Source organism: Haemaphysalis longicornis, unplaced genomic scaffold (genome assembly GCF_048455015.1).
Source record: "Haemaphysalis longicornis isolate Haplotype H1 unplaced genomic scaffold, Haemaphysalis longicornis Haplotype H1 scaffold_4, whole genome shotgun sequence".
Classification (NCBI taxonomy): domain Eukaryota; kingdom Metazoa; phylum Arthropoda; class Arachnida; order Ixodida; family Ixodidae; genus Haemaphysalis; species Haemaphysalis longicornis.
This window is the reverse complement of record NW_027526361.1, coordinates 87,537,186-87,681,364: the sequence shown is the minus strand read 5'-3', so window position 1 is coordinate 87,681,364 and position 144,179 is coordinate 87,537,186. Positions and strand designations below refer to the sequence as shown.

Sequence of the window (144,179 nt, the reverse complement as noted above, 5' to 3'; positions counted from 1 at the left end):
CACTTCCAGAGCAACGTTTTTGCTCCTTCAGTAGCAGACACATTCTAATGGCAGATCTAGAGCAATCGAATTCTGTTCGTCTGGCAGATCGAGAGCGCCGTCGCAGCCAAGGTCGCTCCGTGGAGCAAGAAATCTGGCTTCCTCTATATTGGCGACGTAGGCCGACACTCGTGTGGGGCCATCTAGCAAAGGCAATTAACAACAGCATCAAGTAGGCTGGAACAGTGTACTGGATACCTGGGCAGCCAGGTTAAGAAAAAGCTAATCAGCTAGCCCGAGAAGCTGCAGCCCGGGTTCCTGCCAACCTAAAACGAAACCAAACACTCACAGTCCCTACAGGACCTATATTGAAGGACTACTCCACGGGAATGAGGCAAATGCCGCAGCCCTCTGACACGATCACAAGACACCAAGTTTTCTTTATAAGACAAGCTCAAACAGACACCTTGTATACTCCAGCTAGAAGACTACGCGACATGTAACGTCACACTAGACCATGACCGCATCCTCTGGAAGTGCACGACCATACACAACACTACAAACACACGCAGGACTGACGGCAACAAGCACAATCCATAAACAAAGAGAACTGGCGGGGTGCATCAGACAGCGGCTTTACGACTTCCCCTGAGGCATGGATTGTGAGACAACACAGGCCCCTGTGCATATATTTATTAAAAGCTTTTCTCTCTCTCCCTCTCCCTCTCTCCCTCTCTTTCCCCCCTCTCTCTCTCTCTATCTCTCTCTCTCTCTCCCTCCATTTTGTGACGCGGTCGCCGTCTGCTTCCGCTGTACTCCCCCTTTGAACCACCATGGCACCCGCTCCGCCAAAATTGCGCATCGGCCACGCACACAATTAAGCGGAAAATACTGCTGTACGCCGCGTCCCGTTCATGCTTGCTACTTTACCAAAGTAAGCGCCCCTCAAACCAGTGAAACTCGGGAGAAGTGGGGAGGATACCAGTCGAACAACGACTGGATGGACTGCGTATAAACGGGTCTTCAGCGTGTCGATCTTTTTCGCCTTCCTCTAGATGACTGACGAAGCTTTCGTCACGGGGAACGTTGGCCGCTGTCGAGGCTAAAGTCCCTTCATGAGTTTTTGCCAATGAAGGGACTTTGGCTGAGACCGGAAAACCAGAAACGCTTGCAGGAAAACAGACGCTTTTGGAAGGGCCCGACGTAAATGCTGCCGGTAAATTCCTGTACCCATCACGCTTGGCTATTTGCTCCGGCTGGAGTTGGTGGGTTCCAAGGGCAGTTTTGCAGCGCCTGCTCTTCGACGGAACGAACTGCTCGGCGGCAGAGCCCGATTGCCGCTCCGGATCTGCCATTGGAATTCAAGTTATGATCATCATCATAATAATCATCCTCCTGCTGTTGAAGACAAATGAGAGGGCGTCTTAACTGACTTTTTTTTTATTTGTGAATAGGAGATTTATGCTGCTTTTATATTGATATCTGGTCCCGAGCCAGTTGCTTCAGCTTTGCACTTTCCTAGATGAAAAAACCACTGATGCCGCAATCAGAGGAGTGAGCTAGTTCGCTATTGCTTAACACGATGTAAGCATTTTTTTCTTGGAAGCAATGCTTTCCTGACAATGGCACTCCGAGATGTGCGAAAGGTGCAGCCGCACTGACCTCACTCCCGTTATCTGGCTGGCGTTGCTCTTTTTAGAGACTGCCGCAATGGCACAAAGCCGACGCAGGAACTACTTGGGGTCTCTGGCGTCATTTGGGCGTGCCTATTGTCTGAAGGGGCTAGAAATAAAACCAATGAAGTTTTTCGGGTGTGAGGTGGGTTAGACTTCCTTGGCTTCGTTGAACTAATACCCGCGCCACATGTACACAAAAAAGGACATTATGTGTTTAGGGCCTTAAGATACCGCATGACATTAATTGGGCAGGCCGTACAACACGCAAAAACGCCAAGTCATTAAATGTACGTTTGGCATGATGAGAATAATAACCAAAAAATAAATTCACTGATATTTTAAAAGTTATTAACGTAGAGAGCAACGTCTTACAAGGGCATACGTGTTTGAGTGAAAGAAAACGTTATGAGCAATAGTGTTTTCTAAAAAATGATGCGAACTGTTTCTAAAAGTGGCTTCAGCAGCTACCGTCGTCTGCCGCCGGCGGCCAAATGCAAAAAATTAGAAACGAAGAATAACACAATTATTTGCCTTTTACCGCTGTTTTAGTTAACATCGTCTTCTTCAGAACTTTGCCACCAACAGTGCAAAAAAGCGCCTTATTTCGAAGTTCAACTACGTTTCCGCGTCAACCCTCCGGTGCTGAGAGTTTCATTGGTGTCATTTAGTGCTAATCGCTTTCGAGAGTAGGCAGATTTAAGGCGTTTGTGAAGGCAAATGAGTTGTGCGGAATTACTTAAACCAAAAATTACATTAGATGGACTGGCATTTGATTTTTGCGTGTAACAGCGAATTAATGGCTTAGGCGTACTTAGGGCATTAAGGACTTAATGTCATTTTTCTTATACGTCTGGCAGGGGTATAATACCCACTCTATGCTGCTTTCAACTATATTACATAGTTTAGAAACTCAAGTTACAGATCGGTCACATTTTGTGTATATTGTTACGTGGCGGCAGGACACAGATGAGACGAACGATGCGATGGAGTGAAGCGATCTATTCACATTATGTACAGTGCGGCCATGACAGAGCTCGCGCAAGGTTCGCGCGAGGCACTTCGTCGTCGTCGTCGTCATCGTCGTTAGTTCAAGGAGCTGTCAGGCATTGTCCACCTTAGTCCCGTAACATCACCCCCCGGTTCGAGGACGACCGACCCGGTCGTGGCCGAGGCAACGCGAGGATTGCGATGAGGATGAGCGATGCGATGGCAAGGTACAGTGAAGATGTGCCTGCCGCCACCGATGACGATGATGCACGTAATGATGCCTGGCCCCGCAAAAGCGATGTCTTGAAGACAGAAGCGGACCGTCGGAGGAACTCGAACCACGTCGGACGAGAGGGCTGGGGACGCGGCTTCTGTTCTTTTGGTCTCGGCATGTAGCGGCTCGTCTTCATCGGCTGGTCACGGGCTGGGGTCACGGGGCGGGGGACGTGGTCGAATGCTCGTCGCAGTGGGCTGGGGCTGCCCGACACGGCCGACGTTTCCTCGACGATTCCGTCCGGGCCTAGACGATGCGATGTGGAGGCCAGGATGGGGATGACACCGCACACTCCACCAAAATGTTACGTGGCGGCAGGACACAGATGAGACGAACGATGCGATGGAGTGAAGCGATCTATTCACATTATGTACAGTGCGGCCATGACAGAGCTCGCGCAAGGTTCGCGCGAGGCACTTCGTCGTCGTCGTCGTCATCGTCGTTAGTTCAAGGAGCTGTCAGGCATTGTCCACCTTAGTCCCGTAACAATATTATGCGATGACCATTTATTCTATCCGTATTAAGCTTGAAGTTCCGCCTGTGAGCTTTGGATTTCATGTAGTTTGTCTCTTTATTTATCCGTAACACGCCTCCCCCCCTAACCTCTACCACTCCATGAGGTTTTGTTGTAAAGACGACTTACAGTGTTACCGCAAATCTATTGAGAAAAAGAAAGCCGTGGTATTTTGGTTTCTATTAGGTACCATATCAAAGGCGGGTGGAAAGTGTAACACGTTGCATGGTATGGACGCCTAAGATCTGTCTGCGGCAATTTTGCTTGCATTGACATGCAGACTGTAATTTAACAAGGACTGCTTCGCCTGTAGCTTCTCGGAGCATCTTGCTAAAGTTATAAGAACAGTAGTAGTTAAAAACAGCGTTGATAGAAGTTCATCTGTATTTGAATGTATAGTTACAAATAAAACTGTCACTCCCATATCACCATCACTACCATAAGTAGTATATATATAGGGACCCTGGAACACTTTTCTGTGTCAACTTTTTTTCTAAATGTAAATGCTTGCAGGACGTAGTCAACTAACACATCGAGCACTTAGATTAGGTGTCGCAAAGGAGCTCATTCAATAATTTCTGTTCTGGGCCACCAGATAACTTAGAAACTTGCTCGAAATATTTTTCTCTTTTTTCCATTCATGGCGTTCTTCGACCGCTGGAATTACGTCACTGCAGTGGCGTAGTGGCTATTGGCCGGGTTTTCTTCAGTTGCCGCAATAAAGGCATTCGATAGCCACTTTAAAAAGAAAGCCAGGTAAAACAAGCAGAAGGGAATTCCGCATCTGCTGCGACAAGCAAATCACACAGGGCCACTCCGTGCTGGCGATAACTATAGCTTTCGCGGTGCTTCCAGACGCAAAGAGAAGAGTGAAAGCGTTTATGGGAAGTGTTGCAAAGTCCCTTTAAGGGCTCTTTTTTGCTGTAGGGTTTAACGCGCCGAACTACACAGACAGTGAGGCGCACCGCAGTGTAGGGCTCCAGTTAAATTTTGACCAACTCGGGATCGTTAACGTGAGCCAAAATATCGAACACATGGGCGTTTTAGGGGCGAAGCCCCTTAGGGGCTCGGGCTTTCGGCTTCTCCCGTCGTTGTCCTCGTCGTTCGTCGTCGTCGTAGTCATAGTACTGAACCACGGGACACTTTTTTTCCAATACCTCGCGGTAGAACGTAACGCTGACTACGAGAACACACCGGGGCACTCGTTTTCCAACTCCTCTGGCAAGACCTCTTCTTGCTACAAGCACGTATGGTTACATCTACCCTTCAACGGTATCATATCCATGGACAAAAACGTCAAGGTGCCAAGAATACAATTATACAATGTATGCTTCGCACCTCACCAGGTTTCACGTTGGTGGAGATGCCCCGGGATTTTTTGGTTTTTGCCTCCCTTCAAGAGCTCTTGCTAATTCCTAATATAACGATGTATAGCCGATGTAGTTTGACACTATTATTCATTAGGGCATGCCCAAACAACGTTATGCATTTAAAAATGTGTTCTCTTAGCAAGCAATAAATGTCAATTTGTAGCCGTTGTTTTGGATAATAAAAAGAATGCGGTTATATTACACCCAAGTAAATAGTGATTATACTGCTTCTGACCAAAATCACATGCTACTGTTGTTACCTAAGTGTGCCGAATTATGCGATTTCATATAAGTAATTTACCACCACTAATGAATTTACCACCACTAGCACGTGAATATAGCTACAACCCATTATTAAAATTTGTTCTCAAGAAGGCCGTTTCAAATGGGTTGGAACATGTGGATTTTAGACCGCAAGCACTCTGTCGGCCGCTACTGGGGTTTGGCGGTGGAAATGGCAACGGCGTCGGCGTCGCAACCGAGCGAGCGAAGGCAGGAAGAAAACGGCGGAGAAAAATGTGGCAAAGGTGTGCGGGGGAGGACAGTATTCTGAGCCCGCACGAGACGCTCGTCGGAGCATCTGGCGAAATTAAGAAGGGGACGGCGGCACACGCTGCTATGGCTCCATCTCTCTCACTGCCTCCACCTCACACATTCCGCAGACGCTACTACTCCGTGCGTGGCTCATCCGAACCTCATGACCTTTGCGTGGGAGGTTGAAACACGATCTGGAACAACATGGTCGCTGACCCGCCGCGGTGGCTCAGTAGCTAAGGCGTTGCGCTGCTGAGCACGAGGTCGCGGGCTCGATTCCCGGCGCGGCGGCCGCTTTTCTGATGGAGGCGAAAAGCAAAAACGCCCCTGTGTGCGAGATTTCGGCGCACGTTAAAGATCCCCAGGTGGTCAAAATTAATCGGGAGCCCTCCACTACGGCGCGCCTCATCGCCTGCGTTGCGTCGGCGCGTTAAAGCCCCACAATAAATCAATCAACAACATGGTCGCTGGTCGCGGCGACACGCTGCGAGATAACGGCCGAGCAGCGCGCTCCGCCGTACGCTCGCTTATCACGCGATCACTTCCTGAGACGCAGCAGGTATGCGTCGTGACCGAGAAGACTGCAGTTCGCATTGCACAGGAATTTCGAATTAGGAAGAATAGTAATCATCAGTAGATTGTTTTAGAAACACCAAGAAGATGGCCGAAAAAATTCCAAATGACTCTAAAACAGGTAGTATACCCGCTTTCGTCACTACAAACCATATAATTAGGCGATATGAGTTTCGTCGTATTGAAAACAAGAAAGTTATGGTCCAGGGAATAGACTGGCATTACCTAGCAGAAGCAAGCCCATTTTAACATCGAAGCTTTGCTTGGTCTAACATTTCCCGGGACCGAATGTGGTAACGTGGTCGCAGCAATGTGGAGAGAGCATAGCCTTGCGAGGAGGAGAGCAAGCGCCATACACACATGCAGCAAGGCAAAAGAATGCTTGAAGGGGATATAGGCAAAGCTCTTCTAAAATAGTGAAATCTGGTGGAAATGTTTATACTTGTCAACCGTGTTGAGCAAAAAAAAAACCTAAAGAATATTTGCGGCAAAACGTCAGTACATAAGTGATATTTTGGCTAAATATAGCTAAATAACAACAACAACAACTGGAGATTAGCCAGTTGTTGTTGTTGTTGGGGGGGGGGCAATATTGGCTAATCTCCGTAAGTGCATATGCTTGGCTTGACGAACGTGTGTTCGAGGCACTTGTGAAGGAGCGCTTGGCATTGCCTTGCTATTTCTAATATTGCGAACACTATACACAAACGATTTGCTCATCAGCTCCGCTCTTAATAAGGGGTGACATTGAAGTTTGCAGTCGTCAAAAACATGCGCATTTATGTCCACGGCCCGGAATGACAATCTAAATTCTCAGCCGCGAGAAAGATTATCAGATCATCTCTAAATACCAGGAACAAACTGACCGCTGACAACGGGAGCCCCTCACTCCAGATATGGCATACATTTCGCAGTAGGACAGCGGAAAAATCGCAGGCGCATATGACCAAATTCTTGGAACAATCCGTCGCTTAGCGCTAACGAATTGGGCAGCGTATATCCTTGTCTACTTCGACGGCTGATATGGTGCTTTATCGACACTATGTCAAAGCAAACAATGCACACTCGTCCTCCTCGCAGAGGAACACTCGAACGAAGATGTAAACAACCACTTCACGCGACGCACTCTTCGTATCCGTTCTGCCCGCCCCCATATTGTCACATGGTATCTGGTGTGTATCGCCTGAAAAAAAACCACCTCATTTCAACCCAGTGAAACACTCAGCTTCGCCTCAAATTATACAAAGACAGCTTCCCTGTTTGCGGTCAACACGCCAGAACTGTTTTGTGAAGTACTTAAGAACTATTGACGAAATAGGCATTAAAGTCATACGAATATCCTGAAAGCCGCAGTTGACAGACATCAGAAGAGTTGAAACTCGAGCTGGTTGGTACATATCTTTGAAAGCAAACGCACTCTAAGCAGCTCAACTGCTTAATAGGTGCCATTTGTTCGCTTATGGACAATAGTTTGATAGAAAAGTAAGGAAATACGTTTTGTTCCTTCTCGAGCGAGGCGAATGGTTACAGTACTGTGTTATTCCTTTTTACTCGTAAGCAGTTCTATACGAAACTTACATAGCATGGGGCTTGTGGATCAGGCCTCTTGTGGCCTGTCTTTATAGCTTGCCTTAGTGTTAACAGGGAAGCTGGCGTGATGGCTGGCTTTGCAGGGAAGCTGGTGGGCTCGTATCGTGTATTGCGATGACATTCTGGCTGGTATTGCAGCTTGCAGACGCATGTCGCCTTAGTAGTCACAATGTGAATCTAATCGTGGATTCGCCGCGGTGGTTCAGTGGCTATGGCATTGTCCTTCTCAGCCTAAGGACGCAGGTGCGATCCCGGACACGGTGGCTGCTTTTGAGAATCAGGCGTAAAGCGACAACGTCCATGTGTCGATGTTTCGCCGCACATTCAAGATCCCCATGTGGCCAAAATAAATCCGCAGCCCACTACTGCGTTGTGCCTCACAGCCCAGGCGTATCTTCGTGGCATTAAACTCCACCATCAATCAAATCTAATCACGGCCATACACCATCCTGTGTATCACGGTGCCAGTGATACGCAGGAGTCACGTGGAAAACGACTAACTAAATAACACTTCAATGAAGAAAATATACGAACAAACTGTCCGAAAAAGCGTGTGAAAATATGCCTATATAGCGATCGGCCACTCTTAGTCGATGTTGTAAGAAAAAAGAAGCCTTCGATGAATGCGAATGTACTTTTGCGCTCTTAGAGTGATCTGTAATATTAAAAAGGGTATACAAGACGTCAAGCAAGTTACCGGGCTGATAAGCATTCGTGTTTAGCACAGCGCGGTAGACGGGACAGCGTGCAGCGAATTACAAAGGCATGCCGAGCTTTGACTATCGCACACAGGTTTTTGTTCAAACAAAAACAACAAAAATGTTTGTCATTTCGTTTGTCAAGAATGGGGTGGATCACAGAACGCAAACGTGGTAAAACTAACCTCACTGAGATTGATAAAAAGCTTCTCCGTATCCGCAAGTACTAAATGCAAGTTGGCCTAAGCGGCTGTGCGAAGGCTGGGGAGGTACATTGCACATTGTGTAGCGGTGAGGGACCTTTATGACAGATGTAGGCACAGAAAAAATTTGCTGGAGCCATGCGTACACCTTATTCTGTAACAATACTCAATAGATTAAGTTGCACATGCCTCAAGATTAAAAACACGGGAAAAAAGTAGCAGTCAAATACTTCTAACAGGTAATAACAGCGATATAAGCGGTTATTTTAAGCCCTTGTTCCTTGACACGGGCTACTCCATTTCTTAGCTTTTATTGTTTGTGTTTATACAGTCCTCTGGTTCAGAATCGTGGCTCATTCTGTATAATGATTGACCACGTGGTATAGTATCTCAGCTCTATTGAAAAACGCTGTGTTATAGTATCTCAGCTCTGTTGAAAATGCGCTGTGGAAGACGTCAGCGTCTTGCAGTTCCTTGGTAAACACCTGTTGCGCGCAAAGGCGTTAAATTTTTGTCTTCATTGTTGTTTGTTTCCTACGCCTTCTCTCGAAGGCGTAGGAAACCTGGGTGGAGCTGATTTATGAACGCTCTTAACATATAGAGGCGCGGTATTTTATGTCTCAGTAGTGACAGGACCTGAATCATGATCCGAACACTCATGGGGAAGCCTGCAGCTATGGATGTACAGACGTAATAAAAATAAGAACCCCGTCGATGTTGCAATTTAAGGTCTTTGGTTTTCAGGCTAAAATGAATTCGATTCCGCTCCGGGAAACGAGATTTGTAAAAACGGGAGCTAACTTTATTTCTCTCCGAAATTGACCACTGAATAAATGTTACTGAGCTCTGAAATGTGTGCAGCTAGAAGTGAACCTTTTTTCCTCTCGAGAAAGTCGAGAAAGGGCGTGTAACCACAATGCGTCATTGTGCACTTCACAAGTGGTGTTATTGGAATAAGAGACGGCGGAAACATTATTGCAAGTGAGTTTTAACTTTGTAGGCTCGGAGAAAATTACAAAAAAGGCTTCAAAAGATGCTACCAATAGCACACAGCGTCGCATTAGTGTTAGTGTTCAGATTTAAATAAAAGTATTTTCGTAGCATGATGCGTGTAACGCCACGTACAATCCGACAATCTCAGTTTTCCGTTCTAATGAGTGATTTTAGATTGCATTAGCCGTGCGGAAGGTCTGTGGCTTATGAGATAAGTCTGGGGCTGTAAAAAGTTGTTATTTTAAAAAATAATGCCTCGATTTGGGACAGAAGATCTTTTACCATAGTTTTCTTTATGTGTGGACATTCAAAACAGCGCCCAATTTCTCCCCTCCCCTATTGAACTGGACAAACAATAAAACCCCAATATCAAGTGCAATGATACATCCATCTGGGCCCTTGTGGATTGAGAAATGCTTCCCTAATTCAAAAACCCGAAACCACAGAGGAAAATACAGTTGAATCCCCCCTTCCCAAATTTATTCACGAGCAATGCGTGGGGAACGTCAAGCCTTGGATTGTATTTTGCATACTTTGGAACTGGGGTGAATCACGATTTTTCCGCCCGCAGAAGCCCCCCGACGTTAGCATCGTGTCTCAATGCTCTGTGAGCAATAGCTCCGTGCCTTAATTCCCGCGTGCCAAAAGCCCCGATTCCAGCTTCCCCAAACCTCTCCTGTGGTGATACGAGGAAACATCAATATTTAGGGGCGAAGCTCCTCTTGCTCGGGCTCTGTCCCGTCCCTCGTTGCTGCTGTATACGGCACGGCACATTAATGATGATTTTGGCAGGATCCCCCTCGGGATTGGCGAACCGAAGATTGGCCGAAGAGGACAAAACGTTCAACGCGTTCGTTGCTACCCAACAAGGAGGAGAGGAAGAAGAATAGGTTGTCGTTCGTCGCCTGCGAGCTCAAGACACGTACCTGGTGTACACGACACAAGACGCTCTCCAGAAGGCGACGGCCAAGGTGGCTGAAATGTCACACACCCAATTCGCCAACTTACCCATGGAGATTCTCATCGTCCCAAACAAGCCCTACATAACCACCACAAGCATCGACGTCGTCGACGGGCTTGTCAACGGAGCGGTGGAAAGTTTGACATGTCGAGTGTTTATAATGTTTCAGGTTTTATCGATAAGCATGTTTGTTTCGCCCTCTCATCATCATTGACTTCGTGGAGATGGCGGAATTTTTTGGTACTTAGATGCTTTCAACATAGATAGTATTCGACGTCCGTCTCAAGATAGAGGAAGAGGGAGCAAACCGAGCTTGAAGGGAAGAGGAAGGTTGGGAGTGCCCTCAGATAGCAAGCCTTCCACCCTAAGCAGCGTTTATGTGGATGCGTAGTCCAACTAAGAGGGAATTTGAAGCCCACCACTGCGGAAGCGATAAACAGATAACCACGCAGTCAACTTCGTTATGCTAGGATCGGTGGCGAAGCACGGTGACACTCCGGGGTCTCTGTGGTTGCCACCGCGGCCGGGTCACAACTTAGTCGAGTGAGCACAACATTCAGCACCAAAAGAACTACGTTAGTGTACCGGTTATTCCTGCCCAAAACTGTCAGGATCCGCTTTTCATGCATATGTGTCATGCCAACATGTATGACAACGTTATTGAATGAATTGATAATTCCAAGACACAAACTCATAGAGTACGAAACCATTTACCACTAGACGAGCCAGCAACTTCGCTCAAATTTCTCGTTTCTTTGGTTTTCCTCTCGCGTCTTTGCTCCCCTTTTCTTATAGCGCACAGAAATTTTTCGAGGAAACAATGAAAACAAACATAGAAACCCGTGGGCTACCAATATGAGTAGGACGCTTAAACGGATGGGCTTTCGTCGCGGGGTAATCGACGGGGGTCAAATATGCCAGGGGCTTATCTGTGCGGGGCTTTGGAAAACGGGCAAAACCGGGCAACTGAGGCGGAGATTTTGAAATCGTGGGCTTTCGGGGCCCACCCGGGATTGGCATTATTTGTTCCAGCACATTTTATTCCCCGTCTGCTTGATTTCCGATCGGTGCGGTGCTCTACTTGGAGTCAAATAGGAAACAATCTACTCTTTTCTCCTCCCAATTAAGTGGATTGAATCGGGCTTTCACCGAGTAGACCTGTAGTTGCGTTCCATTAAGTATGTCCATATCGAGTAAGCGTTTCTCTCTTATCATCGTCAATCATTATAGCAACGTTAAAAAAGGCTCGAGTTGGTAAATGTTCGTGTACGCAGCGCAGAACCGACGGAACAAAGAGGAGAAAAGAAAGCGCAGGTCATCGCCTGTCCTGTATTCTCTTTTCCCTTCATCCTGCCTGTTTTGCACTTGGAAGTTGAAAAATTGTGGGGTTTCAGATTATGGCTATCACAAACGAGAAGCCGGTGTACCAGTCGAGTTCGGGGAGTCGCATTCTTGCATGATGAAGATTATTAGTTTGTGTTGTAAATCGCAAAGCGATTGTACGTGTGGCATAATCCCTGCCAAATCTTTAAAGACGCAACTACGCAAAAAGATGCCTTGTCAGAGTGTCAATGGGGGCTAGTTGGTTACCATTGTGAAACATTAGGACGGAAAAAACACAGGATAAGCGGTAGCACTGTCTTCTGTTTTTCCACCATTTTCTCTGGTGCGCTAAGAAATATGTTTGACATGCAAAAAGAAATCGGGCATAATAAGTATTTGGAGCGAGAAAATTAGTAATAATGTTCATTGGAAAAATTGCAACAGAAAAGGTCTCCCCCAGATATTAGCGAATGTGATTGTAGTTGCTCAAAATATAATAGCCTATATTCCCTCGTACGTCTTGATGTGTCAGCCATTTTCTGGTCTGTCTCTGATATCGATCATAGCGGAATCGCATGTTGGAAGTGTTAGCCACGGGAAGATTATCCATAGGGCAAAGGGTTAAATTGAACTGGGCCCCTCGAAGTTTGGAAAAAAAAATGGCAGACTTTGTGGTTTGGTTCAAAAAAAGCTTAAACCTCCTGCTGACCTCCCTTGTTTGAAACAGAGATCATCTTGTTTCCGTACCGAAGGCTTCGAAAAGGCTGTTTGTCGAATAATGTGCCTAATCCTGAAGTCAGCTTACAGTTATTCAGTCTCAGGTAACAACGTTGCACTCGCCCAAATCCATGCATCGCGTAGAGCGACGGAGCTAATCCGGCTGATGGACACACAGCGGAGCCTGACTGTGGTCTGTTGAAGGGTCAGTGTTGAAGATCTAATCAACAAACTGTCCCAGAAAAAGGCAGGAAAACGCTTGTAGAAATGTACCCACCTTTTTCTTTCGTCAAAAAATCACATAAAAAAGGAAATATAATATTACGTATACACGCACCATTTTGAGGTTGAATTTCTGCAAAACGCATAACCTATTTCCTACACGCTGTTGAAGTAAAACATTTTTGTAAATATAAACTTACCCCGCAATTTATTAGCAAAAAAGGCGGATGCATTAAGGTTGCGCTCTCTGCTCTTATAAAAGTCGACATTGCCTGCAAAAATCTAAATGCATTGCCTTTTCAAAAACGAATGATCTGTGCATAAATGAAAATATGTATGATTTTTTATTCGACCGTGTCATTAAAAAGATTTCTGCGGAAGTTCGGTATCGATCTTGTTTTCCATAGGCGCCACTTTTTCTAAATGATGTAGCTCACCGCCATATAAAAACATTTGAACATTAAATCATTTAAATTTGTGGTGGGCGATGGTTACATTAACCTTGCGATTCATCGATTAATGCCTTAGTCACGATTAATGTTTTTAACTGGTTAATCAGTTGATCTCATGTGAGCAACATGGAAAAAAAGTTCTATGTTGAAATTCCGCGCAAGAATGCCAATGATCCTACTCGTGGTTACACAACCGACCTCACGCCACCATAGGAAACGATGCAAGGGTGCTCACAAATGATACTGATAAAAAGCGCAAGATGATAGCCAGGACAGACTGGAAAAAAAAATCACGGAGAGAGAGAGAGACAAACATTTATTTTAGTAATGAGCAGGAGGATGTTCTTGGGCCTCCACCCAGTGAGAGGCATCCTTATTCCAAGATGCCTTGGAGCTGGCTGGCCGTCCGGGCCCGTTCCACCAGTCGGCGCTGGTCCAAGAGCTCGGAGCTGGTCAGCTGCTCCACCCACTGCTCATAGGTAGGGTTGGGATTTGGGGTTAGAGTGCGGGTCCGTTGGTACTCCCATACCACGTGGTATAGGGTGCCAGCAACAGGGCAAAAGTTACAGGTGGCAGGGTATTGGGTGGGGTACATAGCGCTTGCACTCACGCGCAAGACTTGAATGGCGAAGCTGTTGTAAGTGAGCATTGCCGGGCACATAGTTAAGATTGATTATCATTGCTTATTTGCATAGTTGTGGTGCTAGTAATCGTCGTCATATCCATCGAAGACATCGTCGTCTTTGCGGCGAGTGGTGGATGCAAAGTCATCCTGAGCTTTGTAGATAACCCCCAGCTTAACTGACAAAGCTTGCATTACGTCGTCCAAGCTGCACGATTTGTTTATATATATGAGGACTGAAGGACACATCGCCACACATTTGTAAAAGTTTTAGTTTGAAATTATTTATTTACATGTTTCGTCGTTGTTTTGCACTGTGCTAGTAGTAGCCATCGTCATATGCATCGATATCATCGTTTTCATCATTCTGAGCATTACATACGCGGTAACGCTTGATGACCGCGCTGGCCTTTTTTTAGTGCTAAAACCACTGCGCGAGCCGGGGACTGCGCGGTCGTCGCGAGGCACGTGCTCACGAGCCCTCGACATTTTATTGGTATTTTTTTTTGCAACGGCGAACTTACGGCTTGTACAACAGCCCCGCCGTTAAAACAGTTGTTAATACAAATACAAGGACATAAACAAGGCACAAATTAGCGAACGGGCACTCACACCGTTTTGGCGTTGCATAGAAGCAAACTACACTGATCAACGCCCCCTCCAATTAAGAAGAGGGCATCGATGAGCGCCAATATTCCTGATCCTGAATGACAACAAACACGGTGATAAGTGCCCCGGCCGCGTCAGCGCCCACATGATAATCAGCTGCCTCACCTGGAAAATTTGTGAACCGAAAGCACTACAAGCATAGTGATGCCCGAAACTGTTAACAAAGTTCTTTGCCAGCGGAGAACTGCGAACTCACTTTGAATGCCTGGAATTACCCAAACACCGTGCCGGCCACATGACAGTAAAAAAGCCCGTCAAACGTGAAATATTTTTTTTCTTTTTTTCTTCCTAACCAACGCACTGAAATAATCGATTAATCAAACGATTACCGGCTGCCGACTAATTGGTGTAATTTTTTCATCGATGCCCAGCCCTAATTTCGGCGCTCAGTCGGCATATACAATGTGCATAACATCACTGCTCTTATGGAAACGCTGCCTTAAGACAGCTTGAATTTGTTTTGCTGGATGTAATCACAAAGTCAGACGATCGGTAGTGTATTTACTGCAGGGATGTGCGAATAGTTTCCGAACAAGGCCCACCTGTCCACTTCAGCAGTTCTCAAATGCAGGCAACCAAATCATGCGCTTTCGTATTAGTGAAGCAGATAGAGGAAGTTATTTTTCACGAATGCACTTGCTGATTTTCCAGGGAAGACGTTTTCGATTGAAACACGGGTAAACTGCGCTATAGGTTAAGACGAAAGTAAGAAATGCATAGGACTCTCAGACTGCAGTTTTAAGTGTCGTATGTATGTCTTCCTTTCGTCTCAACTCCTCTCCGAGTTTTCAGTTCTTTCAGAACGAACCAACAAGCCCGACAAACCATAATGCTATGTTTCTTCCTCTCCTGACATGGGTCGATTTCTATGACAATCTCACCACGTGCTCTTCGAGAAAGTAGACGCTCTGGTGATGTTCATAAACGCTCCGTAGATTCTTCGAGGATACTGCATGTATTCTTTGTAGCGAATTCCAAAAAGCATCGTCTTAAGAATGACAAGAGAAAAGAAGCCCCCCCCCCCCCCCCCTGTTACTTTTGAACCGGGCCCTCAGAACTCTTAATCCGGCAGTTGTTCGGAGCGCGAGGAATTACCTTTTTACCACGCGCTAATTTACGACACCCAATTTTATGTGCAAAGTGCTGTTACTAGGAGAAGCTGAGGAGCAAGGATTTGTGCGCACACAGATCATTGGTTTACCCCACATCTGGCTGAGCCTGCCAACACTCAGAAGAAATTACCAGAGTGTTCCATCGCACAACAAGGAGTGCCATTCATTTAAGTGGTTATGAATTTTACAAAAATTGCACACCTATTCTTCAAACATTGTTTTGAAAGAACATTCCGAATTCCCTTAAAATAAGTGCTATTCGATGAAAGCGTATAATTCAATAACAGCAAGCACCCTTATATTGTTTCCATTTTCGGGCTTGAGTAACTGAAGGAACGCTCAATGAAAAAAAATCACGCCATATCCACGGAATGAATGATGATAAGTGGGGCGAAGTTCGAGAGGGGGAGATCATCGGTAACCGTAACTCTCCCGTGAAAGTCGCCCATTACATCATTAAGAAAGACGTAAGACTGTGTGCGTGCATTGTACAAATCAACTTTTATTTTGTTCTTTTATTTTGTTCTTGTTCGCTTGTTGTTTCGTTTCTTCGTTTGTTCTTTTCATTTCGTCGTTGTCATGACTGGATTGCGAGGTCCCTTCATTACGACGGCTTTATGATCTGTGAAATTAAGCGAGATAGGTTCTTGTACTGGCTGCAGTGGGAAGTTTGCAAACACTAAGTCTATACACGTTCCTCGGATCGTGGTAGGGTTTATATGGATACATCGGAGTGCGTATTTGAAGAAAGAACTTTTATTTAGGGCGAACTTGTGCCGGAACAAGACGAGAGGAAACGAGCAAAGGTCCTTGCGTCTCGTTCGATCTCCGAGAACGACTGCCTGCGTTCGTGGCGTGATCTCTTGCGTGATCTCCCCCTCGCAGTGCACGTGCGCTCGCGCCTCCGTTGGCGAACACAGACAAGCTCGCGCTCCCGGTGCCGAGTTTGCGCTGCCGGTTGCAGCCGGTTCTTGCGCGTGCAACGCGGCCCACTTTGCGACATCTCCGAAAGCATGCGGCGGTCATGTACCACGAGACACAAGGGATGGACAGACCCATTGCTTTAGGAGCTTCGCCCCTAAAAAATCTCGTAGGTATAAAGTTATACCGGTTATACCTACGAGTCAGCTAGTTCTAAGCGCCCCACAATACACGCGTACGGGAGAACGTATATGAGAACTTTGACATTTAACGGCAACGCCGTAGCCATTCTTATCAGTGACGAACTGATAAATGCACAATCCTTTCCAGACACTATCCCGTCAAAGTGGGACTCTAATGGCACGAGCCGCATGAAGTGCTTACTTGTCCAGGTGCACTCGCCATGCTTTGTGTGATGATGGCGCTAACATCAGCCAGCCCGATTTTTTTTTATTTTGCGATTTCTGCACCGTGTTGGTAACGTTTGGGCGGTGTCTCGCTGGGGCGGCGCCATTTAGGTATGATCTGAGTAATCAGAGCGTCATTGGCGGGTGTCCTCTGATAAAAATGTAAGCGGGGTGTGGTTGAGGACGAAGCCCGACGAGACAGCGTAGCGGATGGCTCATCCGACTTCAATATTTTATTTTGACATTTGGGTGTACAAGCACGTCATCATTTTGTAGACTGTTTCCTGAGTGGTGGCCTGGGCGCAGCCATATTGAGCGGTATGACGTCACTCGCTATTGCTCGGCTTTAAGAATGCGTTTTTCGTCGTGTCATTCAATGGGGCCGGAATCCACGTGCGAGGGCCCTAGGACCTTTACGGGCGAATTGTGCAATTATTTCCGAGTGTCGCTGTGCAAGGGCACTTATCGGACGACTAGATATTGCGTGCAATCCTTCAGAGAGTACTTAGTCCCGAAAATGTCGGATAAAGCTTTTTAAGCCGCTGTTGTGATTTGAGCCCGTTGCCTAAGTTTCTGTTCACGCGTTTTATAGCTGTTCGGCGGCATTTGCTTCTCTTCATACGTACAGAACAACCATGCGAATGGGCCAATCAAAAGTGCTTCTACATATACCTAATGAGATTCGTTCACGCACGTATCAACAGAGTTGTAGATAACGTCGAAGCATAATGAAAAAAAACAACGAGCGCAAAAAAGACGAGGACGAGGAAGGCGACAAACACAGTGCTGCTAATGAAAAAACCACCAGCGCTGTGTTTATAGCCTTCCTCGTCCTCGTCTTTCTTGCGCTCGTTGTTTTTTTATTATGAAACCGCACCAACTCGCTCAACTTGCCATTTTGGAACGTCGAAGCAGCAGCCTCCGCCGCAAAACAGCTGCAGCTACGGCTGAGCTCTGGTTGCGCCAATGTGCATAATACAGCCTGCTGAGTGACGAAACATATGGAATGTAGTTAGGTTTCTGCGCTTATTACGATAATGAAGGATGAGTTAGCGGCAGCGACAAATGGCGGGGTCCCGGGAACCCCGGTTGGTGCGCTGAGAGGTGCTGGGTGCACTTTAAAGGGGCAATGCAGACAAAGCACCAGTTTGATTCATTCGAAATGTTTCCTTGTTAGAACAGCACTGACACCACTTTTAACGTAAATTTCGCTCAGTGAGCTATATGATAACGAAATAAGGGAATGGCCATGCGACCTACTAGCTCATTTCCCGCACTAGAACCTTTCACGTTATATGCACAGTTGTGCGATTGGCTGTGGCCGGCAAAAGCAAACGCAGGTTAGCCAGGGCTCACAACCTTGCAGAACGAGCTACTTGTGCTGAAATTTAATACATATTCATTTCATAGCAGTAACAATGGTGGGGTAAGCAATGAAAGTTACGAAATTCCATGTAAACATAGAAGTACCTGTGCGTACTACTGCTGTTGGTGCCGCTCGCACTAGGCTTGTTGTAGCTGCACTGCATTCTGGCGCTTGGGGGTTGTCTCACACCACACAGGCCGATTGGCGGAAGCAACATTGTCTTGCGTGACCCTGTTGGCCGAGAATACCCCATGTTTGATGAAACGATTACTACCTACCGCTACAAAAACAAGCCAGGTGCAAATGCGGTCAGAAACAAAGCAAACGCAGACAGCGGCCCTGCACAGCATCGTGGCGCCATCTACGCGAACAAATGGTAAAAAAGGCGTTCTGCAGTACGCTGCAGAGTAAACAGCGCAGTAGCGTGCGCTTGAATACCTGTTCTTGTTACGTCATCGCTGGCCAAGAAACATACGATTTGGTGGGAGAATAAGAATTTTATTTTAAACTGATTTTTCTTATTTATTTTATTTATTTATTTATTTATTTATTTATTTATTTATTTATTTATTTATTTATTTATTTATTTATTTATCACATACTGCGGACCAAGTATGGTCCATGCAGGAGAGGGGGATACAGTTCAGGAGGAGGAGGAAACAACTTTATTGAGACCTGCAGATGAGACATGGCCTAAACGTCGCGTCGGTCTGCCGCACGTCGCCTGCTACCTCTTCATGCTGACCTCCGAAGGAGGTAGCACTTTCGGGTCGCTGGCGTTCGAGGGCAGCCAACACCTGCTGGACAGCCAGAAATTGGATGTTGTAGTCCTTGCTTCTCGCCGCGTCCATAAATTGAGGCGGGATCACTGTGGCTGCGTTGGCCTTGCTTGGATTCACTTCGCAGTTCCATAGGATATGAGCAGCAGTGGCTCTCTCCTTCTTACACAATACACAGTTATCACATACATACACTTCAGGGCACATGTGCTTGGCTAGCACCGGGGTTAATAGCGAGTTCGTTTGTAGCTGTCTAAATGTCACTGATTCTTCTCTTGTCAATTTTGGGTGAGGTGGCATACAGTTCTGCTGCAGTATACATACACTTCTGCTGCAGTATACCTACACTGCAGAACAAAATTCATGTTATACTGGAAATTCGTGAAAAACAAGGGACAAATACAGGCAAAGAAGCAGACTTAAGCGACAAGAAAAAGTTATACAGTTTCATCTCGGCATGTCGAGCATAGGGGAATCATGGGGCAGAGCATTCCAATCAGACACTGTTCTCGGGGAAAATGAATACTTGTAAATGTTAGTACGTGCAAATATAGGTGTAATGCTAAGACTATGTTTATGACGTGAAGCCCTGGTTGTGTTCTTTGTTATGTAATCTGGCGCATGCAATCCTGATCTGGAAAAGTATAGGAGGCGGAAAAAGTTAAGCCGTGCAGTTTTCCTTCGGTCGGGCAAAAGTTGGAGGTTCGAATCTTGCAACATGGCTGACGGTGAATCGCGACGTCTATACCGATTGTATATAAATCGAGCAGCTAATCGTTGTATTTTTTCTATTTTTTTTGTATATTACCAGCTGTATGGGGGTCCCACACAATGCTGGCATATTCAAGAGAAGGACGAACTATGACTTTATAGGCTCTAAGTTTTAGTGAACTAGAAGAACGACCCAATTTATATTTTAGAAAGCCTAATTTTCTCCGGGCAGCAGAACATATACCATCAATACGTGCTGTCCAGCTAAGCTTCGATGTAATCGTTACGCCCAAGTACTTGTACTCTTCTACTTGCCTGATAGTGTATCCGCCTACATTATAAGTAAACTCGAATTTTAGAATTTTGTTACTCAGACATAAATATGCGGTTTTCTCAAAATTAAGTACCATTTCCCACTTTTTACACCATTATTTTATGTAGTTTAAGTTCTCACACAAGTCACGCTGGTCAGAGATAGAATTTATGGTATTAAAAATTATGCAATCGTCGGCAAATAACTTAACAGACACGCCAGGTTGGATAGCTTGAACTAAATCGTTAATATAAATATTAAATAGTATTCGCCCAAGAACTGACCCTTGCGGGACTCCAGATAACACCCCCAAATAACCAGAACTGAAACCGTTTATACCTACGTACTGTTTTCTGTTTGTTAAGTATGCTATGACCCAGTTAATTATTTCCGGAGGAATGCCAATATCTTTCATTTTGTCTATTAGCTTGATATGCGGGACCTTGTCAAAGGCCTTTGAAAAGTCCATAAAGATGACGTCTACCTGTTTAGCCTTGTCCAGGACTTGGGAGAACTTGTTAACAGTTGCTAATAATTGCGTGGTGGTAGATAATCCCCGTCGGAAGCCATGTTGCGTGCTGTGAATTACATTATTTTGTTCAAGAAAAGTATTTAAATATTTCGCTATAATGTGTTCAAGTAATTTGCAACAAATACAAGTAAGGGAGATTGGTCGATAATTGCTAACTAATAATCTGTTACCTTTCTTAAGTGCCGGAATTACACGTGCTAGCAGCCAATCGTCGGGTACTGTACTAGTTTTAATCGAGACATCAAATATTATTACTAGGAATCTAGCCAGAATTTCCGCATACCTCTTTAGAAAAACCGCTAGGATACCGTCAGCGCCGGTCGATTTTTTTGCGTCTAACCGCAATAATAGTTCTGTCACCCCCTCCAAGGATACATTGATTAAGTTTGAATGACCTGGCACCGTCATGATACTCGAGTTTTGTGGTCTTGAAAAAATACTCTGAAAGTGAGAATTAAACGCGTTTGCTATTTCGTTTTTATTTGTCACAGGGGTTTCTCCGTTCATTACTTCCTCAGGAATACGGTTGTCTTTGTTTTGTAAGAACTGGTAAAATTTTCGTGGACTCTCTGACGCAAAGCGGCCTAGTGTCACGGTGTAATAATGTTTCCTAGCCTCCCTTAACTTGGATGCCGAAGTGTTTATTAGGCCGAGCAGAACAACATCATTAGGTAATTTTCGCTTACTTCGCCGTTTAATTTTGCGTTTTAAGTGAAATGGATCGCGAGTTATCCAGGGGTTCGCACGGCCAACTTTTTAAAGTTTATCTGGAACAAAATTGCGAATGCAGAAGCGGCAATAAAATTTGAACCTTGTCCATAGAGAGTTGACACTACCGTCGCAAAATGATAGCAAAGCTTCTTCTAGGTAGTGAACAATCTGGAAATCGTCTGCAGCAGAATACTGTTTTACAACTACGGGCTCAGGTCTAGAGGACCTTGTTCTACGAGGTAAAGAACAATTAAAATTGACCAATGTGTGATCAGGAATGCCATCAAAAACTGTTGTCATGCAGGATTCAAAACTTGTGGAACAGAAAATGAGATCTAATATTGAAGAACTTGAACTTGTCCCGCGCGTAGGATTAAGGACGGTCTGCGTAAGGGAGTAAGCAAGCGACATGTCCAGTAATATTTCAGCACTTTGCACATCGATCGAACCACATTTCATCAATTCCCAATCCATGCCCGGCATATTAAAATCACCCGCGATAATGATGTTTTGATTTCGGTATTTTTCTAAGTGCTCGTACAGGTCTATCAAGAAAGCAGGTGGGGCGCCAGGGGGCCTATAAACTCCCGAAATAAGAATGGGGTTACCAGCAATTACAGCTTAAAAAAAACACTTTCGTGGCAGCTATTAATATCAGGCAAGGAAACAGACGATACCTCGCGTTTAACAAGAATTGCAACTCCGCCCCCTCTCGTTTGGCGATCTTTCCGATAACATGTGTATGAAGGAGGAAATATGCAATTATCTGGAACTTCAGGGTGCAACCATGTCTCCGATATTACTGCAACGTGTGGGTCATAAGAAAGCAAAATGTGCTCGAGTTGCTCTTGCTTGTTGCATACACTTTGAGCATTCAGGCACAGCAATCGGAGAGTTTTTTGCGCATGCGCAGTTTTATTTTGGGTGTGTCATTTTTCGGAGCGGGAAGACTTACGTAGAAACACCCGGCAACCAGCTGTGTCGTCCCACCCATAAACGTCATCGTTTAAAAACAATTTGTCATGCACTAATTGCATCTTATCACCAGTACGCTTGTCCTGTAATCCAGATTGCCACAACTTATTTCTTATGCGCTGCGTAGCTTGAGAATAATCGTTGAAGATCGACACATCATAACCTTTGAGCTTTGGGCAGTTCTTGAACAATTCCATTTTTTCATTATAATCGTACAGCCGGAGGATAACTGGCCTATGGCGGTCTTTTTGCGGCCTCCCTATTCGGTGAATTCGTTCTACAGACCTGACGGAAACACCAGTAAAAGATCCTTTGCTGCCGGACAAGCGCTGGGGGCTTTATAAAACACCAAATATTTGAATAAAACAAATGCATTTTGTCTGCATGCCACTTTAGGTAACGCGAGATCATATACTCTACAACGTGGCAAAGCTGGTATCGCGCGCGCAAACTAAAAACCAATCTTGATCACCCCTCCGATCGGCGCAGTCAGGCTGATTCGTTTGGCGTCGACGACACGCACGCAACGCGCGAACACAAGAGGACGCATGCTTTAGAACAAGCGTGCTGAGACAGATTGATGTGCACTACACTACGCTTCCCACAGCCTTCCGTTACGGTCTGAAAAAGTCACAGTTGCCGATGTTCTTGGAACAAAATTGTTGTGTTGGAGAATGACAATCCAGCGCAGCCATGTCTTCAAACTCGCGCTCGCCATGCCGAAAGCAGTGCATTGCTGAAGGCCGCACACACGAACTGCCTTTGTGAAGCTGCGCACTTCGAGAATCGCATGGCGATTCGTTCCACACCTTGAGGTCCCGATCGCAGCTGGTTCATCCAACTACGACACAGGTTCCCCCCGTGACTTTCACATTTTCTAACTGTGCAGTTCGCTGAGCACCATGGCAGCGTATAGGGGGAACCGAAACCGTCCCGCGCTAAGGACCAGTCATGGCCAGGGCGGCGATAGCGTCAACTATTCAGAGTCAGCCCAACTGCTTGCTGTAAACGGTCTGTAATGCCGTTACTTGATTTTTTGTAGTACTTCGCGACCTGCGAGCCGAGGCCTCCATCAAGCTTTGTTAGTACAACTGAGTTCTATGCTTTCCAAGCGACCCAGTCACCACCAGCAACACCCAAGGCTTCTTTATTTCTTTCCCTACTACCGCATCCCCCATTTTGCCTAGTGGCCTATCCTTTCTCAATAAATTTTACCACTACGTTCAAGGCTTGGTAAACACGAGCTGATCACGTACCAAATATAGAAAGGCCGCAATTGTATTGGTCGCTGCCAATACAACCACGACCGCTACGTAAGAACAACACCATGTATAATGAGCATCTACTTGTGAGCGCCGACTGCGGCAGTGCAGTGCACGCTTACATGTAGATGTTCATTATACATGGCGTTGTTCCTTCAAAAACAGCACACCACAAACGATCATGGTGGCAAAACAACGAAACGTCAAAACTGAATGCGACGAGACAAGACAGCGAGATATCAAAACAGAACGCGACAAAAGAGCACAGTCACAAAACAGTACGCCGCAAGGGTAACGGTCTAAATAGAACTGCACCATGGCGGCTGTGTTACATGGGAGCAGTCGGTCTTGATTTTTACCCAACCGGCCGAACCGCTTCCCCCCAGTGATTTGCCAGTGTCAGTGACTGGCCAGGATCCCTATCAAAAATTAACAGTGACGATGGTTAGTCAGTGAGCAGAAAGAGTTTCGGCGGTTGGGTAAAAATTAAGACCGACTGCTCCCACACAACATGGTGCACTCGGTGATGTTGTTTCGCATCTGCAAGGCAGCGGACTATCTTGATTTCAACCAACCGTCGTAACCGCTTCCGCTCAGTCAGCATAATTAATAACAATCACTCTGGCTTGCCAGCGGAAGCGGTTTGGCCCGGTTGGATGAAAATAAAAATTGACTGCACCATCCCGTCAAAACAGCACTATGCGTTGATTTTTCCCAACCAGCCAAACCACTTCCACTCACTGACAAGCCCGAACCACTGTTAGTTGGTAGAACACACGTTGAAAATGTGCATAATTGGCATTCACGCGTTTCATAAAAGTGTGCGGTTTTGTCGTTCTGCTATTTGTCGGGATGTATAGCAGAGGAGTGAAATTTAACACACAAGAAAATGTCTCTGGTCCATCTATTGAATGTTACTGCTTGCAGGACTGTTCTCTCTCACCGGGGAATAATTAGCAAACTGCAAATAGTGGATGCCGGACAGTACATGTAGTGAAAGCTTGGTATTGTTATAAATACGCTCCCGTGGCATAGCGTAAACGTAAATAGCGACCAGGACCTTGCGTCGCTAGAGACACTAGATTAACCCTGTCGTGCTAGCTCCAAAAGTAAAATTGTACAGTTTCCATGGTTTACAAGACGTACAAGCACGAATTCCGTCCGTCACTTTAAGGACTCCCGAAGTTGGTGGCCCAAAACTGACATCTCTGGCATACGGCATCATTATGGCTGTCACAACCCACCAGCGTGGATCAGTGTCGCTTATTTAAAACGTAGCTTATTTGTTAGTTGTAGAACAAACTGTTCAAACATTGCAGCCACGGCCACGTGAACCCAGTCTTGGGGCTTGGACCGTGGGCCTTCCTCTCAGCGCAAAGACCTCTCTGTGGTATTTGAGTACCTCGAGAGCTCTGGTGCACCTACGACATTGGAGCCCTCCCATCAGCGCGTATACAAGAAAGAGGAAACTGCACTGAAACAGGACTATACTTTATTTTTATTATTTTTCTTTTTTCTAACCCGAAAGTGTTTCATGCGGGGGTCCACCTAGATCTCAAGACATCATATCCATCACAGAAATGACACCGCAGAAAACTACGCTTGACGTGGCTGCGCCGGGATTTGAGCCACGAACTTTTTCGCCCCAACGGGGGTTAGTAAACGCACTCCCGACTGCGCTATGAACAGACGCGTGAGCAAACCAAATAACGCGCCGTAATCTTTTTTTAGATGGTGCTGCCATCTATGAGAGATGAAACGAAGTAGTACATGATGACACTAATGAGCGCCGACAGTTGGCGCCTCGATGCCAGCGCGCACGTGTACTGGGGACGCGCAGCGCGTGCTCCGGAGAAGCCGACTTGCGCATGTCGCACCCGTCGCACGGTTCGCTGCTCCTGCAGAGGCCCGTGTGTTCACCAAACGATTTGCTGGCAACCAGATTGGTTTCGTTCACATGGACGATTTGCGAGCGCTTGTGGTTTCAATCGCATTTACGCAAAGTTCCAGCGCGTGTAATCCAGTATCTAACGTTGATGCGTATAACGGTGCCATACCGACGAAGTATCAAATAACGATGTGCAAGTTCACATCGATGCATAATAAACATTCAACTGCTCCTGTGAAGGCACATTTCACTTTCGTATTTTGGCGGTTCCTATGGAAGAGGGAACAACCACATTTTTTTCTACTACACTTCTTAATAAATAAACTGGCTGTGCTCCCTCTCCCTTTTCCCCGTCAGAGTAGCATGTCTGCATACCTCTCTGCATTATTAAACAGCGTCTTTCTCTCTCTCTCTCGCTTTCTCTCTCCCTTTCTCTTTCTCCCAGTCTACGTCGTCGTGACCCGCAACTTATCAAGCAAAAGATGATCCCATCCTCACACAATTAAGCGGGAATGAACCGAACCCCCGCTTACCACAAACTAATGAACAGTGGTGAAGACTAAGGAACGTAGTAGTAGCCCATAACATTTGTAGTCAGCAGGCCTATAGCTAGTTGGTGAGGGGGGTGACCGGAGCCCAGAGACTCCTGTAACCCCACTGTTTTCCTGGACCGCGTACTCTCGGCGCTGCAGAGGGGACCCTTAGAGAAGGCAAACGCGCCAGAGGGCGGCAGAAAGTTAGGTGGGCAGATGAAATCAAGTTAACGGGGATAAATCGGTCGCAGTTAGCTCATGACCGGTATAATTGGAGATCTATGGGAGAGGCCTTTGCCAGGCTGTGGGCGTAGACTGGCAGCTGCTGCTGCTGATGATGATGACTCTCCACGCGGCCCAACGCCCTCGCCCAATGATCTCCGTTCGTGAAAAGAGAAAGTGGGTTTAGAATGCACTGGCGCATCGTTGGTGTCTAGAACAGCGCTGGCCTGAAGGAGAGGGAAGGGATATGAAGACAGGTAGGGAAGGATAAGCATTGCCGCGAAACAAGACCAGAAGCTCATATATCAACTTTTATAGGTTTGTGTGTCCTACATGACGTCAAGAATACACCAATAAGTTTTGTTTAGTTTTGTTAAAATTGTTAAAATATTTTTGTTAAAGTATTTTGTTTAAATACACCAATAAGTTTTGTTAAAATTTGACAGACACAGAAAGACCAGACGGGACTAGCGCTCTAGTCCCGCTAGTCCCGTCTGGTCTTTCTGTGTCTGTCAAATTTTAACAAAACTTATTGGTGTATTTAAACAAAATACTTTAACAAAAATATTTTAACAATTTTAACAAATTTTCGCGCTCAAATTTCCACTTGAAAACATGAACCAACTAGCCCAACAACAAGTTCTATTTGGTACGATTGGGATTTTTTCTGCGCCTTGCACTGCTACCAATTTGGACATTATTTTTCATCTTGGCGGAAATGGGGCTCTGCCGGGGAACGAAAGTGCTTGTTGTGGGGAGTTGGTTACTAAGAAACTCGCCGTACTAGTGAACATTAACACAGAGGCAGAGCTAACATTACAACAGGGACATCTACCGTGGGTTTCGGCTCCTCTTTGTCCCTGTGTTAACGTTCGCTACTACGATGAATTCTATAACTATGCAGAGAAGTTATGCATGCATTCGTTATGCATTAAGTTATGTACTACGTTATACATTCGGATCAAACCTTCCTAAATTGCCAAGTTCGTTTCTGTTTGCGAGGACCCTCTGAATGAACAGGAAGTGTGTGTGCGTACTTAGATACTGCCTATATGTCGAAGAAAAAAGTCTACACAGTCATTCCACGAAGTGACTCCATCTTTCACATGGGCGTGCTGTCTCCCAGTTTTGCCGCCATTGTTTGTGTAATCATTATCGTAATATTTATCTTATTGTTTGTCTTATTTATTGTCGATTTTTTTTGTTATTTTACCCCTCTTTAAAACAACGCAGTTACGTCCATTATACTCAGTAGTGACAGCTGTTCCGTTGACCCCATTCTTGGTGCTGCGTGAAATCACTAATGGGTTTTCATTTACACTTTATGTCAGCGGCCGTTTTTTTTTGATCGGAGAACAACTGCAACAACAACAGCAGCAACAACTACGACGCTTCTTCGCAGAATGGGGGTATTTAGAACTTCCGCCTTAATAAGCAGCTTTTTATGCACCTATGTATGCTTCCAGTCGTATCTCTTGATCTGATGTTGTGCCGTGCATTTGCTACGATGAGCATTGTGTTCAGAATTTTACCGTTTACAATACGATACGACAAAAAAGTAACTGTACAGCTCATTTTATCCAGTCCGGTTAAGAGACTGCACTATCTTCCACGTCCGGTATAAGCCAAGGTAAACTTAAATTTACTACGAAGGCGGCTGGCGAGCTTGGTATGCAGGGCACATTCAATTGAAGGAGACAGTTCTTGAGATGAGCGTGTGGTGCACTCCGTATTAGTAATATGCGGTTTGGAAACTGTAATCGCGAATAAGGTCCCAGTAATCTGCGCTCCTCCAATAGCACCCATCGTTCCCACAAAGGGCACTGGGGGCTTTGAAAAAACATTTGTGGTGTGTTACTAAAGTCACATAGGCTTTAGTAATGTACTCCTCGTGGTGCAATACTGTGTGTTTTCCGTTAATTTTTATACGCTGCCATATGCAAATTTTTATCACAGGCAAATTTTGCATTTACTACCGTTTCTGTAAAGCACTTTGATTGCTGCTGTTTTCCCTCTTGGTCTGGAGCGGAAGTGATAAATACAGCCATCAAACATGCGTATCAGCGGCTTAGTTAAAGCCAGTCAAAAAGACGTCACACGTTTAAGGTCGCATGAAGCCACTGCCTGGCATTACCACGCAGTAAAGGTTATTTATTTATTTATTTATTTATTTATTATTTTTTATTGTTTTATTTCAATGCCCTAACGGCAGGAGAAAGCATTATTTGAGGGGGATCTGGGTATACGCACTATACAGATAAATAAAAAAGCATAAATTGGAATATATGAAGCATGCAAAAATAAAGGAAAAAAGTCACCAACAACGAAATAAAGCAGTCCAGTCTTCATCGGAAGCAATAGTTTGTGGCTTTGCTACCACCTCATGGATAGTGTCGTCCCCATGGTCCGTGCATAAATTTCTGTTAAATTTTTTTGTACTCTTTTTGTTGGTTGCAAGCTATGACATTAAATTCCATACTCATGGCGTTAAGGACTATGTAAACATAACCGTGCCACAAAGTGCTTCGCATTCTAAATATAATCCACAGTGAATGTGCCAAGATTAACCAATTACGTTTGTCAGTGTCGAGCGTCACATTTTATTCATTGGGGAAAAGTTGTCTCGTGCCCGAAGGATGTCGTAGCGGACAATACACTGGCCACCCCCACCAATGCTGCATTTGCAAGAATGATGCGTACGGTACGCGGCCAGACTCATGACGTCAGGAGCCCCATCCGGATGACCGGGAAGTAGATAACATTCAGCTGCTTGCTGCATCGGCTGAATCAGAGAAGTCGCGCCTACCTGCGTCACACTGTGCGGCAAAGTACTGAGCAAGAGATAAAAAAGTGCTTCGCTTCGTCAAGCATCACATACAACTTTCTAGCGTCTTGCATCGCCCGGGCAAAATATATCGCACTATCATTCGTTGATGGCGTGAATGACAAGCGAAACGGAAGGTTAATGCTCATATAACAAGGGTACTGCACATTGATTTTATGCGTACGCACTAAGGCCTTGCGGCAAAGTCACCGTTTTCACGGATGCTCAACTGAAAAGGGTTGTAAATCTTCGGTTACCAACACTTTCCCTGTAACAATTATATGAAAGCTCGCCGCCAAGACGACTCTGCCGTTGCGCGAGGATTTATTGCCCTAATTATTTAGTTCCCTGTGAAGTGCCCACATCCAGCCACGACGACCAAGTAGTGGAACGCTTCTATGAAGATGTGGAATCGGCAATGGCTAAAGTAAAAACACAGTATAACGTAGTTTGGGGGACTTCAATGCTAAAGTAGGCAAGAATCAAGCTGGAGACAAGGCAGTTGGGAACTATGGTCTGGAATGTAGAAATAGCAGGGGGGACCTACTAGTTGAGTTTGCAGAACGGAATAACCTACGCATAATGAATACCTTCTTCTGTAAACGGGAGAGTCGGAAGTGGACCTGGAGGAGCCGGAATGGGGAGCACAAAAACGAACTAGACCTCATATGATACGATAACCCTGGCGTCGTGCAGGATGTGGAAGTGCTCGAAGGGTAAGGTGTAGTGACCACCGTATGGTAAGATCTCGAATTAGGCTAGATTTGAGGAGGGACCGCAACAAGCTAGTACGAAAGAAGCCGATAAATGAGCTAACAATAAGACGTAAAGTTGAAGAATTCAGGATAGCGCTGCAGAACCGATATTCCGCCCTTAACGAGGAAGCCGAGCTTACGACACAGGAAGCCAGCGACAACCTTACTCGCATTATCACGGAGTGTGCAGTAGAAGTCGGGGGCACTATGGCTAGACAGGACACTGGTAAATGTTCACGCGAGACGAAAGATCTAATCAGGAAACGGCAAACTATGAGAATCTCCACCGCAGCTGACAGAATAGAACTAGCCGAGCTCTCGAAGTTAATCAATAAGCGTAAGGTAAAATGGCTCTGGTCTGTGCTACTTGGTACATCTTCGGTGGGAATCAGCTTGAATACAACGAACACAAAAGAAAGAGGGAGTAACACGACACACTGCTGAGTTGATAGTCAGCAGTGTGTCGTGTTACTCCCTCTTTCTTTTGTGTTCGTTGTATTCAAGCTGATTCCCACCGAAAGCGTAAGGTAGCTAACATACGGAAGTATAATATGAAGAGGATCGAATACGCTGTAAAGAATGGAGGTAGCCTGAAATCAGTGAAGAGAGACGTCTTGGCGTGGGGAAAAATCAGATGTATGCACTTAAGGATAAGCAAGGCAATGTCATCACAAATAGGGATAAAATAGTCGCAGTGGCCGAGGAGTTCTATAGGGATCTGTACAGTAGCCGGGACATACAGGATAATGCCGAACGAGGCAGTAGTTCAGAGGAGATAGACATCCCACCAGTAACGACCGAAGAAGTAAGGAAGCCTTTGAAAGAAATAAAAGGGGGCAAAGCACCTGGTGAGGATCAGATAACATCAGACCTCTTGAAGGATGGCGGAGAAATTGTACTTGAAAAACTGGCAAACCTGTATACGCAATGCCTCATCACCGCAATGGTACCGGAATCTTGGAAGAACGCGAACATCATCCTAATCCATAAGAAAGGCGACATGAAGGACTTGAAAAATTACAGGCCGATCAGCTTACTGTCAGTCGTCTACAAGGTATTTACCAAGGTAATCGCTAACCGAATCTCTGCAACCTTAGATTTCAGTTAACCTAAAGAACAAGCAGGGTTCCGTAAAGGTTATTCAACAATGGACCATATTCACACGATCAATCAGGTGATAGAGAAGTGCGCTGAGTATACTGAACCCCTATATATAGCCTTCATAGATTATGAGAAAGCATTTGACTCGGTCGAAACCCTAGCAGTCATTCAGGCATTACGGAACCAGGGGGTAGATGAGCATTATGTAAGAATACTAGAGGATATTTACAATGGGTCTACAGCTACCATCATCCTCCATAGGGAGAGCAGTAAAATACCTATAACTAAGGGTGTCAGACAAGGAGACACAATTTCTCCAATGTTATTCACAGCATGCTTACAAGAAGTATTCAGAATATTGGATTGGGAACAGGTGGGAGTAAGGGTTAATGGAGAACACCTCAGTAACCTCAGATTTGCTGATGACGTTGCCTTGCTAAGTAACTCGGGGGACGAATTGCAAAGCATGCTTTCCGCACTGGGCGAACAGAGTAGAACCGTGGGCCTGAAAATTAATATGCAGAAACCTAAAGTAATGATCAATAACCTCGGGACAGCACAGCAGTTTGAGATAGGTGGCGAGGCAGTGGAAGTGGTAAGCGAATATGTCTACTCAGGCCAAGTTGTGACCCCAGATCCCAACCATGAGGCAGAGATTATTAGAAGGATCAGAAAGGGGTGGGGTGCTTATGGCAGACATTTTCAGATAATGAATAGCAGCCTACCATTGTCGCTGAAGAAGAAAGTGTATGACAGCTGCATCTTACCGGTACTCACCTACGGGGCAGAAACTTGGAGGCTCACTAAGAGGGTTCAACTTAAATTGAGAACGACTCAGCGGGCAATGGAGCGGAAAATGATAGGTGTAACATTAAGGGACAAGAAGAGAGCGGAGTGGGTCAGGGAGCAAACTGGTGTTAAAGACATATTAGTAAAAATTAAGAAGAAGAAATGGACGTGGGGAGGGCATGTAATGCGAAGGCAAGATAACCGCTGGTCATTAAGGGTAACAGAGTGGATCCCTAGAGAAGGCAAGCGTTGCAGGGGGCGGCAGAAAGTTAGATGGGCAGATGAGATCAAGAAGTTTGCGGGGATAAATTGGTCACAGTTGGCACAGGACCGAGATAATTGGAGAATCATGGGAGAGGCCTTTGCCCTGCAGTGGGCGTATATAGGCTGGTGATGATGATGATGATGATGAAGTGCCCACACGTTACGCAATCCACCCGGCGTCGATCGTAACACTAACCATCCATATTTTTTAAATAAAGGAACACTACAAACATCACTTATGTTTGATTTCCTGCCTTAAATTTGCGTAATGTCTTCTTCTTGTTCAATTATATGGACAAGTATGAACATTGCTACCTGACTCAGACGTTAAGATATCGCTGTGGGTATATAAAACTACTGCGCAGCTTCAGCTTCACTTTGGCCGGGGGACTTAATGGAGTCACAGAGAGCCCAAAATTTCTGTGTTTAATTAGCCCAAGAAAGACTATCGTCGTTATTAAACAAACTTGAAACTTGAACTTGATACCGCGTACCTAACTTGTACAGGGTCTTTCGGGAAACGCGAACTTCTATCTTGCCAAATAGTCTATTTCTTTCCCCAGCAGGGCCACGGATGGTGTGATTATGCATGACGATCCTCTACTGTGCATGATGAATGCTTCGCAAATATACGCCTCGAGCGCGGCCTGTAGGGGCGCCACTGAAATCCCCCTAGCGGCCCGTTTCAAAAGCAGGCGCGGGAGTCCCCGGCCCGCTCCCCCCTGTCGCCGTTGCTTTTGGGGCTCGTTCGAGACAGCGATTTACCGTTTGTCCGCGTTCGAAATACCGAATAACGTGGAGCAGGCACTCTGTTTGCAAGCGTGGTGTGTTCACGATAGTATAAACGTTTATGACGCGATCTTAGTGAGATCTATATGAGCGCCGGGCGTGTGTCACAGGCAGGCGTCCCGAAGCCAGCATTTCCATGCAGCTGATGCCCTGAAATTTAGTGGCAGTGTCTCCGTAAGCAGTGTTTCCTCCGATGGTCATGTTGCGGTCATCCACACTATGATTTAAATCGACTTTGTGCACTTACAAAATCCAGCGGAGCACTCATACCTGACAGCACGCAAGTTACACCTGCCAATATCACATATCAGATATTGATCAGTACCATAAACAAGCCAATGCGGCATAAATTTCACAAACATTGTACCAAAGAAGTACGATGGATAATGTGAAATTACACTCCGGAGTCAGCACACGACGACAAATTTAATGCTGTGTCGTCTTGTCCCGAGGTGAGCGCTCGCAAAGATTCATCTGTTACATTTATCCTCCACGAGAAGCGCGAAGATGGGCTTATAGAGTAATCCGCGTCCGTGACCCAACTCTTCTTCGAAACATCGTCATATGGCACAGGGAGACTGCAGAATCTAGCATAAACCGAAATCAGAGACCCTTATCAGATACGACTTTCTTCCAACGAGCCCATGTGCACGATTTCGGCGCACGTTAAGGATCTCCAGGTGGTCAAAATTAATCGGGAGCCCTCCACTACGGCGTGCCTCATCGTCTCCGTTGCGTCAGCGCGTTAAACCCTGCAACCAATCAATCAACTCTTCCAACGACACCTCGTATCGCTTGTGAACTGCCGGCCCTGTATTCTTCAAAAAACGCGTCCGCCGAGTGATCAGCCGTTCGTTAAAGGCGAAAAACAAACGAAAAGTGAGCACGCAGCTTGTGTGTGTGGTTACTAAAACGTTCATTCGTTGATTTCACTCTGCATTTGTAAACAACTATAGTTGAGCGTCCTCCTTTTCACCCCCCCCCCCACGTCTATCGAAATATCAGTGCATTTCGCATCTAGTTGTTCTGGCGAATACTACCTTGCTCAAACAAACGTCTTTAGCATTTCAGAAGCTCCAGTCATTTTTTTTTTCATTCCCCTACGACTATTCTTTTTATTCCTGACTTGCAGACCTTTCATTTTCCCGTGGTTTCATTAACATATACCTTGGTTCTTACTATAAGGCATGAGTGGGCACATATCTGACAATGCACAGGCTTTGAGTGTACTTAACATTTTCGCGTGGCTTATATTCCCATAAAAGGCACAAGTTTTTGTCAGCTATTGGGTTATCACATCCCCGAAATATATTTTTCTACGACTTACATATTCGAAGCAAAGCCGCATTTGTTTGCGCTGCCAAATGAACCAACCTCTTACAGTGCAAATATCAGGTCTAAACGAGGCGATCACTTGTGCTGACGTGTTCGAAGGTGACAGCGGTGATATGCTGCTGCCGGCGCCGACGCCCGCAAGAGCGGCCAAGAAGCGCGCAGAACCGCCTCTCCGGGTAATTCTTGTTGGCCTTACAGCGCTCTACCAAGACGCAGCTGTTTTTTTAAGTACCCTAAACGTGCAGTTAGCTTACAGACGTCACCATAACAAGTTTTTTAGTGCGCGGAAAGGCAAAGAGAAGCAAAAGAGAACCAGAACACTGCATGACAACCTATCAGCCACGCAGCGCTAATCCCGCAAACGCCGCGGAGAAGCGGCGGCAGGCGGCGCAGCGATCGCGAATCTCGAGGCTCGCTCCTTCTACCCATCCTCAGCGACTTGGTGTTGGCGCACGTCCACAGGAAGCTGCATAAGCACCAAGGGAGTCCGCTATGGTAAAAGTGCCTTGTTTCGTGGGTATTTTTTACTCATTTTTGTATATATAGAAGCCGCCGGGAGCATTACCCAGAACGTACAGGAGTTTTTCTAGTTTTCGGTATGTTTGGAAGATACTTCGTTACTAAAGAAGAACTGGCAAATGGTGATCCAGAATTTATCGATCTACGGCTGTACCTAGAGCCACTAGATCACGTTCCAAAGTATCGGCCCTCTTTTCTCTCATTGTTGTATGCCGCTGACAGCGGCCATTGGTCGAACTGCATCACGTGACATTTGTTTACCCTGAAGACCCATGGGCGCGGACATTTGGTGCCTCTGTGTTGCGGGGGCGCACGATGTTCAATAAATCGTAATTTTCGCAGCGTGGTGCGGCTGTATCACACGTCGAAAGCGAGTTTTTGAGCCTCAGTCAGTGTAGCGATGCCGTTCTGCTCTGTACTGGGCGGTTTCAAACGGCCGGAAGGTGCAAAACGCCTGCTTCGCTTTCCGCTGGGAACGAACGACAGCGGCCTAGTGTATAACCTACGGCCACTAGAAAATGTTAGCTTAGTTAGTGCCTCTAGCGTAACGGAGAGCCACTAAATAGGCTACGCTAGCGTAACCGAGCCTGAGCCAGTCGCACCGGCGCACTGTCTCGAAATCCTCAAAAAAGAAACACAGCTGTCTTGGTTGCCAAGCGGCGCCCTCACCAATTCCACCCGTCGATGTCGTCCTCAAAAGGCCGCATGAATCTGGCGCTATCCTGCCGCCTTACACCAAAATGGCTGCCACCGTGCGTCAGTGCCGTTACTCTTAAGCGTAGCTTATTTAGTGGTTATAACTGCACCTTTGCCGGGGGTATGTCTGCTGGACGTAGGCACCAAGCTCGAACAAAGTCTTCCTTCCGCACTCGTCAGTCCACTCCAAGCTGGCGAAGAGGGTGGTGGCCACCTCCGCTCTTGAGAATTCCCACTTCAGGTCCTGTGAGGATTCACTTCCACCCAGTTTGGCAATGAAATCCATCGTCTCCACTTCGCTGAGTATCCGGATCAGCTGCTGCAAAGAATAGCCAAAAATGGCAGCATCTCCACTCCGTGGACGATGGTGAGAGTGCGGAGTACGGACACTCGAAATGACATCCAAGTTGCGCCTCGATTGACATCCGATTTGCGCTCCGACCGTCATTCGAATTGAGCCGTGAGTTGCCCCTTGATTATTCCCTATATGCAACGGCAACGCACGGCTCAAATCAAATTTCGCTTGATTTTCGCTTGATGGTAGTGTGCGCACGGATGAATGCACACAGACATTGGGAGGTCCTAAGGTACTCCACACCCTTAGAGGCGAGGGAGTAAGCTGTTTGACTCTCGGGTACTAACCCACGGGCGTAACCCAATGGGTAAGACGACTGACACTAAATCTGTCTGGTCTATCAGATGCATGCTCGATTCCTGCCGGTGCCTGTGGGATTTTTTGCGATTGTAAATGCTATGCGCACGGGCGTGGACGGACATTGTGCGATCCTAAGGTAATCCTCACCTAAAAGCTGCTGACGGACAGGCAGAATACAGCCCCAAAGAAGACACCGCAGGACGGGTATAAAAAGAGAGCAGTCATCACCCACGTACACGGAGTAAGCCACCACGTGAAAAAGATTGTTCGGCGCTCAGGAGTGGGGCTTCTTTTTTCAGCGCCCAAACTCAGTGTACTTTGCTAAAGAGTCAACCACGAGGAAGTGCGCAAGCGCTGCACTAAGAATCACGCCACGCCCTTTGTCTAATAGGATGATGCAATCGTCTACAATATTCGACTGTCCTGTAAAAAAATCGTATAGTGGCCATACAGGACGATGCAATAAGTACAGGCTGCGCGAACATGGCAACTCTTTAAAAACCGGCACCGGCAGCATGCTCGCCCTGCATGTGAAGAGTTGCAAATGAAGAGTTGCAGCCCCTAAAGTGCAGCGCTGTAGCGCTCGATGTCAAATGACGGCCGGAATCAGGCGGTGCCGCGAGATAACGGACCCAAGTAGAGCCCGGCTTTCCGTCGTAGGGCGTGCCGCAAATGCCTCGAAATTAAGTGTTTTAAATAGTTATAACCGTTCGAAACTCGGGAACAGCTGGCGCTTGTCATACATCTGCTCGTTGTTTCGAGCAAAGAAAACTGTAGGTACATTTGAGGCAAAGTATATGCAATTAACCGACAGCGCCCAAGTTCATTTAGTTAGGAAAGCTCGTTGGGTTGGTTTTTACGATAGCAAGGAAAAAAGTGGCAGTGCAACGCCGGCACGTGAGGGAGGTAAAACAAGCACAAAAAGAACAGAACTCCCGCTGGCGCTGTTTCAGGCAGGGGGCGCGTGCGCACTACGGAGGCGGGAAATTTGGATTGCTTTGAGTAGTAGCAGTGAGTGGATAACAGCGCGACAGCCCATTATGGCGAATCACTTTCTCAGCACTTCCGCCAGCTTTCACGTTGAGTGGAACGGCTTTAATTTATGAGGCCTGCCGTATCTTGAAGAGGTATCCAGCGCAAACGTAAGGTATTCGAGGCATTCTTCATACACAGCAGAAGATCGTCATGCGCATCGTACGTGACTATGCTAAGGAAAGAAATTGTATATTTCGTGAGGTGGAAGTTCCCGGTTCACCTACGACACCGTCCATGTAAGATACGCGCTTTTTCAGCCTGTTTGATCTGTTTTCCACGAGCCGAAACGCGAACACAGATAACCATGTTCGTTTTGTTCCTCTATAACTATTATTTCTTTACAAAAATATACAGTTATTATTCTGTGCCCGTGTTTTTTACTCTTCACTTTGTTCCGTCTTAGCGCTGTTTAATCCATGGGATGACTCCTTTTTATTTCTGCATTTGTAAAGGTATACAATAAAGGCCATTAGGATATCATTTCTTACGGTGCTGTTACGACGTTAAGTCTTGGCCTTATATCGCACAGTTGAGTTGATGGTCACACGAAACGCTCTTTTGTGCTGAAGGAACTGCCGGAGGAACAATATTAACCGTAGAACAGTCGAGTTTTTACGTGTGCATAAACCACTTTTAATATACCAGGTGACCGAAGTTAGGTCGACAGGTTTTTTTTTTTTTTTTAAATAAGGCACTTAGATTTCCGTGAACACCACCTCTACATTGAGGTTATGCGCCCAGGGGGACACAGAATGAGGTGGTAATTATTGATGTCGGTGACTTAATTACCTAATATTTAATGATTAACTTTTAGTGGCTGCAGTAAGAAGGCATGTTTGTATTGAAAAGTTGGACGCAATCGTGTTTCAATGCAGCTACATTTGGCAGAATTCTTCTTGCGCATCCGTACTCCGAGATATCGAATTGCGAAGTTGAATTGCCGTTCGCAGGATTATGCATGCAAGAGAGTGAAGGCCGGCGCAAAGCTCCTCCCTTTTGAGACGGGCTTCCTCTGTACGGTGTTTAGTTCGACAATGGGGTGGAGGCACAGGCAAAACTGATAACGCATCATTTCAGACTTGGCTGGCGTTATCGCAATCCGCAGTACTCGGAACTGATTTCGAAACACAGATCAAAAGGGAGGAGCTTTGCGCCGGTCTTGCGTCTAGCATGCGTAATCATGCGAACGGGAACTAAACTTCGCAGTTCCATACCTCGCAGTGTGGATGCTCTAGAAGAATTCTGCCAAATGAAACTGCGTCGAAACATGAGTGCGTCTAACTTTTTAATATAAACACGGCTGCTCAGCCATAAATAATTTGTGGTGTGTAGCAATGGCTCTAACAATGTAATTTGTGTAACAATTAATGGCTGCTTAGCCATTAACTATTACCGCGTCTGCATAGCCAGTAACATGTTTATTATTCAATTTTAGTTAATTAAGCCACCGAAATCAATAATTACCACCTCATTCTTTGTTTTCCCCGGCGCGAAACCTCACGGTAGAGGTGGTCTTGACGTAAATCTGAGCGCCTAATTTTAAAACAACCTGTCGAATCAATATTAGTGACCCTGTACAATACCGTACAGGAACAGCACTTGTCAAATTCTGGTCGAGTCTCCTGGCATTTCCTCGACCAGCGGACGAGTGCGATATCTGGTGGAGTGTGATGGGTATTTGTGGATCGCGCCGCATGATCGCCGCATAAATCGACAACATATTTGGTTGAGTGTGCTGGCTACATCTACATCCTGCCGTTCAAGCTTCGCCCCGGCTCCTGAAGAGCTCTCCTCGAATATCTTGAGTAGTTTCGGCATGGCCCACCTCCGCTGAATCATATACCCCCTTCCCCAGTTCTGTGTCCCCAGCCTTTGACCAGCAGAGATCATCCTAGATGTGAACAGCCGCGACATGGCCAGACGACGATGAAGTCCCCGTGCCCCACTCTCCTGTGGCCGGCGTTCAGATCATCCATCATTGCCATTTGTGGCTGCAATGACTTCGTCCCTGTGTATAGTCATTAAACACAGCTGTTGGGCAAGTTGGTGCATTATGATTGAAAAATAGACCGCGATTTGGACAACGACACAAAGAAGAGCGACTCGACAAGCGCTTGTCCCATCGTTCTTTGTGTCGTTGTCCAAGTCGCGGTCTATTTTTCAATCCTAATGTATAATTATGTCATCCGTCGCTTTCACCGCGCAGGCATGCCTATCGTGGCTTCTACCGGACGGTCGCCCTCGACGAGGGGGATGTGTGACGAGAAGAAGACAAAGTGGACAATGGCGCACATACCCATGCGCACTCATTGCTGACGAAGAAGCTGTGTGCGGGGTGTAGACAGCGCGGGCTCCGTCAAGACACTCATGTAAATATTGTGACTAAATTGTTCGCCTTCCTCATGGTTCATGTCATTTGCCCTGCCCCGACGTAACAATATCCTCCGGCAAGGGGATAAAAATAGTCTAAATCACGCAAATTAAACTCAGAAATATTGCTTTTTTTTTCTCCAGAAAGCCCCGTGCGGAAAAAGATCTAACGTCATTACTCAATATCCTACTTTTGGGGTATCAAAACAAAAATAAGGCTTTGGGAAGAGCAGGAATATCAGAAAGTAGGAGTAGTACTTGGATTGCACGAGTCTATTTAGACAAAGCGTTCGACAACGTTCTAGACTTCTGAAACCTTAGTCTGAAACCTTAGTCTAAACCCTAGTCTAGACTTCTGAAACCTTCTGCGAAGTCTGAAGCCGCCTTGACGTCCATGGTGTTGGGTTTCGCACCGCTGGCTCCAGGTGTTACGAAGTTGTCATCCGACCACTGCCAACCAGTTTTGCGACCGGGAAGGCCGACTGCAGCGGGGAAGAGGTCCAGACGCTGATAGGCCAACGTAACTGGTTACTTCATAGCGAGAGGTGAGCCGAAGCCAAAAAAACATACAATGCCCCGACGGGCGAGGTTACAGTACAGGACTCGAGCAGAGCGACCGCATGGATTCGCTGCTCAGACAGGAATGAAATTCAGCGCTTGGGCGGCTTCTATTTTATACCCAAAAGCCACAACGGTCAAACGCCCACGAGTAGCAACACGCCACAAACGTCACAGACACACACAACGCTCTTTCCACAGTTCGTGAGTCATCGATAGCCTCGGCGCACGTGGAGTCCGAGAGAGGGGAGAGAGTGTCCTTGAAACGTGCCTGGGCGCGCTATCGAATGTTGATCGCGCCGATAGGGAAGCGTCTGAGCCGGGCATGTCGAGGCGTGAATGTATGATTCACCGACACGCTGGCGCCTGATGGCTGTGGCGCGCGTGGTGGCTTCGCACGTGGTGGCTGATGCGGGGAAAATACGGCGGCGTTGGCCGATTCGTAACAGCTTTGCAAAGCGAGGTGTCTGGCCCGGCATGTCGAGACACGAAAGTATGATTCACCGACACGCTGGCGCCTCATGGCTGTGGCGCACGTGGTGGCTTCGCACGTGGTGGCTGATGCGGGAAAATACGGCGGTGTTGGCCGATTCGTAACAACATCTACATGTCATTCAACTCTAACATAATTCATAAATTCATTAAGAACAAACACGTCACAGCATGCGCTGCGAAAGCGGAGCGCCCGAATAGCAGGCGACTCCTTCCCTGCTGCCTGCGGTAAAGGAAGCATGGGATTCGCGGTATCGAACACCAACTCAATTCAGGCGCAAGTCACGAGAAGCCTCTTAAAGACGATAGTTGTTTTTGGGCTGCTAAAACGGCAAGTTTTTTGCGCGCGTCGGTGTGCCTGCGTGTCTGTCTGTCTGTCTGTCTGCCTGTCTGTCTGTCTGTCTGTCTGTCTGTCTGTCTGTCCCTCCGCTTAGCAATCATACCAAAAGTTAAAAGAATTCTTGAACGAGAGGTTCATACTGCCAGAATTTTTCGGAATTACTAAATTTTGAAACACACGTCATACTTGCCAACATTGTTGAGCAAGAAGAAGACATTAGACATATTTGAGGCAAAACATCAATTCCCAACTAGTACTACCAGTGTTATTTTAATTTAAAATTGGTGGGCACTTCATATTAGCGAGGAGAGAGAAACAGAGAGATAATCGTTTATTTACTTTAAAGAGAAAGGAGCAAGAGCGGAAGCGGTCAGCCTCCCAAATCCAGGAGGCCGCGATCCCGCGCTGATTCCAGTGCCCGCGACCACAGCTTGCTGTAGCTCCGGAGACGAGCTGGCCAGCGCGGACTCCCACTGCTCAAGTAATGGGTTGAAGAGGGGTTTAGGGTTGTCTGGGCATGAGTGCACCAAGTGGTTGGCAGTGAAATGGACGGTGCAAGTGCGGCAGTCGTGGTGGAAGAGTGATGGAGAAATGTGGAAGAGAACCTTGTGGTTAAACTAAGTACCGGTCTGTAGCCGGCGCCAGATATAAGCCTGTTGGTTGCTGACAGTAGGGTGGAGGGGATGGATCCTTCTGGAGTGCAGGTAGTGGGATAGGGTGGCATTGTATGTTGGATCAAAAGGTGTTAGGAAAAAAAATACGTCTGAAAACAATATTGTGACCCAGAAACACAAAAAGAGCTGACGCCAGCCTGGGCCTGGTTGCAGCGTTCCAAGTTGAACAGCAACAAAATGTTGAGTTGAGGGCGCGAACAGTGGAACACAGGAAAATTGAACTTGAATTTAGTAAAACTTCCCGTTGTTGGTTGTAAGAGGATCGGAACTGGGGGGAGGAGGAGCAGAGGTAAGCAGTGGAGCGAAGAGAGGCGCTGACGTGGCGGAGGCGGAACAACACCGTCGTCTGTCATCAATATTTGTAGTGTAGTGAGCAGATACGCGGCCAATTTTGCAGCGTGAGCTACCCTGGCCGAGGTTGAGCATTTTCGCGTCACTCCTGGAGAGCCGTGCTGCGCATGCGCGAGGAGCAGTGACGTCTCACGGCGCACAACTGGCGCGCCGGAGCCGCCGCCGCAGCGACTGGATTGTATTGAATTGGATTAAATTGGATTGTATTGGATTGGAAGTCATTTTATCAGCAGTAAGCATGATAATAAGCTAATCCTAGACAACCAGGAAACCTAAGAATAACCAGCTGAACCTTAGTTCAAGCTACGTATATCCTGGCATTACCGAGCTAAGCCACTGCTAATTTTTTTTTTGCCTTGCCCACTGTACGTACCGGTTACGGGGTTTAACTGTAGCTAGTGAAAACTAACTCCGAACATTGCAATCACGATACACCCCACAGGAGCACATAATTACACTCCATCGTGAAGAGGATGCACCGACAACAGTAAACGCACAGCATTCGCCGGAACGGAGCTTCGTTCCGGAAGTCAGCGATGTCACGTCAGTCTAGCGCCTCGGAAGAGCAACGTGCCAACAACGTTTAAACAACGGGAAAACAATGAATCTGGCAGTTGCTCACCGTATTACAGCAGGCAATCCTTTTTACCGCCGTTACGGCTTTATCCGCCTGACGGACGTCCGCGCTAACTATCGCAAATACACACAGCAGCAATGGAAAGTTCTCCTCCACCCCAACCGCCTTTTACAGCGGAGCTGTTATGGGCTAGGTTCTGACCAAAATTCCGTGCGCCGACAGGAAGTCGCGTGGACAACTCCGACGTCTAAGCAACTTTCTGGTGAATACTCTGTAGCTCGCAATCGGACTTACGTATCTTAAAAAAGAAAATCACCCCAATACGCCGAGTTTCATTTACTTCTCACAATACATTTAGTTAACAATAAATTTGTAAACGTAGCACTATTCCTGGCCGCTGTCAATGCATGACCGTTTACGTAAGGTCTATGGTTACATGAAATCGCTCAAGCTCTTATTTTACACTCCATAATCCCAAAACATATGGAATTAAAATTAGCCAGTATGGCTACTGAAACATTACAGTGAGTTTTATTGATATTTTAATATAGGTAATTCGGAGTGAAGATGTATAAACGGGCCGGCCCAAGTTTGTCAGCTAGAATAAAACTCCCGTCCTTCCGAATTTCATTCAGCCAATGCATTAGGAAGTGTGCTCAATCGCAAATTACAAACAAGCGTGTTTTGTTTGGTGTATTCCCTATTTATTTATTTAACTTATTTCTTTGAAGGGAAGGAACGGATCCCATCCTGTCCGTTCCTCCAATCCTCTTGTAGACGTCTCTGCCAGCCGCTTCCTAATGAAGTTATAACTTATTTATTTATTTATTTATTTATTTATTTATTTATTTATTTATTTATTTATTTATTTATTTATTTATTTATTTATTTATTTATTTATATTTTATTTATTTTTTTTATTTCTTCATTTATCAGCGGTAGCACCCGGCGATGCCCGGGTGGGCCATTATACTAATGATACTAATGGGTATAACATGACCTCAGTTATTTGTTGTCATATCGGCTAGTTCATCGTAAAGTAATAATCACTGTTAAAAACTCCTGCCTGCTGTCAATGCATGTGCTCCGACCGGAGGCGTGTTGTGGTAATGGGAAACGTCTGGAGCTCGTGTTGTTCTGCAATTATCTCTGAACAAATCGCACCGAGATGGTGCGCTCAGGCGACTAGATGAGGGATTGAAAAAAACGTTTTATGGTTCCGGTGAACTGGGAGCGGTTTTCTATTCCACGCAGCCATGTTATGAGCGGGCAGCCTCCGCACTGGATGCCAAAAGCATCTGGACATCCAGATCACCGCTAGTCACCAGGTTCTCCCACAGCTCAGGGGTGGGAAGAGGGGATGAAAGAGGGGGAGGTTGTGTTTTTGCTTTCACTCTAATATGATATGGGGAACAGGGCCGTGTCGTAAACAAAACTTGCGTTCGGCAGGAGGTTGCGTTGGGAACATACGATGGAGGCGAGCTGGGTGAGGGAAGGTATTCTCACCCATGTGAAGGGCTATGTACGCAGGTATGAACAATGCTCATCGGTTACAGTTTTATAATAAATGACAGGGGTTCCTACGGGAGGCGCGTGGTGGCAGAAGGGGCCAACAGTTGGCGAGCGCTATGCAAAATCGAGAAAATGCAACTGAATTTCACGACCACAGAGATGTAAATTTTAAAAATCCGCATGTTAGGGTAAAATCCTCAAATCCATTTTTGATCGTCTGCATTGGCACCATTTGCGAGCAAAAGCGAATTGGATATATGAACGGGCTGTGTGGTTATTGAGGAATGTGTAATAACACAGCGGTTTCCCGAAATCCTGTTTGCATCTATTAGGTGAATGTCCTGAAGATATGTTGTGGAACCGTGTTTACATACCTGAGTAAGTTACCTACATCAACAAAAAGCACTTCAATATCTCAATAGCCTTGCGACAAAAAAAAACGATATTTGACCGCTTTTTGCTTTCTTCGTGGTGTAATTTTTTTAATTTTCAGCAGTATTTAGCTCCAACACCGTAATCGCAATGTGCTCATAAAATTTAAATCGTTATGAAGTAGCAGTTTGGCTAGGCGTCGACAGCACCTGTTAGGACTTTTCGGATCGTCAGGTGGGTCATTTGTACATACTTTGGCCCTTTTACCGGCGCCGCATGGCGAAACCCTTAAAATAGGTTTTCTGCGTTTGTGTGAGTAACATATGCTAGAAAAAACAATTGTATAAATGATAGATTTATTGGAAAATCTTTAAGAACACCCATTTTGTTCCGGAATGCGGAATCACCTCGACAGTGTTGATTAGGGGCGAAATCCGAATACTACTTTTTACGTATTCTTAAAGGCTACACATACCAGCCAAAAGCAGTACGATATGTGAACGGGTGACCGAGGTAATCACGAATTTACGAGAACGCAATATCGCCCTTTTCCTCGGCTAGAAGCACGATTTCCGAAAATCCTGCCTTAGTGAGCCCCTACGCTATGACGCAAATGTAGCCGCGAAATTTCAAGTGTCTGGACGTACCACTTTTGGCTGGGTGTTGATGAGTCAGTAAGTCAGTCAGTCAGTGAGTCAGTCACCCACTCAGTCAGTCATTCAGTCAGTCAGTCAGTCCGTCTAGCACTTGTCTTTATAGGCATTAATTTTTATTTATTTATTTATTTATTTATTTATTTATTTATTTATTTATTTATTTATTTATTTATTTATTTATTTATTTATTTATTTATTTATTTATTTATTTATTTATTTATTTTCTCTTATGGTCGAGGCTTGACTGAGAGGAGCGGGGGTACACTCTTTAGGAAAGCATTAAAATTACAGCAAATAACAAATATATGTATACAATGTAAGTTTCGAAACTTTAAAAAAAGCGAATTGACGATTCCTATACTCCCTAACGCGAAATTTGGGTACAGCGTCAGCAGCAGTCTTCTCGGTCACGGCGCACGTCTGCTGCGTCTCAGCAAGTGATCGCGTGATCAGCGAACGCCCCACGGCCCGCGCTACTCTGCTGTCCTCTCGCAGCGCATCGCATCCGCCGCCCAGGCTGCTGTTGCAAATCGTGTTTTGACCTCCCGAGCAAATGTCACGTGGTTCTAATTAGCCACTCACGAGGGAGCACCGAGCATGTTGTTGCAAATGGTGTTTGTAACTCCCGCTCAAATGTCACGTGGTTTGGATTAGCGCTAAACGGAACAGCGTCAGAGGAAAGTGTCAGGGCCTTGACCCCTTGGCGGTGGCGCATAAACAAGTGTGAGGAGAACGCAGTGCTAGAGATGACGCCATAGCCGCGCGTGCCGTCCTCTTCCTCACCCTTCGCCAGACGCTCCTCTCCGTTTTCTTTCAGCCGCCGCGGCTGCGTTCGCTCACTATGTTTCGTGGTCATAAACGCCGACGCAGCGAAACCCAGGTAACGGCTGCCAGAGGACTGCGGCCTAAAACGATAACAAATACCGTGTAAAAATAAGGTAGAACAGGGCATTGCAATGATAAAATCACAAATACTATCAACAATATTCCACATGGTTGCGTCCGTGAATGACACACGCACAAAAACAGCAAAAGAACAGAAAGGAGAGGTCAGTTGAATTGGCGAAGTACATAAATGGTTACAAAGAGCACTTTTAAAGAATGTGACATCATTGATAGCAGCGACAGAGGCTAGAATGTGGTTCAAATCATTTGCAGTCGTCGGAAGGAACAATTCGAAATACACATTGGTTCGGGCGCTAAGAACGCCCTCTTCGACCTGATGGTCGTTTCGAGATGATACGTACAATGGGCGCTGCAAGAGAATGTTGCTGAGAGAGGGGACACAAATGAAAAATCCAATGTAAGAGAAGGAGGTGAGAGATATTAAGGCTCAATGATAGAGAAGGTAAGTGAAGGTGAGCCTTTATCGGGGTAACGCTGGCCGCACAAAAACATTTAGACAAGATGAAACAGTCGGATCGATTTTGTAACGCCTCGATGACGTCAATAAGGCAGTTAAATGAAAATCCCAGATTGATGACGCATAATGAAGTTCACGTATTCAGTGTGCTTAAGATATGATAAAGTAAGCATCATAAAGTAAAAGCTTCAGTGTAATTAGATATAACGAAAAGTGTCTCCGTAAGAAACCTAGAGTTCCATTTGCGTTATTTCTGGTGTACTAGATATGTGTGTTAGAAGATATTGTTAAAAATATAGACGCCAAGGTACTTGTAGTGTGCCCTGGTCCACTGAGCCACATAGAGCTCCGCTCGCCATCCACCTTCGCAAGGTGGAATGGCGCTGATTTTTTATCTTTCACAACATCGGCCTTCATGCGCCATCAATGCACCTACATTCGTAGACCAGGAGCTAACTTTCTGCCCTGCAACCTTTACCATCATCGTACATTTAACGACACGGTATATCTATGCTGTCTAGATAGGGACGCCATATCGGTCGCGCCCTTGAACTACTCGTACGCCACACCTCACCCTGACACTCCCCTCCTCAGCGTACCCAGTTCCTGGAAGAGCTATCGTCACTCCACCAACACACCTCACTCTGCAATTCTATGACCGCAACACGTAGAACACGTAACTTCTATGTTGAATAGACCACCGCCGTTAGCGCTGTTTGCGAGTGCCGCACCTTTATGTCCTAGCCCGAACTTCTTACACCACCCAATGAACAAAACTACGACCAACCGGACGGGAATTGTTTACTTAAGGCATATCTCTCTACACATTCATCTTAATCCTGAACCTTTTACATAAAAACAGGTAGGATTAGGTTGATGTACCGAAGGGAATCCCGCGCACGTTCATACCGAGTGGTTTGCCTAAGGCCCCATTTTCAGCACACATGCGCTCGCGCTGTAATTGGTAGCACACTTAAACACTCACCATCTCAGACATTTTTAATGCTGACGGCATTGCCGTTGCTGTCTCGAAATATTTTGATAATCCCTCCCTTCGTTCCGCCCTTTAGGTTGCTACACGCCACCCCTGGGGAGGAGTGGAATCACAATTACCTTTCACTAACCTTCCCTCCACACCCAGGGAGGTGCCGAAATAAGGACTGTGGTTAGGAGTAGCTCCTCATTCGCTCCTCACTCCAAGGAGGAAGGGGGAGGGACTGTCGTAATTCCTCCACAGGACCACGATCATGGTAGCTCTTCTGATTACTCTCTTCACTCTCGGGATGACTCACTGGATCACAGTCATCACTCTTTGACTGCTCCTCCTGCTCTTCGAATTACTTATTAACCTACTTCAGCGCATCCTTACCCGTAGAAAATGGTCTTCTTCCAGGCTTACCCCATACCCACATGAATCTTCCAGCTGTTTGGAGCCTTATGTCCCGCATGAATGTTGCTTCAACGTTACGAAATGCCCGCCCATCATAATCTGACCTCGAGTTTGGCCGCATACGGAAAGGAGGAGGAGAAGGGAGCGTCCATGTTTACCTTGTGCCCGATAATGCACACTCGTTCCTCGCAGCGATAACGATGTGCCACCTTTATCAGAGCCCTCGTACGTATCATCGGAGAGCAGGTTAGTGGTGCCCACGTAGGCGCAGATGTTTTGCGGAACGCCCGGTGCAATATCTGCGAACAAATGCAATAGGACGTTCAGCATAAAAGGGCGGTCTAGTCACTCGAAGTGTGAGCTTTTCGGACAATTACTGCTGACGCTGCTCTGATTCAAGGAATGGAGAAATCGACGGCGCGCTGCTCCTTTTAACGCACTGAGTAATCTTGGGCGTTATAAGTGTCATACGTCTGGTTTGCGGTCAGAAGCGTGCGCGAGAACAATGCGAGCATCAACGCTCGTCAGCGTCTTGACCCTCGGGATGGCTGTGGGGTCAGCCAGTCCGATTGATGGAGATGGTGGTGAGTACGCATTGCTTTGCAAGCGTTCAAATTCTTTACAATGGTGGCAAGAACTTACGCCGGCAGCTGTAGAGCATGTTCCAGCAAATAACGCAACCTCCCGTAAGCTGATTCCCGCTGAATTTGAATTCTATTATTCTGTCCACCCGGACCACCAATCTGCTTTTTTTTTAATTTTCCTCTTCCGGTGGATGATGTCGGTTTTAGTAATAGCTTAGAGTGTATTTCTCGCGTGTCTTCGATCACCTACGATTCCTTCGAGATATATCGAATTCAGTACCCCACTTCCACCCGTTCTAATTTCCAAACTGCTAATTATTGCTAAAAAATTAAAACACACATATTAGGCACTATCTGGATAACTAAATGAGTGCCATTACAAATTGGAATTATGGAATGATTTTGATAACGCATAATTTCATACAATCATTTTTCATTTCCATGTCTAGTGTCCTTTAATTGCCACTTTATTGTGCAGTAGCATCGCAGTTTATATTATTTGATATTCATCATGCAGACGGATTCCTCGTAGGCGTTGTAAAGCAATTTTTTCTGTAGAAACAAGCAAACAGAAGAGCCGAGAAAAGTGTTTTTTCACCACAATTGTGTGATAGGCAGTAGTGTCAACTGCCATGAAAAAAACGCGAAAAGGAGATTTCTGCTTTTTTTATGCCGAAACGCGCGAAATGGGATAAATGTGACAGGGTCGGTGGGTTCGTTCTCTACAATTTCTATTGCAGCTGCCTTGGGATAATAGGGCATTGTTGGGGCCTGATCAGATATATATACTGCCTAACAATACAAAGTACTCGTATACGCAGTATGGCCGTCACCAGGACTTGCACTGCGGCTAACGTGTTGCGCCAAGGGCCTAAGTTCCTTCCGCCCCCCCCCCCCCTTCCCCCCATAAAAAAAGACCCAAATGGTGCCAACGTTTGTAGTATTTGCTTCTTCTACCAAGTGCCCTTTACTGTATCTGATAAACTGTTTTTTTTTTCTTGATAGCATAGGTTTGGGTAATGTTTGTTGGGCATAAATTTGAGTGACGCGAAGGGTTCAATCATGTTTTCATAGAAAGCAACAGATGTAGACCAGCAAGCTTAATTAAGATGACGTCGATGATATCTACCTCGCGTTCGACGGAGAGCAATGCGGCTGACAGGCCTTCTTGTCATAGACATTACTTCCCCTGGTTCAGCCGGAGCCCCAGTCATCGTTTATAACAAAGCTTGAGAGCTTGATAGCTTATCCTTACTCACACTGTAACTTCTTAGTTGCAACCTCCCGTGCCGCTAGCAAGGCTGTAGCCCGAAAACACGACAATATTTCGACAGTAACTAGCTCGTAAGTGAGTGGATCAGATGCAACAAACCCTCAGGGCGATTTTTTGCGTGTCTTCACTTGTGTTAGTGGCCACCGTTATCTAAACCATAACAGTTACTAGTTCATGCCATCGCAGAGACTAAAGATATTAAACTCCTTGTATTTACAATCAACTATTAAAGTGAACCCTGAAAGTCCAGTCAGCGTACCTCGCCGGATTTTTTGTTCAAAAATGAATCGCGGATTTTCAATAAGCCCCTGCAGATTAAGGAATATCTAAAAGGGAAAATCCAAAATTTAAAGACTTCAAAACAAGCCTTGTACTAGAACACCGTGAATTTGTGCATATGTACCCTAACTTGGTTTCTTCGTCACGATAAGTGTTTTTTTTTTTTTGCACATTGCATTGCAGAATCTTAACTTCTTTTTCAAGGACAGCTGTTATATTTCGCAAGAAAACTACGTCAATTTCACGTGTCTAAACCCACCTCATACAAAATTTTAAAACCTGATTGCAAAAACTGGATGCAAAATTAAAAAGCGCGTTATTTAAAACTAAATACTGAATATATCAGTTATATGAGTGGGTCGCTACTTGTATGTGCGAAACATAATGAAGTTCTAATGCTCGTATTATGCTTGAAATGTCAAAAGTCGCCTAATACGGAAAAATGGTTGCGCTCTGCGCGTTTTACCGAGTTTTTTTCGTACCAAATCTATAGCTGCAGCGATTACCAGCCCTAATTTTCTTGTTCTTTTTTTTTTGTGTTCAGATGTGTGTGCCACAGCTGGTCGGATTTGCGGGCCTGTTCCTTGTGTACCACAAAATGGAGGTTTATATTTCACTTGCGACTGTGGCAAGGACCAATATTTCAACGCCACTGCTCAAAGATGTTACCGTAAGTTGAATCCTTTTGTTTTTTTGTGTGTGTGCAGGAAAAAGGGTTTTTAAAGGGACTCAAGCTTCAAAAACTCCCTTTTTGCTGTTAATACTTCGCGGAACTCGGCATTGCATCAATAACAACTCCAGTGGCTTCAAAAAACTTTTAAGAGCGAAGCCGGGTAACTTCATCGCAATGGGTTTAACTTTTGAATGGGATATAATAGTTTCGAAAACAAAGTTTTCAATGTTCACAGTAAGCAAAGCAGGAGGAGAAGGAGGACTTTTGTGTAAGAAAGGCTGTTGGCCAGCTTGGAGAGAAGAAAGAGAGCAAGGGAGTGAGAATCTGTGGTGGCTTTTTAACCCAAAATAAGAATCAGCAAAAGAGGAAGCACTCGAACTCTAAAGCTTACCAAAGTGGACTTTTACCGCTAATTTTTTGTACCTCTGGACTGGAAAATAAATTGTGGCTTTAGCTACCACAGGAATCAAAAGGAAACGATAAGCCTGAAAAAAAAACGGTACTCGCGAGATAAAGCCATGGTCAGTCTACGAGAGAGCGGCCCTTCACGCATGGCACGGCCACACACTGCAACTGACGGCAAGTAGTGCCCTATAGGCTTGCACAAAAAAATATGTGCGCTAATATGATAAAAAATTGAAAGTGTCCACAAACCATTCAGTAAAGAGTACTCTTACGGCGACAAACAGTGACGACGTCTCACGACGACAACAAGCGTTGCTTACACTTGCAGTGCATTTGTATCTCGCTTCGGGACACCCTTCTAGCACTGAACAAAACCCAATTGTGTCAACTAGTGTTACTAAATAATAGGGTAATTCCATACTCGATGAATCTCGCGTCTACGGTACAACCGTACTAACTACCGGCCGAGCTTACCTAGGAAATGGCGTTACCTGGGAAACGGCACCATGCTATAAGTCCTCTCTCCACTTGTTATCCTCCAGTCACGTGTTAGGATTGCAGATGCAAACCAAGGCTCCCTCTACTACTTCTCTGTGTTGACGTGCACTCGTTGACTCAGACGGACAGTGCAAGGCCTCCCGACCATATTCGGCTGTCTGTGCGTCTATTGGCTCTTCCTGCTTTTTTACTTTGTTGTGACGAACAATATTTGTATAACTGCACACTTTCTGAGCGGAGGAGAAGAAACTGGGCACGAATAGTTCCAAGCATGGCTATAAAGATGGGTGGATGGCATGCATTGTAGCATTTGTGGTGCTAGCTTTGAGACCACTCAAGGTGGGGGACATGCTCTCGCCACTGAACGTTAACCACTTGAGTGACATTTGGTGCTATTCTCTTTAGTTACGATAGCCCTTTAATGACGATATCACCAAACTATCCAACGACACAATATCGCCCAAGTGTTCCACATAGCAATGTCACCAAGCCGTTTTCCATCGCCCACAGCTGACGCCGTTCCGTCATTCGGCTCTCTGCGATTGTCTATGCCGCCAGGACCGAAATAAATTCAGTTACGATGGATGGAGTATTCTTGTATACCGAACTGTATGTTGTGCATTTTTTGTCATAACAAACATTACGCATCAAATTTTACGCATCGGCTTTTTGAATGTACCTTTCAAGGCTTAAAGGGGCCATGCAGACAAGACGCAATCTGGGTTCATTCGAAAGATTGCATTGTTAGAATCATACTGACCTAACTTTAGCTTCCGAAGCCACACAAGCAACTAAGCAGACGGCAGCAGACGATATTGCGCCGCTTACAGGCAGGGTCGCTCGCACACCCGGCGCTTCTGCACAAAATGTACCCTGCAGAACACGACAACACATGTCCGTTCTGCTGGGGAGACGGCACTCTCGCGCGCATTATTGGAGAGTGCAAAAAACTCAAGACACCCCCCTACACACTTCCTCCTTCCCCCAATTCTAACCCGCTCGAGCGATGGGAGACCTTACTGTCCAGCTCTGACCTCGCCATTCAGCAACAGCTGGTGGCTCGAGGAGAAGAATTACTGGACACATATGGGTCCCGCGAATAGGGAACCACCCCATCTAGTGCCTGCGCGCACCATTCTTTATTTGAAGCTCAGTTAAAGTTGTTCACTCACTCACTTAACGTAGACCTTGCTCAACTAAGCTGCATAATTAGGGAAAAAGGGAATGGCCATGTGATTTACTGGCTCATTTTCCGCAACAGAAGCTATGATGTTGTGGCGGCGCCCCAGCAGCTTGCGTCGTCTGCGGCCGCAAACGGGCACGCTCCAGGAACGATGACGCTGGGGCTGAGCCACGAGTGGCGAGTGCTGACCACGCGCTTGCGGTGCGCGCTGGGCACGAGCGTGGAATAAAGCGGGGACCCCAGTTTGGGTCCACGGCGCTGTAGCGTGCAGACGTGTGTCTTCTCATCTCTCTGTCGCCGTCGCGACAATGTCATATTCCCAGCTGTGCGACCGCCTGAGGCCGGCAAAAGCAAACGGGACTTAGGCAGGGCTTATGAGCTTGCCGATCGAGCTCCTTGCACTTAAATATAGGGCACATTCTTTTTATAGCAGTAAGAATTGTGGGGTGAACAATTAAAGTTTCGAAGGAACACTTAAACACCGAAGCAGTTAGTGCGGTACTTTGCCGCCTGGCACTGCCAAACACCGCCACCGGACGCGTTGGACTTGCCTTACGCAACACTGACCAGCTGACATAAGCGGCACGGTGACTTACATGACCATGTTTGTCGAGTCGTATCTTACTTTTTAGGAAAGAATTACTATAATATGAACTATAATAATAATAAGGCAGGTATAGAAGTCGGGCCAGAAGCAAAGTTCGAACACTGGCACTTCAGAGGTATTCCAGCGCCATCTATGAAAGTGGGCGATAAACAAACCCAAACGGCCGTCTGTGAGATTGTAGCAGCCTTGGTCAGCATGCTATCTTTAATTGGAAGGCCCTGCTCGGAATACTTCAATGTAGACGCCACAAAAACACACAACTGGGGGGAAAATTGAGATTTTGGGTTAAAATGTTTAATTTCTCAGTGAATAAAGCATCGCTTGCTGCCGGACAAGCGTGGAGGGCGCTAAAAACACTAAATCTTTCGAATAAAACAAACTTGTCTTTTTTTCTGCATGCCCCCTTTAAATTGGCAGCTGCATTCTTCATGCCTCGTTTGCTAAGATAACGTGTTCTCTCGCAAAGCCTTCCAATTCTTCGTGGAGCAATACATCGGGATAAAATCCTCAACATGTTATGCTGCTATTTTCAGATGTTGAGAACTGCATAACGAACCCTTGTCTCTCAGGCATTTGCCGAGATAATGACGGGCGGTCTGCTCGCACCTGTGATTGCTCCGATGTCAGGCACTTGACACGGGATTGCCAAGGTAAGTCTTTAAAGGAATATTGCCAATGAGCGAATGAAATATTTTTACGTAAAAAGTAATGACGTTATTTCCTCACTGAATTGCCACGAAGTTAGTTCATAACTTCAAGCTCGGAGGAGAACCAAGTTCTTGTGCTGTTCCTTCCGCAAATTTTGTTGGAATTCGAAGCTTCGGTGATTGCGTTGCCATCAAGGGTGGATTGTCAAAATTTAAATAGCTTATGAAGGAATCTCGTTTTCTTGTAAAATGTTGGAGTTTAGCGTGGTAACCCAACTATGTAATAAAATGTTTGAAGAACAATGATGAATACAACGGAGCAGCTGAGTGTGCTAAAGGCACATATTTGTGATTACAGAGATTTATAGGTTCATTCCTTTTTTTTATTTTGGTTTTTAAGTTGCGCGATCGCTATTTCGTTCTCTGTGCTCTACCTAAACTAAATTTGGAATATATGTCTGCACTCGGAACGTTGTATGTTTTTTCACGTAGTGACTTCTTTTTTAGTTGGTCTCATCACGGGCTGATTCAGAATTGAATAATTATTAAACAGCAGTTCGGGAAGAAGAATGAGAAGAAAAAAAGCGGGAAAGTAAACTGGCGATAAATCTGAATGACGTAGGGATAACACTTCTAAATGAGACAAACCTGCTGCTTTAGCGGCCAGTGTTTGCAGGAGGTTTGATAGGAACGCCCTACGACTTTTGATTATTACCTACTCACATTTCGTTGATGTTACGATCTTTGTTTTATCTATAGCTTTTTTAATGTCAGGAAAGCGTCACTGAAGCCGCATAGCGTCATAAATATTTCTTGAATTGTGGCAAATAAAAAATGGAATACTGGCAATGCAAGAAACAGTGATTTTTGTGCCAATTCCACATTAAACAGCTGCAGCACTTGCTGGCTCTATTGTAATGTTGTGATGGCCGTTGGTGACAGCACTGGCACAAAATTACCTTAACGTTGGCTCGTTCTCCCAAATATTGCGCAGCCGCATGTCACCAGCTAGACCATACAAAGGCGCATGGCCTTGCACGCCATTTTAGCAACCCCATCTTTATTTGTGAATCGAAGGATTCATGCCCTTTCCCCACTTATAAAACAAGGAGGCGTAATTGTTGCAGCCCCATCGTGAAATGATGTTTACAGCTGCGGTAAGCTGGGGCCGTGCCGGCGTCCACTTGCCCCTGGGGCCCACGCGACTGCTCGTGGCGCCACAGGAAACGGCGGCGCAACCTCTTTGTGTGTTGCACAAACCCCGTAGCATTGCTCTCACATATTCAAACCTACGGAAATTACTCCCTACGAGGAACTACAACTTACATTTTGAATTATTAGCCGTTTTGTTTTTTTCACGATTTATCTAAACGTATCTTATTCGTTTATAATTTGCGCCACATAATACGAGGGGACTTTAGCAACGTTGGCGTTCTTCCGGCTTACGGTCTTGGACCCTATAATTGCGAACGCTTTTCCGGTTAAATTGCCCGACAGAGAAAGAGCTTGCCAATGTTTTTTTTATTTTTACGACTATTTCTCACAAGTCAATTTACGTGTGCAACGCTCAGTACATTCCGAAAATTTCAATGTGGAATAATTGCTTTACAAAATAATGAGCAGCATGAAACACCGTTAAAAATACTTTACTCGCGGCAGGCCTTTCAGGATATTTTAAGGTACTTAGACCTCTTGTTAGGAAGCAGCAACACAAACGTAGGCTGTCTAAAGGTGCTAGCGATTAACGATAGGCAAAATTAAAATATTCGCGAACTGTTCTGTTTATGGTTCAAAAATCGCTGCAAAATTAAATTCTGCTCAAAGGCGAAAAAGGGAAGCTTTAAGCTCGAATTCGCTAACCGAGCAAGGCAGGCATAAATCCCCAAGCCTTCATTCTGTGCAATGTCATTATAAGAAAGACAAGGAGAAACAGCAGAAGCAGAGTGAGTTTCTACGCCAGGGTCAATTGAAACATTTATAAGTCACTCTCATAGCCATGTTTTTTGCGAGTTATTTTATTTGTCGGTAGCTTTTATTGTATTTTACTTCTTTTTTTAAGTGGAACAGGCGTTTCATGAAGCTTGTAGCAAGTACAAAGGAGGCGTGACGAGTAATGAAGCAGGCGAGATAGTCTGCACTTGCCCGACTGGAATGAAATTCAACGGAGACGACTGTGAATGTAAGTCACTTGCGCTGTCAAGTCCCGAATTATTTCTTATTTTATAAAAAAGATGTGCATATTTTGTTTGTTGTTTGTTTACCATATTCAAAGCCGCGTCGTCATCTCTTTTTTTTATATGCGAATATAAATGTCTTTATTTATAGGGCATATGGCACAAAAATCCGCATTGTGTGGGCCTGAAACAGAAAGCTAGGGATCTCGCAGTTGCGCCATGTACAATATTGGAGAAAAGTTTCTAGTCCATGCAGACAGTACACAGGCGGCACAAAAGTCAATGTACAAGCTTACTTCCTTACCAAGGCTGAAGCTTTTTACGCCGCAAAGCTGGAGAAAAAAAAAACATTTATTTGTACTGTCATAAAGTTCTTTTTTCGCATATTTAAACGTAAAACCTATTTTTTAAATTCTTTGCGGTCTAGAAGCCTTCAGATCGACCTGGAAAATTTTGACGGAGGGCGCGCGTGCTATGGCTAAAACAATCAGCTGATTCTGGCATTTTTCGTAATTTTGTGTAGTCAGAGCGCCTCAGACATTCCATCCACGTCGTGAGTTTCTCCACGATTTCTTAATATCTATACATACTAAGAAATAATCTAACAATATCAAGGTCAATTATTGTAAGCCGTATTGGCTATTTGGTTAATTTCGTACAAGTTAATTTCGAGGAACGCACGAGTAAAATACTACTTTTTTATTATTTATTCACAAAAAAGACCATATACCCGGCACAAAATTGTGACCCATCGTGTGTAGTGCATAATAAATTTCTTCGTTTCAGCCTATGCGTGCGGAGTGACTGCTTTCACTTGCAAAGAGATTTGTAACTACAAGCCTTACAGAGAAGACCAAAGGTGTTGCCAAGGGTGGGACATTTCATGCGATGGTGAGATATACATTTGCCATCTGCGGCTCTTGCGTCCTTAGGTGCCTACAAAAAATACGTATTCGGCTCCTATAGACTAAGATAAAAGGCCCTTTTGCAACCATCCTAATTTTACCCCTTACACAGCCTTGCCAACGCGCCTTTAACGCCTGCTATGTCTAAAATGCAATAATTGTCGACGCCCCAAGCACGTCAAATGAATAGTATACGGGGTAAATAAGAGCCGATTTCCGTAGAGCTGTTTACGGCTTTTTTTGCTGAGTTTGTCGTTGAACGTGATTATTGCCTGCTCTGGTTCTTTTTCAAACGTTTACCTGCTGGAGGATTGACGTCTTCTGAGAGTTCCAGAAGCAATAAGACAATTTTACGGCATGTTTTAAAATTACCCTAATGAATAAATTTAAAGGATATCATTAAGCATGATTCCCGTGCGGCCCGTCACTTCTGTTCACTGAAGTTTTACTTGTATAAAAAAGCATTTAGCGAAGAAATGCAATGAATATTGGCGTAATATCTTCTGGAAGCGGTAGGTGCCCTATGTTACCAAAAAAACTTTCAATTAGCATTAACGAGTTATTTTTACGTGGAGTAATACGCACTTATATAGGCTTGGCCATTTAAATATAAATTCGCGGTGACTTTTTTTTCAGCCAGCGGCTTAAAACATTTCTGAGCGCTCTTGTTTCCTTGTAATATATGCATTTGTGAGCGCTGCTTTTACTGAATGTGATGCTCATTTGCACTTCCTGGTTACCTCTTACATTTTCTTGCAGCAAGCTACGAGGAGAACACATATTGTAAACCGGGCACTATACCAGCCGGCAAAAACCCAAAAGATCTCAACTGCACAAGTACGTAAGCAATTTATTCCTTCTAATACGTAAGCTTCTAATTTTCGTATCTGGAGTTTACAGTTTGCTTCAGTCTAAATAGCGCAGACTTACCAACGTTTCGCCATATTTTAATGACACCATTGCAGATCTTAACAAAATAAGATAGGACAAGATAAGATAGGATTAATTCAACTCGTCAATCCCAAATACAACTGGACCGCTGGATCTTGTAATTTAGCCTAACTTTAAGCAGTGCCTGCATGAATAATTTTTGTAGCCTTGTACATCGTGCCTGATCGGGTTTTAGCTTCTACAATGAATTAGTAATGCCCAGAAAATGCTACCACTGTTGTTAACAAAGTAAATCAGAGTTACTGTGTAAAGTAAGCGAGGGTTTTCTGGCCCTCATTCAACGAGAAAGGTTTTTATGTCAAAAGTCAACAAAGATAGCTAGATTCACCGGCGCTCTACACCGCTGTATACCCAAAATATTCTACTGCTGAGCGTCTTCCAGTATTCTTGATATATTCGCTATTGGGGGCAGCTTTAAGGTCTCTAAGCATGATTACTTAGAGGCATAATGCACCTCGAAACACGAAAGTTGCCTCGGTCTGCCAATTGTCAGTTCATGTTTTTTTTTTCAGTGATAGGTCGGGATTAATTAATTGTTTCTTTTTGTCTGCAATAAGCCGGGTGGAGAACGCGACATTAAATGTTTCACAAAGGAAACAAAGAGGAATACGTGGCGCATTTTTATTATATGTCCAGCTTGCGAAAAATACTGTTACGTGACGGCAGGACGCAGGAAATGAACCATGGAAGATCCGAGTGATGTATTTACACTATATTACACGATGTCGGCCATGAGGGAGCCCGCCCAGCTGGGTCTTCGTTTTCTTCTCTGGAGATTGGAGATTGCTCTCCTCTTCTTTCCGTGACACGTCCCCCTCGTTGAAAGCGACCGTCCCGGTCGAGGCCGTCGGAAATGTACAGATGCGGTGACAATGGACCAGGAGAGGAAAAGTGGAAAAGTCCTTGCCGCCACGGATGAGGATGATGGTCGTGGTGAGAAGTGGCCCCGGTGCATCAATGCCCGCCGACACAGCAGTGAAACAACGTCCAAAGGCCTCGGAGATGCGCCGGAGTTCTGAGCAGGGGAACAGCGTCGTCTTCTATGTAGGTCGCGGCTGGTCACGTCGTTTGTTCTCGGCAAGTCACAGGCTGGGGACACGGGGCTGGGCAATGGTGCGTCCATGGCTCACAGGGTCTGGGGCGGATTCCAACGCATTCCAAGAGCCTTTCAGCGATGTTCAAGCAGCCGAGACGAAGCGAAGCTGGGGACAGGTTGAGGATCAACTCCGCAACCTCCACCAAAACATGTTACGTGACGGCAGGACGCAGGAAATGAACCATGGAAGATGCGAGTGATGTATTTACACTATACTACACGATGTCGGCCATCAGGGAACCCGCCCAGCTGGGTCTTCGTGTTCTTCTCTGGAGATTGGAGATTGCTCTCTTCTTCTTTCCGTGACAATACCAAGACGTCGCAAGGGCCGAATTCAATGCAATTTGCAGTACCCTTAGAATTGATTTATAATTGGCTTGGCCGTTGCAGGAAAGCTTCTGAAATGCCCACAATACGTAGCTTTATTGATCACAGTGCGCTTCACCATTCAAACATATTTCATAAACGTAAATTGCGCCAATCATTTTACAATAATTTATTTGCCCTGAGGAACTCATCCGAAATACAAAGAAGCCTCCGCAAAGAGTCACCCTGATCAAGCAGGGGGAAAACCTCCCGCGTTTAGTCGCCCGGTTTCTGCGAACGACAGTCGACTCTTCCGCTGGAAATTTTCTCTGCAAGAAACAAACTGTTATAGTTTTTATAGTTGAACAACGCGACCACAGCACCTTAAAGAATAAAAGCGGGATGAACGAATGCAATGCAAACTACGAAAACACTAATCGAAAAAGGCACAAACTAGGCTTGCGATCTTGTCGTTCACGCTGTACCTAACCACCACGTCTTGCCAACTCCACAAAGGTTACACCTCAGCAAGTTGCTACGAGTACATTAATTAGGTTGGGCCACTGGTAGCCAAAGTCGCTTGCCGGCTTGAGGCGTTAAGTCGTCTATGATTGTATGCGTAAAGAAAGGCACCAGGGAAAACTGTTGTCTCCAATCACGAACAAACGAAACAATCTGCAATTTATTCGAGTTCAACTTGGCAATACTAGACCACCTGCCTAAACATTAAGATTGCGGTGAAACTAAAACTACTCGCACTGCAGAAGGGCACTGTTTTAATTACGCTGCCGATGCGAAAGGTTATGAGTTATTTTTTAGTTAAATGCTACACTGAAGATGCCGTGGTGTTGTGTGGCGCGGGCCAGAATACTGAGCACAAGCAAGAGTTTTGATCGCTTCGCTACCCAAAACACAAACGCCAGGAATCAAACAACTCTGTACTCATATCATAAAAGGTGCGCCATGAAGCACTCTCGAACATAGGGTGAAAATATCTCCCTTGCTGCTCATTACTCTAAAAACTAATACTTTCGTGTATGTTACGAAAAACGAGTGGCTGCGTATCGGCCTTTCTCCCCGCCTATGTCGCCGAAAGATGATACTCTCTAGGGCAATCGTGTGTTTCAGCGTCACCGCAACACACTAAATCGACCAATCCATTCAGCCAACGAGAAAATTTCGGCGAATGGGAATATCCATCATAGGAATAGAAGCGGGCGCTTTACACTGCGCAGCGCTACAGCGCAGATCACTTTTTTTTTTTTCGTATGCACGATATGCCCGGTGCTGTCACTTGTCGAATTTGATTTGTTGGCGGCATAGATTGGCCACCCGAATAAATACATTGTGGTGAAGCCGAAGCAACGGGATTCCCTTAGAGCGTCCTCCCTTAAAGCGTCGTCTTACAACATTTACGTGAGAAGTATTGCGGAGCAGGGATTCGCCAGAGGGCACCCTTTCTTACTAAGCTTTAGTATCAGCCGGGCAATGATACCAAAAGTAGACAAGAGAGGTGCCACTGCCCCTGAAAAGACCTATAAAGAGTCAACGCAATGACTATTTTTTTTCCTTTTGTGCTAATTAATGCGTTAGTTCATGACGTTTTCATGATTAATATTATTGTGCAGTTATTTGCGCTTTTGCAAAGGCAACCTCCGTGACAACAGCGCCGCGCAAAGATCACCCCTACACTTTGCATATGAGTAATGTGTGTTCCTGTCGCACAATGGGATGCACATCAGCTTCGTAATGCGAGAGAGCCAGGTTCGATTCCTACTAGAGGATCCAATGACTTTTTCGAAGCCTATGTTTGGGTGCGGGACGTCGTGACCCCGGACGGCATACGACGATAAGCCGGGCCCATAAATAGCTGCGCACTTAAAAAAATTGAAGCTTTTCCACTCAACTTGACAGCTATCGGAAGCGCAGAGCAGTGGTTGGCCACAGGTGCTGTGTCGTCCTTCTCCGCTCTTTGCTACCCCGCTCACGCTCTCACGCCATCTGTCTCACTTATCTCGATGAATTGAACAGAGTTTGGATCAATGCAATTCAATTTTCCCGCCTTCGCTGCGCTAGCGCGCCTTCTCCTGGGACAGCTCGCGTCCTTTTCTTTGTCTTTTGTTCCTCGTTCTGCCTGGAACAGCTCGAGCGGGAGTTCTGCTCTTTTGCTGCTTGCTTTCATCTCGCACGTACTTTGGCCTGTCTGCGCTGTTGTGAAAGCGCCTTTTGTTTTCCTATGCGGCAACTTTAAGATGCGGAGCATCTTATGGTCACGGCATGTGCCGCGTCGGCGTCCGCACTCACACTGCGCATGCGCAACTCTCCTCCTTACACCCACAGGTGCGCGATACTACACTATAACAAAAAGAAAAGCTAGCGGCGCCCGGTTTTGAACCCATGACTCTCTGGCCGCAACGGGAAGTACGCGGTGCTCTTCCCACTACGCTACACATCCGGGACAGGAGCAGGTGCTACGAACGCGCCTTATGTCCTTGACTCATTCAAACTACGTCAAGAAGCTACTGATACAACGAAGGCACGTGAAGCTGAACGTCAGCAGAAACGACGAACTGAAAACTTTAGAGGAGGATGTTGAATTTCCCGTGGGAAAGCTGTGGCGGGAAGCGCCACGCGCCTTGCAGCTCAACCAGCCCCGTCCGCAGCGCCTCTGATGGTGATTGTGGCAGAATGCCCCTAGGGATTGGCCAACCAAAAAATCCATCACGAGATAGCTTCGCGTTCAACCACCGTCGTCATCTTCCCGTGGGGGAACCGCCGAAGAAGAAGAAGGTGAAGACAAAGCTGCGAAGAGGAGGGCGTGTACATTGCTCTCAGCCGGTGCACCAATGTCAACAACTTTCACCTCACCAACGCTGACGGAGACTACGGATTCTACCACAGAGACAACATCGACAAGAACATCATGGACGAGTTTCGGCGCCTCGAGAACCACCGCCTACTCACCGTAACACAACAGTACTTGCGTGCCTTTGCCACCGGTGTGGACCCGGACGCGGAATTCCCTCTGGGGCTAGTAAAAAACAGATCACTTAACATAACGGCAACACCATAGAACCACACGGAACCACCACGATGCTTCGCATCCTCATCAGGGTTCCCCAAGGGAAGATGGTGTAATTTTGAAATGCAGAGCATTTCTTTAACTCACATGTAGCGTCCGCCGTCCGTCCGCAACAGCTCAGCGCGCAGGTTCGCCCTCTCCCCCACTCCTGCCCTCCCGCATCACGCTACCCTCCTCGCTCTCAACAACAGGTCCGCACCCCTCCCCCTACACTATATCAAAACAATAATAGTTATCGGCGCCTGGTTTCGATCCCACGACGCTGTGGGCGGAATGCGAGGTACATGGTGCTCTTCCCAACGCGCCACAAAAGCGACACAGAATCGAAGGGTATGAACGCGCCTCATATCCTTGACTCATTCAAACTACGTCAAGAAGCTGCTGATACACGCAGCAGTTGCATCGATCTCGTCTTCACCAGTTGCTGCAACGCACGACCACTGCTTAAAGACCCCTTAACAGTACACTTTAGCGACCACGAAGCCGTCGTTCTCAGCGTCCACTACAACGACAACAGCAAAAAAAAAATAAATAAATAACGACTTACAACAACCTACTCCTTGCCTTCACTTCTTGCGTCACAAAAACAAAGAAAAATTGGGCCCATCTCTCCACGAGGGGGGACTCCAGTCGCAAAATCACGAAAGTAATAATTAATATATGAAAGAAATAATAATAATTAATAGTAATAAGCAATAATAGTTAACACATTCACTACCACCCCACCCCCACCCCCCAAACACTATCGTTAACGCAATACACCCACCCACTACGCGACGCATTTACTCGAGTCCCCCCTCGTGGGGAGATGGGCCCAATTTTTTTTATAAAAACCAGCCCAGTTGTGAGCATTCCGAACTAAATGGACGCTGGGAATGACGGTTTTTTACATATATTTTGCCTCAAATGTACCTGAAGTGCGCTAAATAATGGGACATATATGATAAGTGCCAGCGGCTCCAGGAGTTTCGAACGGTTCTGCTTATACAAATCTCTTGTTCAAGTATCATTTAAGCGTTGAGCGGAAGCCTGAATCGAGTGACAAGCGGGTATCCTTTGAAGCCTCTGTTTTGGTGCGTGACTCCTCAGGACTCTGGGTCCGTGATGCCGCGTACCTGCGGTGGCTAGGTAGCGTGACATCGGATGGCCTACGACGTCAAGCCGGGCATATAAAGTGCTCTGCGCTTACGACACTGAAAAGAAGTGTGGTTATTAGCATTAAAAGTGCACACACCCATTTAAAAGCGTCGACACAATTTCTTGTGAAAAAAGGGCAGTCGCATGAGTAGTACTAAAGAAGCTTAACTTAAAGTGCACAAGCAGCGTCATAGAGCAAGTTTAAAGTCATAACACTTCTTTTTTGCAGATATTTGTGCCATGGATGAATCTCCGTGTGAACACCGCTGCACCTACAAAGACCCCAAGTCACCCTACTTCGCTTGCACGTGTCCAGAGGGGAAAGTAATCAGCGGTGACGGATATACGTGTAGAGGTGAGCGCCGGTTCAGGAAATCGGAAATTACTGACCAAGAATCGCCGGAACCCCTTAAGGTCTGATTATCACGTATACTCTGTTTTGTTGTGCTTACCTCCCTTCAGCTGTCGACACTGCGCACTTTTTGCACCGGGAACTTTCTTAGACGCGTCTACATGACACATAAGACGGCTCGCTAGTACGTACCACAAAGAAGAAGTCATAATGTCCCTAATCCTACCACTAGAAATGAACAAGAAAAAGAGACATTTTTCTTGCCTTGCCAGCTCTACCTTAGTACCAGTCTCGAACATTAGCTGACCTATGTTCGAATAAGGCATTTCTATACACGGATGGACGAAAGCTTCCCGCATACACTTCCACCTACTCTTATACTGCGTTGTCTAAATCCTTAGCTATCCGCATAATATTTATTTATTTTTTTTCCTTTAAAGTTATCCGTTTTCTCATACTTTCAGTACCATAGGTGTAGGTCCTAGTTCTTTCCATTGCATGCCCAATTAACTCCAGTATCGAATTCCTGGTATCGCTTGCTCCAGTCCTAAGCTAAAGACGCTCGGTTTCCTAATTATCAACGTTACTCCTATCCCGCCGCTCTGCATGGCTCGTTAAGCGGCCCTAAGGTTTCTTTCGAGGCATGCAGTAAGGCTTCAATTTCAGCCACATACGTCATCAATCGGACTGCGCAGGTACGGTATAAATTGCGTTTTTGTGACCCAGGTAGCATACTTTTCTTTAATTATATATGATCGCCGAATTCTCCTCAGCCTATAGTAATTCTACGCTTGAGTTATTTCTCTTTCTTGGAATGGCCTACACAACTTGCCCAGCTCACTTATGTTAATCCACCTCTTCTAGTACTTTGTTACGGACGCTGATTAGGCCGCCTTGCAAAGGTTTATTTAATGTTGGCGTTGATTTTTTTCACCATAACTATTGCCCTGAAAACGCAAGCCTGGCATTACTTATAAACGAGTTCTTTGCAGCTACGTCGTATATGCGTCGCTTTTTTCGCTCTCGTGTTTTAGTCTTTTGGAATGAAATACTTGTACAAACAGTTCGGTGACACACGCCACAGCTTCCCTAGAATCAGACTTCTGTTTGGCTTGGGCTTACCTGTTCTGCTCACGTGGTGGCACGCCCAGTTGCCACGCGGAATGCTCGTCTAACTTTTGTTCCACCGCTAACAATGAGCGGAGGTGTCGCGGGGCGAATGCGCTGGCCTTATCTATTACTCTGGAGAGTCAGTTTTAATTCTTAGTCGACCTTAAAGTGCGTTTATCTATCTAATCTTTGCAGCGGCGGGAATTTTCCCTACCATACGACTACAACAACGATGGTTTTTCACCCCAGCGAAACAAACACATTCGAGGTCGACTAAGAATTGAAACCGAGTCTCCAGAGTAATGGATTAGGCCAGTGCATTAGCCCCGCGAGGGGCGAAAAACCATTGTTTAAAATTTTTTTCGATTATCTTCCATGCTACTTAGCTTTATGGATAAAGGCTGCGAATTATTTTCGACATGGCCCTTCTACATTTTATAAACAAGACGATGTACCCCTCAAATTACAAGTGGAGCGAATAGTGGCCGTGTACTAGTACCTCGGACTTCTCGTAATGGCATACAATGAATACCCGGCTAGATAAGTTTAGCGCCACCTTTTATATAGGACTTTTGACTATTTTTATTAGATTACTGTGCGCATACATACGGTAAAATAACTTTTTAAGTCTTCTCACTTCCTTCCCTATTCATGCTTCTATCACTTGTCTACAGGACGCATCCCGTTCCCACTCTTTATTGAAGCCTATGGTGTCTATTTTTCGGCTAACAATTATCTTGGTAAACAAGTTGTGTAAAAGGAAGTAAGATGATGTGTCTGTAACTTTGAAAATTTTCTCATCTGCGGCCTTGTGGACTAAAGTAAATTTGCATCTTTAGCCTAGCAGAACATTTCGCCCTCAGGCATTACCAGAATAATTTTTATAGCTTTCCTGGCATATGACCATCCCCGTTCATTAGTATTTCCTCAACTATTCTCGTTGCGATCTGCAGCATTCCTTCTGTTCCTTACCTTGAGCGCCTTAACCATCACGTCTTAGTTATTGTTTGAACCTTGCGAACTAGGCTAGTTGATTCAGTACTGCTGCTGGAACTAACTTTGCTCGCGCACAAACCGACGTCAAACATTTCCCTTGGTATCGTTATATCCTCACAATAACCTGACAAGTTTCATATCGAATGCACACATATAATGTCTGGCCAAAACCCAAAACAAGTTTCATCTTTCTGCCGTCCAGCTCTCGCATCTTAGCAATGCCCTTTCAGCATTGAGCATGCATTTGGCTCGAATGTCACTTTTCTTGTTTTTGGCGAAACAATTTTTACAACTCTGACAATTCGATTTTTTACAATTCATTTTTTTTATTCTCAGGTAAAACAAAGCAGACTTGTTTTAAGAGGTCTGTCTCTAGCGATTCTACCAACCATATCGGAAAACTCGTGTTTCAGCGTAACTGCGGTATATTTCGCATCATTTCAGACAAAACTGAATGTGATGATCATGAAAAAGAGGACTGTACCAAGAAGGGCCAAAGGTGTGTTATTGAAGATCGGCGAGCAGTCTGCAAATGCCCCGCGGACCAAGTCCTCGTCGACAGTGCTTGCCGTGGTACGTATGCGTTACAGCATTATAAGCCACGTGAGTTTCTCGTATAGTGAGATGATCTAATATGACATGCTTTTTGTACTCTTTTTTAAGCTTCCTGCACCGAACCAAAAAAATCTACTTGCGCTACCATCCTAAGTCAATGCAAAATCATTGACAATGTGGAAACGTGCGTGTGCGACCGCCCTCTTATCTGGAATGAGGCAGAAAAGAAATGCGTACTGGGTGAGTGCGACAAGCACAGTTTCTAGCAAGCTTCTTACCTTTTTTGCGTGTCCAATAGGTGGCGCATGTCAGCAAACTTTTCGCGTTCATTCGCGTCGTGCTGTAACAGAGCAAGCGAAATTACATAATGAAATAGTCTTGTGAGAGCGCATGGACACAGCTGTTTTCAAGAGTTTTGAGGCCGGGGTTGCCAAAGAAATTGCAGTAAATGAGCGTTTCCTGACGCTCTTTTGCTTCTTTTGCGCCTTTGGTAGCCTTCCAGCATGAGTGGGCAGCACCCACCGAACAGCGCAGGCTCGCAGAAAGATATGAGTTGTGCAGAGACCTAGTGGTACGCCTGCCGGCGTGCGCCACACCCCCGATGAGCGGCCTAATTAGGCTTCCCTTTGTTTCCATTCTAAAGCCTGAGAAACCACAGGAAACAGAGTGTCTCAACATAGCAGGTAGCGTACGCTACGCTAGCGGGGGCGGTTACCGTAACCTGACTAGACTTAAGCGCGCGGGCAAGGGCATCGGGCCTCACGTTCCCGGAACGAACCTCCGCAAGCGCAATCGGTTCCCGGTAGCTGACCCCGCTTGCGTATCGTACGCTACCCGCTATGCTGCAGCACTCTAATGTTGTGCAGGCGGCGTTGCTCGGGTGACGTGAGGTCCAAGTTCCGGTGGTGGCGCTAGAGCATGTGTGTAGGCATCTAGCCGCTGTTTTTCAGCGTAAACGGACGAGGTGGTCACCCATTCTAGAAAATCCACCAATATATCTTCAATTATTTTGATTGATGGTTTTGAAGTAGTTTTAGATAATATGCAGTCGCAGCAGTAGACATTACGAAGAAATTAGAGCTGTAACTGGTATTATAGCACCAAGTTTTATATACCTCAGCTTACTGCTGCACACATGTAATGGCTACATAAGGTGCGGAAGTTTCTTGCTAAGGAATAGATTGCATAGTTATGGCAATATAGTTGCTGATTTTTCCAATAAACTCAATGTACAGCTACTGCTCGGGCTACGTTACTTGTGAATAGGCAGCGGTTGTGTCTGGTACATTAGCGTAGTTAATTTACTGCAAAAACGTTTATTATTAGTTAACGCTAGTTAGTTAACGCATAGTTAATGCTATTAGTTATTTGAAGCATAGCTATAGGTTAATCCGAAAAAAGGCTGTAACTGTGGCGTGGGATTTAACAACAAAAAAAGTCCCAGGCAATCTCCACTAACGTGAATCCTGGGGATGGGCGAAGCATGCAGTGTATAAGTTTATTCTTGGTGCCTTGGCATTTTCGCCCATGGAGATAAAACCGTTTAGGTGTAGAGATATACAGCTTTTCTGTAAAAGTCTCTTGTGGTTGGAGCACGAAGCGTTCTAACGTGAGGAATAAAGAAACGACTGTCCCGGTGTGTTCTTTTAGCACGCGTTACGTTCTTGCACGAGGCGTTGGAAAACGAGTGTCCAGGTGTTTTTAGTACCGTGACTGCATGATAAGAGATACGGCGACGACGACAGGAGTCGCCAACAGCCGGAGCCCCTACGGGGCGTCTCCCCTAAAACAGATTTAGTGGCCTCCACCTTTACGAACCTGAAGTGTAGGGCAGCAGTCGTGTCATCGTTGTACTAAAAACTGGAGTACAACACATGGGATTGTATTTATTAAGGGGCCAGGAAGGAGTAGCACACCGCATACGCGGTGTTCACGTAACGATTACGCTAGCACAAAGCAAACGCTTGAGCTTTTTTTTTACGCAAATAATTTTTTTACTTATTCCTCACCAGCCTGTTTACAGGGTGCGATGATAGCCGAAATAGACCCTCTATGCTTCGAGAAAATCGAACCGCCTATTTTACTTATGCCTACTGCAATTAAAACGTCAAAAAATATTTTCTCCCGTAGAAAAACAGTTCATTTATCAAGTGCAGTTCGAGATGGACAAGTATCCGACAGTGCATACGCAAGCGTGGTGGGACAACGCAGAGATAGAAATTGAACACGCGGTAGGTATTCGTCTTTTAAAACCACTTTCTATCTATTTAGAAACTTCGTAATCACCTGCAAACACAAAACCTATAGAATAAAATATTGGCGCTTGAAAGAGATATGTTGCTCAACTGCGCTTCATGTATGCATGAGTATATCAACCGAACGGGTGGGAAAATCATTTCGTGGTGGTGTTTTTAATATGCTTACGATAATTGACGGTGTATTCTACAAATAGGACGGGCTTGATTTTATCATTGGGAGCAAATTTTCGTGCCACTAGCCCACACAAAAATTAGCCCGACGAAAAAAAAAATATTACCTCAACATAATTCAAGCAATTATCTACACCCACAGGTGGTGTAATGGTACACAGTACTAAGAAGTCTCTTATATTCTCAGGGTATTCCTTCTCTATTTTTTGCCATTTGATATATAACCAATATTACTTGAAGACACCGGCAATCACCACTAGAACAGAAATGGGTTTTTTTTTCAGATATGACTAGACTCTTACAAATGTCGTCATATCTCTATAAAACGGAACTTAAACGTTTATCTGTGGAGTCTCGCTGTGTCCGGCATATAGCGAAGTAGGACTGTTGCGTCTGAATGACATAAAATCAAATTTTTGCGGTGATCTTTGCAACAGTACGAATAGATATAGGCTGGAAATAGCACGTCCAAAATATTTAAATCAGATATTATACGCTTTCATAAACTCCCTGGTAGGTGCCGTATTGTTCATACTAATATACCAAAAGCTCTTAACAATAGATGAAGCAATTAATAAACGGATAATATTTTATTGGGGTACAGCAATTAAAAATACGACTGCCTCGTATTCGCCGGATGAATACTGCAAGATTATTTGAACTTATTCCTCTGAAGCGCTCTTCGACTTTTGGTTATTTCTGCATGCGTGTCGGGACCATAGATATCACATGCGCTGGTAGGTTTTAGGGTGTCAGAGCACTACCCAAAGTTTTATTGAAGCCTGCATTTTGCTAGAGCACGTACAAAGCGACTATTACTCACTCAGTCCGAAATTCTGTAGAACCCCGCGGGGGAAAGATCGCATGTCAGCGGCTACCGCCATTCCTCTTCATGCCGGCGCGCGAATATAATTCAACAAACGTCACTAAATTGCCTGTTGATGCAAAATCATCGCACACTTGTATGCCCAGTCTTCCTTTGTCCCATGTCTTAGCTGCGGAGTCCGTTCTTTTGATCATGCAAGACCTTTACCCGCTCAAATACCCCTTCAGTGCAGACTCTTCGCATTCAGGATGCTCTTGCATTAGCGTTGACGATCTTATCTATAGCCATTCTCTCTCATTAGCACCGGAACCCTATAGGATTGCTCAGAAACAAACACAACTCACAACTTTACCTTTTATTACTCTTTTCTTAGATGAAAAACCTCTATGGCAAAAGTCTCAGAAGAACTGAGCTGGTGCAAAGTGGGTGAGTAAAACAGCTTGATACCCTTTGGAGTTTTCGACGCCTGCCATTCGCAGTGCGTTTCGCGCCTAGTAATGTTCAAGACGGAATTTCAAATTTTAGGAAACGTTTCTGCCATAAACTTCTCGCGATATGCACTTATTGCTTCTTATAGGAACAATGGTATTCTGCAGCTTACTTCATGAGAGGTTGGTCCCCTCGTCGAACCGTGAGCAGACAAACGTTCTTTTTCCAGTGTGACTCAATCTTTTTCGTACAACCTCTTTTGTCTCCTCAGGATGTTTTCCCGGCGCCTGCGCACACTCGAGTGCGTGCGCGTGTCTGTATAAGATGAGTAAAAGGTCAGACACAATAAAAACAGTCACAGTGAGTTTCCTACTTGCGTTTCGGGAGACCAGAGTAGAATCCAGAATATTTATATATTCTGCATGTGATACCGCAAAAGCCACATCGGTGACCGTAATTCGGGTGTGTGCGCCAATCGATAGGGCATTGTGGTGTTCTGCGGAAGTGTACAACTCTGGGCGAAAAATCCGCGAAATGCAAAAATAATAGCCATTGGGAAGGAAGCGAGCAATAATTTTGCGTCCATATCGATCAACTTTACCTCGCCGCTTTGTTACAACAATGCAGGGTGATAACAATATTTTTCTAAACAAACCTGAGCTGCGCAACTATTTATCCCGCCTAGACTACAACCATTCAGTTTAGTGCGTCCTGGAGGCTATATTTATGTTCTTGGTTTCTGTATTCATGACTGTACATATAAAGGACAATGGGTGCGGCGCACTGTCCAGTAGGCGAGTAGACATAGAAAGAAGAAGTCGAGCGTTTCTTCAGCGAACTTCGCAAGAGGGTCAGTTAGATAGAGCATTGGGCAAGAAAAAAATAACGTAATTACGAAGAAAATTAGCATGACGACTATCACGGTGCAGCGCAACGCCGCTTCTGCGTGCCAGTCATGGTCCTTTTTTTCGTCATACGTTTTGTAGCGAGAGCTGCACTAAGCTACCTCGGGTACTTTTCCGGGGTGAGCAGTTTTGACATTGAGAGCTAAAGGGCAAATCACACCCCCTTCCGCAAGCGGCCGGCATGGAAGAGCGCCCCGATGGTGGGAAGAGATAGGCGGCAGGGGAGAGACAGGCTTATTCTTGGATGAAACCAGTGCGAACTTAAAGACAAAAGAAGTGGAACGCAAGGGCTGCCGCTGGTTTAAAAACTAGTTTAATATCAAGAAGGGTAAAGATAAACACGTAGCACAAACAATGAAAACACTGCGCATAAGCAAAACAAGTTTACAAAAGCCGCGGTGATAAGGGAGCTAGATAGACACTGGCTACAGTCAAAACCCACGCAGATAGGCAATATCTTAGGGATGAAGACACACGCTTGCTTGGCTGACACACTTGTCTACTCTTTCTGCTATGTGGAACGCTTCCATAATTTCGCGGAGCGTTTGTTCCCGGTGCCTAAATATAATGTCAGTGGCAGGAAAGTTAGGTTTACTTCCGCGGCACTTAGCACAATGCGAAGAAAGACGGGATGGTGGGGCATTTTAATGATAATTCATGTTCTCTCAAACGCACGTTGATACCACTTGTATTCCCTTTCCTTTGTTGTTCTTTAAGTTATCGCTGGCTTCATTCAAGAATGTATTTCCAACTAGCCCAGCTTGTAACCTTTCTGGCGAGAGATAGGCGATGAGGGAACGGAAACGTGCGCGGAACCCGTGGCGCCACCTGGCGGAGAAAGGAAAGGAGGCCGCCGCCGCCGCTATAAGCGCGCGCCACAAAGGAAGGCCAAGATGCCACTTGCGGGGCAGAGCCGTGTGCGATGAAGGAAGACGAACATCCAGCCTTGGTCGCTCGTACAGCTGCGAGGCTTAAAAACGCCGTGACGCGAAAAAAGATGATGAATAAGCAGTGTATTCAGACACCTCGACAATGGGCCTAGCCAGGGCAGTGAAGCTTTCACTATCAGCAAGGGTTAAACAAAGCGAAACCACATCAATTTTTTGTCAGACCTATCACCCTTCTAAAACTAGATATTCTGTAGACGACGTACGGGTCATCTTCAGGGGTGCTTTGTTCCCGTTGCCTTGTGCAACGGGTGACCTGAAAACGACTTTTCGCTGTCGTTAATATCATTTAATTTTAATTATACCTTACACAGTTTCTACCTCAAAGTTGAGTGCTTCTTCTTGAAATAATGCTTGCTTGTATTGAGCAAACTAACGACAGCTGTTTCCCTCATCCTTCAACAAATTCTTCAGGAAAACACCAACTGTAGAGATGAATTTCGCAGAGGAACCCGAAAAAGCCACGCTGAACAGAATATTCCAATGTCATGAACACGATGATGCGGACAAATGCTACTTTGCGCCCGATTTATACATCGTCAAAGGAACTGCAACAGGTAAGGGGGCTTTTTTCAATACAGTCACCACGAACAGCATTCGGCGTGTGTGGTTTCGCTTCGATTTCCGCGGGTGTGTTTTTTGAGTTCATTTTCTAAGCAACAATAGTACTTGTCCTAACACCACACCTGACTTCACGGCATCATTGTTAGGAAAACGATGCCGTTTAACCAGCCATAAAGACAAAATGATGATTTTCTCAATTTGAATAAATGGTCTTTGGTAACTTGTTCAGCTTCATTCCAGCCGAGAAAAATGTTTTGTACCAAAAAACACAAACATTGAAATACTGAAATTGTGCACAACAGGGGCTGAATACCGACAGGAATGACGCAATAGAGGCACGCAATAAAACATAGTTATTAATGATGTACGTGCACGGTAGCATTAAAGTGGTATTATCAAACACAACTAAAGGGCACACGAAAGTTTTCCCATCGCGTTTTTTGGTGATAGCTTCGGCGGGAGGCCGCCAATCGTGCAAACGATATTTTGTGACGTCACAGTGACGTCATCGGAAAGTGGCTGAGGAGGCGCCACTGCTTCACCTGGTTTAAAGCGGAGCTTTCAATGCCCAACTGATGGCATCGTTCGTCCCAAAACGCACTGCAGGAAAGTCAACTTTACAAAATGGGTTTCACAAAATGATGATGTTGAAGCGAAGGCACATCAAGCGTTTCGAAAAAAGAAGTGCTCCCCGTGGACGGAATCAAAACTGGGGGCCTCGCGTTATGAAGTCCACATCTACCCGATTGCGGCATTCCAACACGGTAGAATCAGTTTTGATTTTAGATTTTTAATTTGACTCAGGTTGCATAAAAGAAAGCTTCGCGTTATAAATATTTTTCTCTTAAGAAATGGGCTTTGATTCTTTCTCCATATTTGTATTATTTTTTTAAATTTCGCGAAGAGGTAATATCATAATTAACACATCAATAATAACATTTTGTGAACTAAACTTGCAGTTCATTTTTACGGACCTTTCTACCTTATTCCTACATAGAAACAACTTGAGCAAGATTGTCTTGGTAGTGCTGGTACTTCAGTGCTGTGGCAATTACTTACGCTATGTGCGCGTTTAATTCTCGCTGGCAGTCTGGCATCGAAGTGCACTAGGCGACGGGGACGGGGCTCTCGAATTTATTTGTTTTTTTTTTCTATTTCTTCTGGTTTATAACTTTTAAAATGCATTGTTGCATGTTCCTGCCGGGAGAGAAACACTAGTACCACTTCGCACTAGAGATCCCTTGTTAGACATTTCGTGCCACGTTCTTTCAGTTTAGCTATTAAACTGTGAAGACATTTTTCGTCATTATAAGCGGTAAATATTGCCAAAATGAACTGTGCCGAGTTTGGTGTTAGCACATGCTCTCTTGAGATGAATAAATATTTTACCTAAGTTTAGCAAACATTTTAACTATTTTAACAAACATTGCCTATAGTGACCGGCCGACATTTTTGTCATAGTTACCTACAAAAAAGCTATTAATTATTGGCGTGACTGAATGAAAAACAGATCAAGGGAACAGGTGCGTCAGGATACTAAACAATAAACTGATCCAGCAATAGGGTACGTATGCCTATAAAAATGATACAACGACACGAGAATCATTAAAAGATGGTGCTAGAGACCGATGCGTTACTGTGTCCATGGGATTTGAAATACCTGGACGGAAGTGCTTTGCAACAACTGTTCCAACCCTACCAGATAGACGGAATGCCGCGTGTTGTAAATGCCCACCAAACTCTCGTTTGCACCGTGTGGAAGTTAGGCATCAGATTTTTGAATAACTACACCAATTGTTGGCGTCTCGAATGCCGCCGTTAGTCGTCACACAAAGGTGTTTGCGCGCTCACACGGGAGAGAGTGCTGGCTCAAATTAGGTTTAGTGAAATACCAAAACGGAACAATGTACCACACGATCAAGAGGGCAGAAGCTAAGCCGTTCAACAGCACTTGCTGTGGCAAAGGCATAGTAGTTATCCGGATTAACAGTAAAATTAGCGAGTGACGAACAACTGAACTTATTTTCCTAAATGCATGTATAGGTGCCTCCAGTCCGCTCATCTATTGTGCAGATGCTGAGGATCGACAGCAGGCGTACGCTTTTTTTGTTCGAATAGTTTATTCATGAATGAGTCCCTCTTTGAGAGGGTTAATACTGATTTTTTTCACCCGTCTAGCAACGACCCCATGATGCTCACAAATCCTCACTTATTGAACACTGTGATGTGATAGGGTGTAAAAAATCAAAAGGCTATGGACAATCCACTTGAGGTGTGCGGTGCAACAAAGACAATGATGGTTGAGTGGCATCGTGATGACGAAGAGGAAAGTGGTGGACGGAAAAGAAGACGTTGAGAACCGGAGGGCAGCGCAGCGCACTCGCTGTTAGTGATCAAGTCTTAAGGTTCTGCGGCCTGTCGACCGGACGGCAAGAACCACGGTGTCCTGCGTCTGTCGACCGGACAGTCAAGCAACATGTCCGCACCCTGCACAAGAGGCCGAGGAAGCATCGTGCCGCAGCTCTCAGCATCCGCTGCTTCACCTGACAACACAGATGTATTCACTTCGCCTCTGCAACCACAGCCAGACTTGTTGAATCGTAAGACTGCACCCATTCCACTTTGTTTATCGGTTACGAATTGGACTGTTCTGTTTTCCGTCACCTGAAGATTTCAACTGTACTCTGTATCTGTTTGTGTTGCGCCTCCCAGCATCTTTATTGTCAGTCATAAATGTTCTTCCTCGCATAGTTACGAAACTCCGTGCTGCAGTCTCTGATCTGTACCTCCGAGTACCTCGTCTCGAGTCTCCAAAACCTCATAACATCACAAAGTGGCGTCCGCGACAGGACTCTCCCATAACACCTTGGAGAGTCAGGCTCAGACGAGTGGAAAGGATCTACAGGGTTGCGATTGTTAACATGGGGCTCGAGGAACTGGAAAAGCTTATTGCTGATGGAATCCGATTGGGACTCAAAGGGCCAGAACTTCGCATGGGGGTCCAGAGTGAGCGTTCGAGATTGAAAGCACAGCGTGAAGAGGTAAAGGAAAGGTTAAACGCACAGCGCGAAGCTGAAAGGCAGGCGTTGAAGGATGCCCACAAAAAACACCTTGCAGCGCTGAACCGCGAGTTAGCAATTCTCAAAAACTTGTATAAGGAAAAGGTGGCAGAAGCCTCTTTGGTTGCCAACACGATGGCAGGCCAGAACAAGTTGGTAGATGTTCACGAAGCAGGCAGTAAGGTATATCTTCCCAGGCCAGAAAGTGTCGAAAGTTCTGCTCAAGGAACCTTTGGGAGAGGTCTCCAACAGGATGTCGAAATACTGCCTAATAAGAGTACTTTTAGCACATGGAGACTCAGTTTCAAGTTAGAAAGCAAAATAGTGCCTAAAGAGGTCCAAGCTAGGTGTCCAGAAAGGACATCTCTGAATGTTGATGATCCTGAATCATCAGACATTGCGGTGAAAGTAGCTGCAGCCGGCGCAGCGATCACCCAAACAGATACGGCGTTTTTCTCAGACGACAAAGGACCTGAAGCTTCCAGAACTGAGTGTTTTGAAATTCAATACAGCCAGCCCCAGAGGGAGCCCAAACTTTCTCCAGAGGTGAGGAAAATGCGGGAAGGAAAGCACAAGCCCAAAAAAGAGGAGAGGCCATCCTTCACCACGCATTCGACCAACCCCAAGAGCCGTGAAGTACAGCAGAGCCTAAAACGCACCAAGAGGAAGTTGAGCATACCTTTCTTCTTGAAGCGGAGGGTACTCAAGCGCAAAGGTGGCATGCTAAATCGACGTGAGACGCGCTCCGTCCGTGTAACAGAACGAACGGTTCCAAGACAGCCGAGGGCTAAATGACGCCAAGTGAGAACTTTGAGGAGTTTCGGCCGCCAACCGCTTTCATCTCAGAAGAAACCGGATGCGGAAGGGTGAACAAACAGTTCGCGTGAACAGAGAATTTATTATGGCCACAAATCTGTCCCAGGAGCACGCGGTAGCCCAAAGACAGACAAGTCACGGATGAGGGCACGACATGTGAAACTTCGTGGTCAGCTCCTTTAGAGGTACAGGAGAAAGGAAGATGTGCTGAACCAATCGGCTTCCAACGGCATGACCCCTTTCCTGACTTCGGACTTGTATGCTCTTCTCTGATGCTTCCCTTCAGGATGAACCTGTGAACTTTAGTGCGAGTTTCAGTAGTTAGAAATGTCTGTGACGAGACTCCGAGACACTACTTAGAGTGTGATCTTGTTCTTTTGATTTTTATTTTTGGAAGTGTGTGCGGCTCTGCCCCAGCAACTTTCTTTGAGGGGGGAGTATCGCAATACAAAAATGAGTAAGCGTAGTTATTGATTCCTGCGATGGCAATTCAGTGCAGGCGGCGAAAAAAAGCATGCGACAACACCGCCCTACATAAGATACGCGACATAACCGCAGGCGACAAGAAAACACGGCGGCAAAAAAATCACAGCTACAAAAGAGAACGCGACAAAAGAGCAAAGTATAAAAATGGCACGGGGACAAAACAGCGAGCTTTATTATGGAATGCCTAATGGGCAATGATTTACATTTTTAACGTGTGGAGAAACAATATAGAGTGTTGTGCACAATGCTTTTATGAGTGTCTCCTAACTTTCCGTTATCCTTTTTTAAGAAAAATGTTCCCATTTCGTGATACTTGGAGATCGCAGCATATACTTGTCGAAACTGGTGCACATAGGCTCAAGCTATGACCAAACCTAAAAATTGATTTTTTGCTAGAAACTGTAATTGTGCTTTTTCACTGTGTAAATAGTTGGTCATACCTTTTTCTCGGCAAACAAAACAAGTCCCATCATTGCGCCTTCAGCTACTTATCCTAAGTTGACTTACCTTCACCTGTGTAATATATATATTGAAATGCAGTACGTACAGTTGTATTGATAATTTATTATTTTCCTTAAAGGAGCCATCAATACAAAATACGAGTTTGTTTTATTCGAAAGATTTCGTGTTTTATAGCGTCCCCAGCGCTTGCGCGGCAGCAAATGATGCCATATTCACTGAGAAATTAAGCAATATAGGTTAAAATTTTGATTCTCCCGCCACATCTTGTGTTTTGGTGACGTCTAGAATGAATTCATCACGGCGCGTATACAAACTTCCAGTGCGCCATTCGGCTCTCCAGCCTTGCTTGCCGTCAAACCTCCCAGATGGCGCTAGCATATTCAGCACTCCGCTGTTGCTTTGTTTTTGACCGTATTTACACCTGGCTTGTTTTTTTACAGTAGAAAGTGATCGCTTCGTGAAACGTGGGGTATGCTTGACATATAGAGTCACGTAAGGCAACGTCGCTAACGCCAATCGGCCAGCGTCATATAAGACATCTCCATAGCGTCGGACTGCTGTGCATCTAAAACAAGCCTAGTGCGCCCAGTACCAACAGCAGTTTGCATCGGTACTTTTATGTTTACGTGTATTTTCGTAACTTTTGTTGTTTACCGCACCATTCTTGCTGCAGTAAAATGGATATGCATTGCATTTAGCAGCAAATAGCTCGTTCGGCAAGCTTATAAGCTCTGCCTAAATTGCGTTTGCTTTTGCCGGCTTTCGCCAACCGCACAGCTGGGCTCATATGACATCATGGTTGTGTTGCAGGAAATGAGCTAGTGGGTCGCATGGCCATTCCCTTTTTACATAGCTTATTTGAGCGAAGAGTACGTTAAAAGTGTTGTCAGTGTGATTCTAACAAGGCAACCTTTCGAATGAACCAAACTTGAGTTTTGTCTCATGGCTCCTTTAAGGTGTGTTAGATAAATGTAATTTTCGCATTTCGGATTAAAACAACAAGGTTCTTATTCAGAGTTGTGCTCGAGAGAACGATAACAAGTCTCATTTTAAGCTTTCACTATAGCGGTAAACGTGTATTTAGAGCAAACCGAAGTGGGAAAAACCGTCAGGAGATTCCACATAGTTTTTAAACGATTTTTCCTACCCTTTTTACGCAGGGCCAGCTAGCGTGGATATTTGCACCAGGTACCTCCAAGAATCTTCCCTTTTCCACAAGGAAGGGCTGAAGTGCCACAATGACGGCAATGGCGAGTATAGCCTGCGGTGCCGCGAAAAGAATTCACTACCACCAGCTAAGTACGGCGCACTCACAGTTGTGCAATGTGAAGGTAGGTGGATCGCATGGCTGTATAGGAGTTGCGCTAAGCTTCATCATCTTTACTTTACCATAATATCTCTTTATCTACTCCCTTTAGGTTTTCTCAAAATGTGCAAAATATCGTATCCTAATGGACGGCAAAACATTGTTCTTGGGCAGCTTCAAAATGTCAAAAACATAATTACAGTTGTTTCGTTTTGTCGCTTCCTGTTCACATTTTTCGTAAGTTTCGAAATAAGCAAAACCAACCCCCGCCTCCCTCACTCAGAACAAAATACTTCCCTCCCCTTAAGATAAAGTTTGTAAAAACATAAGATCCTCTGTTGAAGCAACTCTAGACATTTGGCGGGTAATTGCGAACTCAATATAAACAGCACTGTATATCGTGTTCATTTTTTTCTGCGTGTTGCCGGGAAAACAATTATAGAACAGTATAGCAGACCTTAGTGATTGGAGCGCCATAGCAGCGAGTTAACACAGTGTTATTATTAGACAGCGCTCGAGCACTCAACTCCAGTCCCCGCAGCCAGATATCAGCAAGTATTACACAGGCATTCGCTCGAAGATATGGCGGATTGTTCATTTATACGTCTCAGTTTTTCAATGTAGTTGGCGTACAACCATGCACTTTTATCCTTTCGGCACTGAGTAGCGTTAGTGTAGAGCCCTGACACAACGGAAGTGCGATGATGCAATTCTTTTAGGATGAAAATAAGCTATTCTTTGGCATATGGATAACTGTTCCGAGTATGAAAAAGGATTACAATGATTTTTAAGTAGGGTATTGTAATAATATATCCTACAGGGCAAAGGGCCCGAAATAGTTGCCCGAAAGGCGAGGCAACGCGCTCATTATACGACAATTGGCTGGAATAAAATCATATTGCTGGAGTTTATTTTCCCTTGAGTGGGATGCGTGTACGAACTTTCGTATTTCACCTCGACCTTCCATGTGCCCGGGGTCGATAAGAAATTATGTACAAGAAAGCCAATTCCGTCTACGGCTATGGAACATCATGGCTCAATTCAAAGAGTAACGTAAATCCAGATAGTAAGAATTCTCACCTAGGTACTGCATTTTTCTACAAACGTGGGCTTCATAATCATCGATACATTGAAAACATTTTTCCATTAGTTTGCAGCTGTCGTGACTGCCCAGAAACAGAATCCCTTGAAACTGCGCTTTCTGGCTTATGAGATTTTCCTGCTAAAAGAAGTAGACTCGAGACTGCGCGATATCAAGCGCTGGTAGCAGTAGCAAGCAAGTCTCGGAATAGTTGCACAGTTGACAGAAGGCTTCGCATACAATTCAGTCGAAGAAACAGGGAGTTTATCTTTCGCTGAAGAAATATGTGAAAAACAGCATATAAAAATCTTGTATGTGGACCAGATTAGCGGATTTTCCGAGGACATCTGGAATACAAAAACTATATGTGCGTGTGCAAATAGGTGTTGTGTACCTGTTGGAGCTTTATTGAATGGAAGGTTTTATGATTGTTGCTTGAGTGAATCCTCGATTTCCTGGCTTTCGGTTTACTCTTTGTCACGCGCGCAAAACGACACGGCAAAAGAAAGGTCGAAATGGGGCATTTATATCACACCCTTTAATTTTTAATCAAGAACGTGTCTTGGGCTGTATCAAAAAAGCAAAGGCTACGTCAGCGATTAGTTTAAAACAAGAAATACTTGCCTTGGTGCTTGATGGTAGGTACACAACGATGTTTTAGCTTCGCAAGTTTTTTAACCCGGTACAAGCGCTTAAAAACACTTCTAAACATCTCATCCCAATTCACATGGTCAAGTAAATAATTTAGGACACATTGTGGTAATTCCTTACGTAAGATAACTCATTAATCTGATCCTGGTGCTCAGCGTTTTAAAATCTCGTTTCTCACTCTTTCGAAAAACCAAGGTGTCCCTACAGCTTTTTTTTCTAATTAGCCTAATTAAAATAAAAACACAGTTTGATGTCCCCAAATAAGAACGTGGTATTTCTTATATAGATCAATCGCTATGCACGGAACAAAAATGGAAAGAGTGCGAGAAAGGCGGTTTTGAATGCGTCGTGAAACAGAACGAACCTCGTTGTGAAAGGCCGCCGCGAGGTGATGTTTCCACAAGACAGACACCTTCTCCTGATCCCGCGAAACACACGCCGACTCGACGAACGGTGCCCCCAAATGGTTCGTACTAGGAGTAGACGGCGCTCCGCACAGAGACATTTGGCGCGAAATCAAGGTTGCCTAGATGGAATGGACACTAAGACGCCAGAAGTTCTTTGCTATATAATATTTCCCGATGTTGAATTAAAGATGAATCGCCCTGGTTCAATTCTGTGAGGTCTGAACTACCCCATGGACAATCACGCCTTGAGTAGCGGGGATGACGTAGTGTTTAAAGCAGTATACAGTGGGCGCATTACGGACGATGCCTGATGTGTCGATGGCCATGCTGCTGGTTGTGGGCTGCAGTTTTGTCCGAGTCACGAGTTTTAATCAAAAGCGCTATCCTTAACTTTGTCAATTGTAGTAATATCGCCAAAAGTTATTTTTTCTTTCATCTATCTTAGCGGCTGTACAGGGGGCATTCATGACTGGTACAGCCAAGCGCCCGTAGCACTTTCCCAAGCTCGTGACAGCACCTCTATGCTGACGTCATCGATGACAGGCGTGACGAAACTGCAAATCAATCATACCGTGTGCATGGTCGCGACAAGGCATGAGAGGTATTTCTGTCAATGCACTGACATAAAGAAGGTCATGTCAGCTTTCAAATAAACTAATGGACAATGGGGTAAAGTTATATTTACGAGGGGGGTCAGCCATTTCAAACTATAAGAAAGTGGTTTGCTCTTAGAAAGTGCTTCCACTTATTTGCCGAAATTACCCAGGAAAGTATACTAAGATCCCCCTAAACTGGTCTTTCTAATTATGCCCACTTAAATAGATAGATCAGGTGAATTTGTCGCTGTCATTAGGTGGTCATGACGAGAGGCCGAAATACTGCGCGGGCTGTACAGACGCGTAATGAAATTTAAAACTGAGTTCGTTGCCGGTTTTCAAAACAATACCTGCTGGTGTCAAGAAAAGCTTGACCGTTTCTGCACACGCTGCTCGATGCTTACACCAGCCTTTAGTTATAGACATGTTTATAACATTACGCGTTGACCAAACTCATGTCCCGCTTCAGTGATTACAAAGTTTACAAGATAGACTTTTCATTGGAAGAATTTGCCACGACCCTCAGCAATAGTAGGACACACTTTCTCCACAAGGGTCAATGTACCCTTCCAGTGAAGCTACGGTTATTCTTTACCGTTTGAAACCACATAAAAAACCAGCTTCTCAATCCCACTTTGTCCAGTTCCAGGTGGTCCTAATTCGGCTGAGCGCTTCACATCGACCAGCGCTGCTCTCTTAATAGGAATCTTGATCCCAGCGGTCCTCGTGTAAGGGTAAGTCCTTGAATTTTGTATGACTAAAGCACCACGGTAAATGTATGCTAGGTACGTTGATTAGTAGTGTATTTCTGGTGAACAAACACAGAGTAAATGACCTTGAAATTCCAGCCAAATGGCTTTGTTTTTGTGAGACTCCAACACATAAAAGTATTCCATGGACCCTTCATCGCTATAACGCATATTTACAAAAGGCAAAATACGTCCATTTGTTCTCGCTGGGAGAGAATGCGGCTACGGGTCAGAATATTCGGCATTTAAAATTATTCACGTCTACGTCCTAGAATGCACTGCTGCGCAAAAAAGGGCTACAACTATCATGTCCTCCCAGTAAATGCAAACTGAAACGATATTTATGAAGGGACGAAGTAATACTGTGACAGAACGCGATTTCAAACTCTACAGAAGCTCGGAACATACTGCATGCACAAGCAGAACACATTCCTACTCTCTGATTTGGAAAGAATGAAATCCACCTAGCGCCCATTTTAACGTCGTTCTTCTGATTAGCGCGTGCAGATGTGTTTCAAAATAAAAACAACCTAATGGGAGCATTCCAAGCAAAAAATGTGTTGCTTGCGACTAGGTTGCGCGTCTGGACAAATTAAATTATTTGACCATTTTTTTTCACGTGGGGTAGGTAGCACCGGCACTGACTGTTGCATTGTTTTGTCTTTTTTTACAGGCGTGGCTGAAAATTGCGAAAGAACCCTGGATCGCCGACCGGGAACCCACCTACTACGAGAGATTAAAAGCGTCGTGCTACAATGTATGCAATGAAAATATTTATGAACAGGCACGATGCTGTCAATAAATTATTAACACCGTTCCTATACCTCGAATTGAGTTGTCATGCTCATTCGCCTTTGCGAGATATGCAGGACAACATTCACTTCGTCCGCTCAACCGGCAGCGCAAATTGTTGTTGACTGTTCTTTTTGTTGCATCACAGGTTGTTGGCAAAAAATGTGGAAGAAATCGCTTTCCCGAGCACCACCGGGCTAAAAACATTTGTACCTCAATAAGTGCGCTAGTGCACTGTTGTGGGGAAAATGACTAAGATGGCGCGACACTTTTCTCCGCAGTATTTAGTGTCCTTTTGAAGCGACAGCTTTGTTCCGTGTGCTGTGTGAGATGCTTATTATATGCGTTGATGAGAAAAGGGCAGTTCACTCTGCTGCATACAAGAGGCAGCACACTCATTATTCCAGACCATTCCACAGAACCGCACATAACGAGCACATATGCGATCGCACCAAGCCCGTCGTGAATCCCCAAGCTATAGTTAGAAATATACCCTCTCGGATGAGATACAGTAGAAGTGCTGCTGCTGTGTTATCACTTTTATAACGCAAGGCCGATGTCGGCGATCACGCACAGACTTTTATTGACCGAAAATTGCTCGCTTAAACATGATAAGATAATTAGGTTCTGAAGAAAAAAATTGACTACCGGGCGAAATTGTGCTTCCTGGACAGGGCATACGGAAGTAAACGGAATAATCCAGCAGCTGCTTCCATTTAATGTGAACACATTAAATGGCCCAATGTGCGAAGGAGCCGGCGTCTGGCATCGGCGTTGTCACATGGGACAAAAGCGATGGTTTTTTTTTTTGTGGACCGTAAGATGGCTTGAGCATGACATCACCACTTCCCTGTCTAGGGCAATGCTCCCAGCTTCTCGGTGCTGTTCGAGATAAAAGCGGCAGATAAGTTCGCAGCCTTCCATTGCGAACGCGTGAACCAACATGACCACTCTACTGACGTCATTGCGAGCATAGAGAAAACGCACGAGTTAGGCGCCGTTCTACAGAGCAGCACAGGGCCACGTGGAAACGGAGTGTTTAACCTTTGACAATGAGTGCAGTGTTGTGTGGCGTACCAAGCTCATTCCCGTTGATCTGTCCCAAAGGCGCAACAGCTGCAATTACTCCCAGCGCAAAATTGGAAGGAGCACTCAGCAGCGTCCACTTGACCGTTTAGGATTTTGTATTCACAACTCACCAGAAGGGTCTATGTACCTTCCGCTAGTCTAAAGCAATCAAAGCGGTGTGAAACGTGACTATACCAACCAACATATCCCGAATTTGATCGCACTTCTTTTATAACAGCGACAGCTATTTTTTATTTGTTAACAGTACAGTACTTGAAAACATACTGGTTTTCTGGTCTTGCTACAACATAAAATTTGCTTGTTACTAGAAGACAAGTAAGCCGAAAAACATGTTTGTTCTTCTCCCTAAGCAGAAACCTAAACCATCCCGGTAGGGCTTTTTAACAGTACAGGTATTCTTTAGTAACTATCAAAATTTTGTTCTTGCCGAAGTGTCCGCAATCCGATTCTTATATCTAGTCTGGATTAGCGTTTATATTTTCAAAAGTTTCGCCGTCAATTCAAATTCAGGGAAAGAAAACGTGGGACATTGACCTTCCACCAATCATTTGCGATTATTTAGCGAAAAGGCTGAAAGCAGTTCATCTGTATGTAAAAACTAACATATTGAGGTTGCAGTATATTTACACCACGTTTTGTGGATTTTTGTACAAATCTGAAACCAGCATACTGCGGATCACGTGTTTCGGGATGCTTTTATTCAGTTCATGGGCTTGTCTCACGGGCAGAAATCTTGTTTCTAAAGACAGAGAGTTTTACACACTTCGTATAACGTTTGGTCAGTACTAAATAATTATAGATGAAAGGGACAACACACTCTACACGTTCAATATTTACATTTTAAGCAGGAATTTAATGGAAACCAAAGGGCACCATACTTCCCCAGAAGAAATTCAATGAGCCCCAAAGAATTAACAAAATGATGCAGATACCGCGGCGATTCGATGTTGGACGATATTTGAGTTTTATCAAAGCGGAGGACCGGTACCAGTAGTCAACCGACGCGACTGTCCGTGTGAAGAAGCGGTGACAGTGGTTGTGCGCATACCTGGACTCACCAACCACTGGCCGGGCGACGCACCGGGGCCGGTTATCCACTCTGCTAAAATTCTCTTATATGATTGCAGCAGGTCGGAGCGAGAGAGACAAAAAAATGTTCAGTGGCGCCCAAGTTCGCTTTCGTGATCTGAAAGCGAAAGCAATATGGCATCCCTTAGCGACAGCTATGAACTACTTCTTTTCTGCTACGTCGAATGTACACCTCTTTCTTCGCTTTTATTACTTCACCTTTTGGCACGAGTTGCTTCGCCAGGTAAACAGCAGTACTTCACGCGCTAGCGGCCACAGCTTTCCCAGGATCCATGTTCGTAGTAGCTGGGGTGTATCCATTCCACTCACGTGCCGTCACGTTCACCTCTCACTCAGTGTGACGGGAGCACCTCACGCACTAGGCTCTTTTTTCACCTTTGGCAAAGTGCTAAGGAAGAGCGCCAGTTAAGCCCACGGCTCCTACTCTGGGAGCCCGGGTACGATCCCCACAGAAAATCGAATACGTTTTTAGATGCACCGCATCTCGTGCTCGCCCCTCTGTCCTTCCTGCGTCTGTCCGCCGTTGTCCGCAAAGCTGCACCCCTCCTCCTCTCCTCTCTCCGATAGCGAACACTCTCTCCCAAACAGCTGCCGGTTGGCGCAGCTCGCTCTCACTCCGTTGCTAGGCGCCGGTGGGCGGCGCTGCGTGCGCTGCGCATGTGCAGTACTCTCTCTCTCTCCGCACTCTCCTCTCCTTCGGGCGCTGTGAATATAAAGCGGCATGCCGCGCTCCGACGGCATCAGTCGACGGTCGTCCGCGTTACGCTTGCACTCTCTCGCAGTACTCGACGATTGCTTGATGCAATCGTCGAGCCCCTAACTGTGCACTTTACGGACCACAAAGCACTCATTCTCCTCTGCAATGAAGGCCGTACCTGAGCATACGTGTACTGCACGTGCATTGCATGGTGAAAATGGAAAATTACGCCCACCTCCCCTTCGCGTGAAACTCCCTGCTATAAGCGTAATCAATACGATGGAAAACGCCAATAGAATCCCCCATGAGATGCGTTGCATCACACCAGGGTTCCCGCGAGGGGAGGTGGGCGTAATTTTTTATTTACTGTTTATAGCGACGGCCATTTATGTATAGGTTTTTCCCAACGCCGTCGCAACAACGCCGCTTTTTTGCTCGATAGGGCAATTAAAGCCTTCGCGTTTAAACGTCGTTAATGGGCGTTTAGGATCGGGGCGCTTTTAATTTCAATTTCAGGAAGCCGTCTGCCATTAGGCTCGTCCGACACTCTCTGCCAGCTGAAGGTGATCGTGAGTTATAGAGTTCCGGTATAACCCAGACTTGAAACCGATTCCCAGTCCTACGTACGAGCAGCGGGAGGAACAACTTGCCAGCTCTGACCCGAATAGGCATGGCTGACCGGAAGGGCGAAGACGGCGGGTAGGACCAACGGAGTCCCTGACTAACGACCTCGCCCATTTACCAGCTATACAGTCGAATAAAGTTCTTCCACCTCCTCCCACTGGTCTCCGAAGGGGAATGGCAGGTGTAGAATGTTGTCGCACCCCCATTAGATGCTTCTGAGAATACCTGGCTGATAGCACAATTTACAGTTGGCGTCCAATTGTCTGGGCAATAGCTGGTGCATCCTGAATAAAGGGGAATGCACCCAGCCGGTTCACATTCTTCAGATGTTGCTACTGGAATTGCGGCAGTCCGGTAAACCAGATTACGCAAACCGCGAAAAGGGGCTAAGACACGTTCATGCCGCTCCATCAGGGTGACCACGGAATTTCCCACAGATACAACGGTACCCGTTAACATTATTACTGTAACAATTTGCTGAACTCTCTAATAAATACATGCTCCCTACGCTAACGTTCAACCGGATAATGTGAGACATTCCCGATAATAAATATCAACCCGTAATTGATATTCAAATTTCCGTGTTTAACGCGTCGACGATACACATGAGCTATTAGGAGCTTCGAAGCGAAAACGGATTCTGCTGATGAAATTCTGCTGATGAAAACAGACCTAGTTCTTTCGTTTTTTGAAGGTCAACACTATCACTCTGGTGGTCTGTTGAGAAACGGTATTGAAATTGGTCAGGTATTGAAGATGACTTTCACCCAATTTATTGAGCTTTACTGAGTGTGTAGTGCGGTTTATATTTCGATGATTATGATGAAGGTTGGATTTTTTGGCGTAAGGCCAGCTCGGCCAAAGAGCGACAAATAGTTTCGACTGACACTCTTTGCACCATTGGCCTTGCGCCAAAAAATTCAACCCAATCGAATTGGTTTATAATTCGACTCCTACGACGCCACGAGGAAGTTCATGGAGTCTTTTTTATGGCTTTCTCATAAGTGGGCAAAGTGGAGAATAATACCCGTACAGGGGTGAGATCGTATGCGCCGACACAATCTTTACAACTGCTACAATTGACGATATCCTAGTAGTGAGTGCACCGGCGATATAATATCTGCATCTTAAGCGGCCTAGAAAGGCGCCCTTGTAGGTGTTGCATCATGACGAGGGGGTGCAAGGAACGCGAAAAAGTGTGCTTTGGCGCTAGGAGAAATTCCAAACCTGTCCCTCCCTGTTTGCCTTCGTGTTCGGAAATAGAGCGTATAGAAAATTCATGCATTTAAATGTTCAAGTTGAGCTATTGCTACTGAAGATCTATGTGGTTTGTCAGCAAGCATTGTTGAGCTCTGAGTAACGCCCAAATGGAGAACCTCACACCGTTCCCTTACCTGTTCTCTACAGAGCCCCATCGAGTCGCTTTATCGTATTGAAGTGGCGCTTATCGGAAGCGGGGCCCTGAGACTAAGTACCGGATTCGGCGGCGATAAGGCTCTGTCCCGCCGTATGTGAGTGCCTGTGCATGGGTTCGCCTACAGTGGATGTGCGTTTCTTTGTTACTTTTAGTTGCTGAAACGCATATGTCACCCCAGGTGGTGATAAGCTGAGGTTCAGGGAGAGGTGTGAAGTTCAAACGCATTACGCATCGCCGCCATGAATGCAAAACGGACAAGTCTTATCAATTGCCGTTGTGTTCGGTAGTGAAACGCCCGACGGTGAGCAGTACAGCTCGATGACAGGGGTGCTTGCGCCCGTACATCAGTTCCCGTAAGGAGGCCCGCTGAAATCCTACAAAGGAGACACAAAAAAAAAAATGCCCTTCGAGATCGTGTTTCTGTGTGCTTGCCTCGCTCTTGGATTTATCGAAGCCACCGACGTACCGGACACAAAATGTAAGGATGTTTTTATAAAGTAGTAAAACACCATTTTTACTCTCATCTGAATCAAAGTCAACGACGATTGAGCATGGTGTTGAGCATTCTTTGTTCGGGACAACTCGATAATTTAGCTCTACAGCTTGCTTTCTAGCTGGTATATTTTTTATATTCAAGGAATGTTGCACCTAGTAAGGTGAAAGCGCTGAGGTCGGCGCAATGCCTGTGCTCCCCCTCCCCCCTCCTCCGCTTCGCCCGCCACGCCAGTAAGGGACCCGGTCGTACTCTAAAGGGCCGCTGACAATTTGGCCTCCTGGACCGAAAATGAGGCAAGGCTAGGCTCCCTTTCGGGGTTGGTTGGTGTACACACGCGCGTATACGTCACTGAACTCGGCTGGCACGCAATGCATACCGTGCCATTTTCTCTTTTAAGTGCAGAGCGCTTTAGGATCTCGCATTGTCGCGTAGCTCGCTCGTTGGGCCAAAGTAGACCCACACGGGCCCCAATTAAGCCCCACTGCGGGCTGCTTGAATTGTCTTGTATATTTAATGTGTATATTCATGTGCATGAAGTGCAAATGGTTTGGACATCGGAGTTTGCCTCGTCCCTCACTGCGACACGAGCCACTGTGGCGCATTCCTGGAAAAGAAGTCCTGAAATTTACTCATTTTACGCCGCAATGTACAGACACGACTTCTAGTCGGGGAATGTGCTTTGATACTACGATTTTACGGGCGTGGCTTCATACAAAACAACGCTAATACGAGGGGAGGGGGGAAGCTAATATAAACAGAACAGTGGTATCTTCGTGTCATTTGTCCGTTTACTTGCTTTTGGCGCAGTTTTGTGCATAAATTAGCTGTAACTCGCGTTCTGTTTGGTGCATGCCGGCACACGCAATGCGCTCTCATTTTGAAATCGCAAGTATTCTAACATTTCAGTAAAACCGCTCATTCAGAATCATTTCCACACCATTTGTTGAGATGAAATGTAGTCATCATCAAATATTTTCATCACCATCAACAGCCAACTAGGTCCACTGTAGCATGAACGCCGCTCCCATCGACCTCCACCCGCTCCTGTTCCGCCCCGCTCGAGTTCATTCTTTGCCTCTGAAAGTCCTTACTTCGTCTCTTGCTCGAGTAATTGGCTTTCCTGTTTTTCTAGAACCGTCTCTCGGTGTCCACACCACCCCCCTGGTAGTCCACCGGTTGTCATGTCACCTAGTGACGTCGCTAGCCAAGTCCGTTTCTCTTTTCTTTATTTGAATTATATTTTCTATCTAAACTGTTCCCTTATTCAGGTAGCTCGTTTCCTGTCTCTAAGTGTTACTCCGATTATTATTTGTTCCATGGCCCGTCGAGCTGACCAAAGTTTGCTTTCAAGTGTTTTAGTAAGGCACCAAGTTTCCGCTCCTTACATCATCAACGGAAGGACGCATCGGTTGTATATTCTAAGCTCTCTTGGAGTTTCTTCGGAGCACAAAACTGGACAGAGTTTTGTGATTGAAAATTTCGGGCGCATCAATTTCGTTTTCACTTTTTTTCTGCTTTTTTTATTTTTATTTTTATTCTCTCCTGTAACGTAGCAAGCCAGCCCGACGGCTCGGCTAATATCGCTGGTCTTCATTAAAAATATTCTATCTGTCTCTTCTCATTTTCAGATATGAGGATAAATATTTCTGCAAAGGATAACAATTAAATGCCTCATTTTCTCCCCATCGTGGCTGTTTACTGCACCAGAGCTCGAATGAAGCTGAAGTCACAGAAAAGTCGCGTAAACCTCATTGCTAGTTCAAGTGGCGTAAAGCAACAGCGGTCGCTCGTAGAGCCCTCCACATTTTACCCTTCGTACCTTACCTACTAGAGGAAGGAGTCGCAGTAATCTTATCAGTTCTGGTTGATTGAAGGGTATAACGCACCGAAACTATACCTGGGCTATGCGGCGCGCCGTAGTGGAGGGCTCCGGATTAATTTCGAACACCTGGAAATGTTGCACGTGCAGCAAAATAATGTTATAATTTCTTATCGACTTGTGTTTACTACAACAAAGCCACAAGAAAAAGCATTAAATGTCCCGTTTGAAATGGTGATATTCCATTAAATGCTAAGCTTATAAATACACTCGTTTGAGTACCAGCTGAGAACGACTACCTGCTTTGAATAAACATTCGCCAATTCTCTCGCTCCGCCAATGTAACAGTTGCCAATGCCGAGAAATATGTACAGTGGATTTTGCGAATGATGAACGACTACCTGCGCTGCAGAAAAGAAGATAGCATAAGCAATAAGGTCTAATAATTAGTGTAGGCTTGCAGAACTAGGAGTCATACGTAAATGATCTGTTCACAGATTTAGCGACCACACCACTAGTGCAACGTGGATTCCCGCAACTCAGAATGTGCGAGCCTCAGCTAATACCTCGCGACAGCGTCGTGTTCTTGTGTTCCGTGTGTCTTACGGGGCCCATGCGACCGCACATGCGGCTGGAAGACCAGCTATGAGCAATTTATTGATGCTGTAAAAATGTGAACTTCACCGAAATGTAAGACGTCTGTGTCGACCTCTACTCCTTCATGGGAGCGTACGGAGTAACGCAGGCATCTCACCAAGGCCACCGCAAAATGCTGAAAGATCACTGGATCAAACATTACTCGTTATGGGCAGGTGCATGGATGGATGTTTTATTAAGTGACCACAATGAAATTATGGGACGCTTGCACAAACCGCTGACCTCATCGGTGTACATAGGACGTAAGGTTATCTACGTAGGAAAGGGGGAGTTTTTTTATCCAAGTTAAAAGAAACACTTCGCGTCCAATCCAGAAAACTGGCCGTAAGCATGTTTTCATCCCCGGCTTGTTATTTGAGTTGGCTGAGCTATGGTCCTTACTATTCGCAGTGTAGTCTATACGGCAGGGGGTTTCTGATCAGTAAACTACAGAAACATGCCTAAGGCATATTTTAAAACCAAAAAAGAAAAAAATCATGCAGGCTGCGCGAAAATACTGCATAAATTTAGGATCCAATGAAAAGTTCGAAAGTCGCTTGGGTTGACCCTTCTTTTTACGGTGATTCCTGTACTCGAAACGCACAAATAATGGACTAAACGGCGGAAAGCAAAAAGAAGGAATTAACTGGTTCCTAAAAACCGCTATCAGTTAGCAACGAGGCGTTGTTTTGCTGCCTCTTAGTGTGGCAATTGTAGGTTCCACCACAAAAACACACCTGAAGTATGGTGTACATCAGAGGTAGGAGTTACACACAGTTGCGACAAGTGAAGTTTGTTCATTTTTATTCGAATCCCAGCCTAAAAATGAGTGCGTTAAAGAAACACGTTGCTTTATCAGTTAAAAAGGGCACATATTTAGCAGCTCTTTTTGTTTAGTAGTCAGCAAACGATGCTTTATTTCGCTTATTGCAATTTATCGCTCTTGTTTCTCCTTATCTTTTACGTTCCGCAAATAATTACATCTAGCATCGTCAAGAGCGACCGCCCATACAATCATTGAAAAAATCGAGGTGCTGTCGCAATAGAGCATCGTATCTGTGTTGAATGTACCGTAATCTACTGAAAAAAGTTTCTGTACCGTAGTGTCCCCCTAAGTTAGGAAAACTGCGCTGCTAAGTGACAAGATGGCGAATGTGTTTTGAAATTACAGGGGAAATTTGCACAGCAGTTGGACATCTGTGCGGCAATGCGACCTGCACTGTGCACAATGAGGGCAAATACTTCACCTGTGACTGTGGAGTGAACCGCTACTTCAACGCCACAGCTCAGAGATGTTACCGTAAGTCCATGTTACAACTTTGACTGCACGAGCCGATATACAGGACCCATGAAACCCAAATAATGCATGTAGGCTGGCATGATTCATGGAGATTTGGGGCATGCTAATTTGCACCATATCATAACATTTATTAGATTAGCGTTCGTGATAAGCCCGCCACTGAACTTTCGGCTTGGACATGTTTCCAAAATATCCAAAGTTACAATATCAGTCATGCAAAGAGTCGTTCTACCAAAGAGTACTTTTGGTATTCAATCACATTTAAGGTGCTGCGTGATCATCAGCATAACAGTGCAAAGTGACTAGGTGTATTACTCGTGTTACTCGTGTGATAACTAGTTTTTTTTTGTTTGTCTACTCTGAACGAGATGCCTCTAGTGTCGGCCCTCGTCGCTTAACGCAATTATCTGCAAATGAATGAAATGTAGTGTTAGTCTTCAGTGAGGAAGTTCATTAAAGTTATTTTGCTCCAGTTCTACGATCCTTGGATAAAGTCCCGTGAAAAGCGGTGGTCAGGCAACAATGAGACTAAAAACATAGAGGAAGGCGAGATTTAAGCGTTTGACATTAGCACGGTGAGGCTACGGTGGGAAATCCTATTGAAACGTACCATATAGCTGAAAAGACGAATCCGCTCGACAAATAGTGAGACCACATTTTCCACCAATAGAATGCCCAAAAAAATTGCCAAATAATTGGAGCTTTCGGGTAACGTTACAATATCACTTAAACGACTGTGACAGAAGGCGTTATTTCTACTAGAAATATATTGAGACACATTTCTGGAGCAATGAGCAAAAAATCCATCACATGCCACCAGGGACAAATGGCTGCTGAGTAAAGCTTTTTTAAGCTGTCGCCTTCGTGAATACTGGCTCTGCTAGGGCGTACCAGCTCTGACGCCTGCCTCAAAAGAAAAATTGGAAATTGTACAGAAAACGCAGCTTTAGCTGCATACTGTGTCTCCGAGATGGCCATGTCCTATTTTCACATCTCCACATTTAGCCTTCTTCACTACAGTGAAGATAGATGTTTCTACCAATGAATACTGTGACCACTGAGCTTGGTTTAAAATTTAAGACACATACCTGCGCCGGCTCCCAGGTTTGCATGGCTGGAGAACTTTCACTCAAGTGAGGACTGAACTCTATCAAGGCTACATGGGTGGCAATAGGGATTTGCAGTCTCTTCCCACTTCCATCTTCCCCCAATTACCATCTTCCATCTGCTTCCAATTAACTTCCCTCTGCTCCCAAAATGAAGAACGTTAACAGCACGCGCTTTTTAATTATATTAAAAAACAGTCAGCAAAGGAGTAAGTCGGTTGAATAATTCATGGGTAGTGCTGGAGTGTTTAAAATAATTGTTTTTGTGTGAACCGCCAGTATGGGAAATTCTCCATGTTGAAGGAGACTATCAACACATTGCTACATTGTGTGTCCACATTAGTACATTAAATGTCAACATATTGAGTGTGCTGACACTCAATGTAGCACGGCGTTGGAATACAGCGACTTCCAGCACACTCTGGTGTAGATGGAAATGTCCCAGCAGAGACAAGGTGGTTTCCCTTTTTCCGCATCCTTTGTTTCGGTGCTCCCCACTCCAATCCTGAAAAAGAATGCTACAGCCGTGGCGCTATTCATGCCGAAAAACTCAGTGGTCTCTCTGGATGGACGGAAGACACACAACGCTGCATTTAATTGGCGCTAACGCGCCTTTGGGGCGCCACCTGAGGTAGGAAAACATGAAGAAGCCATCCTGCATCGGCTGCAGTTGAATGTGGCATTCGGGAGATATTTACTGTTTAAGATTGAGATGGCCCCTAGCCAATGCACACACGAGAATACGTCGAGCACATGTGATATGGCGATGGTTGAAATTCACCGTGACCAAGCCGAAGCCCAATACAGCACTCTGAACGCCTCATGACCGGGAAACCATACAAAGGCTGTTTTTCAGTACCTGGTTGCCTCCAAGATAAGCCACAAAGGCACTCCGATTTTATTTGAGTACCACCTAAGGGGCACGGGAGTGGAGAAAGCTATTTTTGGGGCGTTATTCCGAGCTGTTTGTACGATTGTGATTATGGGCCTCCATTGTGCCCCTCTGAGTTTTTTCCCATCTCCCTTTGCCAGCTGATTCCCACAGCGTCACTTAAAGCGTCATTTTGTTCAAGATGCAGAGTCAAGCACAATCTCTCGCTCTCCCGAAACGATTTTATAGCGTTGGGCACTCTGTTCCCTGTGCATTTGTGTAACTGACTGACAAGCGTGCGCGTTTTAATTTGAAGGTGTGCATTTTTTCTGTGCGCTCCTTGTAATTAGTTGTTAATTGAAGACAAATTGTTGCAACCTTCAATCCCCTGTTTTGCTCTCCGTTCCCTTGTAATGGTCGTCGTATTCACCTTGCAGATATCGACGCCTGCTTGCCTATGCTCTGCCATCCAGGCACGTGCTTGGACAACGATGGCCACGACGGGGCAACGTGTGACTGCTCGGGCCTCGAAAAACTTCAGCCAGATTGCGAAGGTGAGCCAATTCTTTCTACCCACAATTAAAGGACGCAACTTCGAAAGCGTAGCGCGCTTCTGATAACGCAGATTTTGTGGACAGTGAAATACAATTTTTTTGTTCTTCTCTATGTATTGATCGAAAAGAATGCCTCTACTGTTTCTAGTCGCGTACACTAATTAACTCAAGGCACGAGCCCTCACACTAAATGTTAATCACCTGAGTTATAGCGTCATAACAAAGTCGCCCATGAGGCTTTCGGTAAGCAATCTTATAGCGGAGAAAGGCGCTTGATGCGCCCGTAAAAACATTTTTGAGGTTGTGAATGAGTTTTTGAGAGTATCTAAAGGCATTAAAAGCAAATATGGCGTCCTACTATAAAAGCAGTCAAAAAAGTCCACAGTAACGTTTTGATTAATGCTAGCTGCATGATTTCTAAGGTGGTTCCTTAGTTTCTTCGAGTGGTTAATTCCTTCCAGGTTTTATTCCTAGATGAATAACTTGTCCTTTCTTTTTGAAGGTGTTTCTATTTTTAGGAACAAAATTCCCTGTATGTACCATTGATGTCCTCCGTCGAATAAATTGCCAAATGGGAGACACCGAGAAAATAAACATTCGCATGCTCGAGATAAATCCTAAACTTGGTTTGTGGTCTTTTATACTGCCCGCAAATGGTCCCCATGAAGTACGTTAGTGTTGCAGCTGATATGTTCTTCACTGCCCTATAAGAGATATGAGCTAGAACACCAAAGTGCTCTAAGTAAACTTTATCATTTGAGCATACGGCAATTTGCTCTGCCGTTTGTTTGCCATTTTGTGCACCGCGCATGTGGGATTTCGAACCAACACAGCAACTAATGCCAGAGTCCTAAAAGCATTGAAGGACTCTGCTAATGCTTTGGCGTCAAAAATAACCAGACGATTCATATGGCCGGCCCAATGATAAATGTAATTGTTCGCTAAATGGCCCACTGAAAAGGCAACCTTGATAGTATAAAGGTTGGAGTTCATCTATCCAGTGACTAAAAGCAAACACTTCGCTCTATCTGCAGCGGTGTCTTGTCGCATGGTTGCCAGTATTTCTTGGAACCCATCCTCCCTCGTGATCACTGTACTTAAATGTACATTTGTTTGTCTTTGTTAGCAGTTATGTAGAATAATATTGCACGCCGGCTCACGTTTCAACTCATACGCGTCATGTTATTCGAGCAGCGTGCTTCCCGACGCTTCTTGGCGACAGCCTACAGTTGCAAGAAAGCATGCCGCGTCTACAGGCGATAAGAATACTTCTCAGCCTGAAAGAAAGAAAAAAAACACTTCAGAAAAAAAGCCGGCTATTATGTGCATTCAGTCCAACTCACCTTTTTCTTTGCCGCATTCTTCTCAATGGTCTCGTTGTGTTTCAGTTGACCCAAAATTCAAGGAGGAATGTGCAAACGGTGGCGGAGAAGTATGGCCGGGTGCCAATGGCATTCCGGAATGCGTCTGCCCTCAAGGCACCAAGCTCGAAAATGGTTTCTGCAAATGTAAGTTTGTAATGTTTTGCGGCATATTTCTCGGGTAGAAACAGATAATAGTGTTCTAAAAATCAAAGATGGTTAATGAAGAGCCGATGTTTAGGATATTGGTACTTTAAGCAATGCTGGCGAATAATTTAAGACTTTAGACTTCCAAGCACGGTAAATTTTTAAAGTGAGCCTAATCCTTAAAAAAATGTTGAAACCAGTGTACCAATGATTAGCACTGGTTGTAAAAAACCACATTAGTAGTCCAGAAGACGAAATGAAGCAAATGGATTTTTTTAGGTACGCTGCGGCTTACGCGCGAAACTCTCGACATGTAATTACTTTACAGGGGCCATGAAGATAAAATACAAGTTTTATTCAATTAGAAGAGTCCTTTGTTTCGGTAGCAATGATAGTTTTTTTGTGAACTTCAATAAGTTAATTGAGATATTAAAGGAAGCACACAAAGCAGTGGTGACACCCCAGCCACCTTTTCGGAAATTTTTGTGTGACATCCCAGAATCTTGTTTGTCCTTTTGGCGGCCGCCTACGCCTACCGAAGCCAACAATGAGAAACATTACTGAAAGATGGTCGCGGGGCCTCTAGTTCTCTCCATCGCATCACTTGATTGCTGAAGTGTAGCGAACGCACTGATAATTATGTTTGTTGTGCCAAACCATATTACGTCACTTACACGTGAATGTAAACATCCATTTTACATTTCTTGAGTGTTTAGGTTAACAAAACGTCTTTCGTCACGGGAATGTAGCTGATTTAGTTACTAATGGCTATTTCTTCTGACCTTAACAAGGCTGCATTTTGTCTTCATGGTCCCTTTAAACCATCGCTAGCATTCTACTTAACATGGTGACCTTAAGGGCGCCATTGCGCTATCGTTATCACTTCTTCGCAGCATATTACTTAAGCGACAAAGCACGCTTGACCTTATCTTTAATGACCTGTCGAAAGGTCATTTTGTGTGCAAAAGGTTCCCACCTCAAAGGCAGGGCTGGAACAAAGATGTGCAACCTGATGCTTGAATGGCTTCCGTGATGCAGACGTAACTCTAGTATCTACCGATGTGCTGATCGAGTAATCTCCCTACAAAGCACACACGGCTTCAGCTGCAATGCAACCGCAATGCAACCGCAATGCAGCTGCAATGCTTGTTCCAACTATGAACAAAATAGTACACCCGAAAGTCCGTTCCAACCACTGTCATCATCGCATCTCTTGCTGTTAAATAAAGAGAAAGAAGCGCGCCACGAGGCAGGCAGCGGGGGCTCGCTCCACGAGCGCGGCTCTCACTGCAGTCGTTCGTAGGCATCGTTGATAGCCGGACGTCTGGCTTCTGGTCCCCTTTCGCTACATATTCTCTGGGGCCGAAAACCCCCAGCCGCACGGTCCCGCCGACTCGCGCCATGGAATCGCTTCGTCACCGCCGGGGAGTTCTTCGCGCCACCGTCACGAAGAAGATGACGGCATTCGACGCGCTCCTGTAGAACCCGGCAGCACCGACTCTAGAATTTCAGACGCTTCTGGACATAATTCTCGACAAGCAGCGAGCCTCGCACGAGCTGGACAGCCAGATTCAGGCGGCTCTCACAGAAGAAGAATTTGACGCGGACGTTTTGGATGCCATTGACTACGACGAGCGCATCTACGCCCTTCGCACGCGCGTGCGCTCCGTCACGAGCCCGGCCCCTTCAGCCAGCGCAGCTACAGCCGAGTCTAGTGAGCCTTGCGGGAGCGCACCTTCTCAGCCTCGACTGGGCACCCCTCAGACAACGCAGGGAACCCGCTTCGCCGCACTCCCGAAGCTCCAGATACCGAACTTCTCGGGCGACCGACGCGACTGGCAAGGGTTCTGGGACCAGTTCGAGTCAAGCATCCATTCGAACGCGACTTTGCCACGCATCGAGAAGCTTAAGTACCTTCTCTCGTACTTGACCGGTCCCGCCAAGGACGCGATCGAGGGCATCAGGCTGGCCGACGACAATTACGACTTCGCCGTAAAAATCATTACCAACAAATTTGGGTGGAAAGACCTACTAGTGGACGACCACCTGGACAAATTGCTCGCCTTGGCGCCGGTGCAGAATTCGGCCGACACCGACAAATTGCGGGTCCTCTACGACACGGTCACGTTTCGCATAAACGCGTTGGAGGGCCTGGGCGTTTCCCCGGACCAGTACTCCGTCGTGCTCCATCGCGTACTGCTCCGGACCTTGCCGCATGACCTGGGCCTCCTGTACCGGCAAAGGCTGAAAGAGGCGGAGCAGGACGCATCCGAGGTGTCCGCGTCCCCTTCCGCCAGATCCAAGGAAATCGAGGTGATCCTGGACTTTCTCCGCGTCCAGGTGGAGATTCGAGAGGAGAGCGCCTCCGATCGTTCTGTGCCGTCAACGCACCGCGTCCAGGAGAGGGGTCAGTCGTCGCCACAGCGTGTCGTTCTTCCAACGGCAATGACTCTGAGCGCCCAATGTCCCTCTGCGGGGCGGCCCAGGTGCCAACTTTGCAACGCTCAGGACCACGTCCTCGCCCACTGCGCATCGGCGGTATCACCCGAGGAGAAGCGAAAGCGACTGCAGGCAAACAGGTGTTGTTTCAGGTGCGGAAAGCACAACCATTTCGCCAGACACTGCAGAACAGCCAACAGTCTTGTCTGCAGCCACTGTTCCCGACACCACCTCACGTCGCTGTGCGACATCCAGCTCCCTGCGGAAGCGTTTCGGCACACCAGCCCAGAGTCGGAGCAAAGTCGCAGCAAAGGGGCAGCAATCAATAATGCCAGCGCGGTGACATCCGCGTCAACCAGCGGTTCAGGACCCATGTCGGTGCTTCTCCAGACAGGCCGTGCATGGCCCTCGGCAAGAGTCACCAGCTGCTCGTTCGCTTTTTGTTGGACACCGGGAGCCAGCGAACGTTCATTCGACGCGACGTGTCCCAAGCACTTTGTTGTCCGGTCAACGGTGTCGAACGTCTAACGCTTTCTACGTTCGGAGACACTCGCCCGAGAGCACCTGTTATGTTCAACAGAGTCTTTTTGACACTTAAAGGTCAACACGATGGCCAGAACATCATAGTCGAGGCCCTGGAAGTTCCCAGCATCTGCACCATCACAAGCCCGCCCGTCAGCAAAGAAATCGTTCGTGCGATGGCCGATCAGGGTCAAGTTGCTGCGGACGCCCGACTTGCGCCCACGTTTCGAGACAACCAGGTCAGTGTGTTGATCGCTTCAGACGCGTATTGGAAGGTGGCAACAGTAAACGTTTCGAGAATTTCCCCCACTCTGATGGCCGTGGAGACGGTTCTGGGCTGGACCATTCAAGGTACTCAACTCGACAGCTCAAGACTTTCGACCACTCACTCGAGCGCACTCTTTCTTTCCCTTGGAGAATCGTCCACGGAAGACACCACCGTGGACAATGATCGATCGTCCATGTGCCGCCTCGAAGTCAGCGAAACTCGGGGCACTACGGAAAACTCCACGTTCAACGACCCCGCCATCCAACCGTTTGAACTTCAGGATCGCAAAGAAAACCACCGGGATCAGGTGTTGCTCCGCAACGAAGAGCCAAGAAGCGAAGTCGCCAACCAATTGTCCTTCCAAAAGGTAAAACTTGATTTTAAAACGAAGAGAAGTGACCCCTGCATTATGAAAGTGCTCGGCACGCAGTGGAAGGGCTCAGACAGCCTTGTGCTGAGGGAGGACAATATCACCATGTTTGTGTCGGAAAAGCCTGTGGCAAAGAGCGAAGCCATGCCCGCTGTTCCAAGCGCACTCCTGGCTAAGCAAAGGGAACACGTGCCTCCAGCAGAAACTCTGCCTTCTAGAACTCTTGTTGACTGGCAGCGAGCTGCGCATACTGTGACAGCACCGTCAAGCCGCCAAGGGGTATCGTCTGTGGCACCGTCCGATATGGGAATACCTCCTGCTGCTTCGATTCACCCACGAGGTGACAGAACAGCCTCCAGCCAAGCTCGAAGTAGAGGACGTCGTGCTTCTAGAAGACAAGGCGATGCCTGCCGTCTAACATGTTACTCGACCACCATCGTCACCGGTTTCGGTCGCGACGGAGTTGTGCGACCATGCTCCTTCCGCCAGTGGATTTCCGTCCGCCTGTCATCGGGACTTAAGATACGGCGACAGGGTCCGCAGATGTTATGGTGCAACAAGTCCCTGCTCAACTTGGGGGCCGCGGGAGTGTGTTAAATAAAGAGAAAGAAGCGCGCCACGAGGCAGGCAGCGGCAGTCGTTCGTAGGCATCGTTGATAGCCGGACGTCTGGTTTCTGGTTCCCTTTCGCTACGCTTGCCTCGCTAGATCATTATCATCATCGGCTTTGGTTCTGCTGGCTGCTTGGTCGAGAACACCGCAGTAAACGCTGTCTTGCCTTATCCTGGCAATTCGCCATTCGAATGGGGGCCTTACCACTACAGCGGAAGCCGCGTCTTGCCGTAAGGCAGGGGCGTAGCCAGGGGGGGGGGGGGACACACCGGGCCTGTGCCCCCCCCCCCCCCGAAATGTTTCGTGCCAGGCTGGAGTGCGGTTTAAGTAGCGTGAAGAAGCGCCTGAAGTCACCTGCAGGAGCGGAACCTGCAGTTTTAAGGACATTCTTGCTCATATAAAGTTGAAAACAAGGGCTACGTGAACGTCTGACCCCTGTTCCCGCTCCAGATGCTGTACATGTCAACAAAAACAGCCCGGCTGAATTTCGCGCCAGATACACCGAGCAGCGCCGGGAAGCTGCCACGAGCCGATCGAGGCACTCCCGCTGTTTCGCCGGCGGAACAGCACGGCCAGGAAACGGCGGAACAGCAGGAAACGCCTCATATAGGCAAACATGTTGTCTGGACTTTAGCGTGTCATTCCTTGTCTTTACACTGGTACAAAGTGTAATCACATGGCAGAGCATGTCACTGTATCTTGTTCAGTCAACTATCAATCCTTGCTATGTTTCTTTTTCTACCAACATCGCATTTCATCGACTATTGCAGTTTCAAAATTTATGCTGTATGAAAAGCGCTGTTCTGCCCATCTTGTATGTCCTCCACATAAACAAAACTTCACAATTCTCTTTATTGCGAGCTTTGTCTTTTTGGCACTATTCCATTGTTTCCTTGACCAACTTCTTGGTTAGAATTATCATTCTCTATTTGCTTAACCGGAATTTTACTGAAGCCATGTCGGTTCGAATTAACGGATAGAAATAGAATGAAATTTAAGAAACATGCAACAAGCTCAACGTTCAACAGCAGTGCAATAAGGTGCTCCGCTTAGCGTAAGTTTACTTTTCCCGTTAGTAGCCCAAAAAATAACGAAAAGGCGATTACTTAAGGACGAAGAAGCACATTTGCTAGCTTCACCGCCATAATATACGAATGTGCCGCGCGTACAGTCCACTGCGATTCGAAGGTTATCGCGGGAAAGCTACTCTTTCAAATGAAGCAGACAGAACACCAGCTTTAGCATAACTTGCATGCCAGTTTCGTTATCGTCGGCGTAGATAAAAGGCAACCAAGTCTCTGCTTGATAACAACGAATGTAAAGCTTGAAACCCAAAGGGTGGCAAGTCAGTCGTGCGGGCCATTGTTGTAGCATGAAACAACCAACAAGAGAGAGAAGAGTGCGAAATGTTGATTTTTATGGTTCCGAAACGAAACCGTAGGACGGTGGCCGGCGTGAACGCTCGATGCTTACGCGATAACCTTCAAATCGTGCTCGACTGTACTTCATAGCTGATAAGAAAACTTATTAATCCCTTTCCTAAAAGAAAATCTAAAGCACGCGAATCTATACACCCAGTGTCGGCCTCCACTTCCACCTGACGATCTTAGGCGACCGCGCGCCACTCACGAGCACACTCATGATCACGCTCACGAGTGCGTTCCCAAATAACCGCCAGCTCTACGGACGAACGAATCACCTGTAGCCTACCCATAGACCAGCGAACGGGAATTTAGGTCATCATCATCATTATCTAACTCCTTAAGGTGTGCTTTACTGTTTGCGTGCAGCGTACACAAATCGCATGTTAATGTCAGTTATTTCAAGCTTTGTTTTGAAAAACACCGCGCAAGAAGCTTTGCCTACATATTTCCACGTCCCATCTTTTGGTCGATGGTGCCCCCCCCCCCCCCCCCCCCCCCCCGAACAAAATTCCTGGCTACGCGCCTGCCGGGAGGGGATATAAATATGACCACCATTACTGTTTAAAGGTTCTGGTTGTGTGAAGCTAAACCAATTCAATGCAATACATTGAAGCTTCCAAAGCAACGCGAGCTTGTTTCTGCTTTGTTCTTTTTTAGTATATGCGTTCATTGCTGTAACTGAAGGAAAGCCGGCCCGTAGCCGCCACACCGCTGCAATGACGTAATTGGAGCGTTCGAAGGACGCCAAGACCGGGAAAGAGAGAAAAATATTTCGAGCAAGTTTTTAAGTGGTCTGATGGGCATTGAGCTGTAAATTTTGGCTGAGGTACTTTGTGCCCTCCTATTCTAAGTACTGGGTGTGTTTGTTGACTACGTTCTGAAACCATTTAGGATTTAGAAAAAGTTGAAAAACCAGTTGCAGGGTCCTTTGGCCGAGAGAAATATTGGCACTCAGCTGATCTACTTGAGAAAAGTGTTTAAAGTGGTTCAAACCCGCTGCAACCTGTTAGTTAGGTCTCAAAATATGTGCCCCCTACCTCTTTAGATCCTTGTGTGGACAACTTTTGCTGAACCAGAGCTTGTGAGGAAGAAAGCTCTCTCGTTGTAAAAGGCGGAAAGATTGGCAATCGTTTACTACTTCTCCGCCGTTCTTTGTCTCCCTCATCATAGGGGCTTACCGTCAATGACGTCAGTGCTGCGCACTGAAGCAGCACTTAGGGCTGTTAACAGCTGCATCATGTAGCCGATGAGGCGCTTAAACGAGCGATAAAAGTGCGAAAATATTGCGTCAGGCACTTAACATTTTCTGCTGCGTCAGAGAATGGGGACTGCCTAGATATCAATATAGACAGAGACGGAGAGGCAGTTGAGATTGCGGCGCTTGTGAAGCCCTCCCCAGGACCACGTATACGATGCCTGGTCTATTTATCCTGGTATACGCTCGTCCGGAACAGGTGCAGGGCCGAAATTAGGGCTATGGTTGCGGGTTGCAAGTAAGGCCGGTAGAAACAAACCTACCTTATTTACACGCGGTATTCTAGATAATTTATCTTTTTCTTCTCGGCAACTTCCCTGCGAACGGAAGAGCCATAACAACTTATATTTCCAGTCGCATTTCGACCATATTAGAAACATTTCGAATGGTCCCCATAATTTTGCGGTTTTGAATGCACCGTAAGGACAGCTGTTCATTGTATTTGCACAATTGTGCTAATTATTGCAATAATTATGCACAATTTTCTTCAAGTTTGGTCTTCAAAAAGGCATGTTTACAAGTGGCTGGCCCCCATTCCGGGAGTGAAATATCACCAATAATTTATATTTTAAAACGTTCGCAGTGTTTACTAAGGTGCGCACGTGGTAGTCCATTAGAGGGGATGTAGTGTGCTGACAAAATGTGCAGTCATGAGAAAATGAAACGCGATCGCCAAAATATCAGCCACCACACACAAATAGCGGAATTCTTTTTCACCGAAGTCTAATGGAGGTGTAGCTTAATTACAGTAACAAAGTTGGGAAATTCGACTACCAAATATGCCAATAGCGCACCATTATTGTACCTCAACGAACATTTTTTTTTAATTTCCCGTGTTCTGGCTCATATTTTTGTGTTCGCATTTTATTTGCATAATCGTACATCATGGTTAACTGTGTCTTGTTAAAAAATCACCAGGTAGAAAAAGGGTTTTTAAGGAATAGTGCACCGTCCCTATGATAAGCATTCCGACTGCGACACGAATATTTCAGAAAGTATGCTGCGCAAACAATAATCTGTTCGCGGCTCCATTTTTCCATTTCCCTAGCCATCGCCTGCTTGTTCCCCGACTTCACGTGCACAGACATCTGCACTGATCCGAAGCTCAGAGAAGACGACCGCTGCTGCCAAGGATGGGAGGAAGGCTTGTGTCATGGTAAGTCGGCTCCAGTGCGCTTAGCATCTGTTTCCTTAACTCCTAAGCTTAATCTCAGCTTAACTCCTCAGCGTAACTTCTGCGTGCCCGGCTCAAGGGGAGTCACACCTATGGTTCTACCCGTGACGTCACAAGCCACGCAAGCTTTCCGTTTCGTCACCAGTATTGTGTTGACTGTAGACAATTTCATTTCATTTTTTCGCATTTCCCGTTCTTTTTTCCGACGGTGGTAAAGCGGCACTCTAGAAATCTGGCTGCAGGATTGCTACGCGACTCGCTGAGGAAACAAAATATGCTGTTATGTATACAGCGGGAACAAAGGGATATACTTGGAACAAAAACTTCGGCGTTGGCCCCAGGATCTCGTCTCTAATGTATCGGCTATAATTTAAGCTAAATTATAGAACAAGTGTGGCGTTAAATGGCACATGTCGTAACATGCTGTACGAAAAAGTCAAGTTATGGGCCGATGCAGTTTCAAGACTTGGAAGTTTCAAACCCTGATATGACAGCGCAGCCTATAGGACTGAAAGGACGTGTCATGGTTTGAAACTGGAAAATACCCTTTCTGAAACTGCAAAATACCCAGTCTGGAGGAGCTAAATACTGTTACTTATTTATATCTCCACCGATCCAAATTGTCGAGCTTCGTCCAGTGTTGCTCAATTTTCAAGGAGTTCACTACTATCTGTAGAACAGCGATAATATCGGTGCTTCTTTATCAAGCTATTGATGTTAAAAAACTGATAGCGCTACCTAATACGAGTCAAAAATACATTTACGTGATAAGCGCCTCGCTGTTACCTTCCTTAATCTTGGTAACTCGTCTGCAACGTGTGCTTTTGTTAGGGCTTGTGGAAAATTGTTTTTTTTTTTACTTTTGAGGCTCAGCCTTCATTTTTTATTTTGTGTTGATTATTTGTGTCGCCAAATTTGTCGTAGATGTCATAAAGTCATGGACTCAAACCATTTTTACGCTGTAAAATGTACAATCGTCGCCTCCTTCGCTTCCTGTAGATTTGCACTATGAATTTAGGTCACTTTTTTTAAGGTTGTGAATTGTGGAGGGCTGACGAGAGAAATTCCCGACACAGAAAAACCCCTGTACGCCGCGCGCTGTTCGCAATGGGACGTAATTGAACATCGCTGCACGACGACCAACGCGTTGTTGTCGGAAAGAACCACAGCATCCACACTACAGCTTACACAGCGTGCACATCGGACACATGTTAGCCTTATGCCTGTTCGATTGTGGCTTTGAAATATTTATGGAATAACATGAAACGATTAAGCTTCATTATCAGCCCCCAAAAGAAAAGCTGCTTATCCAAGTACGGGAAGTTGCTCCGATTATGAAATGTCCAAGATAATTCCGACATATAGAAAACCCACTTCATGCATCTTTCATACAAAAAAACAAGGCGAAACCACGGAAAGAACATACCCAGCAGAATTAATCGAATTCCGGCGCGTACAAACAAGAGCAAAAGGTCTGAAACTACGCCGAGGAGAATATGTGTTCAAGTTTGCGACTTGAATATAAAAACATCAATAACTTCATTGGTACGGTATAGCATTAGAGTAGTGATAAATGTAATTGGTAATTCGACAAGGGAAAGTTTTTATTGATTTTATTCGGGAACAAATTCCCTCGAAACTTTATGAAAAATTGTTAATGATAGATCTCCTCAGAGGCAGCCACAATACTATCGAAAAAGAGGGCACCGGGCTGAGCCATAGAGCTCACATGGGTGCCTGCCCATACAAAGGTAGCCGGCAACGTCATCGCTGACTACCACGCCCGAGCAATGACCCTCCGGGCAGGGCAGGACACGGACACCCCAACTCCGGCACTCACATATAAAGAAATTACGAACGAATATAAGGACGAGCGGCGCACCCTCCCCGAGCCACACCGCACCCTAACCAGGGAGCAACAGACAATACTCAGGCGCATCCAGGCGGGGTCACTAGCCCACCCCGTCCTGTTGCATACATTTTACCCTGAACACGAGGGGGACCGCTGCCCATTCTGTAAAACAAACAACGGCCCGCTCGCACACATACTGGCGGAGTGCACTGAACTCTAGGCCCCGATACCCCCCACCCTCCCTCCACCCCCCCTACCCCACTCCACGAGCGATGGGAGACCTTGCGGTCCAGCCCCGCCCTGCCGACCCAGCTCGCGCTGAAGGCCAGGGGCCAGGAGCTGCTGGCCCAATACGGCTCCCGCGACCTGGGAACCGCTCCGTCTGGCGTCTGAAAACGCCTCGAGCTCAAATAAAGTTACTACTACTACTACTACTACTCAAATTTCTCCCAATTCGGCTCTCCAAAAATCTAGAAATTATAAATAGAGCTATTGATTGTAAAACCTAAAGAACCCATGCGAGAGCTAGGTGCCTCAATCCGGAAAATTGCGTTTATAGACATATTCGAGTGTGAAGGTTGTCGATCAAATGTCAGAGAGCGAAAGAATCCGTGCACAAGAAACAGTGTTACTAGGCCGCGTTGTTCTGTCGGTGCGTGAATACTTTCAGTTAGGGTGTCTGATAACAAAACAGCATTTCAAGGCAACACCCCGTTGCGCAGCACATTATAGGCCCAGCGGCTGCTTTTTCTGCCAATGGAGGACGCAAAAGCAGCGCAGGGGGCACAGAGGGCGACACTGTAAAGAGGACTGTGGCTGCGTGTTCCTGGAGTCCGGCTTACGTGGCCTAGTTTCTAATTGTTTGCTGTGCGCATCGCTTCGCAGTAGTTTAATTTCATAGGACGAACAGGACAAGTACTTGGACGGATGCCGATGATCAGCGTCATCTCCTTGAGTTGAACAACAGCGTAAGAAATGCCAAACGGAACATGCGGTCGTTGGCCCCTAAGTATTGGCTAAAGTATTAAAAATCAATAAAAATTAAGATAGCCCAAAATAACCAAGGAGCATTTCATCTTCTCGAGCACTCCCACCCTGGGCAAAAATACTTCAAATCTTTTTTATAATATTGACAGTTAAAAAAACAATTATTATATCCATAGCCAATAATTGATTGCTTTGCATTGCTAGCAGCCACCCGTTACAGGCGTTGAGGGACCGTACAGAGTTCCGATTGTGAGTTGCCGCCGAGTGGGTAATCAAGGTGTAGCATAATAACTCATTTCGTAAGCAGTCATGCCGAGTTAAGCTCCTCGTAGTGGACAACGTATGATCCTTACTTTCCACCTAAGTTAAAACGGGCGTTTTTCGCACTGAAGCCAGTGGCGTGAAATGCTGAAATCCCTCAAGAGCAGCTGCTGCTCCAATGAGTTCAAGTGAAATCCAATGAAATCAAATCTTTATTGTTTTCTCTTGGGAGAGAGTGGATAAAAGAGAAGAGACTGAACATTTGCATGTTGACAGAGCCTAACACACCCCTTTTATTTTGTTCGGAGCGATATTGAAATATCCAATAGTTCTGACACAGAATCTGGAGTACATGAGGTATTTTCCAACCTGGAAAAAAACGCTGCAGCAAAATGTTTGGTAATTCTTCGCTGAAAACGCGTTAGCATTCCGCTTTACGACAGATGCAACCCTCCGAAACAGGCGGGCTGCATGGAAGGAAACTGAGCTACACAAAGGGTGCTACCTCGTTAATTATACAAGACCCGAACGCGGGCTCCAGTACAGAAATGATGACAAATGCACCTTGCGTGCTTCTAGCAAAATCGGCCTCCCAAAAATGCGACTTGCAGCCCCTAGGATTTCTGGCCAGCTTGCAGCTTGAAACTATTTTTCTAATGGTTGGCGCCAACTGTACCTTTCCCCACCAGTGCTCGTGCTGCCATAGTCAATTAGCCTACTGGTCGAATGGTGATACCCTACCATCTAGTGCTACATAATAATCAGTTATTGTAAAATGTTTCGGTGACACACACTCTGTAAGGAAACAATCCTAAGTTAGAGAACTGAGTGTCGGTGAGCTTTGCCCCCTCTTGAGAAGTATTGTTGCTAATCAACTCAGCGTTTAGGGTTGGTTTTCAGGTAGTACAGGAGCCTACATCTGGGAAAAAGTTTGAGCCGATAAAGGGTTCGATGCCGTCGCAACGCCTACACATTTATGACGATTAAATCAACTTGCCGGTAAAAATATTTTACTTTACTGCTGCCCCCTCCATTGGTCAGAGCAGCAATTCGTGTCAGTAAAACCAAATATCACTAAAACCAAATAAAAAGAAAGCTACTCCATCGTTGCACATGACGAAAACAGGTATTTTCTGTCAAATGGGCCCTTGACACCACAATTGGTTACACAAGAAGATAATGGCGCCCATTTCGTCACGTGCAAAAAAGATTGGACATGCTCTATAAGGCTGAGAGAGAGAAAGAGAGGGATCGGCCATATTATGTAACTTACTCTCTTCAATCGCACATGGCCTACACAATCAAGGAGCGGGTAGCCGAGGGTTGTCACTATTCCGCAACATACCGTATGCGGTTTCTCAACTATGTTGGTTCGAGCATAGTCCCTTATTACAAGTAGGACGAAGCTTGAAAGTGACGTTAGTAAGGAAGACTTTCAAACGTGGTCATAGTTCAGATAGGCCCGGAATATACTTTGAAAATCGTATTTGCTTGGACAGCATATTGAGGCGGAAGTGATTTGAATGAATACACTTATAGTACTCTTCTGCAAATGTACAAGCGTTAGCGCTAAGAAAGTGTGGTAAGGTTGACAATAAACATAATTTTCCCCTTGGACATTCCTTTTGTTTTGAAATACTTTAAGCTTGTTGTGCATGGCAACCTAATTTTGAAATGAAACTGCCTGTTTTATTTCGTTAAACTTCTGAAGACAGAGCTCCACAAAAGCAGGACGTTGAAGTGGTGATTGGTGCAGTTGAAACTGCCTTAAAAAGCAGAATTTCAAATTTTACCTTTTGTTTCTATGCAGCACACCATGAAGAGGGAACGTATTGTGTCCCAGGTACCATCGCCAAGGGTGACCTTTGCACAAGTAAGCAACACTTGAACGTTAAACACTTCATTTTAGATGCGAGGCAGCTTGTGGTCGAGCCTGTTCCCTCCGCCGTTGTGTGGGCACCGTTGTGTGACGTCCACACCCCCACTGCGCATGCCTGGCCAGGCACCGCTGATGATGATTGTGGCAGGGTGCCCCTAGGGACTGGCCAACCAAAGAATCCATCACGAAATAGCTTCGCCTTCAACCACCGTCGTCATCTTCCCGTAGGGGAACCCTGAGTAGTACGCGAGGTATTCCTCCTCTCCTCTCCGAAGTTCCTCACCTCTCCGGGATTGCGCAACAAATGGCAACACCTGCGGCTCCGCGTGCGATACTGCGAAGCAGCTTAGGGTTAGAGACGCGGCGGTAGCCGCTGCATACTCCGCTGGGGGCACCACTGTAGCTCCGCGGTATAAATGACGCGCGCGCGTGCTCCGCTGCCCTCATTCTCTTCCTGCAACGCCGCGATCGAACTGAAAACTAATGGGAACTTGAGTCGGCCCCATGGCTGCTTCGTATACTACTCAGGGTTCTCCTACGGGAAGATGTTGAAATTTTTATTTCTCTTAAAAGTAATGTTCGAAACTTGATAGCTTTTTACGTTGGCCAAATTCCAAAGATCTCATGCCGTTTCACTTCAATGTTGTATTGAATTGTGCAGTGACGCATCATTGATAAAATTATGAACAGCAAGAATAGCTACGCCCCGTTTCTGGAATTCTAAAAAAGCAAAGTGTGGTTTAAAAATTTCTCTTTACTAGCAAGGAAATTTCTTCACTACTGTTGGAATACCTTGGTTGAACTATGCATTTTTACAAAATAATTCCCTTAGTTCTCAAACAAATTCTCATAGTTTATATTTTGCGCAGAAAGGAAGAGAAAAAAGTAGGTTGAACGGCAAGAAACGAGCTGATTATATGATATAAAAGTTTAAATTTATAATTTTATGAGGTGTTTGTGATACCACTGAAGCTAACAACTAACAGGCCTATGACAAAGCATCCGGTAACGATATGCACTTGAATCCACGTAAAAGTGATTGCTGGCAAATAACAATATTTAGCGGATGAGCTACATCGGCCAGTATACACGCTTCGAAAGGAGACTCGGCACCAGAATATGTAATAAGCGGTTTTTCGTTGTCGCTGTCACAACGGTCCACTATGCGCAGGCGCAGAGCGAAACACCGTTCCTTGCCCTAGTCCTACACTAGGTTAAATGGTGAAAACCAACAGACCTTAGTAAAATTGCAGGAAAAGCCATTTAAAAGACACAAAACTATGCTGCCTCCATTCAACGTGTGATGTACCAAAGTAGTTACGACTAGAATGTACCGAAGCTGTACGCAACCTTTAGGCCCATCACGAAGGCTTAAGACCACGATTGCAGCAGGTTTGCTTTGCTTCATCATTGTTGCTGTAATAAATGTGAGTGTCTTTCATCTTTAGGAAATGATAATCATTAGACATCACCTTGGAAAGGGGGGGGGGGGTCCCCTAGATGTGTAATTCTCGTTCCGAGCAAGTGTTGCCACTATTACAGCGAACGCTGGAGTGTTTTTTTTTTTTTGTTTGTTTTTTGCCAGGCTTGGCCAATCTACCTAATGCTTCGCTTTACAAACATGCGCGAGTGATGCTGGTCGGTCGCATCGAGGCACGCACACCCGAGCGTTATGCATTTTAATGGTTTTCTTAACTGCGGATCGCTCGCCACGAGGCCTGCGCTCACGTGCCCGCGCTCGGCAATTTGTTATCTGCGGACACGAAGAATTGCGATTTGCTAAACAGTTTCGCTGTTAAAATGTGATAACCAATGGTGTGTGTGCCCTTGCAGCCATCATTCGTAACATGGTGCGCGAAGCTTTGCTTCATTTTTTTTTTTAATCACCCAGCGTGTGTTGCTTTATATGTCGGGGGGGGGGGGGGACAATTTTGTGTCCTCTACATCAGAAAAGTTTCAGCTGTTTTGTCATAAAACCCGATGATGATCCCGAAGTGTCTACTACTTGATTTGAACTTGGCTAATTTTTGGCCAGTTAGTTTTAGCCATAAGTACACGGGCCGGCACATTGGGACGGCTTCCTCTTATTAACCAAATTTACATCCATTCACCTAGAAATGGCTCGTAGATGGTCCTTTCCCGCGGCCGAAAACAAAGTATTCGTACGATAACGAAATACTTTTCGGCCTTCCTGACTTTGTTTTTGCCGTAAGTACACGGGCCGGCACATTGGGACGGTTTCGTCTTTTAGATGCGACTGCATCTCATTCACTCGCCTTGTCCCTCCATACGGCGTTGTTGTTGTCCGTCCACACCCATCCCCCATTCTCCTCGCCGCGCGAGCTGCGCTCTCCGCCGGTCACCCCCTCTCCTCTCCGATAGCGAACACTCTCTTCTGAGGGGCATTGGATTGGATTCGATTCGATTGGCTTGGATTGGATTAAAGTGGATTGTGTTGGATTGTGTTGCGTCATAGCCGCGCCACGTTGCGTCATAGCCGCGGCAGGGGGTTCACGGCACGTTTCACGCGATGGGAGAATCAACCTAACGGAAACAACAACGGAACCCCCTATGCGTCGCATCTACACAGGGGTTCCCGCGAGGGGAGATGGGAGTAATTTTTTAGCCATATTTACATCCATTCACCCAGAAATGGCTCGTAGATGGTCCTTTGTCGCGGCCGAAAACAAAGTTTTCCTACGATAACGAAATACTTTTCGGCCTTCCTGACTTAGCTTTTGCCGTAAGTACACGGGCCGGCACATTGGGACGGTTTTCTCTTTTTAACAAAATTTACATCCATTCATCCAGAAATGGCTCGTAGATGGTCCTTTGTCACGGCCGAAGACAAAGTATTCGTACGATAAGGAAATACTTTTCCGCCTTCCTGACTTAGTTTTTGCCGTAAGTACACGGGCCGGCACATTGGGACGGTTTCCTCTTTTTAACAAAATTTACATCCATTCATCCAGAAATAGCTCGTAGATGGTCCTTTGTCACGGCCGAAAACAAAGTATTCGTACGATAACGAAATACTTTTCGGCCTTGCTGACTATGTAGTAGCAAAAACCGTAAGCTTATCCCCTAAAATTCATTCTTTTAAACAAAAGAAAAAATAATTACATGCCATTGAATGAATATGATGGCAATTTCAAACCTCAGTGTCTACATTCGGCCCCCAACAAATTGGTTTTATTTTGTGTATTAAAAACGATAGTATTTCTCGGGCTACTTAACAAAACTTTGGTCTGCCTGAATAACTGTTTTTCTACGCGTCTTTCCATCTGTCCGTGCACCCCTCGATTCAGCCGCACGGGCCAAATATCAAAATAATTCTTGAACGAGGCGTTGATACAAACAAAAAATTTCCAAACTACTAAATGTAGTGGAAATATTCGAATTTGTCAGAACAGTTGAGCAAAAGAGAACATCACGTATATTTTTATTTATTTATTTATTTATTAAAAAAGGGCGGCCACCCGTTCTCCCCGGCGCTACGGCAAGCAATTCACCTCCGCCGGCCATGACACCACCCACGTGCGTCACGTGCTCTTTAGGAGCCACACCGACCATTGAACATCTCCTTTGGACGTGTCCGGGTCTGCACGCAGAGCGCACGTCTTGCAAACACAGCAGCATTACGTGTTTGACGGACTGGCTCTACCCACCCGCAGCCACAGCCAAGCAGGTGTTTGCCTCCTTGTGGGACTTCGCTCTCGCTACTGGCGTTCATCTGAGAATGTAGTTTTCCCAAACTGACACCACCCTCCCCACCCGCCCCCACATAGGCCGAGTCGCCATCCTTGTGCCAATAAAGTTTCATTCATTTATTTATTTATTTATTTATTTATTTATTTATTTATTTAATTATTTATTTATTTATTTATTTATTTATTTATTTATTTATTTATTTTGTAGGTGGCCGATGAGGCGGTGCGGCCGAGCCCACGTTTATTAAGGTTGCGTTGGCTGTGCCATGAACACGACGAGGCGCGTAGAACGCGGGTGCCGTTCCCGAGGTGTGCCCAGTGCCGAGTGGGTTCCTTGCCAGCTGGCCAATCTGTTGATGATGATGGTGGCGTTTAAGAAGATGATGATGGTGGCGCTACAGGGCTCCCCCCCCTAGCGTGAAGCGCGATAAAGTGACAAATGTAAATGACAATGCACGAAAATGCACTATGCACTATGTACAGTTATGTACAATTTGTCCGTTGTCAGGGAGAGTCCGTGGGCAGTGCGTGGTCAAGTGGCTGGGGTTGACTAACGGCGCGGTCCTGGTCGTCGGCAAGGTAGCGTCCGGTGTGTGCATTTCCCTCGGGGAGCCTTGCCTGGGAGTGGCGGAGAGGCCGTAGGCGGAAACGAGCGTCCTGCGGGGCGGAAGCTGCTAGCAGCGCCCAGAGGAGAGAGTGATGTCCCGCAAAGCTCGAGTGCACTCTCCGGGCTACAAGGTGGTCCAGACAAACGGGTGCAGATGGTCTGCGGGTGTAGGGCGGCTCCGTTCTGCTGCCATCTCTGTTGTTCCACAGATCACGGCAGCATGTGCGGAGGGAGTGACGCAGTCGCCGCCGCGTTCGTCTACGGATGAGCGAACCATGGGCCATTGACCGTCGTGATAGCTCGAAGCGACGTTGCTTATGTGCGAAGGCCCATGAGGCACCCAGAAGGTGGCGAATGCTCTGGGAACTCGAACGCGTTGCTGTCGAAGGGGGCGGGCAAAAATTTGTCTCCGCTGATCGTCTGACTCCCGCACTGTCACGAAATGAGCGAGTTGACGGGGATCGACAAGTCGGTCGCAAGGTGCATGATGTCTGTGTGGTCTAATGCGGCGTTGACGGCTCGAAGCAGAAGACGCGGCTTCCGCAAGCGAAACAACAGGCAAGAGTGCACGTGCGTGGGTGGTTCGGAGGCCGACTGCGGTCTTCTTTGTTCTGGTCTGACTGCCCCGTCATCGTTTTGGTCACAGGTAGTTGGAGGGTGTCCATCTTTGCTCGTTGAGAGCCTACTAGCCCAGGTGCTTCCTTGGAGGAGTCACGCTGCTCCTGCGCATCCACCAAGACGGAACACGTAATGTCACGACGGCAGATGGTTGGTGCGTCGATGGGAGTCTCGTCGGTGGCGCACTGTACCTGTCGTGTATGCCATTCAGGTGGCTGCGTTGCGGAGCACACGTTGTGGAGTGGTGTCGCAATGGGCTTAGATGGGGGTGGCGTAAACCGTGGAGTGAGGGAGGTCGCCGCCTCGGTGCTCTGCGGATCACCGGCGCCTTCTTGTGGTGTGACAGTAGTGGACAAAGCAGGCGGTGGTTGGTGGGCGCCCGTGATGTCGTTGGCCTCCAGTCCTCTCGTGGAAGGTGCGGCTGGGAGCTCGAGATACGCGCCCATGATCGCAGACCAGTCACCTAGTGAGGGTTCGGGTACATGGGCCGAGGGCGGTTTCGGAGGAGGACTGATGGTGGTAACGGCACCAGGTTCTGTCGGGATTGTCGTCTGCCGGGTTTTCATGCCGTAGTGGTTGAGGACAGTGTCTTTTAAGTTGTCATACGCACTGGGGCCTGGGGTCGGCAGCTGGATCTGCTCAATGAGGTCAGCAGGTAGCTTCAGTAGTGTCAAGAGGTACCTGATTTCCGGGGAGCAGATGTCATTTACGTAAAAATGGATCTCCAAGATGACGAACCATGCAGCGTGGTTTGAGATGGCGTCAAACGGAATCAGCAAGGGAAGGTCGGGTAGGGCGGGGAACGTTCTTCGCGTGCCGTCGCCCGCGTTGTGTCTGGGGAAGCAGCGTCTCGAAGCCATGGCGAAGCCACTTGTCCGGTCACCTAATTGTAGGCGGCCGATGAGGCGGTGCGGCCGAGCCCACGTTTATTGTGGTTGCGTTGGCTGTGCCATGAACACGACGAGGCGCGTAGAACACGGGTGCCGTTCCCGAGGTGTGCCGGGTGCCGAGTGTGTTCCGTGCCAGCTGGCCTATCTGCTGATGATCATGGTGGCGCTACAATTTATTTATTTACAATACTGCCCGTCTCCACAGAGACCATAGCAGGTCGGCACTACAATATACAGTTACAAAAAACACTTAACCCTTTAAGGATCGAGAAAAACGCAAAAACCAAATCAGAAACTTTGAACTTTGCAAACAGCAGCAGTTATGCACACCATACACAAAGTGCTACAAGTGCATGCTAATTTTTATGAAAACAATATTGGTAATTTAACATTATACACTATATGCACAACCATCTGCACAAAGTACATGTACATGGTGGTTTGCATGTCACTAAAAAGAGACGACATTTCAAAGACGCTACGGGCGTTATTTTCAATTCTGGATAAAAATCACACAATGACTAGACATTAGAGGGGAAAGGCGTTCATAAGTTCCATTCGTGGTTGGCAACTGGAAAAAAAATGGAGTATTTAAACGCATCATTGTTACATTTGTATTATAATAAAGTATTTGTATGTTTCTGCCGGGTAGGTCGTGTTTGCGAATATTTAACGTGCTTTGAAACGTACTTTACATACATTATTTCTGGGCAGGATATCCACACATAAGTAATATTTGCAATGTTCTCTTAATTAAAAATACAGGGGTGGTAATTTTTGTGATAGCGAATAAATTAAACACCATGAAAAGAATGTTTTGTCTTCTAAACACAAAACACACTCGATCGCGGCGCACACTTGTGGCAGTGTTTTCAATTCCACAATAACAAAAGCTCTCAGTAGATTGCGTAAGAAGTGGAGCGCGGTAAAATCGAATTAAGTTGAGCAAGCCGCTACTGTGGATATAGTGGTAGAGCGAAACTGGGGCGGTGGGGGGGGGGGGGGGGGGGTACGAGCGTGAGAGGTGGGGGGTGAAGGGAAGAGACGCGTTTACGTGCCAGGGTGGCCGAAGATATCGTCCTTCGATGGCATTTGCCGCGAAGTGAGCAGATACGCGAACAATCTTTTTTTTGCCCTTGGCCAAAGTGCCCCCGCACTGACAAATACATTCAGATACACGCAAAAGTTTAGAATTGGCTCATTAGGGCTTAAGACATTTCACGTCTAAAATTTAGAAAAAGAGGGGTTTGCAAAAGTGAAAGAAGAAAAAAATATCCGTAAGTTTGCTTGATCTGGCAGAATCACAAAACGACTTTCCTCGACGTCGCTACTGTGACTAGTATCTTTGATATCTGCGAAACAGTGCCAACTCCACGGCACAGTGAGTTTACCGCACAAGATGGCCGCCGTCCATAAGATGGCCCCCAATCCCTGCGAATTCAACCTTAGTATCGCATACAGGCCTTCATCGGTGGCAGGAAAGTAGGTAGCAAAACGGGTTCTAACGCATTAAGGCACTTGATTTATATTTTAGCCAAAGTAAATAATTAACTCCGGCACTCTAAATTTTGGCCACGAATTTATCTAAACCGCTTTTCCACAACCCGTAATTTAAACATCTTTCAGCGAGCAACGTAAGAACAACCGCTAACATTTCTTATCCTTTCAAGATGTGTGTGAAGCGGATGAGACTGATCCCATCTGCGAGCACGGCTGCACGCATGAAAACGCATCTTTGCCGGTTTACACCTGCAACTGCGGAGGAGATCAAGAGCTGTCTGCCGACGGATTGACGTGTACTGGTGAGTGGATGTGGAATTTTTTTCTCCTCTTTCCTGTTTACTAGCAATGTTGTGGGAGTGGATTGCTACCTGTATTTTTTAGAAATGTTTAGATAACCTTGTATCCGCATAAAGGATGAGGAGCCGTGGATTGGTTATTTAATAAAAATGATGTATTTGCGGCTATATTTTGTTCTTGCCACTATCGAGAATGTGTCCAAAAGCGATAGTCGATCGAGTAGTTCTAAAGAACACTCAATATTATCAGGAAACACGAACATTATATGCGAGGCTTCAACACTAGAGAGAGTTTCTTATAATGTAATGCGGTTCCGTATGCTAGCATTGCTGTATCACATAGTAAATCACGGCTAATAATTATCAATAAATAATGCAAAGGTTTTCGTAGAACATCTTTATATTATTTATAAACCAGGGGCGAGATTCTCAAAGTTCTTTTGTGAGCAGTCACCGGATCTCTGCTCCCCTCGAAAAAAAACTAAACATGTGGCAAGAATTTTATATCAGAATAAATAATAAATTCTTATAGAGGTACCAACACGCTTAAAGTTTCTTTGAGAAATAAAATGTTCGACGATTACACCGGAAAACTGAGCCAGCGTAGCGGAAAGTCCTTAGTAACCGTACGTAAGAAAACAAAACGAGTGCCTTCTCTGTAAGCGCGTGATTTTCCTGAATCCTCGCCGTATACCCGAAGTTTTAGACGGTTCGCTGCGTCCCTGAAACCTGTATGTGTCAAGGACCTACAGTCACTCATTTTGTTTACTCTTCAATCCAATATTTTTTTTTTTTGCGTGGGTGTGTCGCTAATCGTAAGTAAAGTGTCCCTCTTGAAAAATTGCCCCGAAGCACGAGGCAATTCACGAAGCACGTGAAAACCAGGGACGAGATTCTCAAATCTGTTTTGTGACAACTCACGAGATCGCTGCTCCACACGAAATAAAAAATAACTGAACATGTATTACTAATTTTATATCGGAATGGTCACAGCGGCTTCCAAAATAATTTAGTATAAAAACGGCGCACCGAAATGACACACCATTCGCGAGATGGCAACCGGGAGGCCAGTCACGTGGTAGCACATCGGCAACGTGACAGCAGCGCAACTCGCAGATTCAGACAGGAAGCTGAACCCTACACACTAATTTACCCGTTCCAAGTATCCGTGTGTACGACTTTTGTAGCGACTATAAAGCAGGTGGTCCCTATAATTATTTGCCAGGCCCGGCACACTATAACTATGTGCAATCCATCGCAATAGAAATATTGAAACATGGTCCCGACATTGCTTTGAAAGGGACTATGCCGCGCTTCCGGTGTATGCTTGCCCTGTTTTCTTCGCGCCTCGAGGCAGTCTGAAAGCTATAGTCACCACCCGCATGGAACGGCACTGCGTGATTTGCTCTTCGCAGCAGGTCCGCCTTCTGTTTCTGCTGTGCTTTTTGTGGGGACTTGTCTTCACCGATGCCCTTCCTCACCAATAGCTCTGCAGAAAAGCCAACTTTTCCTGACGATGGTTATGAATGATCGTGTGTGAAGGGAAAGAAAAAAAAGCTGTTCCCGTGGCGGGAATCGAACCTGGGTTTCTCAGGTTATGAAGCCGGCGTCTATTCGATCGCTCCATTTCGACATGGTCGAAGCGAACGCCAAGCAGCAGGTGTCGATTCGCGGCGTACACCCCAAACCCAAGCATTGGGCCAACGGAGTGCACACCCGAGAGTTGCTGTGGGTGTTCTAGAACAGCGGAGCGTACTCCAAAGTAGCCAATACTCGCACTTTGGTATTGGCCAACCAGAGAATCCATCACAAGAATACTTTGCGCTCAACAATTGTTGTCGTTAGATGGATAGGTTCATGATTTTCTTCAAGTGGAGCCAATGTGCGTGTATTGCTGCAAATAGAAGAAAGCGGGTCAAAAACCGCCAAAGCGCTCTTATTATGTCATTCGAGCGCTCAAAGAATGCCGGGATCGAAAAAGGGTAAAAATCTTTGAAGCAAGTTTCTAAGTTACTTCACGGGCTTAGACCCGCAATTTCGTAAGGTTCTTTCTGACCCCACGTTTTCAGTACTGGGTGTGTTTGTTACTACGTTCAGAAAGCAATTAGATATAAAAAAAACGTAAAAATGTGTTGCAGGTTCCCTTTAATAGCAGTTGCATTCGCTATTGCATTAAACTCTACACACGACAGGCTTTGTGGCAGCGGCAGAAAAACAGAAACATGGGTAAAATAGGTTTATTCACGCAGACCGGGTGTCAGGGTCCTGATGGGCCGTTGAATGGGCAGCGTGGATTTAAAGTAATTCACCATACCTACGTAACGCTACCGCATTTGTACGTGTTTTCCTGGAGGACCATAGAAAAACTCATAAACGTCTCCGTCTAACGACGACGATGGATGACGAAGCTTTCTCGTGTGGGATTCCTTGGTTGTTGTCTCAATTTGGAATTTGACGCTCAGACGGTTTGTACTTTGACTCTTAGAGCTTTGACTGACTCGCACGAAGTTTGGACTTTTGATTACAGGGGTTTTGATTTTTACGCTTCGCCATTTGAATTCGCACGACGAACGTTCTGCGTTAAACCACCGTCGTCGTTACACGAAGGTGGTGCACGATACTTTTGTATAATTTTGCACTTTCCTGTACCTCTCTCCAAATCGAAACTGCTCCGACCTTGCAGAATGAATGGCGCAGTCGGATAGATGTAGGCTTCATAACGCAAGGGCACCAGCTTCTATTCGTACAGCGGGACGCGTTTTTTTTTTTTTTTGTCTTTCTCTTTACCCACGATAATTATCATCGTCAGAGAAAATTGGTTTTTCTGTAGTGCGTTTTTTTACGACGCATGCGCCATCAGTGAGACATAGAAAGCCTTGTTCAAAAAATCATTTTGGTTTCTGTGGATACTGAAAAAGAGCCGATTGAAAGGCGAGAAAATGTCTGTGCTCAGATTTTTTTCCCGGCTTTCACAAACAAGACATTTTATTATACTGGCTCTTAAATATAAGGTCAACTTGAAACGTGCGCCCTTTGCCAAATTCTTACACCTGCGGAGTTCTGTCAGAAACATTTTTCTCTTGCCACATTTTAAGGAAACATTTACCGACGCTTGAAACCCCGGTGTTATACCGGCCGCGTGCGATATATCTGCACAAGCTAAATAATACTTTATAAGTAACTGTTTGTTCCAGCTAAACTCGCTTGCAATGAAGAAGAAACAGCAACCTGCGAGTGCAGTGGTCACAGGTGTGTGTACGGAGACAGTCAAGTCACCTGCGAGTGCCCCGGTCACAATATTGAGGTTGAAGGTGTCTGCTCAGGTGAGCATGATGGGTTTACGGGGGGAGGTGGGGCGTGTGTACGGAGCCTACGCTACCGCGTCACTTCAATCACTACTAATACTAAGAAGAAGTTTGCTCAGAAGGTTATAATGAGTAATAGTCACTACGTTACGTAAAAGAACGAAAGAAACATAATCTGGACTTGAGATTGGCGCTTGTACTAAGTTTAATCTGCTAGTATTTGTTTGGTTAGTCCGGACAATTTCCGCCATCTATGAGTGCGGCCATTCGTTTGCGGCAAAGAGATTCGAAGGTAGAATTCGAAAAGAGAGGAGCGCAGGTCTTTAAGTTGAGTCTCGATGTTGTATGATCTCCCAACCACATTTTGCTTGCCCTCAACCTTTGTCCCATCGTCAACCACTCCATATACTCACGAATGCTGTTCCATTTCGAGTAGCGCGGTCACGACCACCCCCGTTCTAGTACGAGAACTCCAGCGGCCGCAGCCTCTTACTGTTCTTCAAATGGGGCTCACGTGCTCGAGGATGCCTTGTTCTCAGCAGTATCGGCAATTGCGTACATCTTAAGCAGATGCCATCCCACTGTAGAAACAGTTACACCAGCACAAGAGCCTAACGATTGACTCATTAAGTCACATTAGGGACCTCTTGTTGCTCAACTTACTATGCGCCTGTAGCTACTGTTGTGTATTATTAAATTAAAATTATTATTTAAAATGACTTGGGGGTTCCAAACATCGAATTATGTAATGCTTTCCAAGGCGAAAGCATTACATCTCAATGTTCCAAGCACATGCGTTCTGGGGTACAGAGCATTGTGACGTGCAGAAAATTAGAGCGCGCACAGGGAAGGGAGAGGAGCAGTGCCGGTGGTGAGGGAAGAGGAGGAAAATGTCAGCGGCGGCACAGGTGGGCCTAGAGGGAAAGGGGCGCTAACGAATGCCAGCCCCAGAGCTGTACAGGAGTTGAAAGCAAGCCGGGGGTATGGTGTCGATGTGGGAGAAAGGAGAAATGTTAGGGCTACGGGTGATGAGACTGATGATCACCACCCAAAATTTAGTTGCTGCTGGGAAAGACCAAGAAAGTACGCCACGACGGAAAAGGCTAGAGCAGATTAAAATGCCCTTAGGCGTGATCACTGTCGCGAGGAAGCGTCTACCACGAAGCTGCGACAGCTGCCCGACTAGATAATCATGAACGTTCGACAGCAGATCCAAAAAAGGCCTAACTAGCAATTTTCCATCTCATTATAGAAAGCTCTAAGCATCCCCCGTAAGTTCTTTCAGCGGTCGAAATACACCCACCACTAGGCTGTCGCTTGGTAATTGGTTGGTTCCACAAGTTAATACCTTAGTTGAAAGTTTTGTACATGGCCGGATAAATACAATTACAGAAAGCGATTATCAGTAGCTCCGTTACCCTCTTTATCGTGCTGTCAGCGGAGATTGCTTTGGTGAAAAAAGCTTAACTCAGAAAACTCCGCTATCGAAAAACGTATATTTCATTTTGAAACGCTCCTGCGCAAATAGCACTAATGTGGAGTTATAATTATCTATACATACAACGCTCAGTCTTCCATATTTTTCAAAAACAAGCAGTCGTATATGAACTACGAAGCTTCCAAATGTCAGTTTTGCATCGTATCAGCAGGTTTCTGGATTTCTGGGCTGATACTCATGAATTCTGAGTAAGAGGGAGGTTGCGTGCATATTTGTCGTTTTGCTGAAAACAGGAATGTAACTAAATTTTGCTACAATTTATCAGAATCTCCTGTTTTATTTCAAATAATAAACAAAATAACAAAGAAGAGTAATACCCTCGCTTGGAGAAAAAAAACATTAAGTTGTTTATAAATGCGCCGGTAATGTGTAAGCCAGGATTTAAAACCCGCCCAATCTGGGCCGGCAATAAAAGTGAGCTTCTGTTCTGCTTAGGAAAAAATTGGGAGTACCGCTACGTTATATCCGAGAATAACGCGAGCAGCGAAATTTTTTTGCGATAATGTTCAACCACCAGATACTTAAATCTCAGCTTTCCTTGTCTTTTTAACAGTGTTTTTAAAGCAACCACACGCTAAAATCCCATCTATGCAACTACTCAAAGAGTAGCAAGATGACTCCTCAAATCATCACAGGACTTTGCGAACACCCTTTCATGGGGATTCAAAATCTCGTCCAATATTGAAAGAGTCGGGGCATGTGTATTATTTTTTTTTGTCATGATAACCGGCCTTGCAGCTGCATGCCCATTTCATGCCTGTAAATTGTTTACGTCGGTGGCGTTTGTCGCGGTTGAAAGCCGGTTTGTACGGGTTTCATCACTTATTTTACAGAGAACTGCACCATCGCCAAACAAGCTGAGTGCGACACTTTACTTAGCAAGTGCGTTATTGTATCCGGCAAAGAGACATGCACCTGTGACTACCCGCTCGAATGGAACGACTCCACGAAGCAGTGTGACCTGGGTGAGTGGGCATATGATGTGATACCAAGTGCAGCTTTATGCTATGTGAAAATAGCGGCACTCAGAGTTCGAAAGTTTATAAACAATACATTAATAATTTGTCATCCCAGCGTTGCAACGGCTTAAATGAGGTACAGGAATAAACATGCACCCAATATTTCATTTTTTCACCAGTTGTGTTGCGCTGAACCGGGAAAAAACTAGTGTAGTTGGTATCTTGAATCAATTGGTTCTGTAGCGCAATAAATAGGACTTTGCGTTGATTAAATATTTTAAGCTATGTAATGGGCGGGCTTGAATTACTGAAAATGTATTTTTAAAATGTAAATTTTATTTGTATGTTGTATTTTGATTTTGATTTTTCTATATTTGTATTTGTGTTTTATTTGATTTGTATTTTACTTTTTACTTTTCCTAAAGTAATTTTCACGTTCTTTTCTTCGACTTTCGGTTCTTCCCCTTTTTTTGCAGAAAAAGCATTTCGGTACATGTTAACACTCCAGCCATACCAACAGGCAAATGCGAGCAGGGATTCAAGTTGCATCAAACGGGGAGCACTGATTGACAAAGCTGTGAGTCTACCTGCGTGTGCATTTTCCATTTTAACAGGCAAATAAATATTGTACCCACCGCTATTTAGAGGGGCACTAAAGGGTGGAAACAACTTTCCCTGTATTCACAGATTTCGGTACGGAGAATCTAAATACGCCATCCTCGCTCCCAATATTTTTAAATCGACAAAAACTTCCAGGAACATAGAAACAGGTGTCGACGCCCCGTACGCTTCTGGGTATTATGTTTGGGGAAGGCAGTTGACTATTTTTGCTCCGCTGCGCATGCACAAGATCAAGGGGCATTATGCTCGGTATTTTCGGCTACCCACAACATGAAAACTGCTGGGCCTAGCGGGACTTCCTTGGTATTACGCCGCGGCATCATGGTCTTGCTTCCTCTTTATGTGCACTGTGGGTTCGTTTGCAGACTGTCTTGTTTAGCATTCAGAACGGAATGGTGACATCACACGGCACCGTCGACAGGTCGTTTTCCGGAAACAAGATTTAGCGCAGCAAAAGACAAAGACTGCGAACGGACAGGACGGCCACTACATCTGTGCGCTAAATCTTATTTCCGTAATGTGAACCTATTCGCCCAACAAAACGTCTTGCGCAGGGTCATTTTCCCTTGTGGTTACTATAAGCATCGTCGATAAACCGCGCCGGTGCATACCGGGGCGCACCGGTGCGCCTTTTCATCTTCGATAAACCGCACCGGTGTGAACCATCTGTCCTCGATAAACAGGTGCGCATGGTCGCGGGACAGTTTTTGGTTTCCCCGCCCCGCGCACCGAGAGAGTCGACGGGGCGGCCTGGTGCAATCCCAAGATATATCGCGAACGATGCCCAGAAACCGGCTTCCCCCGCCGTCTGCTGCGGCGACGGCGCATCGACGCACTCGTGTGAAGGTGGAAGGAGCGTTGTTGCTGACAATAATGACCTGCTTGCGAATTCATCGGGCAACGATTCCGCAGGTTCCGAACGGGCGGTGACAACGACCAGAGATTGTAAATCAGGATGCGAACTTTGTGTACTGCAACGAAGGCTGCAGGCATTGTCAGCCAGTTAAGGATTGCCATTCTTTTACTTCGATTGAATTATCATGAACAGTCACTGGAGCACCTAGACCATAACGACCTACTTGCTTTGCTGTAGCCGAAGGGCGGAACAAAACAGGCACCCCCATTATGACTGTAACGAACAGGAGAAGCAGCTTGTATGCAGCTGCTTAGTGGAAGCGGTGGAAGTACGTTGTCCCGCATGTGTAACAGATATGGGTTTTGTGTACATATAATCATTGGCCCTCAATAAATACGACTTTCTAGTGGCGCTGTGTCACGTTACGCTGCTTTCTTGCCACGTGTGAACGTTTTTATAGATTGCTGTTTTAGCCTAATAGATGGCGCTTCGGTAGAACCGTTCAGTTTGTCCTCGATCAACGCCCCGTACCGCTGCGCACCGCCGTGGGGCACTGTGCACCACGCCGGATTTGGGGGCCACCCCGGTGCGTGTTTATCGCGGACGCTATAAGACCTGACGAGGGCCTTGTTGCATTTCCAGCTCGACGTTTATTGGCATACGGATCGCGGCTCTAGTTTTGTGCGCGTGTGAAACAGCCACTAAAAATGAAATTTGTATATTATATCCACACATCTTTCAAATAACGCGGGAGTTACATATTTCTAGGCATGAGCGAATGTGTATGATTTAACATTCCGCCAAATTTGAAGCGATAATAGCTTTAGAAATGACATTAGAAACCCTCATAAATTGTCGCACTTCAAAAAAAAAGGAGAAACATTTCCTAAATGTTTATATTTAAATGGCTGATGTATCGACTTATTTTGATTTTTTGATCACTGATAGATGAAGAGTCTGTATGGATCAACCCTTAGCAGCACCAAAGTTTTAAAGTGCGGGTAAGCCTTTTTTTCCCTAGTTTTACAGCAGACTGATGTCTGCTTAATCATTTTAACACATAAATTACTATACGCCTGCTTGTCTGTGTTTCCCGTGTGCTTCTCCAAGTTCGCTGTCGGTACTGGCATCTGGCGTGCCATACCAACCTTTATGAATCCTGCCCCTATTACTCGCTTCGCCATTGTTGTGGCTGGGTCTTTATCTGACCCCTAATGTGATCCTGTTAAAGCGAAGCTTTCTCACTGATGCCGGTGTTGTAGCCGAAATGCACTGCAAGAAAGCCAACTTTACACAATGGGAGGGCGCATATTGGGATGACACACACACACAAAAAGGCTTCCTGTGATCGGAATCGAACCTGCCTCTTCCATGTCCCTGAACGTATTCTTTTTATGTGTGTAAGGAATCGTACACGCTGCATGCCTTGAACTCGAGAGGTCGAAACATGAATTTTATTTACGTCAAGACTCACTTACCCCATTTTCTTTTAAACTCAATTACATGTTCTTGCTCTGTTTGCACCGTCGGTCATCTCTCGGTTGTGAAGCCAACGACGACACCAAAGTGACATTCCGCTCAGAGATAGGTAAAGGTTCGCACTTTCTGTACGCACCCACCATCATATATTCGTTCGTTTGCACACTCCTATTCTTTTGAGCAACCGCCATAAGAACTCCGCTGGTCGAAAGCAGTATCCTATGTGTAGGGTCACGGGTTTTGGCTGAAACGGCATGGGTTTGAGCCCAAGCAACGTTCACATTGTTTCGTAAGGCCCCTCAGACAAAAGAACCCGTCTCCGCTGTATCAGTAGATTTCACACTAGGTGAAAGTTGTTTTCAATTTTTTAGAAGTTGTGAGAGCTGGGGCACGTAAGGCATTATATCTGGTAACGGCAGGTGGGCACCAAGTGTACCATTGCCGGAAACGATCTTGCCCCCCTATGTTTGCGGAGGACAAGACATGTCACGGGTTTTTAAAGCCAGAGAACGGCGAATGCATCGGATCAAGCCTCAAGTTCTCAAGAGAAAGGCATTAAATGCTTCCAAATTCTTGAACATTCACCAGTAGAGCATAAATATATTTTGTAAAATTTAACAGCTTCCGTTGGCCGAGTTCCGCAGTGCTTGCAGTGATGGGCAGCAGCACCTAATGGTCGATGTGATTATACTTTGGCAGGCTTCCGTATAATCATTCGATATGCTACTGAAGTCTACGGCAGTTATGGTAGCAAATAAATGTAGTACCATGCTGCAACCTTTATGGAGCGGTAAGGTTTACCGCTGTAAAATAAGGCACCACTTATTTGCGCACCTCCTTCGTTGAGATTATGGTGAAACGTTTTCGTTTTTAGAAAGGGTTAGCGTGACCAAAGAACCGCACTCGGTACGCGCGACTGCCCCTTAGAAAGGCTGCAAAAGTTCAGTAGAACCTCCAGAACACAGAATGACACGTCAACTTGTTGCAGAGGAGCTATTGCGAGATTCTGAAGGGGAATGCCTAAATAAGCAAATCTATTGCTAGTTACGCCTTGTACATAAAACCATTGTTATTAAGACGACATTGTTTCACAATTCTGATGTTTCATTTCGTTGGTTGAAGGCGCAACCGAAGAAATTATGGCATGACACAACTCATGCCCTCAGAAATAGTTTGTAATTTAAACAGCAACGTTTAAGACCAACGAAGATGTTTTACCAAAGTTTACAAAGAAAAGAAGAAATATTCAGTGGCGTCATTTTCTCTTTTGCATCCTTCAAGAGAAATGGTGGACGTCGAGCTCGCGTTTACAGAGGAAGTCCTGCCAGCTCTTCTCTACAGGGTACAACAATGTGAGCACGAAGACAACACCAGCGGATGCTACTTCCCACCTGGCTTGTACATAGTAAGAGGTACTGCATCAGGTAAGCGGCCCGCATTTTACGTTATTCTTGCACGAGCTGGTGAATACTTGAATTCGAAGAAGGCGCTCTAACAGCTTTCAACAGGCAACACTGTTCCAAGGCTCCAACCGAAAAGGATGTGTAACAAAGAAAGCTGAAATTTAAGTGGCGGGTTTCATTCTGCTGCAATTTCTAGGAAGCATAAGAATACTAAAAATTTGGCAAACTGCTTTATAAATGCGTTAAAGATGCTTAAACCTTAAAAGACAAACTAATCAAAGTTTGTCATAATACCAAAATACTCGTTTCATGTCTTCTAAATTGCACCCGCCGCGGTGGCTCAGTGGCTAAGGCGTTGCGCTGCTGAGCACGAGGTCGCGGGTTCGATTCCCGGCCGCGGCGGCCGCTTTTCTGATGGAGGCGAAAAGCAAAAACGCCCGTGTGTACGAGATTTCGGCGCACGTTAAAGATCCCCAGGTGGTCAAAATTAATCCGGAGCCCTCCACTACGGCGCGCCTCATCGCCTGCGCTGCGTCGGCGCGTTAAAACCCTACAATCTAAATCTAAATCTTCTAAATTGCCCAATGTCTCGCCAGCTGGATTTATTTTAAAGCTCGAATACAAGTTCTGCTTGCCACTTTATTCTGTAAATGCAACTCGACTAAACTGACATTTCTATTAATTTGCGGGTCCTCGGTTTTTCTAACGCTTCTATTCTTCTTAGTGCTTTTCCCCATGTGCGCGGTTACTGGTTCTGTCCTATGACCAGTTAGGTACTATTTTTCTTTCCTCATGTGGAACTGATGCGTTCACTCACCAGACCCACAACCTCTGGACTTGTGCCGGACACATTTCAGCAAGACAGCAATTGTTTCCGGAAATATCTACGAATGTCACAACGAAGGTGGTGGAGCGTACACTTTTCTATGCCATCAAGACGGCGGAGGGAACTTTATCGAACATGGACATCTCAAGATTCAACAGTGTGACGGTGAGCGCAGAGCTATCAAACAGCCGGTAAAATAGTAAAGAGTATGGATTTGTTTTTGGTTATTCGGAAATTTCGCGACCGGCTGGCACGGGAGAAAAAAAAACCATCTGGTTGAGGTTCAAAAACTTGTCGCCAACATTTAACAAAGCAACCGTTGCTTATTTGAGCTGTTTCGTCCATGCAAAGATAGTACGAATGAGCCGAGGCCTAATGTGCGCCATTCAGCCTTTTTTAAACTTGACCAGTCAAGCTAGATATTCTAGTAGTTATTCCGCAGGGGGGTATGAGCTCTGGTACACTCATTTTGTAAGCACATTTTTTTTTTCAGGGAAGGGCGCCAATCAGAAATTATGATCTAGCTAGCTAGTAAAGGACAGATATTTCCTTCACTGCTTTTCGGAGCAATTTAGTAAAAAAACCTAATCTTTAAGATCATATTACCCGAAAGGCTTTGTAAAGGCAGAGACCAACGCTTACCCAGAACGAAACACTATTATACCTAAGCCTTGCTGTCACTGGTAGTGTTTGTGTCGAATTTTTTTTATTTAAATGTCTTTCCTTAAACACAGACCGAGCCGTGATTTTCCCTCATTCCTATTTCTGGACCCAGGCTTCTAACTGTTTCTCAACAAAGCATATCTTTCAATTAAAGCGATGGAATTTTTATATGGCTAGGCGAAAAAATCCGGCAGACCCCAGCCCGCAGAAAATTCCTCAGAAAAGTTATTAGTGAGCGGGGAGAGATTGGTTGGGTGTGTATATTACGTAGCTACAATCTTGCATGTACCGACACTGGTAAGTGGGAATGGCGCATCGGTGGGAGCGAAAAGAGTCTTCCTCGCCACAGAGTGCGTGCGCACCGAGCTACTGCGGGGAAGTATTGGCGGAGCAGCGTCAATATGGTTCCTAGAAATACTTGCTAGTCTGCCGTTCGCCGGCCGCGAAGGGGGCTCCTCCGTGATGCATGCAGCGGCGGCGCTGCGAGCAATCGGAGCGCGGTCAGCCCAAGATTGGTCGGCCGGCCACGCCCTGCGCGATGGGCAGCGCGCGGACGGCGCTCTGCCGTGCCGCTGCTGCCTTCGTAGTTCTGCCCTATTTCTCGGCGGGTTCAGCCCATTTTAACTGCCCCTTTTCGGAACATATCCGTTTCTGTCGACAAACCAGATTAGCCAAACAGGTGGGCTCCTACGAATACCAAGAGTTTTAATCGAAGACCCGCCGCGGTGGCTCAGTGGCTAAGGCGTTGAGCTGCTGAGCACGGGGTCGCGGGTTCGGTTCCCGCCCGCGGCGGCCGCTTTTCTGATGGAGGCGAAAAGCAAAAACGCCCGCGTGTACGAGATTTCGGCACACGATAAAGATCCCCAGGTGGTCAAAATTAATCCGGAGCCCTCCACTACGGCGCTCCTAAGCGCCTGCGTGGCGTGGGCGCGTTAAACCCTACAATCAATCAATCAAGTTTTAATCGAATCATAAAGTGATAGGAGTACGTTTTCGCGTATTATGAACGATCGGGCCATGTGAAAACCGCGAAATCGTGTCGCTACGCTCTTTCCACTTCCGAGAAACCTATTTACTCGGGGACTTCGGGAATACTGTCAGCACAGCATCTTTTTCAAGCTGGGGAACATCACGCGGTATTTCTACTGCGTTACCTAGCAAAGAACCGTTTTTTGTGAATACCCCCAGCCGTTGTAACAGATGGATACGTCAACGCGTTAAAACGTGTGTGTGGTGTAGGCGCTCCGCCTCCTTGTATGGCTCTTTGGAACCGTCTTTGTTTGCAAGTTTCCCAAGATGTTGTGCCCTGCACGTTGTTGTGCCCTGTATGCAAATAAAGCAGCTGGAACCGGTGCTTTCTGACTATTCGCATCGTTCGATCTGGAACCCCTTAAGCGCACGGCCCCCTCAGTTACGCTCAGTCGATTGGGAATCAGTTAAATGTAAATGCAGAATACAAAAATCACATGTGCACATGCATACGAAGTTTTTTAGCACCTTCAGTCAACAGATACAGTGATTTCTCCTTAATTCGAACTCGGATATCTCGGAATATCGATTACGTCGAAACTTTTTCTTGCCGTGCATATGCCTGCCATAGGCGACCTTTGTCCCCTTTATCTCTAAACGTCTTTTCGGAGGATCACGGATACCTCGAAAAGTTGACAAAGAGGACACAATGCAACATCGCCTGCAGGCAGCTGATAAGGTCTCGGTTAACGCTTAGCTCCATTACGCTCCGAACACCGCCACGAACGGCAAATTTACACGGGGTACGCGCTGTGCGAAGCCGATGTCCCGTTACCGGAATGCTGCCCAACGCCTACATTGTTGATATGGCCGGGGAAGATGCATCTGATCATGTGGACGACGAGGAGCCTCAAGAGGTGCCGACAACGGCAGAAACAAGGAACACATATGCTTTGCCTGCTTCGCAGCAAAATAGAATATAGCGTTGGCGACCAACAATTGATGTCGTATTGAGAAGCTGGAGAGCGCCTTTTTGGGAGCAGATGCGAACACGAAACGGGCGAGCATCAAGCAGTTCTTTCTTCCGCAATACCGAATAAAAATCGTTTTTCCTGCAAATTATTTTGCATTTATTCTTAAAGCTTCCCTGTGCATTGGAGCATTTGTTACCAGCACTGGCTGTTATTTCAGTGACCTGACCACAAATTTTTGGCATTTCGCTTACCTCAAAACTCCGCTTATTCGAAATTTTCAGTGGATTTTAGGACTTCGAGTTAACTAGGGGTTACGGTATTTCAAGGCGACAGAAATTCGGATGCTACCAAACCTCTTTTGCGTGCCTGTAATTTTCATGAATACCGCGATTCGAAACGTTCCCCAACATTAGGGGTACGTGAAACTTCTTTTTAATAAAACCAGGCTACAAATCAGTAAGTGCGCTCGCATTCTTCATTGCACACGTTTTTTTTTTTTAACGCCCATACACTCAGAGTTCATCGCGAGATGCACGCCGGGAAAGCAAAAAGGAAGAATATTTGTGTTATGGCGAGTAGTATATTCGCGGCTGTTTGACAGCAAGAAGCAAAAATATTAAGGTTTTCTGGTACTCCCATGGCCATTGCTTTATCCCCCCTCCCCCCAAATTCTGCCGAAAGTATGTAGGAACACGTTTTTGCTGGTAAAACATTTCACTCAAGCTTTCGCCCTTGTTCTTGTCAGCATGCCAGCCGGCTACGTGCTTGTCACCGTCAATGACATTCGGGAATAACCCGGTAGTTTTGATGTGGAACAAACGCTGTTTCTGGCGCCGCAGGGAGCTCTTTTTGAACGGGATCTCAATGCCTCAACTTTGCTTAAAAAACATACACCCCTCCGTTTGACGACGAAGATGGCTGAACGCGAAGCTTTCTTGTGAGCGATTCGTTGTAGTATAAGTTTGGAGTTTGACTCGTTGAGCTGTGACTGTAACTCGCCCGCATTTTGGAATTATGATCGCGCAGGCTTTGACATAGACCTTCTGCCATTTGATTTCACGTGAATAAAGCTTTGTGTTAACATCGTGGCGGAATTATATGAAGTGAAGGTGTGGATGATTTTTCTGACTTATTACATGTGCACGTCCATGCACCCCTCTCCAACTCCAAATTCAAACTGCTTGACCGTGTTAGAATTGAGCAATGAGATAGGCGTCGACTTCACAACGCGATTGACCCAGGTTCGATTCTGACCACGGCGGAAAGCGTTTTTTCATACCACTTCACTCACAATCATCGTACCGTCGTCACAGACAGCTGGCTTTTCTGCAGTGCCTTTTCGACGTGACATACGCCATCTGTGGGACATAAAAAGCTTCACTTTAATAATGGTTCCAGAGGCGGCAGCGAACGGGCTAAGCCCGTTGCTGCGATTTCATCCTTCGGTCTCACTCGCGAAATTGAGCGGCCGCAAAGAGGCTCCGTGGGCCGATTCGCGAAAAATACGGGGCGCGAAATTAAAGGGTCTTATAGTACTATCGTACCCTCAATTGTGAGCTGATGTACCTCGAGCTATTCAATTTCACCGCTCCAACTGCCCGACAAACCCCGATGCGCGCTCGCTCTCCGCGGCAGCGCGCGGCACAGGCCGGCCGGAGGCCGCTCGGGCCACGACCGGCTATGGTGGCTCGGGTGCTCCGATTGCTCGCAGCGCCCTCTGCGCAGCGCTGCGCGTGCATCAGCGGCGCGGACACGGCCTCCCATAGAGAAGGCGCGCGGACGGCAGACTAAAAAATATTTCTAGGCACCATAGCGTCAACGTGTCAATGGTATACACCCTCCTGACGTTACAGCTTCTCTTGTTATCCATTTGTGCGGAGCGCATGGGCGCATTTAACGTTATCGTTCGTGTTTATTTAGGGTATAATTTGTTTACCTGGCTGTAGCATATGTTGGACTGATTTTTTTGGTGACTTTTTAAAGTTGCTTTTGATTTCTAGGGAGCACAAACGAAACCGCAGGAGATTCCCAATCTACTGAGAAAAATTTAGCCACATCATCTGCTGACACAGTGGCGGACACTGACCCCGTGACGGTTGCTCCATCTTCGCACTCAGTGTATACATCTCCTTCTGAACCAGGTTTGTTTCACTTTCGCACATCATTTCGTCAGCATTATCCCGTAATGAAACAAAAGCTTTAGCTGAAGGTGACGTTTTTACATAAGTAGTTTTGTGTTTTTCCTTTCGTTTACGCATAAACAAATTAACTGATACATTCCCGCGAAATCTTGTGGGCTGTTTAAAAGCTTGTGGAGTGGACGAACACATTCGATGTATAAGATTATTCGGTGAGGCTAATGAATTATTTTATGCTCTTCTGACTAACATTTTTCTGTCAATTTTAGAAGACTTCATGTAACAGTCATGCCGTCTCTGTTCCCTGTGCTTTCTTGCACTTTACACCTGAGGTGCTGCTGAAGTCACAGTACTTCTTTTTAACAGAAGTAACTGCTGGGTGAGTACTAGCAGGTTTTTGCAGACACAGCTACCACGGCCTTGAAGGGTGCACCGAGAAAGATACGCCACGCCCGAGCTCTTCAGAACAACCCCAGACTGGCTGCTTTATTCCACAGGGTGCTGCCGACATAACGTTTGCCGCAACGCAATGGTGGCAGACAGCCCAAAGCACCCAGATCAGGAATGCCTGATACTAGATTTACATTCCAATTTGGGGACTGATTTGCAGAAATACAATGTCAAATGCTATCTTTCAGAAATGTAGCTGCAATGAATATAACCAACAATTGGCATAGTAGCCTTTTTGTCATTAAACACAATCTTCGTCAAAAAACCGACAATAGTTACTCAGCGTATTATACAGCGAACTCTATCAACTAACAAGCGTTCAATAATTGCTTACGCAGTGTTCGCACACACTGTCGACAAGGTTGTTAGCCCACCTAACCTCCTGCCGTTTAGCTGTGGTTACGCCTTCTGCCCGCTTTAAATATCTGACAGAACGACGGCGACACCGTCCGACCAATTTCGAATTTCTCACCTCTGATAGATAGCTCCTGTTGGAGCTCAATCATCAAAGCACAGCGCTTGTTTTTTCGCGCTATCACAGCAGCTTCACGCTCCTCGTTGCTCGCAATGGGAACAACACCGAAAAAGCACCGCAAACCCTCTAAGACACCTTTCACTGCATTATCAGAATTTATAACAGCGACCAAAGACATTCAATCATCCTAGTTATAATGAAAGGCTTGCACAGGAGTCCTGCTGCATAAATAATGCGAATAAAAGACGACTACACCACCAGTGGACATCACATCAAACTCGCCTCAGGAAGTGAAAAGTCTGTCATTTTTTGCTTAAGTACTTTTGCAATGGATTCAACCGACCTCAGATGGCTAACATTTCTCCATTTAATTAGGCGTTGTAAAGCTCTGTACAATTTAACAGGGGCGTGAAACTCTGTGGGAACTTACTATCACTAAAATATTTTATTGTTTGCCGACAACCTCACGCCTGCGTAAGCGTCTATACTCCTTTCTTGTGAATGAAGAGAGATTAAAGCTAAAATGTTGAATTTTCTGACAGAAAAAATAAACTACAATTAAGCATCTTTGTCTGTCAGGTTTCTCGTGTTCTCCTTGGCATTCATTTTATTCCGAAACGTTATTTCAAGGGCTAGGAAAGTTTAGAGACGACGCATGTGAAAAGAATCAACAGGACTCACTTTAATTGCCGACAAAAAATTAATTGGTTCATGGTCCTCAAGCAGCTTCTAAAAATGTGTACGGACTTCACAAGTGCGCAAACTAACATTGCATAACTGTCGGTTACCTCAGAACTCTAAACACGCAAGATTTCCAAGAACAGCAAATACAAAATTACGACGACCCTGTATTGATTGTGTTTTCAGCAAAATTGCAGTTTTTTTTTCATATACTCATTACAGATCATAGCACTACTGTAGAAAGCCGTACAGAAATCTGCATTCAAAATTCTTGTCCGGAAGACTGCTTATGCGAGCCTGACGCTGTCGAGGGATACAAATGCATGTGAGTAATTTATAACGGCAGAAATGTCCGGTGCTTCATCGGTAACAAATTAAGCTTTTGTTTAGTTATCGCTCTGAGATGCGGCTGGTCACAAGAGAATCAATATTTTTCAGTTGCACAGAGACGCCTTCGGAAGATCCAATGCAACCAGAAGAACAGGAAGTGCTTGGTAAGAACTTTGTCACAATTATTACCTTTTAGAACAAGGTTAAGCCCTACCGGGTGATTCAATAAACGCGTAATTTTAAGGCAAAACTGTGCATTGAACCGTTAAGTATACATTTTACATATAAACACATATTTGTTATAATTTAAAAGAAGGTGTTTATTGATTTCATTATGCCAGCAACAATACTTGCGTTAAGCCCAGAAAGCTTACCAATGAGGCTTTGGGTGTCTCATATTTTCCCACTGTCGATGTAACCACATTCAAGCAGAAACCTGCATGTCCGAGTCGCAATACCTAACAATGGAGCACACATACCCGAACGAAGGAAGGGGAAATAATGCCAGGGATAATTGGATGTGTTTCCGCAAGCCCAATGGCCACATACGTAAAAGTCGGCATTGATTGAAGCTTCCTTCCAAGCTTCTAGTTTATACTGCGATGCCTTCCATTGATTTTGTCCCTTAATGGCTGTTTTTCAGTGCTGAGTTGAGACGTTACAAACTGAGGAGCTGCTTTTTCGGCAAGGCTTGATGACATAACTCTGTTTCGTCGCGGAATAACTATTGGATTACTTGGGTTTGAAATAAAGGTCATAGCCAACTGAACGTCGAATATTTGAGATTCATTTCTACCGCCGTGTTGTTCATAAAGTTCTCACCGGAATTCTCACGGATCTCACCGGAGAAGCAAAAGGCTGCTCCAGAAAAAAACACTGCAGGCCCAGATTTCCCACTATAATTAGCAATCATTCGGCTTCTTTATAAGAAATGCCTGAGTATTCTATTTTTAGAATCCGAGCGAGGTAGTTCATATTTATATCTGATTCCAGGTGCGAATTTGCTGTGAGAGTTTTATATTTGATCATAACCATATTACTCGGAAGTTAAACACTAGGCGACTGATTAGTTCCTTACCAGCCACGGGAATACCTTATCTTTTTCTTCAGCAACGACTTCTAATGGCATCAGAAAAACTTTCGTTTGAGCGCTGGTGACTCAAACCCCGACCAATATTGTTGCATTCCAAGGCAAATCATTGTATTTCATGCTTAAAATCAGCCTGTATAGTGAAAGTGGCAATCGGGCTTCAAACATATTTGTGCCTTAGTTAAATCGGCCATTGCCGGGAGCGCTTACAAAAAAAATAATTACTAACATGTTGGTGCGCGTGTTCTTCCAGCGCCATTGACAATAGCAAAAGCAAAAGCAGGAGGTAGGGTGTGGGCCGCCGTTGGCCTGGTACTTGGCATCTTATTACCCGCTGTTGTGGTCGTCGTGCTCCTAATGAAAAAGAGGTGAGTCGAATGCCTCCAAAACCACCCCTTCATGTTCCGTTCATAGAATCATTCCAAAGATTCGTGCAACGTGAATCGAACTGTGGCCTTTAACAGAACATTTCTTGCGCCTATTTTTGGTTTCCCACACCTCTGCCGCTGTCTTAATCACACGGACGTTTTCTCTTTCTGTGGTTAGTGTTGTTCTAAACATGTGCAAAACCGTGTTCAACGGCACCGAAAGGACGGAATACGACCACGCTCAACGCTGTGTGGGTTGCTGTTTGCATACGTATCAATGTATACGTACCAACTAGCCATACACATTCAATATTAGATGTTTTGACGAAGATAATATTTCAAGGAATAGCAATACTTTGAACTTTTACGCCTATTAATCCTGAACATGTTAAAAAAACGCCGAGCGCGTTCTCCCCGTAATTATCCTTTTTATGCTATTCATGAGGGAGGCTATAAAAAACGGAGAGGGAACAGCTTTTGTGCCGAAAACTTGCGGTACATTTAGTAAAAATCGAAAATTTCCGAGAAAATTGCGCCCAGGTCACGCACGCTACTTTGCAAACTTGTACGGAACTAGAACAAACGTTGTGAATTCTATTCTTGAAGAACACCAGCAACGTACCAGTCCATTGTTCTTCACTACCCGTATGTTAAAGAAGGGCAATATAGAAACGGGAGGCCATTTCAGAGGGATTTTCGATTACTTTTTTCGTTGAGTGGCTGTGATGTAATTTATCTTAATTTTTAAACTTCATTTTTTAGAACTGCATCAAAAATGCCTGCAAGAACACTGGACGGCAAGGTGAGCACATGTGCTTGTTTTGACAATGCTTAACGGAATTCTATGGTACCCTACCAGCTGAACTTTTTGAAGCTTATTTACCGAGTAAGGACTTTGAGTGGTCGCATCCTTAAACAACCTCAGCTAATATTAGTGTCAGGGGATCCGGCATTTTTACGTTATATACGATCAGCTGGTGAAAAAAGGGAAGTTTTTGTAATGTTTAGGAACTATTTCTCTCCCAAATTTTGCTCGAAAAGTGGCGCTCGGAAGAAATTATTTTGTACCAGATAATTTTAACGTAAAGCCTAAAACGGGGTTCTGACGGACCGTCCAACAGGTTTAGTCCCGTAAAGTGATTGAATTAGGTTATCCTCCCAACCATTACTTTTACAGGTATGTGAAATCAGATTTGACCATCTGTTATGATTTCTCATACATCGAGGATAAATCCTTAGCTCCTGGTTGCGAGGTGCTTTCAGAACTCGGTCATTGTTTCGTAGGATCATAGGATTGTAGGATTCGTAGGATTTGGATTGTAGGATTTGGATTGAATTGTAGGATTGTTTCGTAAGTTTGCCGAATCAGCTTTTGCATCTGTGCAAAACTAAGTAAAATATTTGAAAACAAATTCTATGATCTCTCGAAAGATCACTCTCAAACGATTGACTGATTGATTGATTCAGGGGTTTAACGCGCCGACGCAACGCAGGCGATGAGGCGCGCCGTAGTGGAGGGCTCCCGATTAATTTTGACCACCTGGGGATCTTTATCGTGCGCCGAAATCTCGTACACACGGGCGTTTTTGCTTTTCGCCTCCATCAGAAAAGCGGCCGCCGCGGCCGGGAAACGAACACTCTCAAACGAAGTGAATAAGACTCGGCTGAAACATGCTTTCATGAAGCCAGCGATATGGCTAATCAGCACATGGTTATAAAAGCAGTTCTCCTTAAAAAACTTACGCCAACATCTATGAATACATTTACATTTTTTAAAATATCAGTTCTCTCCAGATACAACGGTGAGACTTGTTTTCAAAAATACTTTCACTTTCATATCTCTGAAGCCTCATAGCTATCATATACGATTTTAAGCTAAATTTACACGTCTGCAACGGGAGCAGTTTAGTATTTGTAGAAATCTCATCTAAAGCCAAGCAAAGGCCGATAGATGTTTTAACCTATCCCTCAGTATCTCAAGAGCCGGTGACTTTATCGAATTATTTCTGTCACACAAATACTACCCATTGAGACGCCTTGTTTTTCTATGGATAAAAACTATACCCTAATGATGTTACTGAAATCCACCTTTTTAATAGGATTTATCGCAAATCACGCAGCACTTGAACGAACTAGGGACTTCAAATTCTCGAACGCAGTTTGTCCGCAAAAAGACATATTTCATTGAAACTTTACCAGTGGAAGCATGAAATAGGAAGGGGCCTTTATCCTTGCTTCACAAATCCTTGCACTGTATTCATGCTGTTAAAATGGTACTCCGGATACAGCTGATGCAGACTGGGTGATGTAAGCACAATAGTGAACACGTACAGTAATTAACCGGCAAATACGGTAAATAGCGCAATGCGCCATCATTTTTTCACGCGTTTTTACGCGCAAGTGTAAATTGTCCGCGCCTGCGAAGTCGGCAAGATCAAGTCGGAAGCTTCCGAATTGTGAGGGTCAAGCGCGCTTCCACCGAAGATATCTACGGAGCGCCCGGCGTAAACAGGGAGAGGAGGAAGGATGCTACACACGCGGCTTTCAATAATAAACCACAAAAGAAAATAAGCCCTTCAACAATAAAATTAGCCCTTCAAAAATAAAACACGAAGCCACGGTGGCGAGCGTTTCACGCCCTCATGAGAATACCACGCGTATGACCTAAAACCACACATTAGAGGCTACGTGTATGGCACGTGGAACGACAACTGGTGATACATAACGCCAACACCGCCGGTTGAAGTCACACTGCAGCCAGCGTCCGGCAAGAGCTGAACGATACAGACAAAAGGCGCCGGATGAGCGTAATGCGCGTTCAGGAAGTGTAATGTCATAGTACATTTTGTAGTGGTTTTGGTGCATCGATGAAGGCTTCGTAAATGAATCGCGCGAAAGTCAATCGTTTGTGAAGTTCTTTCTGGTACTCGAGTATAAGGCGCGATAAGCCCCCCCACAGCACCTACTTTTCTATTCATACCAACTTTTTATTATATACATTTATTGTGTTTTTTATGGCTTCACCCGTCTTTTCAGTAACACCCCGTTGCCGTGCCAACTGCCGTACCAACTGCCGTACCAACTACGCACAGCGTCCTCCACAAGAGTGTTCGCTGGAAAAATATCATGTCATTCGTCTGACATTTACTAAAAACTACACTTTAGGCAGAAAATACGAAATGTAACCAATCTAAGATACATATTTTCAAGATATTCTTTCCTTCCTTCCTTCTGTTCGACACACGTACCTAAGTTCAATGCTAAACCTATTTTATCCGATGTCATCATTAGCAGTTGTGCCAACGAGAATAAAATGAAACCGAGATATCTTCAGACTAGACACAAAATGATAGCTCTGCGCTATGACCATATATACCTTGCTTATTGTTATTTATAGTAGAGAAAGTTAAGAAGCCGAGTTGTAGCTGGCTGCAAATGAGACCCTTACAACGACGGGACAATAAACTTTACATAATTTGTGTATGTTTTTTTTTTCAAAACAGGAGTTTCAGATGATCGCTGAGGAAGAATGCTGACTCCTAAAAACACAAAAACTGCTGCAGTGGACGTCCGGACCCTTGCTAGTGCGCAATATCATTTTTAATGTATTAACTGTCATAGATGCTGTGCTCATCGCCATCCATTAGACGAAGGGACTTGTATTTTTGTGCAGAACCGAATGAATCCACTTCCAGCCAGTGGACAAAACACCATTGTTCTGTGACGCCCCACGCTGTATCTACTACACTTCAAATAAATAATATAATCGTTCACATTCTGACAATGTGTAATGAACAAGCTTTCTCATCGACTAATAAATTGATTTACCATTTTCTTATTTTGAATGTCTCAGGGAGATTTGCCACATGGAGTTTAGAACAGCCGCTGAGTGCAGGTGCCCTGTAAAAGAGTACCGGTTGCAGCGGGCATTTCCGGTATTACTGGGCCTCCTCGATTTGCTAGTCCTGGACGGTTCGCAGGCAGTCCGATCACTACCTTCGGACCTGAAGTCTCATAGGAATACAGGGTACAATCTAGCACCGGAGGGCGTCCTAGCCTGTGCGGGGGACACTGCGGAAATGATAATCTACGGAAATAAAGTGAAATGAAATAAAACTTCATTTTTAAGACTGCCTTAGTCCTGGCTATCTTGCCATATATGGTACCTTCATTAGAGACTGCTACGAATGCGCGCTTATGTGCGCACAGACGCCACGGACCTCTGCGCTGCAACCACTCGCACGAGATTAAAAAAGGACGCCTATAAAGTCGGTGACAGGAGCATGACACCGCTAGTCGAATTTCGCGTTAGAGTACCTGAAATTCTCGGATACCTGGCCGCCGTCTGCGTACAGCGAAGGACCGAAACCCCCAGCTAAACAGGGTGAATAAATGTTGAATTTCACTGTCAGGTCGGGAGTGGTCACCGAGCCCCGCGGCACAGCACGCGGCTCTCTAGAAGAGCAGGTGCTCCGAAACTGCCATTGGAACACAAACGCTCCTGCCTGACGGGAACAGGATATTTTCGGGAGCCTTTATGCCCGACCTTTCAAAAAACGTGTGCTTCCCTGCAAGCGTTTTTCTTTTTAAAGACGGTAGTCTTTGTTGGGCTACTTCAACCCAGAAATTTTGGTCTGTCTGTATGTCTGTCTGTATGCTGTCTGTCTGTCCGTCTCTCTGTCTGTGACTCGATTCAGCCACCCGGCCAAAGTAAAATGCATACTGCGAAATATTCTTATCTACTCACAGCCAAATGTGAGCGTGTAAGCCCGGTTTATATGTTCACACTTGTCAACTTTGCTGAACATGAACAAGACATTACGCAAACATGGGACCAAAAATGAATACACAAGGGATATTTACAGTCTTCCTTTATTTTAAAAAAATTCATGGATGCTTCGTTTTTCGGTAGCAAATGATATTCTACATCAACAGCAGAAAACCGCCGCCTGCTGTTGCCCGCGCCACCTCCTGGCGGCATATGAGAAATCACGCGGCAACAGCAACGAACGGTTTCACTAGCTCGGTTCCACGTTCTGCTTAGAACGCACGTGGAGCACGGCAACGCGTTTCTATAAACCTTGAAGTCGGCCGTCTCGATTCACGCGCGTCTCCGCCGTACTGCAGCGCTGACATCGAGGAACCCGGCCTGTAGCAGTGGAACACGGTAAATTCAAATCGCACTGAGCAAAACTTTAGTGTGTTTACCTTGGGATTAGCGAGACGGTACAGGGAGATCATGAGAGGTGAGCGGGAAAGCAAAGTGGGGCATTTCCTTGGCCATAGTCTACAAAGGCTATCGTCTTTTGACGACATTTGCAACGAAAGGAGCAGATACGCGGCCAATTTTTTTCTTTTCCGGGTCTCAACTAAAGCCCCTTCATCTTCGATGAAGTAGCCTCGACGGTGTCCAATGGCGCCCATGACGAAAGTTTTGTCGGCCTGTTCTCAGGAAAGTGAAAAAAAAGAAAAAAAAAAAGAAACGCCGGACGCGTTTACATGCCCTGTTCACCCAGTCGTCATCCGAGCTGGGCTCCTCGCCACTTGATTCTGTAAGTAAGTATTGTTGGATAGGGCGGACTTAGCCTTGCATAGCTGCCGGCAATTGCTCCGCCTAATCGTCCCCAATACCATATCAGAGACTCTCAAAGTCATCACACCTCACTTAGTCCTAAAATAACAGACACACAATGTCACCCCACCTCACTTAGTCCTGTAGACTGCAAGAATCCGAGTAGGAGATGAGACACCTCTCTTCGCACAATCCAGTGGTCCCTAGGAAAAATAATGTCCTCCGATGTAGCATGGGGCACTCCTAACTTCTGGAGATCACGAAGAAAGTTCGTCCGCTCAGACTTGATTCTGATCCCCAGCCATGGAGGAAAAAAAAGCTTAGGAGAGGCCCCCAGCTATCCCCGCGCATTGGCAAAAGTGTGGAGGAAGTCACGTGTTTTCGGCGGCCATTGTAAGTAGCGTTAGCAACGGCGTCCTAGCAACAGCCCGCCCGCCGTTCGCCAGTCATGGAGGAAAGGCAGCGCCTGCCTTGTCGTCCGATTGCGAAGATTGCTGCTTCGCTTTGCTGCGCTGTGGTCTTGCGGAACTCGAAAAGGATGCTGCGAGTTGCGACAGCTGCGCCGATGGGAATATGTCATTTAATTTCTACTTGCAAGTGCACCTTGTACCGCGTCAAGCTATTGCTCCGGTCGCGATCACGACGCGCCTATTGAAGTGCAGATATCGTGAACGCGCCGTCCCGTCGTACGCGCGGACACCCGTCTGGTAGATTTTCGGGAAGTGATACACGTGTGCAGTACGTAGGCGACTTGCAACCGAACGATTCGCAACTCAATTTTTTGGTTATCGCCGCCGCAATATATAGTTTGCTAGGCCGGCAATGCGCGGCAGTGCTTTTGCAACTGTTACAAGGTAGATTCCCAGTTGATATAATTCCATCGTCCTATTACCTTAGTAGGTGTCCGTCTGTTGACTGGAAGAGTGCTGGATCTGGAATCTGGATCTTTTTGTGGTCTCGCTCTGGATTTCGATTTTCAACGCTTCATACTGCGAGGTTAGTGTATGAACGTTTTCAACTGATATCACCTTGAATTTATTGTCACAGAGACAAGTTGAAACTTGGCGAAAAAAAGTTTATTGACGCCACCCACCCTCTCATTTTTTTTTACTCAATAAAATGTTTTGCCTCCTCCTCCTGCTCCTCCTCCTCCTCCTTCGCAAAAAATTCTATCGAAGGCACGCGAACAACGGTAAAAACATTCCACAATTTTTTAGCGTGAAATCTGCATGAAGTACTGCTTACCTATATATATAGAACGGCCGTTTAATTGACTAGTCATCTCTGGGATTGCCAGTGAAACTGCAACGCAAACTTGGGCACTTTCCAGTCCGGTAGCCGCATGGCGTTCGCCCACTGTTTGCGGCGTTCTCCATCGCTTGGGCACCTATAAACGGCGGCGATTGCAAACAAAGGATGAATGCACACCAATGTACAGCAATACTTGTCAGCGGAATGATGCACTAACCGGTGGAAAGTGACGCCCAATTCCTTGGGTACCGATCGCGACTTGCAGCCTGGCACCGAGCATTGCGGCATTGTTAGAGCGAGCCGCTTCGCAAACCTGCTGCGGCCACACTGAAGACGTGTAACAGTGTAACCGCGCGTTTAGGTTCACGGTCACGCGCTGCAAAACGGCCTTCTACCTGCCTATCAGCTGATTTCCGCCGGCTCGGCGCTGGCAGATGCAGACGACAAGAGAGGCGATACAGGACGGAGGAGGCGGAGAAGGTGCACCGAGAGAGAGAGAGGCAAAAAGAGTCCGCCAATGGCATGGAGGGCCAATGGTCCGCCATTCGACTTACAGAAATGGCGTTTCCGGCTGCGCTGGGTGTGACGTCAGGGCCTCTCCTAAGCTTTTCTTTCCTCCATGTCCCCAGCTGTCCCACTCGCTTCCGCTAAGTAGCAAGCATGAACGCTGGCGTGTAGCATCTATTTTTCCGTTGGGACGGCGGCCGTTGCGCGTATTTGCAGCAGGGGGCGCCATTGCGATTCAAACATACGAGTAGTGCGGAAGCAGAGGGCGACGACGTCACGAAAGAAGACAACCCCCCCCCCCTTATAGTTCTGGCCGACTTTGCGAATTTTTCGAGGGACGAACTTTTCTTGCTCCACGGATCGATTTTTTACAATGGCGCTCTCGATCTGCAATTGGAACAGGATTTAGTTTCTTTCGATCTGCCATTGGAACGTGTCTGCTCCCGATGGAGCCAAACAAGTTGCTCCGAAAGGGCTCCAATATGCCATTGGAATGCAACAGAAGTTTATTCACTCACTCACTCACTCGCCCGGCAGCTACAAGAAGGAATCACTGCCGACCTTTCTACAACGCCGTCAAGAGACCAAAGTTTGACTTGAGACTTCGCCCATCCACTTTACCTTATTGACCCATGAAGTGACAGCTGATAACTGCGCCATCATAATTCGAGTCGAAGTTTGGGGTAGCTGTGGAGTAAAAAAGCAGGGATAGTTTTTTTGCGCTGTGTATTTTCGAGCTTATGCTCTTCCATGCTTTGTACTCTTTTGCGCTTCAGCTTGCTGTATCTGTCTTTGCGTTTTTGTGCACTTGCGTAAAAAAGCCTACGTATCCCGAAATATGGCCCTACCTAGAACTTTTGTCCCATATTAACACGCTTTTCGGTAATTAGCCTAGTTCACAGCAACTGAAAACCAATTAGGAATCAGAAATGCGCAGTGAAGAATAGTTATCAGATTAGGAATTCCTATTCGTTACATGGAACGCTTCAAACATGAAGTTTTTTTCTGACGGGGACTGTCACATTTTAAAGAGGTTATAAAAAAAGGGATGGGTGTGTTTCTTATTGG

The 144,179-nt window shown here is 45.8% G+C and overlaps 2 protein-coding genes across 3 annotated transcripts; both read left to right on the top strand.

The window, feature by feature from the left end:
• The first annotated feature begins 47,760 nt into the window (after positions 1-47,760).
• LOC144178984 (glycoprotein antigen BM86-like) lies at positions 47,761-82,862 on the top strand. 2 transcript variants are annotated; one of them, XM_077707133.1, is made up of 16 exons: positions 47,761-48,090; positions 50,187-50,312; positions 53,542-53,658; positions 55,715-55,834; positions 56,616-56,720; positions 57,494-57,571; positions 63,536-63,661; positions 66,209-66,337; positions 66,428-66,559; positions 68,450-68,550; positions 69,948-70,000; positions 72,270-72,412; positions 78,403-78,573; positions 80,567-80,746; positions 81,927-82,017; positions 82,706-82,862. In XM_077707133.1, exons 1-15 carry the CDS (start codon positions 48,012-48,014, stop codon positions 82,013-82,015), a joined length of 1,749 nt encoding a protein of 582 aa, XP_077563259.1. In that variant the 5' UTR covers positions 47,761-48,011; the 3' UTR covers positions 82,016-82,017; positions 82,706-82,862. The 2 variants fall into 2 exon arrangements, with proteins under 2 accessions (XP_077563259.1, XP_077563260.1); XM_077707134.1 differs by lacking the exon at positions 80,567-80,746 and having other exon boundaries at positions 47,766-48,090.
• Positions 82,863-87,842: 4,980 nt separating this feature from the next.
• On the top strand, positions 87,843-139,615 carry LOC144178982 (glycoprotein antigen BM86-like). Its single transcript, XM_077707132.1, has 19 exons — positions 87,843-88,218; positions 91,863-91,991; positions 94,406-94,522; positions 95,911-96,030; positions 103,968-104,075; positions 109,004-109,066; positions 116,568-116,699; positions 119,891-120,019; positions 122,333-122,464; positions 122,935-123,035; positions 124,884-124,936; positions 126,696-126,838; positions 127,638-127,808; positions 132,250-132,390; positions 134,216-134,318; positions 134,432-134,487; positions 135,667-135,781; positions 136,544-136,583; positions 139,285-139,615. Exons 1-19 carry the CDS (start codon positions 88,140-88,142, stop codon positions 139,315-139,317), a joined length of 1,965 nt encoding a protein of 654 aa, XP_077563258.1. The 5' UTR covers positions 87,843-88,139; the 3' UTR covers positions 139,318-139,615.
• Positions 139,616-144,179: the final 4,564 nt, after the last annotated feature.

What these genes read in the sequence shown, in the direction of transcription:
- LOC144178984 (XM_077707133.1), top strand. Translation starts at nt 48,012, where the DNA reads ATGCGAGCATCAACGCTCGTCAGCGTCTTGACCCTCGGGATGGCTGTG. An exon ending in TCCGATTGATGGAGATGGTG is followed by an intron (nt 48,091 to 50,186) that starts GTGAGTACGCAT and finishes TTTTGTGTTCAG; the next exon opens with ATGTGTGTGCCACAGCTGGT. An exon ending in GTGGGACATTTCATGCGATG is followed by an intron (nt 56,721 to 57,493) that starts GTGAGATATACA and finishes ATTTTCTTGCAG; the next exon opens with CAAGCTACGAGGAGAACACA.
- LOC144178982 (XM_077707132.1), top strand. Translation starts at nt 88,140, where the DNA reads ATGCCCTTCGAGATCGTGTTTCTGTGTGCTTGCCTCGCTCTTGGATTT. An exon ending in CAAGGGTGACCTTTGCACAA is followed by an intron (nt 109,067 to 116,567) that starts GTAAGCAACACT and finishes TATCCTTTCAAG; the next exon opens with ATGTGTGTGAAGCGGATGAG. An exon ending in CAAGATTCAACAGTGTGACG is followed by an intron (nt 127,809 to 132,249) that starts GTGAGCGCAGAG and finishes TTTGATTTCTAG; the next exon opens with GGAGCACAAACGAAACCGCA.